The sequence below is a fragment of the Panicum virgatum genome, chromosome 5K, assembly GCF_016808335.1.
Source record: "Panicum virgatum strain AP13 chromosome 5K, P.virgatum_v5, whole genome shotgun sequence".
NCBI lineage: Eukaryota > Viridiplantae > Streptophyta > Magnoliopsida > Poales > Poaceae > Panicum > Panicum virgatum.
In genome coordinates, this window is record NC_053140.1 from 51,598,913 (window position 1) to 51,740,319 (window position 141,407).

General features: G+C 48.4%; 9 protein-coding genes, 2 long non-coding RNA genes and 4 pseudogenes across 13 annotated transcripts; 8 read left to right on the top strand and 7 right to left on the bottom strand.

Moving 5' to 3' along the window:
- Positions 1 to 873: 873 nt before the first annotated feature.
- On the bottom strand, positions 874 to 1,452 carry LOC120710770. Its single transcript, XR_005690007.1, has 2 exons — positions 1,132 to 1,452; positions 874 to 1,045 (listed from the first exon to the last, which is right to left on the bottom strand). It is a non-coding gene; the product is annotated as an uncharacterized LOC120710770 (long non-coding RNA).
- A 5,237-nt stretch (positions 1,453 to 6,689) lies between these two features.
- Positions 6,690 to 8,469, top strand: LOC120708374 (basic leucine zipper 23-like). The gene is made up of 3 exons (XM_039993591.1): positions 6,690 to 7,006; positions 7,098 to 7,194; positions 7,363 to 8,469. The coding sequence occupies exon 3, from the start codon at positions 7,451 to 7,453 to the stop codon at positions 8,030 to 8,032; it is 582 nt and encodes a 193-aa protein (XP_039849525.1). The 5' UTR covers positions 6,690 to 7,006; positions 7,098 to 7,194; positions 7,363 to 7,450; the 3' UTR covers positions 8,033 to 8,469.
- A 2,241-nt stretch (positions 8,470 to 10,710) lies between these two features.
- On the top strand, positions 10,711 to 14,154 carry LOC120708376 (probable E3 ubiquitin-protein ligase RHC1A). The gene is made up of 2 exons (XM_039993594.1): positions 10,711 to 10,899; positions 12,847 to 14,154. Exon 2 carries the CDS (start codon positions 12,854 to 12,856, stop codon positions 13,850 to 13,852), a length of 999 nt encoding a protein of 332 aa, XP_039849528.1. The 5' UTR covers positions 10,711 to 10,899; positions 12,847 to 12,853; the 3' UTR covers positions 13,853 to 14,154.
- A 508-nt stretch (positions 14,155 to 14,662) lies between these two features.
- LOC120708375 (4-diphosphocytidyl-2-C-methyl-D-erythritol kinase, chloroplastic-like) lies at positions 14,663 to 19,901 on the top strand. Its single transcript, XM_039993593.1, has 11 exons — positions 14,663 to 14,953; positions 15,770 to 15,865; positions 15,968 to 16,036; positions 16,548 to 16,652; positions 16,745 to 16,801; positions 16,918 to 17,118; positions 18,579 to 18,671; positions 18,742 to 18,841; positions 18,942 to 19,041; positions 19,386 to 19,471; positions 19,613 to 19,901. Exons 1-11 carry the CDS (start codon positions 14,762 to 14,764, stop codon positions 19,714 to 19,716), a joined length of 1,203 nt encoding a protein of 400 aa, XP_039849527.1. The 5' UTR covers positions 14,663 to 14,761; the 3' UTR covers positions 19,717 to 19,901.
- A 2,608-nt stretch (positions 19,902 to 22,509) lies between these two features.
- Positions 22,510 to 23,828, top strand: LOC120710772 (EID1-like F-box protein 3). The gene has a single exon (XM_039996358.1). It carries the CDS (start codon positions 22,603 to 22,605, stop codon positions 23,482 to 23,484), a length of 882 nt encoding a protein of 293 aa, XP_039852292.1. The 5' UTR covers positions 22,510 to 22,602; the 3' UTR covers positions 23,485 to 23,828.
- Positions 23,829 to 36,194: 12,366 nt separating this feature from the next.
- Positions 36,195 to 39,173, bottom strand: LOC120710773 (annotated as a pseudogene).
- Positions 39,174 to 49,651: 10,478 nt separating this feature from the next.
- On the bottom strand, positions 49,652 to 52,404 carry LOC120708377 (probable auxin efflux carrier component 9). Its single transcript, XM_039993595.1, has 5 exons — positions 51,233 to 52,404; positions 51,021 to 51,106; positions 50,714 to 50,871; positions 50,163 to 50,239; positions 49,652 to 50,034 (listed from the first exon to the last, which is right to left on the bottom strand). Exons 1-5 carry the CDS (start codon positions 52,114 to 52,116, stop codon positions 49,968 to 49,970), a joined length of 1,272 nt encoding a protein of 423 aa, XP_039849529.1. The 5' UTR covers positions 52,117 to 52,404; the 3' UTR covers positions 49,652 to 49,967.
- A 2,397-nt stretch (positions 52,405 to 54,801) lies between these two features.
- LOC120710212 lies at positions 54,802 to 57,780 on the top strand. Its single transcript, XM_039995864.1, has one exon. The coding sequence runs from the start codon at positions 54,802 to 54,804 to the stop codon at positions 57,778 to 57,780; it is 2,979 nt and encodes a 992-aa protein (XP_039851798.1).
- A 7,285-nt stretch (positions 57,781 to 65,065) lies between these two features.
- Positions 65,066 to 65,988, bottom strand: LOC120708379. The gene is made up of 2 exons (XR_005689345.1): positions 65,837 to 65,988; positions 65,066 to 65,473 (listed from the first exon to the last, which is right to left on the bottom strand). It is a non-coding gene; the product is annotated as an uncharacterized LOC120708379 (long non-coding RNA).
- A 647-nt stretch (positions 65,989 to 66,635) lies between these two features.
- Positions 66,636 to 67,922, bottom strand: LOC120708378 (annotated as a pseudogene). The gene has a single exon (XR_005689344.1). The product of XR_005689344.1 is annotated as a probable sugar phosphate/phosphate translocator At2g25520 (transcript).
- Positions 67,923 to 74,688: 6,766 nt separating this feature from the next.
- LOC120708380 (cystatin-1-like) lies at positions 74,689 to 76,575 on the top strand. Its single transcript, XM_039993596.1, has 3 exons — positions 74,689 to 75,002; positions 75,804 to 75,999; positions 76,353 to 76,575. Exons 1-2 carry the CDS (start codon positions 74,790 to 74,792, stop codon positions 75,996 to 75,998), a joined length of 408 nt encoding a protein of 135 aa, XP_039849530.1. The 5' UTR covers positions 74,689 to 74,789; the 3' UTR covers position 75,999; positions 76,353 to 76,575.
- A 2,349-nt stretch (positions 76,576 to 78,924) lies between these two features.
- Positions 78,925 to 103,217, top strand: LOC120710213 (cysteine proteinase inhibitor 1-like). The gene is made up of 2 exons (XM_039995865.1): positions 78,925 to 79,077; positions 103,035 to 103,217. The coding sequence occupies exons 1-2, from the start codon at positions 78,925 to 78,927 to the stop codon at positions 103,215 to 103,217; spliced, it is 336 nt and encodes a 111-aa protein (XP_039851799.1).
- A 10,751-nt stretch (positions 103,218 to 113,968) lies between these two features.
- LOC120708381 lies at positions 113,969 to 116,861 on the bottom strand (annotated as a pseudogene). The gene is made up of 2 exons (XR_005689346.1): positions 116,201 to 116,861; positions 113,969 to 115,282 (listed from the first exon to the last, which is right to left on the bottom strand). The product of XR_005689346.1 is annotated as a cytochrome P450 98A1-like (transcript).
- Positions 116,862 to 126,470: 9,609 nt separating this feature from the next.
- LOC120708382 (WAT1-related protein At5g07050-like) lies at positions 126,471 to 128,696 on the bottom strand. The gene is made up of 5 exons (XM_039993597.1): positions 128,398 to 128,696; positions 128,225 to 128,287; positions 127,857 to 127,973; positions 127,327 to 127,747; positions 126,471 to 127,216 (listed from the first exon to the last, which is right to left on the bottom strand). Exons 1-5 carry the CDS (start codon positions 128,589 to 128,591, stop codon positions 126,818 to 126,820), a joined length of 1,194 nt encoding a protein of 397 aa, XP_039849531.1. The 5' UTR covers positions 128,592 to 128,696; the 3' UTR covers positions 126,471 to 126,817.
- A 6,456-nt stretch (positions 128,697 to 135,152) lies between these two features.
- LOC120708384 lies at positions 135,153 to 138,783 on the top strand (annotated as a pseudogene).
- The last annotated feature ends 2,624 nt before the right edge of the window (positions 138,784 to 141,407 follow it).

A 141,407-nucleotide genomic window follows, 5' to 3' on the forward strand; every position in this document is an offset into this window, starting at 1 on the left:
TAGTACCTAAGACTGGGGGCCCGGAGGTCCGGACAGCTCCAGCCTCATAAACCCGTGTTCTGGTTTACATCGCACATCTCATGTACATCTAGTTATAAAGGAAAAGTTTATTCTCAGTTCGCCTCTAAGGATGTTATATTCCAATTTCAATCTATGCATTCTGTTTGCGCTAACCCCCGCGTGGCTTCTTACTCTTGTGCGGTGATTGTAGTCCGAATTGAGTTGGCTAGTTAGTGACTTAGCTCGGGACCCCTCATGGAAGAGAGGGGTTCGGACCCCTGGGAACCTGCAGGTTCAGGGGAGCGCACTCATTCTCCGGGGAGGTCCGGAGCCGTGTAGCCGCTTAGCCTGGTTCCGTACCCTAAGCCTGCACGCACCACCTCCTGTGAATGAGTGCCGTAGTATCTAGGACCAGGAACCTGGAGGTCCGGACGTCCTCTTAACCTAAAGGCCGGCCCCTTGAGCTCCGTTCACTGAACCTAGCTGTCTATCTCAAAGGATTACAGCCAACAGGATTTGGGACCCGTGGGCACACTACTAAGCAGGGTTTGCGTTTTTGTTTTTGAAAAAAAATTCGGTGGCCACCAGAAACAGTATACCGGCCGAAATTTCGCGGTTTTCCGGTGATTTCCACCGGAAAGAGTTTTCAAATTCAAAATTCCGAAATTTCGGTTTTCCGGTCGGAATTTCGTTGCATTTTGCCGAAATTCCGTTGCTTTTCACCGAAAAATGATGGTAATGGTTGGAAAATGATGGAAAATTATGTATTTATGAAAAAAAAAATGAAAATTTTGGCGGAGTTTGCCCTAATTATGTCTATATTGATAGATTATAATACACAACATATAATAAACTTCATCACACAATGAGAAATACAAACACGAAACACATAATTCATGTCTAAAGTTCACCCGTACTTAGTCACAAGTGCAAAGTCTACTAAAATTATTACAATTAAGTCTGTAGTCCGTTTAATACAACATATTGCATCCATTGTAATCGAAAGTATTGTCCATCCATAATCCATGTAGCAAATGCATAGTCTCTGCATACGAAGATTTTGTATGAAATGAATGAAATAACTAGAAAAAGTGAAATATAGATATAAAACATTTTCGGTTCCTTGAGTACCTGCGTTCTTCAGTCCTTAAATCTCTCTCCCGGTGGTCCCTCATACGGCTCACTTGTTTCTGGCAAATATGGGTACGTAGGCTGTCCGTACCCCTGACCATAAGGAACTCCATATGGTGTGTAGCCGTGAAGTTGCAAGTAAGGCAGCGCTGCAACTGACCGCGGAACAGATGGGTTCATGGTCCCTGGAGGTGGCCACAGAAAGCCTCCTGTAGGTGGAGAAGTGCTATATGGGTTGTAGTACTGACCAGGACCCTGATACTGACCAGTGGAGGAGGAGCTAGAGCTATCTTGATCATATGTAAGGAGGGCCTGTCGACCACGTGTATGTGCAGATCTTGTCTGTCGTTGTGATACGGGTGCTCCATGATGTGTATCTTGTGTGGCATGGGTGTAGTCCTCGTCACCAGTAAACACAATAGCACATTCGTGCTGCAAACCCGAAGCAGCACCATCGTTGCCATCACTGTCACCACCGTCATTGCCATCACTGCCACCATTGTCATTGTCATCACCACTAGGGTCAGGTGTGCTGTCATCACTACCAATGACCTCCTCATCGTCAGTTCTGGTTCTCTTCCCTTGTCTCTGTAGAGGACTAATCTTAGTCTTCCTTTTTCCTAGATGTGTGCCCCCTACCGTTGTTTCGGCCCAAACTTCCACATCTTCATAGTCACCATGCTCACGTCCTATATCGGTGAACTGCTGGCTCGGCACTGGCGTGTCACTGAACTCTGAGTCTTCATCAAAAGCTGGGTCTTCATAAAAAATGGGTGTGTAACGGGTTTGAACCCAAATCATCAATTTGACCGGCCAAATCAACTTAGATTCAAATGATTTTAAGTGCTAAGCATCAACCTTGAGTCATGTGCAGGTCCAAACGTGATGATGCAGCAGGTGACCCAAAGGACGACGCAGGACAAGACCCTTGCGCCGCGCACCGCTGGGCGCCAGAAGCAGCCTAGTTGCTCACAGTAGTGGCCCCACCTGCGGGTTAATTGCCTCTCCCGAGGCGGGCCCGGGGGCCTCTGTCGGTACCCTGCAGCTAGGGTACCCACTCCTACTGTGCCAAGACTCACGTAATTATCCGTAACTACGCCATAAGGAGCTGAGCAGCCGGACCCCTGGGGTCCGACTCCATCTCACCGAACCAACGGTCCCGGATCCGCTTCCCACTCGGGGACGGGTCCGGTGTCACCACATGTCCCAGAGGTGGAAATGCTCAGCACCTGTGACCGCGGACCCGGACCCCCGCAGGTGGGTCCGGGACCTCCACGTGCCATCCGGACTCCCGCAGATGGGTCCGGGACCTCCACGTGCCTATCCGGACCCCCGTGAGCTCTCGGCTCAGCTAGCTGCTCGGGAGGGGTCCGGAGCCGCCACGTGTCACGCAGACGCGGGCGCGAGCGCAAGCCTTCCGCTCGAAGCTCCCTCACCCACCCGCATTAAGTGCGAGTGGTTGAGGCGGGCTCTGCTGCCTCTGGGCACGGAGCAGCTTATGTCAGTCCACACTGTGGATTGCCAGTTACCGAGGCGGCTCGTCAGTTACCAAGACAAGCATTTAAGACTCAGCGCCGTGCGCATGGGCGACGCGTCATGATGACCAGCTACTGACTGGAGCAACAGTGCACACTGCTACAGTGGACTGAGTCAGTAGTTCGGCGCTTCATCATGATCTCGATGCGCAGCTGCAGAGGCTAGACTCTACTATGACATGACAGCTCAAGACCATCCCTGGTCAGAAGTTACGCACAGAAGTCGACGACAAGATCTCCGGATTTGAGGCATTGAAGGGCAAAGTGTAGTTTAGAATACATCACCGGGTCCACATGTCGGGGCCCCGCTCAGTGTACGTGCTCCTCTTGGACATATAAAAGGGAGAGCACGGTCGCTAGAACACGGATCCTGAGACTCTCTCGAGACTCAGCTGGAGAGCGCAAGCAACACAACACACAGTGGACGTAGGGTATTACGCTCCGGCGGCCCGAACCACTCTAAACCAGCTGTGTTCATCGTGTTCTTCCTCTGAGATTGGGCTAATCCTAGCTAACCCCCGAGTACTCACCCTCTGGGTTTAGGCGGGTGCACTACGCCACCCGGCTGTGGGTTTGCACACCACGACATTTGCCGCGCCAGGTAGGGGCCGGCTTTAGCTAGTTTTAGCTCATCTCTTGCCCGTCTCCATGGTTCGGGTGGTTGAGCACTCCCACCACGACGACGATGTGGATATGACGGAGGGTGTGGCGTCATCCGCCTCTCGCCTTCCTGCGCCAGGGGCAACCGTGCCCGTGGAGCAGCCACCATTGGCAGCGGCGCGCGTTGCACGTCGGCAAGATTCAGGGCGCCCGTCAAGGGCCCTCTCACAAGCTGCGAGCGGCAGAGCGACAAATCCCAACTCGCAGCATACCTCACTCATGTGAGGAAGCCAGCTCTGGCAGAAAGCCGACTCCGGTCGCACCGAGCCCGCTCCGGCGGAAAGCCGACTCCGGTCGCACCGAGCCCGCTCCGGCGGAAAGCCGACTCCGGTCGCACCGAGCCCGCTCCGGCGGAAAGCCGACTCCGGTCGCACCGAGCCCCCTCCGGCGGAAAGCCGACTCCGGTCGCACCGAGCCCGCTCCGGCGGAAAGCTGACTCCGGTCGCACCGAGCCCGCTTCGGCGGAAAGCCCACTCCGGTCGCACTAAGCCGACTCTGGTGGCTCTCTCCGGCGGAAAGCCGACTCCGGTCGCATCCCCGACTCTACATCTCTATAAGTCCTACCCTTAGAGGCCAAGCAGGGAATAAAACATTTTCCTTTGTAACTTGGTAGTACTTCCGTGTGGTCCAGTCCGGTGAGCCTCCCCCGTGGATGGGTCCGGACCTCTGCGAACCAGGTTCAGGGAAGCGTACTCACCCTCTCGGGAGGTTCGGAGTCGTGTAGCCGCTTAGCCTGGTTCCGTACCCTAAGCCTGCATGCTCTACCTCCCTAGGGCGAGTACCGTAGTACCTAAGACTGGGGGCCCGGAGGTCCGGACAGCTCCGGCCTTATAAACCCGTGTTCTGGTTTACATCGCACATCTCATGTACATCTAGTTATAAAGGAAAAGTTTATTCTTAGTTCGCCTCTAAGGATGTTATATTCTAATTTCAATCTACGCATTCTGTTTGCGCTAACCCCCGCGTGGCTTCTTACTCTTGTGCGGTGATTGTAGTCCGAATTGAGTTGGCTAGTTAGTGACTTAGCTCGGGACCCCTCATGGAAGAGAGGGGTTCGGACCCCTGGGAACCTGCAGGTTCAGGGGAGCGCACTCATTCTCCGGGGAGGTCCGGAGCCGTGTAGCCGCTTAGCCTGGTTCCGTACCCTAAGCCTGCACGCACCACCTCCTGTGAATGAGTGACATAGTATCTAGGACCGGGAACCTGGAGGTCCGGACGTCCTCTTAACCTAAAGGCCGGCCCCTTGAGCTCCGTTCACTGAACCTAGCTGTCTATCTCAAAGGATTACAGCCAACAGGATTTGGGACCCGTGGGCACACTACGAAGCAGGGTTTGTGTTTTTGTTTTTGAAAAAAAATTCAGTGGCCACCGAAAAAAGTATACCGGCCGAAATTTCGCGGTTTTCCGGTGATTTCCACCGGAAAGAGTTTTCAAATTCAAAATTCCAAAATTTCGGTTTTCTGGTCGGAATTTCGTTGCATTTTGCCGGAATTCCGTTGCTTTTCACCGAAAAATGATGGTAATGGTTGGAAAATGATGGAAAATTATGTATTTATGAAAAAAATGAAAATTTTGGCAGAGTTTGCCCTAATTATGTCTATATTGATAGATTATAATACACAACATATAATAAACTTCAGCACACAATGAGAAATACAAACACGAAACACATAATTCATGTCTAAAGTTCACCCGTACTTAGTCACAAGTGCAAAGTCTACTAAAATTATTACAATTAAGTCTGTAGTCCGTTTAATACAACATATTGCATCCATTGTAATCGAAAGTATTGTTCATCCATAATCCATGTAGCAAATGCATAGTCTCTGCATACGAAGATTTTGTATGAAATGAATGAAATAACTAGAAAAAGTGAAATATAGATATAAAACATTTTCGGTTCCTTGAGTACCTGCGTTCTTCAGTCCTTAAATCTCTCTCCCGGTGGTCCCTCATATGGCTCACTTGTTTCTGGCAAATATGGGTACGTAGGCTGTCCGTACCCCTGACCATAAGGAACTCCATATGGTGTGTAGCCGTGAAGCATTAAAGACTCAGCGCCGTGCGCATGGGCGACGAGTTATGATGACCAGTTACTGACTGGAGCAACAGTGCACGCTGCCACAGTGGACTGAGTCAGTAGTTCGGCGTTTCATCATGACCTCGACGCGCGGCTGCATAGGCTAGACTCTACTCTGACAGGACAGCTCAAGACCATCTCTGGTCAGAAGCTACGCACGGAAGCCGACAACAAGATCTCCGGATCTGAGGCATTGAATTCCAAAGTGTAGTTTAGAATACATCGCCGGGTCCACATGTCGGGGCCCCGCTCAGTGTACGTGCTCCCCTTGGACATATAAAAGGGAGAACACGCCCGCTAGAACACGGATCCTGAGACTCTTTCGAGACTCAGCTGGAGAGCGCAAGCAACACAACACACAATGAACGTAGGGTATTACGCTCCGGCGGCCCGAACCACTCTAAACCAGCTGTGTTCATCGTGTTCTTCCTCTGAGATTGGGCTAATCCTCGCTAACCCCCGAGTACTTACCCTCTGGGTTTAGGCGGGTGCACTACGCCACCCGGCTGTGGGTTTGCACACCACGACATAAATTTTACCTAGATATATATGTCTGTGCTCTTTCACTCAGTGTGCAAACCGTACAGCAACCCCGCGGAGACATTGATTGTCCAGGTTTCGATTGGGATAGATTGATTTGCTCGGATTTTGATTGACGATTAGTGGAATCGTTGCTTGCTTATTAGAAATAGTATATATAGACATAGATATAGATATATTGTAAAAAAATACTAGTCTAGGTCCCACCTCAAAGACAGCAGAAAAGATAATAACAATAATAAACAAAGTTAAAAGGAAATATCTATGCAGAAAAACTCTGTTCTATTCAATGGATTGGACGAGGGGGATGAGAAGTTAAAATTTGTAAGCATAGTTCACTCACACTCGCATTGATTCCCGTCCAGTCCCCCACCCTTACAATAAAATGCTCGCTCTTGTTTAAGATGTAAACAATATAAATGGACATTATATGTGTATACGTGGATTGTGGTCCTGTGGATGCATGCATCCAGCTGGTAGTTCGCAGTTAGACCCTAAATCTTGTTAGCATGTCTTATTCATCCTCGAAAAATAAATCTCAAGATTAAATTAAGGAATAAACTTATATGGATACTACAAAATATTCCTGTCACATAGTGGTTAAGATTTATCGAAGATATTTAGTCAACTTGTTCGAGTTCTGCCTGAATCCCACCGGGCCAAATGTTGCAGATCGAAGTGAACAGGAAGAGAATATTGTAGGAGGGGAATCGTGGCGATTGACAAAGAGAGAATAGTGTCAAGAAGCCGAAAACTAGGATTCGCTCCCTTTCTATCCTATCCGCCGCCTCCGATCCGATAACGTCACTCTCCTAGTCTCCACCCCTCCCTCCCTCTCTATTTCCTGAGGTTCTCCTCCCACCGTGATTCCGGAAAGGAAAGGAGAAAGGCGAGCTAACACCAACATAAAAGATTGGTCGAGAGGAGACGGACCCAAAAGTGAAAAGGGCTAGAGGAAGCCGCCTTCTTGCAAGAAGCAACCCTGTATTGGGAGGCCTTCCCTCAGTTCCAGACTCCTTCCACCATCAGGATAAGAATTTGATGCACTTCGTCCGTCTGGGTATTTTTTTTTGGCTCTCTCCACTGGTTTAATCCGTTATCAGATATCGATGTTGTGTTATCTGATTTGGATGCTGATCACCTATATGCAGGGGGTTGTTCTTGCCTTGGTTGTGATATTGTGAGGTCGTGCTATTTAGCGGTGAGAGTTTTCCGTATGTTCATGCTCCTGGCCACCATGGAAATTTGGTACTTACATGATCTCCTGACTATTCAATCACAAACCAGTAATCTAGGGGTAACTTAAATATCATCTGCTTTAGAAAAAGCACAAATTCAGATTTCTTTCGATTTTTTTTTTCAACTTAAATGGGACCTGGCTAAATCAGTGAGCTTTTCTGGAACATGTTTACCCAGTTCTTGAGTTATTGAAGTGCTTTGGCATTTCTGTTCAACTTGGGCCACTTAACCGTAGAGGGAGATTTTTTCTGGCACTTTTGTCACAATGGACGATGAAGTAGACCTTCCAAGCCATCTTCTGTTCTTACACCATGAGATCTCTTGTGGATTTGACGATTTCCTGAAGAGTACAACTGCATGTACTCATACACATACTTGTAATCCACCGGGTCCATCGGCAGCTGTGCATACCCACACATGCCTCCACACGCACACGCAAGTCGTAGCCTCTGACGACGAGCTGAGGAAGCCTCGGAAACCTTTGGGAAATAGAGAGGCTGTGCGCAAGTACCGGGAGAAGAAGAAAGCACATGCAGCCTTCTTAGAGGAGGAGGTCAAGAAGCTCCGTGCCACTAACCAGCAGCTGCTGAGGAGATTGCAGGGACATGCAGCACTGGAGGCTGAGGTGGTGAGGTTAAGGGGCCTCTTGTTTGATGTCCGAGGCAAGATCGATGCAGAGATCGATTCATTCCCGTTCCAAAAGCATAGCAGTGTTGATTCTGTTATTTGTACAGAGCCTCCTCTTTCCATTAACACTGATGCCGAGGTAGCAGCCCGGGTGGCCAGCTCTGGTGGACCAACAATTTTGGATTTTGAGATTGATGAAAGTGGCAGTATTTCACGATAACTCGATATTCCTGAAGTGGTTAATTCGATGGATGCTGCTGGAAGCTTGCTGAAATCAGACTCATTAGTTGAATGACTTTGGCCAAGCTACTTTTGAGCATTTTCAGAACCACCCCAGTTTGGTTTGCTTGCTGCTGTTGGTATTAGTTTTGTTACTTGTACCCTGTTTGAATAATTGGTGGCTGTGGGTTGTATGAAGATGATATACCCTGTCAAAATGCTGCTGGTTATAGGTTCTAATTCTACTTGTAACTGCTCAGTGATCACTATACTTGTACCATATTAGTAGTGGAAGAAGTGCTATTCTGTGTTCCGAAGACTTGCACTGCTAATGCAGTATATGCCTTTTCCTGGTGTCAGCGTTTAGTATGTCTATGCAGCTATTGTCTTACTGACAGCAGCAGTTCACTGTTTAAATGGTATCCGACTTGTTGCATATCCTTTGTCTCCATTCTTTTGTTGATTGTAAGTAGATGGTCCTCGCAAGTCAAATGCCGTGGCGCATCAAGTGTTTGCATCTGTCGTCGCCTAATCATGTAATGTTCAGCTTCAACAATACTTTGTGCTGTGTCACTTACACATGTCAAGCTGTGTGTTCTGTCTTGATATTCTTTCATGAGCTACCTTTATCAGTTAGTTATTCGATTATTGAAGTGTAAAGGCTGTAGAGGCAACGAATTACTTTCAGTCTTGGCTGGAGCAGGCTGGCAAGGCAAGTATTTGATTTTGGGAAAAAAAAACTCTCCAGTCTCCTCCACTGAAAGCCTGAAGTTGCTGTAATTAGGCGTGCTATTCTCACCAATCAGTAACTGGATAGCTTTCTGGGAGCATCCTTCTGCATGCTTGGATTCATGGAACCTTGCTTGTTGCCGCCAATCTTCAACCCCGGGAGAGCGTACCAGTTTGTCTAGTCTACTATCGTCTATCCTAAGGGGCCGACCAAGCAGCTGGGCAGTGGGCATATCTGAACGGATCATAAAACTTGCCGGTTTGAGCCTGTACGCGTCAGGGAGCAGATACTCTGAATCTCCGCCGCCGTGGTACCATGATTGGGCCTAACTTTAGACAGCTTCCCTTTCTTTCTCTGAAAGAAACGACAACGCCTGTGGCATCGTCAGCAGCGATCGACAATGACCAGAAACAGAAAGAAAGTAATGACAATAGAAGCAACTGTGCTAGGTTTGATCTCGCTAACGAAGTTGCGAGGTCGATTTTGTCGACCAAAACCAAGTTTTTTATTTTTTATTTTGAGGAAGGACCAAAACCAAGTTTTTTTTTTGAGAACTAGGACCATTGGACCAAAACCAAGTTGTAGCAACAAGGAGGCCCTGTATCTCTATGCTAGGTGCTTTCGTGCCACGGAGGCCCGGTCCACCCAAAACCCGGCCCCAGCCGCCACTTCTGGCCCAGAAAACATGCCGACGGGCGGGGCGGTTTTTTTATTTTTTATTTTCTTTTTTTACAAAAATATATTTTCGTTTTCGAAATTAACAGAAATATTACCCGGCCGCCCCTGTATCACGAAAAATTTGTGCTAAGACCCCTGGAGGACCGGTCGCCAGGCAGCGGGGCGGCCGGCCCAGGCCGTCCAGGTCCGGTCACGCTGTACGTGCGCGCCTGGATATAATTGCAGCCCTTCTCCTTGTGCGTAAGGACGGACGTCCTCAGCACGGGCGAACGTGCAGATAAGCTGGGCGTGCACTGGTGTGCTGACACGTCCGAGGAGTGTAAGCACACGCACTAAATGCCTAGTACTCATTTATGTAGTACGTGCAGACAGAGTGGACCAGTTACTACTATTTGACATTTTAATTGGCCGCTCCACTGCCTTGCGTTGCACAATAATTAGTGCGTACTTCTACTACTGCCAGTACATTTCTTTTCTCCTTGTGGCCTAGACGCAGCTCCTAGAGTCCTACTAGACTAGTAGTCCTAGCTACTACTCTGAAGTCTGAACAATGGCGCGATTGCTCCTGTACATTGCAGGAGGATTGGGTGCTGTGCAGGGTGTTCGAGAAGACAAAAGGCGACGGCGGCGATGGCTAGGACGGTGACTCCGCCTCCTCGCCCCCCGTCTTCGCCGGATCGTCACGCGTCGAGCCGTCGCCGGATCGTCACGCGTCGAGCCGTCGCCGGATCGTCACGCGTCGAGCCGTCGCCGGAGCCAGACCACTCCGCATCGTCAGGCGGCGGCCGCTACGGCTACCTCCCGTCGCAGCAGCAGGAGGTGGCCGTGCTGCCGCAATATTATTACTACGGCAGCGGCGCGAACCTGGGCGGCCTGGGCCGGACGCCCCGCTGCCGGGCGACCGGTCCTCCAGGGGTCTCAGCGCAAATTCTCCGCGACAATTTTTGCAAAAAAGTCCCTGCCGCCCCGCAGCGGGGCGACCAGGTCCCGGCCGCCCGGCAGCTGGGCGGCCGGAGTATATTTCTGTAAATTTCGAAAACAAAAATATATTTTTGTAAAAAACGAAAACGAAAAATAAAAAAATAAAAAAATCGCGACGGGCGGGATCTGCCTCCACCCGAGCCCACAACGGCGCGCCTGTGTGTGTGGTACGGGAGGGCGCCACGCCGCCTCCCGGGTTCGCGCACGCCATCCACCACCCAAACCGGGCGCGGGCCCGGCGCACGCACACACGCCGTCGCCGAGCCGCGCGCTGCCCACTCCGTTTTTTTTTTCCTTTTCCGTTGGCAACTGCTCACTCCACTCGAGATTACGGGATTAGTATATGAGGGTGAGTAGGAGGCAATAGGGATCAGCGGCCGCTCTCGCTGCCCGCGCGCCCCCGATCAGGCGCCTCGTCACTTTCCCATCTCTCCGCGACGCCGCCCCCCACATCGCCTCGCTCTCCCGGCAGCAGCAAGGTACTCTACTCTCGCAGTCTCGCCCCCCGCTCCCCCGCTATTCCCCGGTGGATTGCTGTGCGCGCCGGACCGATCGATCGCCCCCTCCCGTGTCCGATTACGCGGGATTAAGTGGGATTGGTGCGGAATCGGGTTGAGGGCGGGTGGTTGCTTGCTTCGGTAGATCCATGCATGTCAGTTACAGTCTTCTGTTAGTGGCAATCTTTTCCTCCACTTGTATGAAGGGAAATTGAGCGAACGCCTTCAAGGCCCGCGCCTGCCACTCGTGATTTCCGACTGAGTTCTGGCGATGTTAGGTTCGCTTGCGCCCCTTTCTTTTGCGCCAGGAGACTGCGTGTTTCTGGAATTGGGCACGCAGCGAGGATGTGTTGCCCGGCCCCGGCTCCATTCGACCTTTCCCGCTGTTTTACTTTATGCGATTATTAGAGGAACACTGAATACTGGTATGACCTGCTGCAACTTTCTGCTGCAACAAAAACCCCTCTCCACTTACCCTGTTTAGTTCCTAAAAAAATTTCTACAGTATCTGTCACGTCGAATATTCGGACATATGCATGGAGCATTAAATACAGTTAAAAAATATAACTAAGTACACAGTCTGACTGATTAGCACGAGATGAATCTTTTAAGCCTAATTAGTTCATGATTAAACATTATTTGTCAATAACAACGAAATGTGCTACAGTACTAAAATCAACAACTTTTCACCAACTAAACGGGTAGCAGCAAATGAAATTCAGCCGCTTCGCATTGGATCAGCAATCGATTAACTGGTACATGCAACTCCTGATTTGTACCTCCATAGGAGCCTCGTGATGGGCACGCACTAGAATTTTCTCAATCACGAGTCAGCTGGTCCCTGAGTCAAATTTCAAGCAATCAAATCTGGATCCCTTCAGAAAACAGTATCAGTCCGAAACTCGGAACATCATTCATTGGTGGTTCTGTTCTTAACTGGTTACTCAAGGTAACTGCGGTTTATGACTGAAAAATTTTCATGAGGAATTTCAAGTAGCCAATATTTTGAAAATAAGATTCGGCATGTGATTGAAATTTGGCCACAAACTGAAACCATTTTCGTTTGGTTGTTTACAAATGCACTATTTAGGCCGCCCCTGAGTTTTTCAATCTACTCCTATTTATTCAGATAACGCAATGCACTAATCTGTTAAGTGGCAACGATGGAAAATTCGGATCCACTGTGCATAGATGAACCATGACAAATCATAGATCCTAAAAGCAAGTTATTTGTTACCAAATCCTGGGGCCAGTTCCAGCTCCTAGTGCTCACTAAATAGTAACAAGCAGTATATGTTGGCTCAGAAATATGAAGTATTCTTCTCTGCTGCATCCTTTCTTATCTCTGAGAAAATGGACCTGTATAATACCCTTGAAATGTTAACCTGCCCTATTAAAGGTATACAATCAAAGAGTTTAGGCTTAGGCTTTTGAGTTTTGAGAAGTGTACACGAAATGTAGTAGAAATTACAATTCCATTCTAATTGGACAGCTCCACTTGTTCGTAATATACTATCTTGACCAAAGAATCTCATTTCTATCTGTGACAAGTTAAAAAATATGAGATGGCTGTTTTAGTCACAGTTAAAAATTCAGACAAAATTCTGATGGTTCCTTTCTGACATGTACTTGTACCAAGACTATTGTACAGTATGTATGCACGCTTCTCTAGAAAATCTAATTGATTAGAAGTTGGTATGGCATCTTTAGCAAATACACACTGTTTTCACCACATGAGATGCATAATATGTTTGAGTGTGCTTACCATTCGATTGGTCATGTGTGTCTGTGTGGAGTAGTAGATTAACTGCCATGTATAGTTTGGTTATTTCTAGTCACCTCTTCTGTAGTGCTTTGTTTTATAATCGTTGTCCTTAGTGCTTTCTTTATGTAAACTTTGTACCATGCTGAGTGCTTAATTTGTCACAGGAACAAGATGTCAAATAGAGCCACACATTGGTGTTATGCCTGTCGGCGGCCAATTCGCCTCCGCGGACAGGATATCATATGCCCCAACTGCAACGATGGTTTTATCCAGGAAATCAGTGAGATGGGTGGCATGTTGAACACTTATGGACTAATTGAACCAGACTTTGAAGAGCATCGAGCTAGAAGATTTGGGATGATGGAGGCCATGTCTTCCCTTATGCGGCAACGTATGGCAGCAATGGACAGGATGGCAGAAATGGACAGAAACAGTGTGTTTGATATCCATGGTAGACAAGGGACCAGTACTGAACATGGAAGGCGGCCAACTTCTGTTCCTACACTGATATTTGGCAGCAACCCTGCTCCAGGTCCTGGAAGTGATAGTGGTAATGTTAATGTTGTCTTCTCTGGAGGCCGCAGAGTTGGCATTGACCGTCCAAATTTCAGTCGTTTCCTTGTTGGTCCCAGCCTTGAAGCTCTATTTGAGCAGCTACTCCTCCAGAATAACCGTCAAGGCCCAGCTCCTGCTCCACGGTCGGCTATTGACTCCATGCCTGTGGTGAAGATAAGCCGCAGGCATCTCAATGATGATCCACAGTGCCCGGTTTGCACAGACAAGTTCGAGCTTGGAGCAGAGGCACGGGAGATGCCATGCAAGCACTTGTACCATACCGACTGCATCATCCCCTGGCTTGTCCAGCACAATTCTTGCCCGGTTTGCCGCCATCCGCTGCCATCGCAACGATCAGGCATTACGAATAGCGCCCGCGCACCTTCAGCCTATCGCAACGAAGCTGCTGGTCCTGTTGTCACCGAAGCAGATCCTGAGCCTGTGCCAGTAAACAATGATGGTGCAAGTCAGGAAACACACAGCTCCTTCTCGTCTCTCTGGCCATTTGGCCCGTCGAGTTTCCATCCCACTTACCAGTATCAAGAAACTGTTGATGAGTCTGCAGCATACGATCCAAACCAGATAGGATATTCCGAGTGGTACTATGACCACTGACTGAACCCCTGGAACCTTCAGATTTACGTGGATGTGGTGCCTGCGATGGTTGCTCTTGGGGTAAAAAGGGATGGCCCTTGCCTATAGTCCCGTGTTCAGTGTATACCCTGTTTTTCATGTGCAATGTGGACCTGTGTAAGTCTGTATAGAGACACTAGAGACTACCGAGCGCAATGAACGCTCCTGTAATGCACGTATATCCCTGTTTGTATAAGGGTGCTTTCTTTCTTGTACTGGGCACAACGAATTCTGCATATCCAGTCTTATGCTACACGTAAGATAATATTCCTTACTAGCAGTAACCGATGAACTGATTGCATCCAGAATACTTGTTGACCTTATTCCATGTCTGTCTTTCTAGGCGATATAGCATCATGAAATAATCTTCAGTTTCCAACTCTCCTGAAAACAGTAGTCTTCAGTTTCCAACTCTCCTGAAAACAGTAGTAATTCAATACATTTAGTGTATACTTTTGTAAGTTTTTGGCCTGCAGTTGATCTCAGAGCTTTCTGCCCACAACTAGCTGGTTGCAATTTGCTGCTTTATAATACTCTGATACCTCAGCTGATACCTTGCCGTGAGAGTCTGTTACATGCCGATCTCCCAGATTAAAAAAAAAGAGAAGCATACCTGACACCTATACTACTGATTGCTGAACCAGATTGGAGAAGGGATGGTGTGCTTTCCACGCCTTGCACCAGTCCTAACACGAGGGAGAGAAGTCGCAGCATCCCGGCGTCCATTTCGTCATCGGCGTCCAAACCCGCGGCAATTTCCAAACACATGGCGACGACCTCTTGACCGGGCCAGACGCTCGGACCCGTCATCATATCAACTCCCAAAACTTGCTCCGGAATATCCATCTCCAAACCAGGCGCGCTACTCTACTCCGGGCCGCGGCAGCGGCCATGGCTTGCTCCGCGCACCTACTGTCCCAGAGCCTCTACTCGTCCCACCGCGCCAGCCCGGCCGCGCGCGGGAACCTCCGCTCCGGGGAGCGGGCGTCCCCCGCGGCGAGGCCCGGCTCGAGCGTAAGAGGCTGCCGAGGTGTCAGCCTGAGGGTCGCCGCGTCGTTCGAGCAAGGGAGGCGGCAAGTCGAGGTACACGCCTTGCTAAACTCTCAATTGTGCGCCGGGACTGCGAGATTTGGTAAGGGTTGTTCGGATTGCGGGAGAAAATTGGGGAGAACCGTAGGATTCGCGGCGCTGTTCGTCCGTTTCGGTTCGCCGGCGTGCGCGGAACGGGGAACCGGGGGGGGGGGGGGGGGGAGGGTTTTCGTTTCTCCGCTGATTCTATCCATTCCCCCCCGCTTGTTTATCCCACCGTTAACGACGCAGCTCTCGCCGCGGCGATTCCAGTATGCCAACGCCCACCGTTGGCTGTTGGCTGTAGCGGAGGCGAGCGTTTCCTCTCTTCCGTGTAGCGTCGTCCCTCACAGTGGTCTGTGGAGTGGATGGCAACCAGAACACATGGACGTCTTCTGTAATCATTTCTCTGCGGCTACGAAACCTGTTTATGCAATAAGCTGTCCCGCAGTGTGCTTTTTTACCTTGCAGTTCCTTTTTTCTAGGCTACTGTATTCCTGTCTGGCATCCAACTTTTTCCTATTTTTAGGCCCCACATTTTTTCAACTAACCTGAGATTATATTTATATGAAGATACATTCATGAAAATTCCATGATAGTGTGTAATGCAAACTTTAAGGAAATAAGCTCTGCATTCATATTTACTCTGCCACTGATTTCTAAAAGGGCTTGATTCTTTATTTAATTATTTCCTCGCTTTTGTTTTTCCCTAGTTTTTACCAGCTTGATTCCTAAATTCTTGCATGATTTTTCCCCATAGAATTATGATAATTCTTCTGTTGTACGTTGCAATTTTCTTACTACCCTGAGTTATGATGGTGTATGTTTTAGGTCTCTTATGACCCACAAGCAAAGTTTAACCAGCTAGCGGACCAAATTGACAAGGATGCAGGGATGACACGGCTCAACCTATTCTCACCTTGCAAAGTATGTTGCTATCTTGTTCCTGATAACTGATAAGTATTGGCAACTTTTTGGTTTCTTCTTTTGTGCTTCAGATTAAGGCTCATGCATGTCTTTGCAATGCAGATTAATTTGTTCTTGAGGATAACGGGGAAGAGACCAGATGGGTTCCATGACCTGGCTTCTCTGTTTCATGTGAGCTTTTTGTGCCTCTTTTGCTTTTCCTGCATGAGTTGTTATACAAATGAAGCTTTTGTACACTTGTGCGCTGTCCAGCCTTATTCATGACATCCTACCAGTTTAAGAAAAAAAAACATTCTAGGGCTTTGAGAAGAAAGAGTGTGTTTATTATGTTAAAAGGCATAGAATAGATTTGTTGTGTGGGAATTTTGTATCTGCATGTGACTTAAACATCTAAAGGACAAAGGATAAAATACACATAATACTAGTCAACAGCAAAGTGAATACCATTGAAATGTACATGAATTTTTGTTCAGAGGGTGTTGTTATGTTTGTGCATGTTGCGATTGTAAGCCACTCAACCTCCATGAAGCTCTGATTCTTCTCCTTGCAAGACTGTTGCTCATGAAAATATGTTTTGATTTTGTGGATTAGCGTTAACTTGTAATATTTAGACATTCTGGTCTGAATGGCAATTGCAGCAAAATATCATCTGTATGCACTAGTTCTAATAATGAACTCCCAGGTCATAAGTTTGGGTGATACAATCAAATTCTCGTTGTCACCAAGTAAGAGCAGAGATCGCCTGTCAACCAATGTTCCAGGTGTCCCCGTCGATGAAAGCAATTTGGTATGATGACCCTATTTATTTTGACATATTAGTAGTACTAACATATGCACACTTGATATTTTCAGCTTATTAAACTTTCTTTAAACTTGCAGATCATCAAGGCACTCAACCTTTACCGACAGAAAACTGGGACTGATAACTATTTTTGGGTACTGTTATTTGTGCAAACCCTTTTGTCTTGAGAAATTGCTCATTCTTTTGGCATTAAAACAATTAAACTTTTAAGTTGGATATAACGTTTAATGTCATTTACATCTGAATGTAGATACATCTTGATAAGAAGGTCCCAACTGGTGCTGGTCTCGGTGGTGGAAGCAGTAATGCTGCAACTGCACTATGGGCTGCTAACCAGTTTGCTGGCTGCATAGCTTCAGAAAAGGATCTTCAAGAGTGGTCTGGTGAGATTGGATCAGATATCCCCTTCTTCTTTTCACAAGGCGCAGCATATTGTACCGGTAGAGGAGAGGTATGTTTCACGTGGCATCTAGTAAATTCCTAAATGTTTTCATTCTTGGACCCTAAAAAAAGTTTTTCATTCTTGGTAATAAATGTAAGCTCTTCCCAGTTTGGTTCTTATGACACTGCAGCAGAACCAGGATTAGAATATGAGTGGGGGGGGGGGGGCGCAAATAAGCTACAAACATCTAATTTCATTATGGCAAGGGCCTAGCTCTAACAAAATTCTCCACATCTTGAAAGTAGTGCAATAAAAAAAACATGGTGCACCAACTTCTCCTGAGTTATACTGGTTAGACCGCTGAAGTCCAGGTGTCAATGGAAACCCCGTCACCAGTCCGGGTTCGAAGGCTGGTACAACCTTCTTAAGGGAAAAATCAAGGGATGTCTCTCCCTTGGTCGAGTCTTTTTTTTTAAAAAAAAAACATGGTGCGCATACATAGTACTGTCGATGAATGTTCTGGTGCAGTCCAGGCCATAGTCACAAAGTTACTGGGTCGACCGGGTCGAGGAACGGGGTCGAGGGTCGTCACTTTATAAAATTGTGGTACGAAGGGGGTATACCTCTATGGAACGATAAATTATTATGTGGAACGCGACTCTGATTCATCCGGGTCGATGCGTCTTTAAAAAGACAAAAACTATATATATATGCGCTACTAATGAAGAAACTAATCTGCACAAACATATAAGAAACATACAAAATAGTACATCTAGATCATACTACACGTACTCAGCTTATTATCTAACAAAAACCACATCAATCCGCTATCAATAACATTCTTATCCCAATTAAATCTGCTAGCAATGGGGTTACGACCCCTCTCAAACCGGGACGCGATCCAACCTTGAATGGGACACTGACCCTCTTTGACCCCGACCCTCGAATCGGAACGGCGTTCCCGGGTCGTGGGACGAGGCATCGACCCCGAATTCTGTGACTATGGTCCAGGCATGAATGACCTTCCTCTGGTTCTACTGATTGAATGAGGCTCCCTGTGAAATTGACCTGCCCGCTCTATATCATAACTTAGCAATACAGTATGGGCCTTCCCAAACTACTGTAGTTCTAGTGAATGTTAAATTGTTAATAGTTCCAGTAGTTTCTTCGTTTTCCTATCTGTAAAATTTTGCGTTAAATTGATAGGTGATCAGATTACGCACAAGAAATGGTTGCCCACAAAAATACTGATCTAGCAGGGATATTCTTTGAAGTTGGATACAAGTGTGTCTGTGTATCATACTTTAGCAGAGTGAAGTTGATTTAGCTGATCATGTTATTGCAGTTTAGGTTATCCTGTGTTACTTGTTTCTTTTTTTTTACACAAGTTTCCTTATTTAAACTTTGACCGAGTACTCTTCTAGAAAAAATCAGTAATAACTACACGCTAGACAGTGACATCTACATCCATGCTATGTTTAGCTCCGTGCAGTTTTTGTCTTAATCTGTAGATTTCAACTTAAATGTAGATTGTCGAAGATATCCCAAATCCCTTGCCGGAAAATTTACCAATGGCTCTTATAAAGCCGCCTGAAGCATGCCCAACCGCTGAAGTTTACAAGGTAATTAGTGAACACTTACTTTCTTTATTTGAAATGCATGGGTTTTGCTCCTAAGCTTCTTGTGCTGCAGAGATTCAGGTTGGAACAAGCTAGCAAAGATGATCCTTTGACCTTGCTCAAAGAAATAACTCAAAATGGGATATCACAAGATCTCTGTGTTAATGACTTAGGTATGAATATCCCTTAATAATATATTTAGTTAGAGCATCATCAATATCTTAAATGACTTAATTTTCATCAATATCTGTGCTTTTGTTCCTTCTTTTCCAGAGCCTCCAGCTTTTGAGGTGCTACCATCACTTAAGAGGTTGAAGAAAAGAATTATTGCAGCTAGCAGGGATGATTACAATGCTGTTTTTATGTCAGGAAGGTAAGGACGGCTATTTTGGTCAAGCTCTTTGAAGAATCTGTTTGTTCACATGTTTTCAAAGATGCATTGGTGCCGTTTGCCATCATTGCATCACTTTACATGGGATGTAGTTAGCGCAAAGGGCATGTCTGTATGGCACCAGCTATGAATTTAACTGTAGGATTGTCGGTGTAGGAACCGCCAGCCATTGTCTGTCAGTTAGTGTATGCCCTATATGTTTTGTGATAATGTGATGTGTATCTACCATAGCTTACCAGGCAGAACAGATCCCTTGTGTTTCTTTCTGATTGCACATCATTGCCATTTTCTAAGTTGTGACACCACACCTTTGATGTCCCTTGCAGTGGAAGCACACTTGTTGGAATTGGTTCTCCAGATCCACCTGCATTCGTATATGATGAGGAGGACTACAAGAATGTTTTTGTGTCAGGTATGCTGATCGTTCTACTCCACATTGTTTTCAATAAGGTGCAACCAAGAAGGATTCTGACACTTTTGTGGCATTTCCATAAGTTAACACACTGGAAGTCTGGAACCATCATTTTGAAAGGGTTGGTGTGTTTTTGTGCAGAGGCTTGCTTCCTCACTCGCGATGAGAATGAATGGTACAGGGAGCCAATCTCGTCCAAAGCTGCGTTCAGCAAAGACGACTTAGCAGCCTCAGTTACTGACTGAATTCTGATTGACTCCGGTTCTGCATTTAATCTCAATTTGTGGGTTATACAGGTGAGGGTTTATTGTGTGTTGGGAAAAAGAATTGACAAGGTCAGTTTGTTCATAAGACAAATCTGATCCCACGAAATGGATATCATTTTTTTGAGCATAGCAATCATGATTTCTGTCAAGAGACAGTTCGTGGATGGCCTCTTGTGAAGTTTCTCGATTACAATCAGTAGCACTAGTATCAAACTGACATAATGGATTGCATTTCTCAACTTACAATGTAAATACACGTGATGAAATCTTAAATCGACGAGTGGATTTGCCGGCCTCCCTTGCTGACTGAATGACTACTCCATTGATTGAATTTCGAAACAACGGAGCTGACTAAATCGAAGTAACCATTGATTTGATTTAATTTCGAAACAACGGTGCGAATACTACTTCGTCATGGCATCAATCGATCGACGCCAAAGTAACCGAGTCTTGGTGGGTGAGTATCGTGATTCAAAATATAAGCCTGGTGTTGTCAATCTAAGTGTTTCCCAGAGCAAAAAAAAAAAACATCATAAGCGCGTGATGGTGTTCGCTCGTGGGTGTGCGATTATCGATTTCGGACAGAATGAATTCTATTCCTCCTGCTCGATGGACAATGTAAATGCACTTAAGTCGTAGGAACTAGGAACACACTGGCAAGTGGCAAACAAAACATTGTCATCTTGCTCTCGCGGGTCATGCTCAGGGGGCTTACACCTGAACCGCTGCTCTGCAAGCATGCGCTCCAAACAAACCCAGCACACCGATCTTTGCCTGTCAGATATAAAGTGATTCCTTCGCTATTAAAGCCCCGCAAAAGCTACTACTAGGCCTCATCAAGACGTTCTAGAAAAGAAAAGAAAAGTGAAAACTTTTCTCCTACTCGGGTAGTCGGCTGTAGTACTATCACTCACATTTCCAGTTTGCGTGACCGTCGCCTAACGTGTCCGTTTACAAGTGTGAGCTAGACACGCCATATATCTCCCACGTCACCCTCCTTGCCATTTCAGTCGGGGGTATCTAGAACCCATTCTCACGCACTCCGGCGGGGCATCAACTCGAGCAAAGAGGAGGAAAGAACGAAAGCGCAACACGATGGCGAAGTTCTTCCTGTTTAGTTCCTAAATTTTTTTTCTAAAGTACTCATCACATCAAATTTTTTGACACATGCATGAAGTATTAAATGTAGTTGAAAAAAATAATTAATTATACAGTCTAACTGATTAGCACTAGATGAATCTTTTAAGTCTAATTAGTCTATGACTGGATATTATTTATCAAGTAACAACGAAAAGTGCTACAGTGCCAAAATCCAAACTTTTTCACAAACTAAACACAGCCAACTGAACCAATCACGCTGCCGCCGAGCGCCGGCCAAGCGTCCCCCAGCCGGGGAGGCCACGTACGTGTACGGCCGGGATGCCCGCTCTGCGCCCACCAAACTCGCCGCACGGGCTCCCCCGGCGCCGACACGTCCCCCAGTCCTGAGGGCAGTCCCAACCCAGACTCTACTATGAAGTCTAAACCTCTTATTTATTGTGTTTTACTGATGTGGTAATATATTTTGGAAGAGAGAGGGAGAGAAATCAAGACTCCAAGTCTTATTTAGATTCTAAGTCTTCACGCAAATCTAAGTGAGAGAGACAAGTGAGTCATATAAATCAAAGTAACACACTTTGTATTGAGAAATATAATTTCTTGTGATGGAGTCTTTGATGCTTAAATTTTATGAGTAGGGTCTGCATTGGGACTGCTCTCACACGCAAAGCGAGATATTTTGGCGCCACGGCAGCAGGGCTTCACGTGTCGCCGCCCTCGCGCCGCACCTGACGACGCAGAAAACAGCCCGGAATCCTGCAGCCGGCACGGCCACACGGAAAAAGATTTGGATATTTGGATGATGGAGTGGCGATAAAAACCCGGCGCGGCGGCGGCGGCGGCGGCAGCTGCCCGGACCGGACGAGACGTTTGGGGGAGGGAGGAGGGAGATAAAAGGCAGCCGGGGCCTGGAGGCCCGCCACGCGTCCCGCGCGCGGGGCACGCGTCGGGCGGAGGCGCGGCCCGAGGTGGTGGCGCGGGGCCGCTCCCCGGGATTCGGCCGGACACGTGTGCGCCCCCGAGCGGCCTGGTCTCCCGGCACGTGTCCCGCGGCGCGCCCTCATCGCGTTCCCCTCTTCCCCCTTGGAGCCCCTCGAGGGACGGACGGGCACGGGCATGGCTCGATTCGGAAAGGTGGCTGGATAGGGACCCCGTTTTGCTATAAACAAATGCCCCTGATTGATCGCGGAGAGGCGTCGGCCGACATGGACGTCCTAAAAATTAAGCCGGGACGCGTATAGAAATGGCAATGGCGCGCCAGATCTTGTGTCAGGTAGCTCTCGACAGTACTCGACTTTGGGGGGAGTCAGAGTAGGTGATGACCGCGATTGAGATAATCAGCACCGTACCAGATCAGCTGAGATCCATCCTAACGTTAATCAGCTCCGAGCAGATATTTGGGAGGGAGACCCTTGACGGGATGGTTCTCGCGCTGCTCGCACCTGCACTCCAGCTAAGCCCCCGTAACTAATTATTGGCGCTCGACGCCGGAGTGGTCCACTTGTCAAGCGGCCGCCGGCGCCACGCAGCCCCCCGCCGGGCGGTCGTGCCCTGCCCCGACACCCGCGCCTTTCGGGGAGCACGAGAAGGGGGCGCCGCCTCGCGTCTATCTCTCTCCTCCGCCCGTCCCCCTGGCGCTGCCCCCCCCCCCCCCCCCCCCCCCCCCCCGCACGCCCGGCGCCTCCGATCCCCGAGTTCGAGCTGCCAGTTTACTACCAGTCATCGCCTCGTCCTGCAGCCGTGCCACCAGCCCGTAGCCGAGGGGCGATGAGCGACGGCGCGCGGAACACGCGCAGGTTCTTGGGAGCGTCCAGCAACGGCGCCGGCAGCGCGGGCTACCGAGACGGCGGCGCCGGCGGCATTGGGGCGGCGCGGAGCAGCGACGTGAACACGGGGATCCTGGACGAGAATGTCCTGGCGCTGGTGTTCCGGTCCATCAACTTCGACCCCAAGGCGCTCTGCACCGTGGCCCGCATCAGCCGCCGCCTGCGCGCCGTCGCGGAGCGCGTGCTGTGGCGGGAGCTCTGCATCTCGCGGGCGCCGCGGATGGTGGCCTCGCTGACGGGGGCTCCGGCGGCAGGCGGGGCGGCGGCGCCCGGGCGCATTGTGGGCGGGTGGCCGGCGCTGGCGAAGCTGCTCCTCTTCTGCTGCGGCGCGGCGTCGGCGGCCGTGCCGGGCCACTTCACGGGCGTGTCCCGGTTCTCCAAGACCTCCGGGCGGAGCTTCCTGTCGCGGCGGTGCCGGGGCGACCTGCTGTACGTGTCGGACCCCTGCGAGCACGCGGTGCCGGGCACCGCCGACGACGTGGGCGCCTACCGCGGCGTGTTCCGCGGGTTCATGCGGTCGCGGACGCGGGCGTGCCTGGTGGGGCGGCGGGCCGCGCTGGAGACGCGCGTGCGCTGCCCCTACTGCGGCGCGCGCGTCTGGAGCATGGTGGCCGCCGGGCTGGTGCCCCGCAGCGCGTGGCGCCGCCTGGGCGCCTACGAGGGCCGCCTCGAGTACTACGTCTGTGTCAGCGGCCACCTCCACGGCAACTGCTGGCTCGCGCGCCTCAGCTCCAGCGACGGCGACCACGACGGGGACTCGGACGACGACGACGACGACGCGTCCACGGAAGGCCACAGCGACGACGGCCATGCCGCGTCCTAGCTGCCGGGCTTTCCAGGTCCAGGTCCACCACCATGTGCTACTCCACAGATCGGTTGCAGAGAGGCCATTCGGTAGCAGTGTGTGTGTAGCGCCGACCGCCGATGCTGTAGGAGAGGGAGGTCGGTGTCGATCCCGATCCCTGGACAGCGTGGCGTGCGTCTTTGCGTTGGGGTTGCCAGCAACAGCCGGATGCGTGCTCTGCTTTGGCTGGCGGCGGCTGGATGGAGATATGGCACGATGTCTACTGTTCCGGCGAGCAATGCGCGCGGCTGGATGGAGCCTTTTTTCCGATGTGATGTGTTCACCTCGTTTTTCCTTGGTTAATGTTTTGTCGGTTGCTGGTCCATGTGCTGTTCCCGTGTTTGGTTAGGGGGTGAAAAAGTTTTAGTAAAAACTTTTCGCTTTTTTGACCACTAATTAGAGGTATTAAATGAAGTCTAATTACGAAACAACTTTCACAATTATGATACCGTAGTATGTGTTGTAGCTAATAAGGTCTTTGACCGCATGATTATAGTATGATTAGGTGTGGATACTGTAGCATCACTGTAGCTAATCATGGTGTAACTTGACTCATTAGATTCGTTTCGAAAAGTTACACTTATTCGTGAAAAGATTTTACAAATAAACTTCGTTTAGTACTCTATTTATGCATTTTTTTTTAAAAAAATTCATGTTATGAACCAAACATGGCGCTAGCCTGCTCTGTTTTTCGCTTTCAATTGGTCGTCGCCTCGTCCTGAACTTTGATCTGGATGGCAAGGTCAAGGTGGCTGCCTGGGCCCTGGACCCTGGTGGAACTTCAGTGTACACATTCGATCTTGCCGCTGTATGCTCGGCTACATGGAAATGCAGAAATAAGATTTTTTTTAGAAGAGAAAAAACTGAAAAATCCTGCTGAAATTAGAATGCATTCAGGTGCTTTCATGTCTTATCGGACATGCCTCTAGGGATCCGAAATGCGGGCCAAGATTTCGAACGGCTCAAGATTCTTCTTTCATGCGCGCACAAGGTGCTGGCCCAACAGGCTCGCCCCCTCTTCTTCTGACAGCACCCCAAGATGATCAAGAGGAGGGAGAAGAATCAAGAAAGCCTTCGGGTCGCTACAATTGCTCCTTTTGTGTTGGACCGTAGTCGTGAATCGTCCTCAAACAGTTTGTTCCTAGTATCTCTAACTCCAGCTGCCTGTTCCTTAATGGGTTTGTAAGGTATCTCTAACTCCAGCTGCCTGTTCCTTAATGGGTTTGTAATAAGGTAGTTTTTTTTGGAAAGATCTAAAACCTCGTGGTTCGGCGTATATTAATAATAAGAAGAAGAGAGTTGTTGGGGGTTGAACATTCGGAAGGACTCCCGGAGGTCGATCCCGGCCTCGAAAAACATCTCCTAACCTGTCTGCAGAGCTCCCATGGATGGGTGATAAGTACGCCCGAAGGATAATTGGCGCCTTCCGGGACCTGCGAAGAATCAAGAAGCTCACCTTCGGGAGGCCGAAGGTGACGATAGATCACCTGGAAGAACAAGCCCTGGAATCAAGACCTGCGAAGAATCAAGGAGCTCACCTTCGGGAGGCCGAAGGTGACGAATGTTCACTCAGAAGCGCAAGCTTGAAGACCAGAACCTGCGAAGGTTCCCAGTACCCGAAGGATATTGGGGACATAGAGCGACCCAGACGAAGGACATCAGAACCTTCGTCGGTAGTGGGCATGCGTGTAAAACGTGAGTACGTGAGAAGGTCGGATTTGTGCACCTCCCACCTTGTAATTTTATCCTGAAACCGTTTGTAAGTGAGCTGTAAATGGGTTGGAAGGCGGCAATTTAGGAAAATCTGGCTGAGGGCTAGGGGTATAAATAGCCCCCTCTCTCCACAGTGTAAAGGGTTGAATTTTTTGGTTATTACTGAAGAATTAAGTGCTTACTTTCATTGCCATGTTCATATTGTTCATGCTGTCTGTTTGGGCATCTAAGAAGCAAAGATCCCAACAAGAGTTGACCCTGTTTATAGATAAATCAAGTTCAAAAACCGTACAAATAACAATTACTACAACCTACAACTAGCAACACCACCCGGTTGGATCGGGACATCAACGGGACTCACTCGACTTTGACTGGTCGTATTGAGACATCGACACGAGCCACAACTCTTCGCTCAATCCGATTGGGACATCCATCCTAGTCGCCAAAACTTACACTCTGTCCGGTCGGATTGGGACATCGACCCGAGCCACCACAAATTTTACCCCACCCGGTCGGATTGGGACATCGACCTGAGCCGTGGCGAACTCTACCCGATCGGATTGGGACGTCGACGCGAGCCACCCACACCACAACACTAAACAAGAGAGAAAGGAAGAAAAAAAAGCTCTTTCGGAGCCGCAAAGCCATCCAAGCCGGCCCAAGACATTGGCCACACAGACGAGCTAGGACGGAGCCACAGATGCTCAACATCACTTTCAGGAAGGAAATGACGCCATCGATGTCATCCCAAGAGGGAAAGTTTTTCACCCGCATCATCATGACAGTGAATAAATGGCCGACGTCACCAATCCACCACCATGGTGTTGCTGGAGAGCCTACACACGGCCACAGCCAATGACACCACCATGGCGACGCTAGCGAACGAACGAGCAAAACCGATGTCGACACACACCACCATGGTGCTGCCGACACACCGCAGCGCAGGTTGACCAAACGCAACCGAGAGTGTGGCACAGAGCATCGCGGCCACGCATCAGGCACCAAGCCGCGCGCCGCCGCTACTCCCCACTGCGCGCCAGCTGCGGATGGCGCCTCCATCGCCGCGGCCAGCACCGTCGCGCCACACTAAGCCGCGAGCGCCGCCGCATCCCGAGCCAAGTCATGAGCGCCGGCCCCGCCGTGTCGAGCCCCAGGGAGGGCAGATCCGGCGACCCGGGGCGTGGATCTGGACCCACCGAGGTAGAATCGGCCGCCGGGAAGATGCCGCCGCCGCCATGGACAGGTTGCCACCGAAGGAGGGCGAGGGGGAGTAAAGGAGAGAAAAAGGGGGGAGGGTGTTGGAGCCCCGGCCTCCACCTTCCTCACGGCCGACCGGGCTTCCGGTGGCGCTCGGGCAGCGGCGAGACAGGGAGCCGGGCTTGGGGGTGGCAGCGCTGGGGGTGGGGTTCCGCCCGAGCCACCCCTGGAAGGAGCAACACTGGGGGCCGAGTCTCAGTGAGTCGTGTTACGGTGTAATAAGGTAGTTCATGCTGTGGGTGATGCGGTTTTGGGGCTCCTGGGATTGAAGTCCAATCCTCTGGTGGGTACTGTTGACGGTGTTTAAGTGCCAAATCCGACCATCAACTAGACTCAATAATAAAGGAAAACTATACGCCTTACTCACATATTTGTATCACTAATCTTGCTCCATAGTTGTTTTCGAGTTTGTATGATTTCAGATGAGTAAGAGCGGAATAAGACGAAAACACGCAGCAGACGCCACACAACTACGCAGAAGATCGCATCCAGCGTCACACCCTTACAAAGAGGGCCCACCTGTCAGAGGAAATGGGAGCTCCACGCAAGATGCACTAGAGGATAAGGATAAGATCCCACGTATCAACCATCCAGCAAAGGATCAGCACAACCGGCTGACAGGTGGGGTCGGCCGACCCAGGGGGTCGGCCGAACCTGGCCTGCAATACGTCCAGGTGCATCTCAGGGAGGAGTCACGGCCAAGGCACCTGATCACCTTCCATATGTGCATTTGGCGGGAACTGACCTCTAGAGCTATAAATAGGGCCTCTCACCCCCCCTCTCAACACACACACACACTTCATTCCACCATTCCAAGAATGCTCTCCTCTCTCTTGCTCTCTTAGCTAGGTAGTGGAGCTAGGCTAGTTCTTCCTTAGCGAGCAAGTCGTCCTCGGGGTCGTTGAGCAATCCTCGGCTCCCGGTATGACTTTGTATCCGATTTGTCAGACTTATATTCATAATATAGAGATATTCCATGGTTGCTTTACTATCTTGATAGTTTATTAATCCATGCTTAGTTCGTTCATGAGTTATGCTAAGGTCTTGGTTAGGTTAGATGATCCGGGTACGGATAGAGGTTCGTTGTGCTTTCGAGCTTGCTCTAGTGTTTTACTTGTCCATCCGAAGGGTGGGAGACTCGGGGACGCTAGAGTAGTGACTTCATGCACCAGCGTGGTACTCGGGTATGCGGGATCCTTCGGATATGACCGTGCTCCACGGTGTGACTGATGTAGATGGCAGGTGTTGACAGCCCTATCCGTCCGACGTAATAGCTGTGTTGCGTTTAGCGTACTCCCCGACATTTGGGTTCGGTGTAGGATTTCATGTAAAGAGGTAACAGGACTGGATGTACTCCGGTGCGTGACCTTCTCCCCGCTATCCCATTTTCCTGGCACCTATAGTTCTAACCATGTCCTAACATAACCCCAGCTTTGGATAGAAGCACTAAGACACCTAACCTAGCCTAAGCTCCAGCTGACTTAATATAGGATAGATTAGTCCTTTGTTTTGTCATTTCTCTCTTTTATTCCTTCCTCTTGGAGTGTGGTTGTGTGCTGTGTCGCATTACCCTTGCTTATTCTTTACCTGGACTTATCCCTGTTAGAGTTTTGCCTATTGCTTGAGGCAAAATGTCATGGTTAATGTTAAGTACAGTACCTTTGCCACTGCCATCCTTTGGGAAACAAATAAATAACGATACCCTTACTCTCTGGGTGAAATGCTACAACGGAATATCCGTGCGCTTGCGGACCCATATGTAATCGTATTAATTATACCACGAGAGTGGCACCCCTTGGGTGCAGTTGCTAGGATGGGTTGGTGCCCTCATTTCTAGTGACTGCACTAAGGACCGCCAACAGGCAATTCTGAGGTTGTTGCCGAGGTCTTCGCAAACCCGGTATCGACTTAAGAAATGCCAACAGGTACCCTCTCACTTGCCGAACTAGTCCTACAAACTCCCCCTTACCACTTTCCTTCCTTTTCCGTTCACTTCTTTCTACGTAAAAGCATCTCCAAAAGCTCTTGTATACTTGATGAGTTAGCTAAAAAAAATCTTTCAGCAAAACTCAGATCCAACAGACTTCGTATTTTGCTTGGCTAGCTATCCTGTTTTCTATTCACCCCCCCTCGCTAGGCAAAAAAAAAAAGAAGACATGTACCCCTAACCATCTTCCACGGGCCGCTCCCCCGCGCACCTCCCGCGGCCTGCTCCCCCGTGCATGTCCCGCGCCGCCCTCATCGTCGATGCCCCCACTATTGAGCGCCTCCTCCACCCCCACCTTCCAGGGCCGCCAGTGAGCGCCGCCCCCGCCATCCCGGGCCGCTGCTCTCCCCTCCGTTACGGCCTCCCCATCCCGCGGCTCCCCTACGGGTGCGGCCCGCCGCCGTGGCTCCTTCCCTCCGGTGCGGCCTTCCCTCCGGCGCAGCCCGCCGCCGCCGCCCCTCGCCTCCGGCACGGCAGCGCGCCTCCTTCCTTGCAAGCACGGCCGGCAGCCATTGCTTCTCCCTGCTGGCACGGAATGGATTCCCCTCATGCTGAGGATGCTGGCCGGCCTCTTCTCTCTCGCCGGAACCTCGTCGCCGGCAAGGAATCAACCGGTCAAATTAGCGTCTGGCCAATTTTGGCCCTGGCGTTGGGAGGAAAAAGAGGAAGAGAACTATCCTCGTGGTTGGGTTTAGAGAAACTATTGTATTTCATCATTTTTTTCTAGCTATTTCGTTTGATATAATAGCTAAATTAGGATTTTAGCTACTCATAGTTACAAGAGCCCTTGGGGATGCTCTAAGAACCTTGGGTATTTTCATTCTTTGTAATGGAAATGGAGTTCGCCTCAATTTGGAAAAAAAGGGGGGTGGACATGCAATACTCTGTCCAGGATCGACTTGGACGTTTACTATGAAGAAAATAGCATTCCAAACACCATGTTTAGGTGTGTTCGAAATAACATGTTTAGTTGTTAATCGAAATGGAACACTCCTGCTAGCCATGTTTAATTGTTTATTTTAATTCATTTTCCAAGTTCCTAGATTCGAAACACCTCTTAAAACTCCCTATGTTTTTTTTTCCCAAATCCTCTTATCTTATTAGTTTCTTCGCATTCAAGAGAATTCCTTTGTTTCTTACCATCCCTCTATGTTCGGATCCTTAGCATGCCTAATTTTTACCACAGTTATAAAACGTACCAGCAGAAATTGGTACTCTGATGCTAAATTTTGGTACCTCCAAGTTATAATAAGGTCTGTCATCTGGGACATGAAGTGGCAGGTGACGTGTTTTAGATAATTATATTTTTTAAGAAAATAGGGCGTCATCAGATTGGCCGGATCAATCAACATGCGTGGGCCATAAATTCCGCCCACGTGTACGACTGAGATTCATTTTAGCCCATTCAAATATGGTCATGAAAATTTTCATGCCCAGTATTTTCGATTTTTAGATATCATAGAGGATTTTCGAGATGCTAGATAAATTCATTTCAATTTGTAAAAAATAAAAACTATGGGGAAAAACTGATCCAACAGTATCTCCATCCTCCTCTCTTCTCTATCCGGCTCTGTCTTCCCTTCCCTTCCCTCCGCCGGGCAATTTTTCAGTGCGGCTCCGCTGACTATCTCCCTTGTCGTGCGCGCTCCTCTTTTCCCATAGCCCTTCCTCCTCCCGTGCTCCATCCCAATAATGTTGTCATCAGCGTAGCGGGTGTACACAATGTTACGGACGAGAGGGTGCATTAAGACGAGCTCGTCTGGCACTCGAACGGGGTAGCCTGATCCTCTTATAACCTCGCTTGGTAAAGATCTGCGCCGCATTGGCACTCACCTTTAGGTTCCACTGACCCACGCATCTTCACATCAACTACTCCTGATCCAAACAAGGATTGATGTTGGTACCTGGCACCATTGCCGCCTCGAACCTCCACATACGCGATGCGGCCACATCGGTGGCATTGATGCACCGAGTGGCGCGAATGACATCCTCCCAGACACTGCCACGCAGAAGCTCCTTGAATACTAGCCTACGACCGTCCTCAGAGGGATCGCACCAAATGATTATGTGGGACAAGTCCGTCCAGCATACTTTGCCCTCATGTGAGGGCCCACCGTTGCCGCCCCACGGCCGACCGGTGAGCTCCGCTAGGAAGTCAACCTCCTTCTGGACCCAACCGCCATTGTCGGACCAGAAGCTGATCACCTGCGTTCGGTCGGTGTCGGCAATGCATCCGAGGTTGACGACCATTATATCCTGCTATATAGCCTCAAAATTAAGGGTTTTTAGGTAGCTAAATCATATAATTTGTCTTTATTTATTGTTAATTTAGCATTTGTTGAGAAATTGGTGCCTCTAACTTGACACCGACTTTCGAAAAGTGGTAAGTAGTATGATATCACTTTTTATACGAATCCTATACCCACACTATACTAATAAGACCTTCATCTATACACCAGTATGAGAAACTAACTCTACTTACGGACTCAAATTTTAATTCACCGTAACTTAGTACAACACAAGACTCTTATACTTTTTATATGGCTACCCTAACATAACACTACCACTCTACATGACAACCTTACCAACTTCTACTACTTGAGAACTCTTATGCCATTGTATGGCAAGAGGGGAGGGGAGCACTCCTATTTATAGGACACCATGGCTCATATAGTTTTACTCTGTGTCAATCTTCTACACACTTCCTACAAAATATCTAACTCTAGAATTTTTTATGCTTATCTAACCATACGAATATCTAGTTTCTAGAGAATGCCACATTTTACCATGAAGCATGTCGACCATGGTCCAAGCATATACTCTTTAATCTTCTAGAAGCTTTTAACAAGTATGCATTGTTATTTTCAACAGTATTACACTGCATCATTTACAAAATATAGTATTTCATCATCGATGCAATGAGGGAATGAAGCTCTAGATGTACTTCAGTACATGATTATAGATGGCAACATGTAAAATCCGCGCGGATATCTACTTCATAAACATGTACCAGCATGCCCAAATCCGCGCCCGTGCCTGCGCCCACGCCTGCGCCCGCAACCCGCAACGGGTAGGAAATGGTGCCGGTACCCGCTATCCGCAGATACCCGCATACCCACGGGCACGCCCATATACCCGCAAGTTTTAAAAAATCAAGCACACAAAGCATATTTTAATAGCATGTAAATATTAATATACAATAAATGCACATCTATATCTCAAAACTAATAAATTATAATCCAACAAGCAACATATCAACACTATTTATTTAAGGAAACAAATAAATCTTAGCAAACAAATAAACTTGTCTCATACATAATACATCACAAGAGTCATTATTTGCGGATTTGTGGGTTTGTGGATTCGAGTATCAATTTTTCAAACCCGTTAGAAGATATCCATTGGGTTTAGAGATGTACCCACGCCCGTGCCCACGGGCATAAGGATGGCAACGGGTCGGGTTTGGTTCGGGTGAAGTGTCTGGCCACCCAAAACCGAAACCCAAATTTAAAACCCGAATCCGCCCCGAACTTCAATTCGAGTGAGAATCTATACCCAAAACCGAAATCCGCGGATATCCGAAACAAAACGGATAATCCAAAACCCGAATCTTATTACAAACAAGCAAGGGCGTGCGGCCAGCGAGGCCAGCGAGGCCTTGCGGCCGGCCGGCCGCCGTGAGGGGCGCTGGTGCCGGGCGGGCCTGCGGGGCGCGAGCTGCCGCCACCGTGCGGGACGATGGTGCGGGGCGCCGCCGGACGGGCGCCAGCGGCCGCCGCCCTATTGATTGGAAACTTGGAATGCCTTAGGAAACAACATCAGCGCACCCATATTTTTTCCAAAAAAAAAAACAACCGCCCGTGATCAAACGCTGCGGGTATAAAAGGAAAGTATTAGGTGGGTACAAAGGGTGAGTATGTAGAAGGTTTTAGTGAAAAAAGTTTTAGCTTTTGAGTGGAAACATTTTTCTTCTATCAATTTCGTGGGTCTACATCCTCTTTCGTTAAACTTTTGGCCTGATAAGTAGGGCCTCCGAGAGAGGTACGGTGGACCTAATCTTGGTGAAAAAAGTGTTTCAACTTTTATAGTATAGAGTTCCTTGAGTGGAGTTCGTATTTGAAATTTGAATCCATGATGGTAGCAACCACCCCGCCGCGCCACCGCTCAGCCTTACAATTATAGAGAGCTTGCTAACTATCCTGACCCAACACCCGTCCAGTCCCAGCGTCGAGCGGCCCTTTATGCCTCTCGCTGACCAGTGGGGACAGCAACAGCTGTGTGGTTCCCACGCCGCGACCGCGACGCCATCCCTCTCTTCACCTCTTCTACGCCCGCCAAATGTTCAGATATGCACAGCGGTAGTTACCCTCCCTCACCAAATCCGCGCCTGCCGCTGCCCGCCGCCGTCCAGGGGTGTGGTTGGTGGGGGGGGGGCGGTTGCCGGCGAGGTTGCCGGCGGTCGGGGTGGGGGAGGGAGGCGGCGGAGCTTAGGGATTCTTATTTCGAGGGAAGCCATGGCCCGACGAGCTTAGAGGACAAGGGTGCGGCGGTGGCAGCTCGTCCGGCGGTGTGGGCGAGAGGGCGCGAAAGCGCCCTCGGCCGGGCAGGACGGGACAGGCGGTGGGCGGCAGCGGCAGGTGCGGGGGGTAGCTACCGCTGCGCGTATCAAATCCGGACTCTTCTACGCCCTATGCTCACAACAGAACAGCGGCGACGAGGCGACGACGCACTCGCTCGCCCGCGCGCCCGCCTCTGCTTGCGGGCGGGCCCCCGGCAGGTGAAAAGGACCTCGCAGAGTCGCAGAGGCCTGGCGAGTGGTGAGAGCCTGCTCACGCACCCGACGCCGCGCCGGCGCTCCTTCTCGCCCGCATCCGCACCACCGCAGTCCCATCGCCTTCGCCGGTGCACGCCGTGTGCTTCATGCGAACCAAAAATCGCCGCCGCTCATCATGGACGCAGCCTCCCTCGCGGAACTCGCGCGGCCACGGGAAGGACCCCGCCACGGCCGCGAAACGCGCGCGCCTCGCTGGACCCCCGCGCCGCGGGCTCGGCAAGACGGACGCCCCGCGCTCTCGCCGCCGTTCACCCGACGTTCTGATACGCCTGAAACCTGTTCGTGATGGTGAGTCGAGAGCGCAGCTGCTCGGGGACGATCCGTTGGTTTTACAGATGTCGGTGTACCCAGACCGGGGTACCACTCCTAATTGTCCATTCAGACAGAGCGAGCTACCGTTTCTTCGTGTTCCCATTCCGGTACGAAGCGCAGCAGTTGGACTGCCGCCTGCCGGTGAGCGGCCCTGATTCAGACAGCTGATGCGGCTGAATCGTGGCCCGTTTGCATGTCCGGCTCAGCCGCATACTCAGGTTCGCTGGCTCATTTCTCGAAAGATGAAAAATCTTCGCTGGCTCGCTGCTAATCAATAAGTTCATGGGCTGGAGGATGGGGTTTTGTCGTCAGGGATTGTTGTAAGGAACATGGTCCTATCTAGGCTATTGTTTGTGATTTTGGTGATTGAGTGACAACATAATCAATGGGACTAATGAATTTGTGAGATCACACTTGTAGAAGTTATTAGGTCCCATGGATACAATTCAATACGTCTAATTCATCGTCAAGACGCAATGTCCACTCTATCGTCGAGACGCCATGTCCAATCCACCATCAAGATGTCAAGTCCAATCCGTCGCAGAGATGTCAAAGCATAGTTGCACCAGTTTAACCGACACCGTACCATCGGTGCATCCGATGGTTGCCGGATACACCGACGCCCCATGCATCGGTGCAATTGGATGTGCTTACTGAGCCAAGTGAGGAACACTCAGTAGCACCGGTTTAACCGACGGTCCACTCAGAGGAATCGGTGCAAATCGATGTACTATTGTCCAGAGATGATGTCAAGCGTGCAATAGCCAAGCCTTCAGCACCGCAAGAACCGATGCCCATCGGAGCAATGCATCGGTGCAATGACGTCAGCAAGGTGCAACGACTGCAAGAAGATCCTGTATCACCGGAAGAACCGATGCCCTAGGATCGGTTTAACCGATGGTCCGAGAAAATTACTACAGCCGTGTCAGAGAAGCCAACGGCTACTTCAGAGCGCAATGTGACCGGAAGAACCGATGCCCCTGCACCGGAAGTTCCGATGCCTATGCAGAAAAGTGCCCAACGGCTCGTAACGGCTAGTTCAAGTGTGTGGCCTATATATATGAGTTCCCCCGGCCATTTGAAGCTTGATGGAGTCCCAAGACATCACACACATATCCAAGAACATCTCCAAGCCATACAAGAGCATAGAGATCAAATCTTTAGTCCTTAGCACAAACTTTATAAGTGTTAGTGCTAGGTTAGCTCCTAAGTGAGTGAGCAAGCAAGGTTGAGATCTTTGTGGCTGGTTCTAGAGTGAACCAAATTTGTATTTCGGTGCGACGGTCTTCTTGGAGCGTTGGTGGCTCGCCGGCACGTCAACAACCCTCCGCCTTGGTTTGGAGCGGCGTCGACAATATTGTGCGGGGGACGGAGACCCCTCCTTGGGGGGCAATCTCTCTTAGTGGAAATCGTGATCAAGGTGACCGTGATTGTATTCACGGAAGAGACTTGATTGCCGGGAAACAATACTCTTCGTGAGTGCTTCAACAACGTGGATGTAGGATCGTCTTCGTGGCAATCCGAACCACGAGATAAATCCTCGTGTCGAGAGTTTGCTTCCTCTCATCCCTCCTCTTTAACCTTCCGCATTTCATATTGCAACTTGTGTGCCTTTACTTTTTTTAGTGTAGTATTTTGCTAGGATTGGCTATAGGTTGCAAAACTCTTTTTGGGATGAGGGTTTTACACTAAGGTGAACCGTAGTTGCACATCTAGATAGCTTGATCTAGTTTAAGTTTTGTGCAAACTAGTTGGAGCCATAGGTTAAGATTTTAATAGTGCCTAATTCACCCCCTCCCCCTCTTAGGTTAGAGCACCCGATCGCTTTCAATTGTGAAGGTAATTTTCTGGAAGGGGGAGCTGAAACTTTCCTCGAGTTGCAAATGCTTTGCAAGCTGAAACTCTAGCAGTTAAGTATAGTCTTCAACGAGTTGCTGATTTGGGAATGACAAAAATAGTACTCGAAACCGATGCATCAATTGTGGGAAGAGCACTTATATCAACAGACTTTGATTGAAGTCCAAATAGATGTTTGTTTAGGCAGATACATGAGCTTATGATGTCTCAATTTGCTTTTATTCTGTCTCTATATGTGCTAGATCATGTAATAAGGTTGCTGATAGTCTAGCTAGCTATGGGTGTACTTTAGAGAAGGAATCATGTATGTATATGAATTATGCTCCAGACTTTGTACTTGCTCTGGTATCTGGCTTATTTGCCTAGAGCCGGTGAGTAAGGGAATATTTCCTATAAAAAAAAGTTCATGGGCATTGGCACCCAGCTGCAGCTAAGCGGCCAATCTACAGATAATTGGGCCGGAACATTAACAAATGATCATGGATGAATGCCATGGTTCATGCAAGGGAAAGTAGGAAACCCATCCGCGGATCTGTAGCTAGCCTTGCAAGGTCTAAAGAAAGAAACAGCGGTACAGTGTGCCGTAGTTCATTTCTCTCGTGCAACGACATGGCTGTAGCTGCGGTTGCTCGCGGTGCATTTGAAATGCTATGGCGGTGCTCCTCTGCCTTCTTCTTTTTTTAAAAAAAATGACAAAAACTAGTTTTCCGTTTCCCACTGTACATTGAAATGTTTCAACACATAAGCTACCATCTACTGCTACTCGTCATGTTTGTTCACCGCCCTTATTTTTTGACAGCATCCGTAATTGTAATTTCCCTGGCGTCGTCGCGCCTAAATCTTCTCAGCTGTCTGTCCAGCCAGTAATCGCCGGTTGACCTATTCAATCCCCGGCCGGGTGCGTGCTGCGCCTGCGCGCGGCCTCAATCTGTACCTAGCTGGAGTATTTTGCTACACGCAATTCAACCATTCTCCTTGCTCACAGCCCCAACAGTATGTAGTACACAATCGTGACAGGCAGCGAGATGAATATCCCCCAAATGACCCTGAAAAAGACAGAAACGACCACATCCTCTTTCAGTCAGAGTTGGAATTCAGGAAACCAAGTGAAATTATAAGCTTTATAATGTTAAATTAGTCTACAAATTAGTTGACAGCAGTAAGTGGTAATAAGAGGCACGAACCCAGTGCTCATGATGTCGGCGTGGACCTTGTACTCCTCCGCGTACACGAACGAGGTCGGGTACCCAACGAGGTCACGGCCAGGGGGAGCGCCGCCTGCAGTAGCACAAAATTGTGAGCTCAGGTAATTAAACCACTCGTGTTTTCTTTTCCACATACAGTTGCTGAAAATGGGGCTGATCTTGTTTTGCTCTCCGTTTTAATTTCTCGTTTTATTTATTATCTTACTATATCTTACTAGTACTAATAATTAGTGCTGATTTGATGGCAACCAGCTCTAGCTATCTTCTTCCGTGCCAAAATAGAATAATACACGTCAAATGGTTCCGAAAATGGGGGTCAGGTCAACTGTGCATGCACGCCCCTGTCTTATTGTGAGGATGCACGTTTTTGTTTCAAAGATTTGTCCAGTCCGGAGATGGCGTCGAATCTGTTTTTGTCCTTGTTTTTAGAGGCTCCTTGCTTTAGTTTAAGTTTGTGTGTTTAAAAAAAAGAGAACGTATCTAGTGCAAACCACAACTTTGTAAAAACTCGTGTAAACCATGACAAAAAAATTGTCTAAATTTACCAAAAAAATCACACATCTAGATGATATGATGATACACAGTCTTGTAAAATATCTTGTCTAAGCTCAACTTGGTCTGTGAGATATAAAAAAACAGATTTCAGGCCAGGAAGTTGTCCAGATAATTTGTTAGGAATTTGTTATTTTTATATCTCACAAACGAAGTCGAGTTTGGACAAGATATTTTACAAGGTTGTGTATCATCATATCATCTAGATGTGTGATTTTTTTGGTAAATTTAGACGACTTTTTTTGCTGTGGTTTGTATGAGTTTTCACGAAGCTGTGGTTTGCACTAGATATGTTTCCTTAAAAAAATACTCTCATCAGGAAAGAAATTAATAAAGGGAGGGCGTGTCAGGCGTGCCGGCCTTACCTGTACAACAGCAATGTGCAGAAGCGTTCCGTGCATTCCGACGGCGAGCGAGACGAGCAGCATGATCACCGGTCCGATCAGGAACCTGAGTGCCATGGACAGCGACGCGATGGTGTACCCGCACGGCACGAACCGTGACTGCCGCGCTATGAACGTCCCTGGAAATGATTCGTACGTATGTGTTTACATCATTATTAACAGAAGAAATCAGCAACATTCAAGTGTAATTTCTCTTCAAAATAAAAGCTTTCTAAAAACATGGTCAGACTAAGACCTAAAGCGAACATGCTCAACCCAATGGCGGTTGTGTAGATGATGAACAGAGAGTCGTCAACAATTTTCGGCATCGAGAATCCAATCCTGCAGAGGAAACGAATTATTAGGGCAATCATTTTAGAAAGCAAAATTAACAAGAGCCAACAAGTTAAGTTACTACTTATACTAGTAATAATTGAGAAAAAAAAGGAAGAAACGAAAGGGACGCACTTGAATGCCATGAGAGACCAGATGAGGCCAAGGAAGCTCGCGTAGGTGTTGGGAATCTGGAGAAGCTTCTTCATCGCCATCCATACGAAGTGCATAACCGGCGGCGACACCTGCTGGGCTGGCGCTGGCGGCGGGACAGCCGGCACCTCCTCGGCGGCCAGCTCCTTCGCGACCGCCGCCGCAGCCGCCACTTCAGCCGCGCTGTTTGGTGCCGCGGGCGACGCAGCCACGGCCGCCGCCGCCTCGGTGATCTCAATGTTGACGACCACCTGGTGCCGACCACCCTCGGCACGAATGCTTCCGCCGTTCTCGCCGATGCGGTCGCGGTTCCCGGCCGCCGCCGCCACCGCCGACATGGGTCTGAGGACCTTGGCGCTGCTGTCCCGCGCCGCCATGAACTCGTATAGGAAGATGACGACGTTGTACCAGAAGCAGAACTGCATGACGATGATCTGCCTCATGAGCCCCCCGGACACGGGCCCGTACATGCCGTCGAGGAGCGGCAAGCCAATGATGACGGTGTTGGGCAGTGTCGCGACGGAGAAGTTGGTGACCACCCACTTGACCGGCGACGGCGCCGCCGCCCCGTCCTTGCCGCGGCGGAAGAAGTGGGAGCAGAAGGCCCAGGCCGTGAGGGCGAGCAGCACGACGACCTTCTGCAGCGTGTCGGCGGCGACGAGGCGCTCGTTCATGTGGTAGGGGTCGTTGGTGGAGACCACGTGGAAGATGAGGACCGGCGCGGCGTAGAGCGCGACGAAGTGGTTGATCCCCGCGCACTGCTCGTCGGAGAAGGCCTTGAGCCACCGCACGGACGCGTAGCCCAGCGCCGCCGCCGTGTACAGCGGCACCATCGCCTCCACGACGTGGTGCACGGCCGACCCCGGGATCATGGCGCCGGCGGGCCTTATTAATTAGACCACCACTTGTAAGTAATTCTGTAAACGATCGTCTGACGACAGGCTGTGTAGCTAGACGACAATCGAGAACCTCGCTAAACCCTCGCTCGCTCGTCGATCTAGAATCTAGATCTCGATCGACAATCTGGTGCCTAGCTAAAAATAAAGACCGAGGCAGTTGGTGCGCGTGTGCTTGCAAGCTGCGAAGTGTTGAATAGTGTGGGAGCTTATTTGGTCTTTGGGTTGGACGTGTATATATATAGTGTCGCGGGTTGACGCGGAATTTGATCGGTGGTGTGTGCCGCGTGCGTGACTGAGGTGAGCATCTCTAAGAGTTTGACATCAAACTTGGCATACTTCTTTTTTTGGCAAATAAAGAAAAAACAGTCTCCAACAGTTTGGCAACCAGCTTGACATTTTTGGGAACTTGGCAAATTCTACCCCTTCTACGCGCATATATGCGCACGCGGAAAAGCTTCGGAGTCACGGTCTCCGTCGTCTCCGCGACTCTCGGCGCGCGCGAGCCGTCAGGCTCCTTCTCCTGCGCCCGCGAAGAAACTTCATCTGGACGCCGCGAGGAATCATCCTGCGCGCCGTGGAGGCCTTCAACGCGGAGCGCAAGATCACGGCGCTGTTCGCGGCCAACCTGCCGATGCATGCTTACATGTTGCGAACCACGGGTAATAAGATGAGCGTCACTTCTCCTCGGCCCCCGCGCCATCCCCGCCGTGGTCCTCGAAGTAGTCCGTCCTGACGTTGCCGAGGAGCATGAGGCAGACGGTCCAGAAGAGCATGGCGTCCAGGTTGAGGAACGCCGCGCCGCCGAGCACCCCGGTCTCGGCCGTCGGGCAGGCGTACGCTGGGTCCCGGTGCACGTTCCGGACGTGGAGCAGGGATCAGGCCGGCTGGATCACGCCGGCAGCAGGGAGATCACTCCAACAACGAAGACGAAGCGACGGCGGAGAGCAGGACACGACTTCACGCGTGAAACCGGAAAAAGGCCGGTAAAAAATTCTTGTGGGTCTTTTTTTTCTCATTTTTGCTAAATCTAAAATAGCAAATTATTGAAGATGAGCTTTTTTTTTATTTGGCATATAGTTTTGAGAGTTGGCAAATTACAAGATTTACCAAGCTGAATTTGCCAAATTCTTGGAGATGCTGAATTTGCTAAACTCTTGAAGATTCTCCCTGTGAGGTGTCAGGTTTTGGATCGCGGAAAAGGACGACAGAAAACCGGGAACGGCTAGCTCGACGCATGCAGGCACTGCAGGCGCATTTTGGACTAGTTAATGTAAATTACCAGCTGGGTGCTGACACCACTAACACCTCAACAAAAGTGAGATAACCGGGAAATAAAGACATGCTAGTACCGGGAAATAAAGACATGCTAGTATGCATGTGCTGTTAGCATGCTGAGCTCCTCCTACAGTTAGGGTCTGATTGGTTGGCTGGTTTTCCGCGAGCCAGGCTTCCCGCATGCGAGTGTCGCTTGATTGGTTAGCTGCAGTGATGACCGAGCCTGTCCAGCGGCATGCAAGATTCCCTCTTCAACCTGGCTCCGCGGATACGCAAACTTTGCTCGTTTCTACCGGGCGTGGCTGGGGCCTGGGGATGAGCCGCATGAGTTAGAGAGGGATGGTGCGGGACAAACATGTTAAACAGGCAACCAATCACTTTCTCTCTATATTCTGGCTACGAGCAAGCAGCAAACCAATCAACATATCGCTGCATCTCACGAGCCTAGACGAGGAGGGCCTGGTTGAGAGGTACGAGCCAGGATGTGCTCGGCCAAGAAACCAATCAGACCCTTGACCTTTCACCACCGAACTTTCACCGCTGCCGCCTAAACAAAGTGATGAGGGGTTTATGACTAGCCGTGAAAATGAATATGCAGTAGTGTCACATAGATCATACGCAACAAGTACCTGAAAATTGTCACCATTCCAGCATCGTACGCATGATCTTAGATTCTCATCCAACGGTCCACAACAAATTTGTTTCTGTTTTTTCCCCTGCACCCTGGCTGCTCCATTCGCGCACAAGCTAGGCAACCTTCGCCGCCACACCGAGGACACTCCCACCACACTCCCTGCCTGTTAACATTTAGGTTTGCAACTTCTCCATCCTTCAACACTAGATCACCCTCCGCCGCCGCAGATCAGTTCGACGCCCCATCTGGCGGTGATTCAAAATAAAAATATCAAACCCTAACCGGTCCTCTAACTTGTCCATCACCGTGCCATCAATAATGTTCAAATTCATGTCGCCTAAGGACCTGCCAAATTCCAAGTTCAGGAAGAGCACGTGGTACAATTAACCAGGTGATTGCAGAATGATCTAGCCTAGTGCTTGAGTGCCTAAATAGTTGGAAGTGAATTAAAAACGGGATTGAATTGAATAAAAACTTATATAAATAATAGGTAGGAACCTCCCCAGCTGACTCAGATAAAAGAATTAACCAGATGATTTAAAATCTGTTTAAAAAATTACTGAGACTTATTTACCTCGTTCTTACGCTACGCCAAGTCCAAATACATCTACTGTACTTTAGATGGCAATAATAAGTGTATTCTTTTTCAAACACTTATCAGTGCATTTTATTTTTATTTGGCGCGATCACGTGCACCTCAAAAGTCATAGAGCAATACAATTATCAGTGCATTTTATTTTTATTTGGCGCAATCACGACCTCAAAAAGTCATAAAGCAATGAGAAGTCATAGAGTATGTGCTTGGATCTCGATCTAGATCGATTTGATTCTCGGTTAGTTCTGACCTCACATGCCAATTAATGCTGTGTATGGAACCACATGGCACATGCATGAGAACGGGAATCGAAAACAGGCGAAGCCCATTAACGGTTTCCTAGTTTCCAACCCTCTGTAGCCGGCAGGTGCTCGAATATTTGCTGCCTCCCAGGACAATCGGAAATGGAGTAAGTCAACAGCTGCTGCCGGCCGGTCAAGTTTGCATCACAGCATGAGTGCGTGTGGTTGCACTGCATGTACATTGGTCGATATCGGTATACCGTAACCGTGGAGTCTCCGAGTCTAGTTTGTATCACGGCACCAAGCGCTCGGGAATTGACCCGGGCCCAAACGTTGCCGCGAAACTTGCCGTGGAAATAGGAGTGCTGCCGTTGCTAGGCCGCAATTATTGCATTTTTTCTTTTTGGATACGGTGCACTTAAGAAAGATTCTCTTAAGGTGCTGTCTCACAATGGCTGTGGCGAATCTGTGTACATGCATTTATTGTTTAATGTCATATTTTACATGTATTGTGGCTGCCTAGAGCATCTCCAGCAATGGTCCTCAAATCATATCTCTGGGCTCCCTCTGTTTTCTAAGGGTTAGTTTTTAACCTCCAGCAGTAGCATCTAAATCTCACATTTTTCTTTTAATCTAAAGGGTAGGACCCATTTATCAGTGGATATAAGCTCCCTAGAAACCCTCCAGAAATAGATAGTTGAGGAAGATATTTGGAGCCATTTTCAAAATTGGGGTTTTAGTATATGGTCTGTTGGAGCATATTTTTCATTCTTTTTTTTTTGCATTGGTTGCTCGATGCTAGTTCTTCATAAGAAGCATGCAAAATTGCAGACTAAGGGGGTGTTTGGTTCCAGGGACTTTTTTTAAGTCCCTGGAACTTTTTAGTATTTAGAAGTATTAAATAAAAGTTAATTATGAATTAATTAGGCTCATTAGATTCGTCTCGCGAAAAAGCACTCAGCTGTCAAAAACATTTATAAACAGATTTTATTTAATATTATAAAATAGTAAGATTACTTTTGATGTGATAGGGACTTCTGAAAAAGTTTGGTTCCAAACAAGGCCTAAATATTGAAACGTATGCGCATGCATACTAATAGAACCCATTTGTTAGTGGATAGGGGTTTCCTAGAAACCCTCCAAGAATAGAGTGGAGAAAAATATTTGGAGCTATTTTCAAAATGTTTTTTTAGATCACACAGTACAAACTCCGACACTCACAACGCACGCACACTCACACCCCTATAAACACACGTACTCCCTCCAGGTTGGTAAAAGAAGTCGTTTAGGACATCAACACGGTCTCCAAAAACAACTTTGACCACTATATTTTTGCTATAAAAAATTTATAAAATACAGTCAATATATACTTTTACGAAACTACATTTCAAGATGAATCTATTTACTTCGCTTTCATATTTTCAAACTCAACCCAAAAAAATTTATTTATAGTCAAAGTTTGAAATGTTTGACTTCAGACAAACTCAAAACGACTTCCTTTACCAACACGGAGGGAGTACGCAAACCCTACTCCTATTACCATCTTCGAAGACTGAGCCGGTAAATCCTCGAGGTTGACAAAGTCACCACATGCGCCTCGCTATCGACGGGAACGTCGCCTACCACTGAATGCACAACGCTGTTAAATCACAGAATATTCACTTTTATGGGGAGTCGAAACCAGGACCTCATGTGCTACCGAATCTCTTGTAACCACTAGGCTACAGGTCCTTTCGCTTCAAAGTGGGGGTTTCAACAGAAGATCTGCTGGAGCGTGCTTTTTTATTCTTTTTTTTTTCTTTTTTGCATTGGTTGCTTCGATGCTAGTTCTTCATAAGAAGCGTGCATAATTGCAGGCTAAATATCGAAACGTATGAGCATGCGTATTGTGGCGGTAGCACTGCACTGGCACGGGCAGCGTGCAGTCTGTACTACTTAGCGCAGCCGGGATACTCACGTGATGCCTCGCCCGCGCTCCTTCTCGCCCGCCTCCGCACCACCGCAGCCCCCTCGCCTTCGCCACGATGCACGCCGCCGCTCATCATGGACGCAGCTTTGCTCGCGGAACGCGCGACCACGGGGAGGACCCGCCACGGCCGCGAGAACGCGCGCCTCGCTGGACCCCCGCGCGCCGCGGGCTCGGCAACACGGACGCCCCGCTCGTCGCCGTTCACCCGACGTCCTGATGCACCTGAAATTAACCTGATGTTGAATCGAGAGCGCGGCTGCTCAGGGACGATGCGTTGGTTTTGCCGACACCGGTTAACCAACTCATTACTTGTCCATTCAGACAGAGCGAGCTGGACTGGATTCGCTCTTCCTGTTCCCGTTCCGTTAGGAAGCGCAGCCGTTGGCCTGCCGGTGCGCGGCCCTGATGTAGGCAACTGATGCAACAGAATAGTGGCGGCATTCTCCACCACATATTTACGCCAGATTTACGGTTTGTCCGTTTACGTGTCCGGCTGAGCCGCATTCTCAAAAGAAAAAAAAAAAATCTTTGCTCGCTCGCTGCCAGTCAGGTTCCTGGGCTATGGCGTTGGCACCCAGCTCCCGCGGTTTTTTTATTTTTTTATTCTTTATTTTCGTTTTTTACAAAAATATATTTTCGATTTGAAAATTTACAGAAATATACCCGGCCGCCCCGCTGCGGGGCGGCCATGGGCATTTCTGAAAAAAAATTTGCGGAGAAAATTGCGCGCAGGTCTCTTGGGGCCGGTCGCTCGGCAGCGGGGCGGCCGGCCCCCAGGCCGCCCGGCAGCAGGGCGGCCGGCTCTGGCCGCCCGGCTGCAGGGCGACCGGCTCTCCCACCCTTATATAAGGGTTGGCTGGTCCCTCCACCCTCATTTGCATCACTAAAATTCCACAAACAAAAAAAAAGAGGGGGGGAGGGAGAGAGGCGAAGCCCTGCCAGATTTTCGAGCCGGCGACTGCAAGTAACCAAAATTCTTCTACGCTTTACAAATAAATTATGTTGTAATTATTTTTGTTCAAACAGTAGATTATCAATCAATTTAATTATTGTTAGGAGTGATTAGTGGTACATTTAGGTGCAGTTACTTGTAATGATTAGCGTTGATACAGTACATTTAGTGTTAGATTAAGTATTAGAAAGTACTAGAAAATTGTTAGAGAAGTATTAAAAAGTCTTAAAAATTGGAATATAATATTAAAAAAATTTAGAAAATGTTAGAAAATTGTAGAAAGTATTTTGTTGAAACAGTGGTTTAACAATCAGTTTAATTATTATTAGGAGTGATTAGTGGTACATTTAGGCGTAGTTACTGATAATGATTAGTGTTGATATAGTATATTAGCAATCTGATTGTTCACTTATGATTGCCATGGCTCAACACCATGGCATCCTCAGGATCCACCTACATTCCATGGAGTAAGGTGACGGAAACAGTCCCCTAAGGAGTCCAGATGCCTATGTGTTTTTGCGGATCCTTGTGCAAATTAATGAAATCAAGGGTTTTGGGGGACGACTTTGGCAAGAGGTTCTTCAAGTGCGAGAATTACGAGTACGACCCGCCCAAGCATTACGGCAAGGACCGAGCAAAGATACTACAAAACACTATCAGAGTTTGTCACTTTCAGATCTAGTAATGACTTCTAACATGATTTGGGGAAAGACTCCACCGCCTCTATGTGATTTCGTGCAGTGGTCAGACACCGAGCAATCTCAGCAGGATAAGAACCACGTGGAGCGTCAAGCAAGGTGGGCTGCACAAAGGTGGCAACGAATGCTGCATGAAGAACAGATGGAGGAGAAGCGCAAGAAAAACCAAGAAGAGATTCAGAAGAGGATTGCAGAAGTGGAACGTCAGAAGGCAGAGGAACGTGAAGCTGATAGGGAGAGGAAGCGAGAGAGGGCCCACCGTGCTAAGGAAGCAGGGTCTGAAGCTATTAGGAAGGGAAAATATCCCCGGTGCACTCAGTAAAGCACCACCATGTAATCCCGGCATTTTACATTTCCTAAGGCATGTTAGGTTTACTCACAATACGATGTTATCGTGTTGCACATGTCATGCTTTTCATTGTTTAAGTACCTAGTAGTACGAACGCATTGTTTACAAAACTGTATTGCAAACCGAAAATTTATGATTCGTAACTACCCTTCTATTTTCAGTACACTACATTCAGTGAGCAATCTAATTGAACCAACCTACACATTTAGAACTGCAATTAAGAAATCTTACTACACAAATACCTTCGTAATATTACATGCTACAATCTGGTGCAAATACATATCCATACATAACGAAATGTAATTATCGCATACAGGTCGGAATACATATCCACACATCTGGTTCAAATACATATGCACACATATCGAAATCTAGACGCGACGGGCTCCAAAATCCGGAGGCAATCCATCGGTGGGATTTCCAGAAGGTCCAACCTCAGCACCAGCATTATCTTCTTGCATTTTAGGGCACTTTTTGTAAGTGTGACCATCTGCTCCACACAGGTTGCATGGTTTTTTCTTCTTTCCTGTCTCAGACTCATCCATTCCGTTACGGATACGAAGTGTCTGTCGTCGACCTACCCCTCTCCTAGCATCTGGATTGGGAATGTACATTGGAGAGATATTTGGTGTAGTGAATGATCCCAGACTACCTATACCAAATATCTCATGGCCCTAAGTGTGCACATCGGTTTTTTTTTCTGTAATATTCTGAAACAAAAACCCTAGGATCCAACCCAGATTTTGAACATGCCGCAATGACATGGGAGCATGGTAAGTGAAGAAGCTGTGGCTTCTTGCATCTGCAAAAAATCTTGCCTTCCGGCGTTATCAAGCAATCTTGAACGACCATTTGTCTGCGGACACTCTGCCCTGTCATGTCCTTGCATGAAACCTCAAACCTTTGATCCTTTGTACCCATGGAGACCACTCTGTGATACTGAGCCTTTTCAATTTTTTCTTTTATGTAGTTAGTGATCCTATTACAAAAAATCACTCCTGGATCATTAAATAAGACAGCAGCTGCCTGGTACCGCTCTCTGAAGTACCTTATGCATCCGTACATGATGAACTCAACTATGCCAACAAGAGGAAATCCACGAACATGACGCATTACCATATTGTAACACTCTGCGTGGTTGGTTGTCTCGATCCCATATCGACAACCACCAGTGTCGTATAGAATGGACCACTTCTCCTTAGGTGTATCCTTAATCTACTGTGTGAAAGGTCCGCCGCCGGAACGTCTCCGGCTAGAGGTTGAGTCCTGTTCCTTTAGCAGCTCGGCGCACATGTTATCTAGCACCTGCCACAATGTATCAAACTTCCGCTGCTGATTCTGAGTGCACAACCTCTTGAACAAATTCATAAGTTCCTTATTCTTGAAGCGCTTATAAAAGTTTGCACCCATATGCCATATGCACCACATACTCACAACATCTGGCTATAGAGGAGGTTGTCCTCGACTTCCTTTATGTAGTTGTCTTATTGCTGCTAGAAGACCTGCATGTCTGTCACTGATGAGGCAAACATCAGAACTTCCAGCAACAACGTGAATCTTCACACGGTCAAGGAACCAGTACCAGCTCTCTGTGTTCTCATTCTCAACAAAAGCAAAGGCGATGAGAATCACCTGCTTATTGCAATCAACTCCAATCGCTGTCAGTATTGTCCCCTTATATCTTCCTATCAAGAATGTGCCGTCAATATATAGAACAGGAAGACAATACATAAATGCCCTCACACATGCACCAGGCAGAAGAAAGCACGAAGCAGAAACCCAGATCCCCCATCTAAACTCGATACAATGTAGGTATCAACCGCGCTTCCAGGATTTCTTTGCACAATTGCTGACAGCATGTGAGGCAGGTTATCATATGATGTGTTATATGTGCCGAATCTCATATCAAACACCTTTTGTTTTGCCCGCCAAGCCTTTGCATACCTGATTTTGTATTGAAAATGGTCGTCGATGTCCCTAATTATCAATTTTGGCTCATAATCAATTTTGTCCAGAATCACCTCATACATCTTCTTGGCCACGAAAGTGGCTGCGATGTTACGGTGAGTTTACGCAACAGCAGTTAATCTACATGTACGTGGTGTAACAATTGAACACTCCCAGTGTGTCTTGTACTTGCCCTTGTAGGCATGTACTCGTCATGTACAATCGCCATTGACACACTTCACCTCATATTCTTTGCTGCTAGACTTCACAACTCTGAATTCCTTCCTCAACGATATAGCCCAAAGCTTCACAGCATCTTTCACAGCTTCAATGCTAGGATGCTTTGCCCCATGCACAACCTCATTCTCTCTGTATTCGTACTCATTACTCCTAATATTCTGTATCACTGGATTTCCAAAACCCTTGTCTCGCCATTCACCTAGCAACGGATAGTCCTCATCGTCTGATGAGTTCCCACATTCTTCCATCATTCGAGCCTCTTGGTCTTCATTTTGTATAGTTTCCACTATTCCAGGTATCCGCTCCCCCTCATCAGCTAAACCTTGCGGCTCAGGTTGAATGACATGCACGTTCTGATCTTCTTTTTCTCCTACCTGATCAGCTATACCTTGCGGCTCAGGTTCTGTGATATGCATGTTCTGATCTTCATTTTCTTGTTCCACTGCTTGGTTCATATGAGATGATGTACTTGTTGACCCTTCACCGAAATGGACTGCCTTCTGGTGAATCTGAATTAGTATTGCAAGAGGCTACCCGCGGTTAAGAGCTGCTTGCATGTAAGTCCGCCATTCTTCGGTGTTTGCTATAAGCATCAACTCCTAGAAATCTCCTTCAGTTCCACAATTCATCACAGTCTGAACGGTTAGGAAATGAGTCTTTGGATTCACATTAAATATCTCGTGAAACCATTTGCGTATGGAACCAAAACTCCTCTCTAAGGGTTTGGATTCACATTAAATTTTTTTTAGAAATGCCCCTGCCGCCCCGCTGCCGGCCGGCCAGGTCCCGGCCGCCCGGCAGCGGGGCGGGCGTGGTATATTCCTGTAAATTTCCAAATCGAAAATATATTTTTGTAAAGAACGAAAATAAAAAATAAAAAAATAAAAAAACCGCGGCACCCAGCTGCAGCTGGGCGGCCCATGTACTGATAACTGGGCCGTAACATTAACATCTGATTATGGATAATTCATGCAAAGGACTAGGAAACCCAATCCACGGATCTGTAGCCTTGCGAGGTCTAAAGAAAAGAGCCAAAAACAGAAAGAAACTGCGGTGCAGGTGCGCCGTGGCTCATTTCTCTTGTGTGCAACGACATGACTGTAGTTGATGACCGTATGGTACTCAAACTCAAATCACAATTCACAAACCATGCCCCTCGAAAGAAAAACTATACTCGCATGCATGCATGGGCATGGTCCTTGGCAAGGGCTCACCCACCAAACCCAAGTCAAGCCGCGGAAACGTGCGAGCGGGGTAGACACACGCGCACGCCGTCACGCGCAGGGTCTTCTGACCAAAAGAAGCAGGGGCCAAGGACCAGGCGACTCCGCGGGTCTCCGTCCTAACGAACCGTTCGCTTTCGGGGCCCGTGAGCTTGGGCAGTGCGGCATCTGGTCCGCGTTCCGTGATTCCGTTACTTTGGGTACGTTCGCCCACCACCACTGGATCATTATACCCATATATATTCCTTTTATTTTTAAGGATTTTAGTGTACTATTTCCTCCGTTCCAAACTATAATTCGTTTGAATTTTTTAATTCCAAATTTGACTACTTATCTTATTTAAAAATTTACGCAAAATATCACTTCTTTTCTTGCTGGCTTGCTCTATCAATATAGGTTCTTCAAAAATAATTTAAATTTGACTATATTTGCACAATTTTTTTGAATAAAATGAGTGATTAAACTTGAGGTTAAAAAATCAGATGACCTATAATTTAAAATCAGATGACCTATAATTTAAAACTCGCGGTACATTCGAAATGCAATGGCAGTGCTCCTGCCAGCTTCTTTCATAAAAGAAAAAAATTGACATATAAGCTAGTTTTTCGTTTCTAGCTGTACATCGAAATGTTTCAGCACATAATAAGCTACCATCTACTGCTACTCATCATGTTTGTTCAGCGCTATTATTTTTTGACAACATCAGTAATTGCAATTTCCCTCGCGCCTAAATCTTCGCAGCTAGCTGTCCTGCCAGTAATCGCCCCGATTGACCTATTCAATCCCCGGGTGCGCGCTGCCAGCCTTGATCTATACCTATTTTCCCACATGCAAACTGAACCTTTCTCCTTGATCACAGCCCCAACAGTATGTAGTACACAATCGTGACAGGCAGCGAGATGAATATCCCCAGAATGACCCTGAAAAAGACAGAAACGACCAGATCCTCTTTCAGTCAGAGTTGGAATTCAGGAAACCAAGTGAAATTAAAAGCTTTATTATGTTAAATTAGTCTACAAATTAGTTGACAGCAGTAAGAGGCACGAACCCAGTGCTCATGATGTCGGCGTGGACCTTGTACTCCTCCGCGTACACGAACGAGGTCACGGCCAGGGGGAGCGCCGCCTGCAGTAGCGAGGTAGGTCAACTGTGAATCCACGTAATCGACAGAGGACACGACGCTGCACGAGCAAAGTTCTCGCAGACCTACACGGACCTATCTTTGCCTGCTCTGTTGGCTCTGTGTCACATCTAAGCCATACTACTTTTAATTTGCAACCACCGTACCACTGCCCTACTTTACACCTGACTTTAGAAGCGTGTGCCGCTCAGCGCCCTGTTCATTATGAACGAATGCCCTTTCTGTTATGCCACAACGGAAAGCTGCGGCCGGATAGGCAAACGCCACCGTCTTACTGTGAGGATACACGTTTTTTTTTGTTTCAAATATTCGTGTAGTCCAAGAGATGGCGGCTTCGAATTTGTTTTTGTACTTGTTTTAAAAGGCTTTAAGTTCGTGTGTTTAAAACAAATACTATCACCAGGAAAGAAATTAATTAATAAGGGGAGGGCGTTCATGTATGTGTGTGCTGGCCTCACCTGTACAACAGCAATGTGCAGAAGGGTGCCGTGCATCCCGATGGCGAGCGAGACGAGCAGCATGATCACCGGGCCGATAAGGAACTTGAGGACCATGGACAGCGACGCGATGGTGTACCCGCACGGCACGAACCGCGACTGCCGCGCAATGAACGTCCCTGAAAATGATTCGTACGTACATGTTCCCATCATTATCAGAAGAAATCAACAACGTTCAATCTTCAAAATAAAAACTGTGTCAAAAATGGTTTGATTAGCAAGGCCAAAATAAAAGCATTCCCAAATTCAGTCAGGGTCAGACTAAGACCTGAAGCGAACATGCTCAGCCCAACGGCGGTTGTGTAGATGATGAACAGAGAGTCGTCAACAATTTTCGGCATCGAGAATCCAATCCTGCAGAGGAAACGAATTATTAGGGCAATCATTTTAGAAAACAAAATTAACAAGAGCCAACAAGTTAAGTTACTACTTATACTAGTAATAATTGAGAAAAAAAAGGAAGAAACGAAAGGGACGCACTTGAATGCCATGAGAGACCAGATGAGGCCAAGGAAGCTCGCGTAGGTGTTGGGAATCTGGAGAAGCTTCTTCACCGCCATCCATACGACGTGCATAACCGGCGGCACCTGCTGTTCTGGCGCTGGCGGCGGGACAGCCGGCACCTCCTCGGCGGCCAGCTCCTTCGCCGCCGCCGCCGCCTCTTCGGCCGCGCTGTCTGGTGCCGCGGGCGATGCAGCCGCCGCCGCCGTCACCTCGGTGATCTCAATGTTGACGACCACCTGGTGCCGACTACCCTGGGCATGAATGCTTCCGCCGTTCTCGCCGATACGGTCGCGGCTCCCGGCCGCCGCCGCCGCCACCGACACGGGGCTGATCTTGGCGCTTCTGTCCCGCGCCGCCATGAACTCGTAGAGGAAGATGACGACGTTGTACCAGATGCAGAACTGCATGACGACGATCTGCTTCATGAGGCCGCCGGAGACGGAGCCGTACATGCCGTCGAGGAGCGGCACGCCCATGATGATGGTGTTGGGCAGCGACGCGACGGAGAAGTTGGTGACCACCCACTTGATCGGCGCCGCCGCCGCGTCCTGCTTGGCGCCGCGGCGGCGGGCGCGGAGGTGGGACCAGAAGGCCCAGGCCGTGAGGGCGAGCAGCATGATGGCCTTCTGCAGCGTGTCGGCGGCGATGAGGCGCTCGTTCATGTGGTAGGGGTCGTTGGTGGAGACCATGTGGAAGATGAGGACCGGCACGGCGTAGAGCGCGACGAAGTGGTTGATCCCCGCGCACTGCTCGTCGGAGAAGGCCTTGAGCCACCGCACGGACGCGTAGCCCAGCACCGCCGCCGTGTACAGCGGCGCCATCGCCTCCACGACGTGGTACACGGCCGACCCCGGTATCATGATGGCGGCGGCGGAGGATCTTAGACCACCTGCAAACGATCTGACGAAGACAGGCTGTAGCTAGTCGACAATCAGGAACCTCTCTCGCTAAACCCTCGCTCGTCGATCTAGAATTAATCTAAATCTCGATCATCAATAATCTGGTGCCTAGCTAAAATAAAGATCGAGGCAGTTCGTGGCTTCGTGTGTGTGTACTTGCTCTCTCTCGATCGTCGATCCTGTGAGCGATCGAGGGAATGCAAGCTGCAAAGTGTTGTAGTGTGTGGGAGCTTATTAGGTCTTTGGCTTGGACGTGTATATATAGTGTCGGATTGATGGGGAGGTGGTGTGGCTCGTCGCGGGTTGACACGGAATTTGATCGATGGTGACTGCATTGCTGGTGTCAGGTTCCGTGCGCTGATGGTTTTGGATTCGCGGAAAAGGACGGCAGGAAACCGGGAACTGCTTGCTCGACGCATGCCCGCACTGCAGGCGCATTTGGACTAGTTAATGGAAATTACCAGCTGGGTGCTGGCGCCACTAACACCTCAACAAAAGTGAGATTTATACCGGGAAATAAATACTACTAGTTGAATACCCCGTGCGTTGCTGCGGGATTTGTGGATAAAAATGTTGAAGTTGAGTGTATTGAAAAGATGGAGATATGAAGTTGTAGTCAATTTTAGCATTAGAGATATATGACATGGTTGTATATAAGATATGCTTAAATACTAAAATTGAAGTACATATAAAAAATTCAAGTTGATGAAACTGATAAAAAGAGGAATCGTAATTGGTATGGTAAGATCGCTTTAATTTTATTCTTGGAGAAAATGGAAAAAGTCTGCATCATTTTGTGAAGTGATTCGACTTTGTATCGACTCTTTGGCTAAGCGAAATTTATGCAAATATTTTTTTAAATGAAATGTGAGGAATACAGTTGTGTGTGAAATGTTGATAATTAGAAATATAGTTGTACAAATATAGTTGTATCAAACAGTAAAATATTAAGGAGGAACCAAACATAATATCAATATCAGAACATAATGAATGAATGTGTAACATTGAAGAGAAGAGACCTGGAACAATCATTCACGGTGCTCTTCTTGCATGCCACAGTGATGCAAGACAAAATTTAAGAGTAGCAAAACAGCTGGGGAATGCAAGGAGCTACCAGAACCGAATGGAATAATGGAGTCGAGAGTGTGTGTAACGCTACGATGGCTTCAACTAAGCAAAATATATAGAGCGTTGGGTTCTACAGATCATGAGAAGTGGAAGGGGTGGTGGTGGTAGTGTATTGTTAGATAGAGAGACTTAAGGAAATAACAGCTTGGATGATCAAGTTACAAACATGAGAGAAATGAAGAGACATAGTAAGGTGGATGAAGGAGTGCTTCTTCCATTGTTGGTGGCTCGCTGGGGATTGAGAGAAATATAAATTAACATTTTCTAGTGGGATGCATCAATCTTAGAAGACAGAAATACAATAGGATACTAATTGTTTTTCTTTTTGTTAACATTTCCTAGTGGGATGCATCAATTTTAGAAGACAGAAATATCATAGGAGACTAATTGTTTTTCTTTTTGAAACAAATGTGGATTTATTTATTAATATTAGATAGACTGATATTTAATTGATAAATGAAAATAATGTTCATGAGACAATAATAAAAGAAAATAAAGGGAGGGGATTTAACATATGTATGTTGCATAGAGTAATATTTAATTGATAAATAAAAAATTTGGTTGTTGGGCTTCTTCTTTATTTATATTTTTGATAACCGCAACATATTGAAAAACATGACCGAGAGAAATAGAAATTATGACACTTAGTGGGTTGATGACATAGCAACATGGCACTTAGTGGATTGATGACGTGGAGGATTGAGAGAAATACAATTATGACATTTAGTGGGTTGCATCTATATAGAATATATAGATACTTTGTATGCATGTGCTGTCTGCAAGTTGAGCTTCTGGTACGATTAAGGATCTCACATATCATATCCAACAGGTACCTAAAACTTGGCAACATTTCAGCATCGATCGGACGCATGATCTTAGATTCTCCTCCAGCAGTCCAAAACAAACCTCTTCCTGTTTTTTTTTTCAATTCCCTACACGGCTACACACACCCTCGCTGCTCCATTCGCGCACAAGCCATGCAACCTTCGCCGGTGCCGAGGACACTCCCACAGCCACTCCCCTGTAAACATCAACAATTGCAGGACAGCTCGTCGCCCCGTCAGACGTCCATCCGACAGGCTGTACCTCCTAATTCCAAACTGTACTTTCCAAATCTGAAATCCGGCCGGAGGTTCGTTGAAAATCTCTAAGCCTAACCCCGTCCTCTGACATGTCCATCATCGACGTGTTCAAATTGACGTCTCCTCCTGTGAGCTTAACAGTTTGAAGCTCATGTAATGAGGGGCAGCACATGGTACAATTAACCAGGTGATTGCAAAAGGTCTCTCTATAGCTTAATGCTTAGAGCATCTGAGTAATATATACTCCCTCCATTCTCTTTTGATAGCTATATTTCAAAAACTTAAATATTCAAAAATAATAACATCTGAGTACAATTAATCACGATTCCTTGAACAAACTCCCCGAATCCGAGCCCCTGGTGAACCGAAGGGGCGGCTTGGATTTCGACGGGTGGGGCTGTCTGCGCTTGATCTGATCGCGCCGAGGAAGGAGGCGATGGGCGGCGGCGGAGGCGCGCACGGCGGCACCACCTACAAGGGCTACACCGAGCCGAGCCGGAATCCACCTCGTCGCGCGAGTCCTCCCCGTTCGCCGCTCGTTCCTGTGGAGGTCGGTGGCGCCGGGAGGGGCCCAGATGCGCCGCCCCCCTGCAGCGAGCCGCAGGTGAGGGGTCTCCCCCGTCGTGCGAGTTTCCGTCCCACCCCGGTTGCTCCTGCGGTGGTCGGCGGCGCTGGGAGGGACCCAGTTGCGCCGCCTCCCTGCTACGAGCCGCAGGCGAGGGGATTTCATTTTCCTCTACGGGGGAACTCGATTTCGCAGCTGATTCAGAGCAATCCGTTCGTCTCTGAGGATTTCCCTCCGCTGCGTCGGGAGGCTGTCCGGTCTGTTCCACCTCTCGGGCGTTCTAAAGCTGGGGAGCATGAATCAGGGCGGATCTCTGCTCCTTCACAATCGGCCTGGGATCGTCGCTTGGAGAGTGATAGGTTAGCACTGGATATCAAGCAATCTCTGTTTGGGGATGGTTTGCGTGAGCTTGATTGCGCGGCAACTCGCCTAGAAGAGGCGCTGGCGAAAATCCCGATCCAAACCCCACCCACCTCAACTGTTTCTGTTGGGACTGAACAGGTTCTGGAGGTAGACGACAGCCCATCTGGCTACGGAGTTGGGCTCACACACGAAGCCATCCACTCTCACTCGTGGAGGCCCAGTGGCCCAAGTTGGTTGTGGATTTCCAAAGGGAGTGCTGCGGAAGGCGTTGGCTTCCCAGCCCGCAAAGAGGAGGTTCGTCGCTTTGGTCACCTCGCGAGACGCGTTCGTCGAGTTGGTCCTCCGCCGCCCCTGTCGAAAACCTTTGCGGCGGCGCTCAAGGAAGGGGCGATGGCTTGGCGCGCCCCTCCCCAGCAGCGGGTAGGCAAGCGGAGATCGGGTTTCGAAGAGTGGATGGAGGAGGACGATCTGTTGGAGCCGGAACACCCGCGCAACCTGGATCTACGCCACAAGCTTCAGCGCGGAGGAAGCCATGAGGGCGCATCCAGGGAGGCTGTGCGACGGGAGTGGCGCGCGAGAGACCTACCTCCGCCCAATCCACCCTCTCCGTCGCGCGGTAATTCGAGGGCTCCTATCCCTTCGCGGCCACGTGCTGATCCCATGGGCGGGACCTCGCGTGGGGCACGGTCACAGGGTGAGGATCACCCTCCCTCGACTGAATCTACCAAAGCTACTCAGAATCCCAAAGAGGACAAGTCAAAGCGCTCTGAAGGTAACAAGTCGTCAGATATCTGTTTTCGCTGCAATGAAGCTGGACATCATCAATTAAACTGCACCAATGAGCCTATCTGTTACAAGTGCAAGCTACCTGGTCACATGGCTGCTGAATGCGCTGATTTGCATTGCAAAAAGCTTAAGATGTTCGGTTTTGGAATCCCTGGTCAAGGCTTTTACTCCTTAGAAATTCCTGATGCTGAGCAGGTGGAGAAATTTGGAGGGTTAATTTCTGTTACTGAGGGCAATGCCACTGCGGAGAAGTTGGAGAGAGAGCTTAAAAATCTGATCAAGCCTGACTGGGATTTCCGTGTGAAGGAACTAGATAGAAATGAATTTAGTGCTTCCTTTCCGGATCAGATACCTCTTAATACTTTCTCTAAACTGACCACAGTTGGTCTTGCGCTGTATGGCTACAAGGTTCAGATTTCCAAGACCAATATTGACCCAGCTGCTTCCTCAGTTTTGCACTCTACTTGGATCAGAATTGGGGGTGTTCCCAACTTTGCTAGAAAGGTGGAGGTGATTAAGGAGATTGCTTCTTTGGTGGCTGAGCCAATTAAGGTGGATGAATTTAGCCTTTGGAGAGATGAGCCGGTGCGAGTTAGAGTGAATTGCAGGAACCCAGCAAATCTAAAAGGCTTTGTGGAGATTTTCTTCAATAGAGTGGGCTATGAAATCAAGTTTTGGGTGGAAGGAGCCCCAAATTCTGCAAGAAACAGAGATGCTTCCTCGGGATCTGGAAATCAAAAGGATAGAAAGGATGGATCTGACAAGAGGAATGAGGACAATCAAGATACCAGGAAAATGGACAAAATGGAGGAGCCTAACAGTAATCTGGATAAGGATCTAGATGCCAGTCAAGGGGAGTCTCAGGACGATAGCATGGAGGATCTGATAAAGGATGGGTCACCTATGGAGGCTGAATTCCCTGACCCTATTGCAGTTTTTCACCCTGAACTTGGTCTGCTCCAGCTTGATTCTGTTGAGAGTCCCATGATCCCAAGTTTGGAAGGTTTGAGTGATAAGGAGCCTTGCTTGGTCCAGCAGTCCCAGGTGTTGTCCCAAGAAGAAGAAATAGGGCGGGCTCAAGACCAAGATCTTTCGCAGCAGAAGCTTATGGTTCATAATGCAGAAGGGGTATACTTCATGGATAAGGATAAATGGCCAAAGCTAGTGATTGCTGATGAAGATATCAATTGTACTCAAGATAGCTCTTTGGAAGGTCAACTGACAGATGAAGGAGGTGACCAGGGGTGGGAGAAACCTCCTTCCAGAAAGAAAAAACTCAAGCCGACCAAGCCAAAGGTGACTATTGCTACCAGGGCTAGTTCCAGGATCCCAAGAGATGGCATACCCGTTGTTGAGAAGGCCATGAAGAGGGCACAGGAGAGGGATGAGCTGACAGGTAATCCTTTCACCATTCTGAATAATGCTTCTAATGATGACCTTAGAAAAATTGCTTTGGATTTAGACATTAATTCTGATTTCCTAGATGAAAACCTTAATGCTATGAAAGCAGAAGAATTAGTTAGGGCTGATCTGGCCCAAGCAAACTATAAAACTTACTTATCCAAACTTAAACATAAAGAGATCTCTCCAGGGGAGGAGGATCTGCAATATTTAGGTTTGGATATTATAGATAATGGTACTCGTGATATGGGAGGACCTAATGCCTCTGCCTCTTATGAGGCCCCCTCTAATTTCTCATAATGAGAGTCCTTTCTTGGAATGTGAGGGGTCTGGGGAATGCCACTAGAAAGGGACAGGTCAGGAACTACATTCTGAAAGAACGCATTGATATTGTTGGGTTGCAAGAAACTGTAAAGCAAGATTTCTCTGACCATGAACTGAATGAGCTAGCAGGGGGGCTTAACTTCATTTGGCTCTGGCTGGCAGCAAGAGGAAGGTCTGGAGGTATTTTACTGGGTGTTAAGTCGGATGTCCTGGAAGTGGAGAATCATGAGATCAAAGAGTTTTGTATTTGTGCTACTATCAGAGGCAGGGTGTCTAACTTTAGATGGAACTTGATCTTTGTCTATGGCCCTGCACATCATGATCTTTCTCATAGTTTTTTGGAAGAATTAGATGTCTATTGTTCTGCTGCTACTTTGCCTTTGCTCTTAGGAGGAGACTTTAACTTAATCAGGGCCTGTGAGGAGAAAAGCTCTGACAATTACAACCTCTCCTTGATGAGGGAGTTCTCTCACTTCATTGGTAAGCACCAGCTTAGGGAAGTGACCAGAAGTGGGAGCAAATTCACTTGGACTAATAAACAGCTTTCCCCAATCATGGTCAATCTGGATAGATTTCTTATGTCTGATGGTTGGGAAAATAAGTTTCCTCTTGTTCATGCTTGGAGTCTTACTAGAGTTGGCTCTGACCACTCTCCCATTGTTTTGGACTCCGGGGAGCAGGGAGCTCCTAGGCCAAAATATTTCTTCTTTGACAGCAAATGGCTTCTTACCCCTGATTTTGAACCCATGGTGAGAGACAACTGGATTCAGGCTTCCTCTAGGCGTCCTCCGAGGGTGGAGGCTATCAACGCCTGGCATGGAAGCCTCTGTTTTCTTAGAAAGCGTTTGAAAGGGTGGCATATCAAACATTCGGGATAGCAGGCTAAAGAGAAAGAAACTCTATATGACAAATTGAGGGAGCTTGACAATTTAGCTAATTCTAACCCTTTGAGCCCAAGTGAGTGGGCTTTGAGATATGAATTAGAAGACAAATTAGAACTGATTCTACAAATGGAGGAGCTCCACTGGCAACATCGAAGTTCTGAAAATTGGGTCCTTAGGGGTGATTCTAATACTGATTTTTTTCATAAATTTGCTAATGGGAGAAGGAGAAAAAACCTCATCAGCTATTTGGAAGGGGATCAGGGGGTGCTAACTGATCAGGCTGAAATTGAGCAGCACATCACTACTTTCTATAAAAGCCTTTTTGGAGCTGGCCCACCTAGAAATTTGAGGCTTTTCTCATCCTTTTGGTCTGACCGTCATATCCTATCTAGGGAAGAAGGGGCTTCCCTGATTAGAGATTTTCAAGAAGAAGAGGTGAAGTCAGCCATGTGCAGCATGAAGAGTAATTCAGCTCCTGGCCCTAATGGTTTTGGGGTGCAATTTTTCAAGAGCTTCTGGCAACTCATTGGTAACGATTATCTGGCTCTTTTTCAAGATTTACACAAGGGTTTGTTGGACATAAGAAGGTTAAATTACGGAGTTATCACCTTGGTTCCTAAGTCCCAGGATGCTAACAACATTAAACAATATAGACCAATTTGTCTTCTGAATGTGGATCATAAAGGGATTACCAAGGTGCTGACCAACAGGTTCTCTGTCCTGGCCCAAACAGTAATTGGTAGTAATCAGACTGGGTTTGTGAAGGGGAGAAATATCCTGGAAGGGGTGGTAGTTTTGCACGAAGTGATTCATGAGCTAAAACGAACAAAGAGAAAAGGCATTATTCTAAAAATTGACTTTGAGAAAGCCTATGACAAGGTGAGATGAGACTTCCTCGAAGAGGTTTTGGTAGGAAAAGGGTTCCCTGCCAAGTGGATCAATTGGGTCATGCAGTCTGTCCAAGGAGGGCGTGTCTGTGTGAATGTTAATGGACAGAGGGGACCATACTTCAGAACTTTTGGGGGACTAAGACAGGGGGATCCTTTATCTCCCCTTCTTTTCAACTTGGTGGCTGATGCCCTAAGCAATATGCTAGATAAAGCAGTGGCAAAGGGTCATTTGGTTGGCACTTTAGATTGGCTGATTCCAGGGGGTTTCTCATATTCAATATGCGGATGACACAGTAATTATGATTGATGGGTCAGAAAAATCAATACTGAGTCTTAAATTGATCTTGTACTACTTTGAGTGGCTCTCTGGACTGAAGATTAATTTCCATAAAAGTGATGTTTATGTGTTTGGGGAAGATCAAGAACGTAAAGAGGTTTTAGCCAACATGCTGAATTGTCGACTTGGGGAGTGGCCGATGAAATATCTGGGCCTTCCAATCGCTGAACATCGGGTTGGGAGTCGTGCTTTTACGGGCTTGGTGGATAAAATGAGAAAAAGGCTTGATCCTTGGAAGGGTAGAAACCTGTCGTTGGGAGGTAGATTAGTTCTCACAAACTCTTGTCTTTCTAGCTTACCTATGTATACCATGGGATTTTACTTACTCCCAAAATCTGTTCATTTGGAGATGGATCAGATTAGGAGCAACTTCTTCTGGCAGGGAGCTAAGGAGGAATTCAGGTATCACATGGCCAAAATGGACACGATCTGTAGACCCAAAAACCAGGGAGGTTTGGGGATGATCAACACTAGCACGATGAATGAATGTCTTTTGGTCAAGTGGATTTGGAGAATTGCCAAAGGTTCGAATGAAACCTGGTTTAAGATCCTTCAGGCTAAATATATGCAAAATGGGTCATTTTTCTCATCTTCCCCCAGGGGTGCCTCCCAGTTTTGGCAAAGCCTTCATAAGGTGAAACATCTATTTAAATGGGGGCCATTTTTCAAGTTAAAGACGGAGCCAATACTATGTTCTGGGAGGATACTTGGAAAGGAGATACACCAATTAAAATTCAATTCCCGGATCTGTATAAAATGTGTGCCAACCCTCGGGCAAGGGTGGTAGACTGTTGGGATGGCGAAAATTGGATTATCCCCTTTCAGAGAAGTCTGACAACGACTGAAAAGGATGACTTGGACAAACTCCTCTTGTGGTTACAGCCTTCCTCCCTAAGTGTTGGACTGGATAATATCACTTGGGCTTTGGAGAATTCTAAGGTCTTCTCCACCAAGTCACTCTACTCCTTCATGACCAATAGGGGTGTGATGCTGAAAGATTCGAATAGTTGCTGGAAGGTCCGCACCCCCCTGAAGATTAAGGTCTTCTTGTGGCAGCTGAGTAATGACAGACTGCAAACGGCTACAGCCTTGAAACGCAGGGGCTGGAAAGGGAGCCACCTCTGTTGCCTTTGTGGAAAACCAGAGAATGTCGATCACATCTTCTTCAGATGTTCTTTGGCTCGCTTCTTGTGGGCTGGGGTAGGAGAGGCGTTAGGTTTGGCGCATCAACCAGGGTCCTGGGAGGACCTCGTGGCAATTTGGAGTAAGAATTGTAATTTCCCAAAGCGTTTGGGCATGCTTTTGTTTGCCAGTCTAGCATGGGCGCTATGGACTACCCGAAACAAAATGGCTATTGAGCATATTTTTCCTAATAATGCCATTCAAACCTTTCATGTTTTTGTTGGCTTTATGCAGCGATGGAGCCCACTATCGAAAGCTTCTGATAGAGAAAAAGTAAGAGAGCTGGTGGAGCTTCTAAAAGCCTGGGCGATGGGTTTCCGACCTTCGATGACATCTGTTTCGGACATTGAGTTTCTTTAGTGTTGCTTGTCTGTTTCCCTTTAAGCCTAGACTGTAAAACTGGTAACCCCAGTTTGTGACTTGGTTAAACGCTTTGCGTTGTATCCCTAATTGCTTTCAATATAAAGCAGAGTTATCTCCTTAAAAAAAATAGCTATATTTATTTTCTGCAAAAAATAGCTATATTATTATTGGCATAGGTTGTGGCAATAAATAACACTAGTTACAAGGAGTTTCCAATTAAAACATTGGAGGACCAATAAAAAAGTTTGTTGCATTTATTAGATTAATAAGCACACTTGTGGTGCTCTTGGTCAATGTGCCATATGAAAATATATCAATCAAACTGAATGGAGTGAGTATACACTATACAACGGGCCCAAGTTCAACTATTCGTGGGGGTAAATTAAAAACGGGACTGAATTAAATAAAAAAAAACAGGTAGTAACAACCTCCTTGCTGACTTAGGGTAAAAAGATTTAACTAGGTGATTAGAAATTTACCAAGACTCACTTACCTCACTCCAAGTCCAATATATACTACTTGAGACGACAATAATCAACGCATTCTTTTCCAAACAATTATCAGTGCATTTTATTTTATATTTCGCGCGTTTATGTGTACCTCAAAAGTCATAGAGCAATGAGGAGTAGTCATGTAGGTTCCTTTCGAAAAAGAATGAGAAGTCGTAGGGTATGTACTTGGATCTCTAGATCGATTTGATTCTCGGGTCTGACCAACAATCCGGCCATGCACATGCGCATGCCAATGCTGGGTGTTGAACCACATGCATGAGAACGGGAACCGCGAAAACAGGCGAAGCCCATTAACGGTTTTGCTAGTATAATTCCTCTGTATATAGCCGGCAGGTGCGTGCGCGATTATTTGCTGCCTCCCCGGACAATCAGAAATTAGTAGGTGTCAACAGCTGCTGCCCGGCCGGTCAAGTTTGCATCACGGCACGCGTGCGTGTGGTTGCACTGCATCTACATTGTTGGTCGGTATACCATGCCCCGTGGAGTCTCCGAGTCAAGTTTGCATCACGGCACTGCTGCCCGGCCTGCAGCTGGTTCGTTTGCATCACGGCACCAAGCGCTGGGGAATTGACCCGGCCGGCCCAAACGTTGCCGTGGAAATTGGAATGCTACCATTATCGCTAGGCCACACGATTATTGCGGGTTTTTTTTTTGGACACTTAATTTCGCAGCTGCTGGCCTGTAGTACGTACGTGCTGCCAAATTTGTGCTCCCCAACCTATTTTTTTTATGAATATATGCATTTGCTGGCTTGCTGCGTTCTACTCGTGTCCCGGCGGCCACTGCACCACCCAAGCTGACCCACGACTCACGGGGGGCATGCATGCATGATGCGTCGCCGTTTCCAAAAGCAAAAGGCGACCACTAGAACGAACTTTGCTTTTTTCTTTTCGTTTTTTCCTGCTCCAGTTTGTAAATTCTTGACCGGACATGGGTCACTGAGGATTCTCCGCTGCTGCCTAGTAATGCTCCAGCCTGCTTGTCTCTTTTAAATTTGTAACCACGAATTGAAGCTTCTCATCATCAGCACCGTACGGAATCGACCACTACTGTCCCATGTACCTCATCGATCGACCAACCGTTGCTGCTGATAGTGGACAACATCCTCCATTCCTCCTCAAGAGAATCGCATCGTGCAGGTATGCAGGTGCTAGCTGACGTGTTCTCAACCCCAGAGTGGCTGGCCAGGCCTGGGCTTTTTTTCGGCTTGGCGAGAGCTGTTTCGCGGGCCGCGCCGCCGTTTCGCCCCCGCGGTGGCGGCCGGAAAGGAGGAAGAAGAAGGTCAGCCGGCGGCCACTTGGGCACTACGGCCGGCTGGGACGACGCGCTGGGTGCGGACGGACGGGTCCAGTCTGCCGTCGCGAACCAGCCGGCTGGCAGATGCCGAGAAGTGACCTAAAACGTGCCGCACCGTACCTTTTACGCTCTGCCAGTGCCAAGACCACTGCTTCCAGTTCAACAATCGGGAGGACCCAAGAAAGAATGTCCGGTTCACACCATGTGCCTTTTTCCCCCTTGCAATGGAGCACGTAATTCTGGTCCCAAACGGCGAACTATAGCAACGTTTTTTTCTGTCCCTTTTCTGCATCTGGTTGCTGGTTGCTATAGTTCTTCATGCGAAGGATGCAAAATTGAGACTAAATATTGAAGCGTTCGCGCATGCATACTGTGGTGGTAGCACTGCACTAGCACCAGCCACCAGGGCAGTGTGCAGTCTATGCTTAGCGCAGCCAGCAGTGAATTCAGATGTATTTCCTCGAGTGTATGGGAGACCAGGGTTTACGTTTCCGTCGGGAAGCGTTTTCCCGCCTGAGTCCGGGAACGGGAAACCGGCCGGTTCCCGGTGAAAACCGCCAGAAACCGGATGAAATGGCACTTCAAATTCAAAAATCGGGAAACCGGTTTTTCCGACCGGGAACCGGTGTTTTCTGACCGGGAAACCGGTCACAGCGACCGGGAATTAAAAAAACAGGTGCAGTGAAGCCAAATTTTACAAAGAAATGACTCCATTTGAACAATTGACATGTCGTAAGAAATGACTCCATATATAATGTTTTAATGTATATAATGGACATAGCATTGCATAGTTAGTACGAACAATGAAAATTTTGGCAGCATTTCAGTGCAAATTGAATACATGACATGGCACAAACATATATAAGATACATATATACATGTCACACACATATATAGACATGTCACATACATGTAACCATCATTATGCACCTAACATTTTGATAAGTACTACCACATATATGATAAATCCTACCACTAATATCATCTCCTACAATATCAACAACTAACTTACTAACACATACATGTACCCATCATTATGCACCTAACATTTTGCAAGATAATGTATAGTCCTCTAGCACTGTGTCATACACACATGAATTTATATGTGTATGCTAGCTATTTGTACGAGGGTATATGGTTCTTATGCAATACAATGATTATTTCAAATAATTATTGTGTTGCATAAAAACCATATACCCTCATACAAATAACATGATGTGTATTTGATGATTTGTATGGACTATGGATATGAAGTTTTGATGGACTATTGTTGTGATTTATGGACTACTCCGTTCGCAACACCAACAGGCAAAGGCGAATTAGCAATCCGAGGCGCTACGCGTCAGGTAGAAATCTTGCTGATCTGATCGAAAGGCCAAGCCTTCAATTGAAAGGCACGTGCTAAGCTTTAGGCCTTGTTCGATTGCAGGGGCGTTGAAAGGGATTCGAGGGGTTGGGAGGGAATAAATTCCAACAAGTAAAAATCCCCTCGATCCTTTCCGATCACCCTTGTCTCGCTGCTTAGTGCGGACAGAAGGCATGCTGGACCAGTCTTTGTTAAACTTTATTCTTCTGTTGGGGCCTTGGAGGGCGCATCTTGTGCGTTTAAAGGTTGCTACTCACCAGCAAGTGGTGATGTCTGCAGGAAGAAGGCAAAGCAACCGAAACTTTGCAGCCGGACAATGTACATGTACCGGAGGTGAGCTACTGTCTGCTGGTAATGGTAATGTACTGGTAATGTGAGCTCTGTGCCGTAGTGGCAACACAACTCACATCCAGTCCTGGGACAAACCACAGTTATGGTGGTTCAGGAATCATCACACCACATGACCGAGATTGAGTTGCAATTCTCAGTGAGATCCGATACATATATAGAAGTTACTATTAGGCATTTGCACTATTGTAGAGGTTGACTTTCACTACACTATCTGGGGCATCAAGGGATGGAATGGAAAAACAATAGCAAAACAATAGTATCGGCGTAGGATAAAAAGTTTCTCCTAGTCCTGCTCCTGCAGGTAGATTTAAGGTGCTGATGCTCCCCAGCAACCAATTCTTCAGACTCCTGAACCCGGATATTTGGATTCAACCAATTGGACAAAGCGTGAAAATGAACCAAAAGCGGGTCCAGCTTCACTGAGAGCAACCATACACCAACTTAACAATTCACTGGTGGATTCAGTGTTTGCAATGGCACCAGGTCTCCTGTCCAATATCCCAACATGGCAGCATATATAGTTAGAACCAGTTCAATATTAAATTAACAGCTCTAGAAACTGATGTAGATTTGCATTCAGTTTGCGAGACAAAACCGATCATCCATGTAGCTACATAGACAATGCAAACAATTTGGCGTCCTGTCCAAGTACGTAGTACTAAGAACTACAGCCGGTCAAAAAGACAAGAATTGCTCATATATTTTCACATGTTCGACACAAAGCTTGCATCTTTCCCGTGCTTATTTGCCTTGCCACCACCAGACCAAGACAAGAAATGAACAAAATTTGCATCAAACTTGTAAGGGTCGGATCATACAGTACACTAGGGGGGACTGGATTCAGAACCGACCGAATCGAGCGAGCGCGGTTGGATAATGGGATCCGTCACACTCGCTACGCCTGGTTGTCCGTCTTGCGGTCGGCGTGCGAGTCGCGCTCCTGCAGCAGCGACCCGGCCTCCTCGTCGGCCTGCGCCGCCTTCTTCTGCGCCTTCCTTGGCCTTTGAGCCCGCCGTAATAGTATCGGCGTAGGATAAAAGTTTCTCCTAGTCCTGCTCCTGCAGGTAGATTTAAGGTGCTGATGCTCCCCAGCAACCATTCTTCAGACTCCTGAAACCCGGATATTTGGATTCAACCAATTGGACAAAGCGTGAAAATGAACCAAAAGCGGGTCCAGCTTCAATGAGAGCAACCATACACCAACTTAACAATTCCAATGGTGGATTCAGTGTTTGCAATGGCACCAGGTCTCCTGTCCAATATCCCAACATGGCAGCATATATAGTTAGAACCAGTTCAATATTAAATTAACAGCTCTAGAAACTGATGTAGATTTGCATTCAGTTTGCGAGACAAAACCGATCATCCATGTAGCTACATAGACAATGCAAACAATTTGGCGTCCTGTCCAAGTAGTAGTACTAAGAACTACAGCCGGTCAAAAAGACAAGAATTGCTCATATATTTTCACATGTTCGACACAAAGCTTGCATCTTTCCCGTGCTTATTTGCCTTGCCACCACCAGACCAAGACAAGAAATGAACAAAATTTGCATCAAACTTGTAAGGGTCGGATCATACAGTACACTAGGGGGGAATGGATTCAGAACCGACCGAATCGAGCGAGCGCGGTTGGATAATGGGATCCGTCACATCGCTACGCCTGGTTGTCCGTCTTGCGGTCGGCGTGCGAGTCGCGCTCCTGCAGCAGCGACCCGGCCTCCTCGTCGGCCTGCGCCGCCTTCTTCTGCGCTCCTTGGCCTTGAGCGCCTGCAGCTTGACGTGGTTGTAGTAGCCCACGCCGAGGAAGGCGATCCCGTAGCCGAAGAGGTTGATGGGGGTGACAGTGTCGCGGATGACGGACCAGGAGAATGCGATGAGCAGCCAGTCCTTGACGACGCCGGCGACGTTCATGGTGAGCGCGGACGTCTTGCCGACGAGCAGGAAGACGGCGAGGTTGAGCGCGAAGGCGCAGAGCGAGTTGGTGCCGAAGACGAAGAGGTCCGGCTGGAAAGTGCCGACGGCGCGCAGCCTGGGCAGCTCGACGAAGACCCAGGGCACGACGAGGAAGGCGAGGCAGCAGGGGGCGACGTAGTAGAGCGAGGTGATGGGGTTGAGCGAGATGCCCTTGGAGGTGAGGAGGATCTGGATGAGGACGAGGCGCGTGGCCTCGAAGGCGACAGCGGCGAGCTGCAGCGCGACGCCGCGGACATCGAAGCGCGCCTCGCCGTAGGCGGCGATGGCGACGCCGAAGGAGATGGAGAGCATGTTGAGCATGGAGGAGGACTTGAAGGTCTCCTTCTTGAAGAGCACCCCGATGGAGTAGACGGCGACCGGCATGAGCGCCTTGAGCATCTGGATGAAGGAGACGGACAGGTAGATGTAGGCCGAGTTGGAGAACCAGAGCGAGAGCGAGTAGAGCGCGCCGATGGGGAGCACGGAGGCGACGTAGAGCTGCGGCGTCATGGCGGGCGAGGAGGGCAGGTCGACGACGCGGAGGACGCGGACGAGCGCGACGGCGAGGGAGGAGCAGAAGGCCATGTGCACCATGGTGAGCGAGATGGGGAAGGGCCAGTTGTACATCTTGGGGTCGAGGATGTACTTGTTGTAGACGATGACAGAGAAGGAGAGGAAGATCCAAACCGCCACGTACATGTACGAGACGAGCACCTTGCGGATCACCGACTCCGACATGCCGCCGTCGCCGCCGCTGCCGGCGCCCTCCTTCCCCATGGCTGGCTTCTGCCCGGCCGCCGCTGCCCCCGGCTCGCCCCTGCTCCTCCGGCGAGGTGGCGCGGGCGGAGGCGGTGGATCTCGCGCGAGAGCGGGAGCGGGAGCGAGATCTGAGGAGGGAGGAGGAGTCGGATCTGGAAGGCGGGGACGGAGGTAGGTGGTGGGGGGATTTGGAGCGGGTGGGCAGGGGGTTCTTGCCGGCTTGGGAGGAGGGGGCTGATGGCCACGTGGACAATTGGGTTGTTGCTTTGGGGGAGGTGCTTTGACTTGTTTTATTGTGGGCCCCCGGGGGGTCGCGGCTCGGAGCTTCCATTCCGTCCCGTGTCGACCCGGCCCCGTCACAACGCCAAGTGCCGTGGAAACGGAACGGGGGAGTTCTTGTGTACCGTGCCGTGCTTCGGTCGGTGCACTGTGGGTGCTTTGATAGTACGAAGCTCATGATATCAGTCAGATATTTCGTCCCCTTTCAAAAGCTTCTGTTAGGTTCGGAAGTCACTGTATTACACTATTACCATCTATCCCAAAAATGAAATATGCAGCCTTGACCCTTGATAGATCATTTGCTGATCCGGCATTTTTTTTAAGGTTTGATCCGGCATATTAGCCCACCGTGCAGTCCACTGAAAAGAAAGTCCAACCGGCACACTCCAATGGCGCCACTACAGTCTAAACAAACGACAGGATGTCGGTAGATTTTCTTCTATTTTGTTTTTCCTCGTATTAGTCAAAGCAGTGCAGAGCAGTGAGCTGATCATCAGTACTGCTACTATGCTGAGATAGCAGCTGCTGAGGAGTGAGGAGAGGATGATGCTTTATTTTGTAAAGTAAGCAAATCACATGGCCAAATCCAATCATGGCCGCGTACAGCTAGCAGCTGAGCGTTAGATCCCACTCTGGACTTTACCGTGTGACCTGATCGTGGCACCGACGGCATGCACGGTTAGCTCATCCCTGTCTGACAAGGGGAAGGGAAAGTTAATCCCTAAAGAAAGCTCTCAAAGGATTCGGTCGTCGGTGGCACGAGCATGCTATGAGAGAGACCCTCGCGGTCCGCCTGTTTACAGTTGCAGTGTTCATCGATCGACAGCGCTCGTCGTTGCCACTTCCCCCTGGCACTGCCACCGGGCCGGACTCGGCTCAAGATGCCCGCCATCGAAACCGGACTGCATCACGCGTGTCTCCCCTGCCTCGCCCCCCTCTTGTGTTCTCTTGGCCCCAAATTCATGACCCGTCAGACTTTCTGACGCCATGAACGTAATCTCATGTGATCGGAACCAGCATCCAGACATATTTGGTTGGCAAGGTCTGACTCTCGAGTCTTGACGTCGAGATGGGATCCATCATCGACGAGGCCGCAACTGCAGGCCGTGCCGGGCGCCGGGCGCGCCCCTGCAGGCTGCAGCCACTCTCAGATCGTGTGGTGTGACTGACAGCCTTCCGGCCTTCGAGGACCTAAAGAATGGGCCGCTCACCAAACTGTCCGGTGCCCGGGCCACAGGCCACAGCCCTCGCCAGATCGAACCGAACCGAACGCCCTCCGTGTTCCTGATCCCACCGTGTGCCGAACCCACGGGAAAGTGAGTCGACCATCCAGCGGTGGAGGAGCAAAGACTCCGAGGGCCAGGAGCGACGCTGACGCGCGGTGGTGGCGAGGCGCCGGAGCCCGCGTGGACAAAAATAGCGACCAGTTTGGCCTTTGGCGCGGTTCGGCGAGGTGGGCTGGCGAGGCCGCGGCGACGAGAGGTGACGCCGACGGCGGCGGAGCGTTCTGGCCGAGGTCCGAAGCTGCAGCGCAGCTCGGCGCAGGAGAGCGATGGGATCGACTGGGGCGCGAGCGGGAGGTTGGTCACCGCCGGCGAGACGGGTTGGTGAGCTCGTTCGGCGAGCGTGGCGTACATGTGGCGGACCGGGCCGGACGGGACCCCTCCCGGCGAGATGAATGACATCTGGTTCGGGGAATTTCTCCTCTCTCTTTCCAGCTTTGTGCTTGTGCCCCCGGCATATTCCCACGTGAACACCGCGCGCCCCAGCCTCGCAGGCAGGCCGCGAGTGCCTGCGCATTGGGTCACAATTGGTTAAGGCTTCTGCGGCTCGGCCTCTTTTGGATGCAGGGATGCGCTCGATCTGGGCTGGCCTTGCGACCCGTCACTTGAGATTGGGAATTGAGAAGAACCCCTGGAAAGACGGCAGCCCGCACGTCCCGTTCGTCAGAACAAGCTTCAGATATGCAGCGAGCAGAGAGTTGCTCATTGCTTCATCTTCATGGACAGATTGACAGGCGATCCGAGGTGATGTGCGCGATCGAGCACCGGCAAGGATAACACTTCAACAGCATGGCAGATAGGGTGCGTGCGGTTAAGCAAGCCTTGTCTTTGGAGAGAGAGAGAGAGAGAGAGAGAGAGAGAGAGAGAGAGAGAGAGAGAGAGAGAGAGAGAGAGAGAGAGAGAGAGAGAGAGAGAGAGAGAGAGAGAGAGAGAGAGATGTAACGTGCGCGGGAGGCAAAAACCGACGGAAGCAGATTGCCAAGATGGTGCTCTTTCTTATGGACGGTGAGCCCACCTGCTTATTAGTACTATTACGGATCTAAAGCTTCCTGGAGACGTGGGCAGCTGAGCTGAGCTGAGCCACTTTCCTCCGCATAAGCACAGTGTACCAGAAACTCTGCTGCTGCTGAGGGCTGAGGCGCTGCAACTGCAGCCGTGCAGCGGTCACGCTCGCCTCATTTCTGTTGGCTGGTACACATAGCATCTGTCGCATGGCAAAAAGATAGCACTGCTCGCTGCCTATTGGCTTGGCTCACCTGAGCATACCCTGCGTTCTTTTCTCTCTTTTTTCTGTGAAGTCGTCACGTCAGGACTCAGGGACAGCCAACATGCCCGGTGCCTCCATGGGTTTCCCTTCACCGATGACACTCGGATTTGTCAGATGCTCGACTTGAGTCCACGGAGCCGATAGGGACGCCGGAGCGATAGCGAAAAAGGTCGAATCCACTGCCTCTCCGAGCTTGTCTAGAATTGTTGGCAAAAGATAGCGCTCAGGGCAAAGACGGTGTCAATTTGGTTCTGGCGTGGGCCTTTTGCACGCTAGTATGCTACAGGGAGGCCTTTCCCAGTGGTGTGCACTGAGAGAAATGCCGCGACCCAGCTAGCGCGGCAGTGTCAGGCCCATCACGACTTCGACGAATGCCGAAAAACACGTCGGTTGCTTTTGGGCCGGAGGGGATGGGGACGCGGGCCTGTGCTGTTGGGCCTCCTCCTCATCGTCGTCAACTCGTCATCATCATGATTCATGCATGAGCCTGATCGTTAGAGATTAGCACTGTGAATCATGATTAGCCTGATCGTTAGAGATTAGCCTAGGGAGCTCGCCGTCACCGGCCGCCATCGGCCTGCCACCGCGGCTCCCCGCTGCTTCCCTGCCGCCGGCCCGCCATCACGCTTCCCCGCCGCCGGCCCGCAGCCGCGCTCCGCCCAGCCATCTCCTCTGCTCCCAGGTCCCAGCGGCGCGAACGAGAAAGGGGGTGAAATGGTAGGGGAAGCGGAAGGGGAAAAGCAAGGGAAGGGGAACGAGAAGAGAGAGGGGAGGCCGTGGAGTGTGGAGTAGGAGTCGAAGAGGACAGTAAATTTCGAAACTTGCGGTCAACTGTAGATTCAACATCGGGTGACTCAACTTCGGGGAGAAGGAAACAACATGATGATTGTATATGAATACGGTGATGGCCCTGGGAGTAGAGATGCAAATTATATATATTTTAGGTTATTATAGGCGGATCTAAAAATTGATAAAATAAATTAGAATGAAACTTTGTGTAAATAATTTGGAAGAAAAAAAGTGATATGTCATCATGATAAAAATATATTATTAGATGGTATCATATTCTATGGAAACTAGCTATTCTATGCAAATTTTGTAAACTCTAATCAAGACCACTAGATGCTCATCCGATGGTTAGAGGTAGAGGTGGGTTATTTTAGCACTTAACCCCCACTCATCTCATCCTAATCTCAAATTTTAAAAATCACCCCCCAAATCACATGTTGCGCCTCTTCCTTCGCCCCCTCGTCGTCGTCGATTCACGTCGTTTCGTCTAGCGTCGGTCTGTCTGGCCGTTGGAGAGTACGAGCGGAGGGAGCCGCCGTAGCGCTCAACCGCCAAGGGACGCCGGTGTCGATTCGTCCGGTAGGTGGCTCGACGGATCACGTTCGTGTGCCCTCCGCGATGGAGTTAAGCGCTACGTGTGAGACCGCCGCGCCTTCGCCGCGCCGCCCGATCGTTGTGCTACCGATTCCCACCGAGGCCGCTCGCCGCCGTGGAGTCCGGTCATGCTGGAATCCTGGAAGAGATGGGGCTCCGATGGCTAGGAGCTCCCACAAGCTGGTCCGCCAGGGCGAGTGGGCGACGACGCCTTCGTCGCTGACACCTCTGTGGAGGGGCTAGCCACGGCGCAGCACATGGAACGGCCAACCGAACAGATCAGATAGACCACCAGGAGCAACCTCGTTCAATCAGTGGCTGGCCGGCTGGAACTGTCACACGATTGACCAGCTGTTTGTATTCAGTCCATTTGACCAACTGAATCGACGAATCCACGCCGGCGTCGCTTGGCGGTCGAGCGCTACGGCGGCTCCCTCCGCCCGCACTCTCCGGCGGCAGACAGACCGACGCCACGCCAGACGAAACGACTGAATCGACGAGAGGGTGAAGGAAGCGGCGCAGCCTGTGATTTGGAGGTGATTTGCATTAGGATGGGATGAGTGGGGATTTAAGTGCTAAAATAATCCACCTCCGCCTTTAGCCATCGAATGAGCATTTAATGGTCTTAATTAGAGTTTACAAAATTTGCAAAGGATGGCTGGTTTGCATAGAATACGCTGCCCCACTTGCATCCTTGCGCTGGTTGCGTTACGAGATCGAAGACCGCGCAAACACGGGGCGAGTCGTGAACCTCGTGGCAAGCGATGCACGTCTCATCACATGATGATCCCGCCAGCTTCGCCGCGATCTACTCTGAGGACTTTTCATCGCTTTACGCAAGGACGAAACTGCGACCGCGCGCTTCTAGATCTCGATGCCATCAGGCCGCCGTCGAGAATCGAGATATCATTTGTCTTTCGCTTCATCCTTCCGGCGCTTCCAGTACGCCTCAGGATGTAGATTGTAGTGGGTCGACCCATTGACCCAGTACCCAAAATATTCAGCCTGATGTAAATACCCATCGGGTTGACCCACTCAATTTTGATGCAAATTAGTGTCTAACGTTGTGGGTTATTGGGTAACCCAATCTCCACCTGTCCATTAGCCTGTCCCGCGGCTCGCGAGTTCCCAACTTCACAGCGGGGCAGCGACGGTGCCTCTACCTTCGCCGATCTTGTGCTGCCTGTCTGCAGCAGCGCAGCCCAACGCTGGCAATAGGTATGCTCCGTGCGCTCGTAGTCGTCTTCCTGCAGATTTGAATTCCAAGCTCCGAACCCCATCTATCAGCGGACTCATAGGGAGGCAGGTGCAGAGGCATGAGGGTGCGCTGCTGGGTGATAGGGACGGGCAAGTGGCCGGCGGCGGCAAGAAATTCGGGCAGAGCGGAAGGCAGGATGAAAGAGGAAGCCTACCTCGATTTGATTCCAGTTGATTGCAACCCAACTGATAGGCAACCGGAGCCATCCATCTCCGGTGAGCTGTTGGCGGATGCGGCCGTGCGGGTTCCGTCACGAGCGGCGGCGGCGGGCGTGTGGGTATAGGCTCCTGGATAGAGAGAAGAGAGAAACTATTGGTTGATTCTCCTCATCGCCTTGCTTGCTTGAAGAAACGTCATTTCTGGCAGCCGCAGAGCGTGATAATCTATCCAGTTATGATGTTTTGGTTGACCCATTGGATTGTTTGGGTAAACATTAAAATTCAGTGGTGTAACCCAAAATCTAGAAATAATATTAATGGGTTGCTTGGATTAATCACTGGTTATCCCATTCCAACCCATTTGCATCCTGAAGTACGCCGCAAGATCTTTTCTTGTTCCTACGAGCCTTCACCACGAGAGTTCGCGGTGAATCCACGAGTACCCTGTCCCTATAACCGGAGGCGTCACTAGTGGAAAAACGTGTTGCAGGCGGCGTACTACTGCTGCTAGAGAAGGCAGAAGGGTAAAGCGTGACACTTCCGCCCAGGATTTAATAGGATTAATAAAATATTTATACCAACAAGTTGTAATTTTTTTCGGAGGTTAAACATATTTGGCCCGGAGAAATTTAGGGATGGGTGACCGACCGGGAAATTCTTTCCGGGTGCGCACGAGTGAGGACAAAATATGCAGAAAAGACTATGTAAGCAGGTCCGACCTCGGGAAGGCAGGACATTACATAAAGGCGTTAGGATCAAACCGCCCGCTTAGGCTCTGTTTAGTTTCCAATTTTTTTTAAGTACTCGTCACATCGAATCTTCGGATACATGTATGGAACATTAAATATAGTTGAAAAAAATAATCAATTACACAGTCTAACTAGCACGAGATGAATCTTTTAATCATAATTAATCATTGATTAGACATTATTTGTCAAATAATAACGAAATGTGCTACAGTACCAAAAATGAAAACTTTCATCAACTAAATACACCCTCACTGGCCTTGTTTGGATCATGCTAGGAACTGGAATGCACGTTCTTCAAAAAAAAATCTTGCATACATGAAAAACTAAACGAAGTCTATTTGCAAATTTTTTTTTCAAAAATGGGTGTAGCTTTTCGTAATGAATCTAATGACGATAATTAATCGATAATTCGCTACGGTGATACGACAGTAATCGTCCTCTAATCATGCGATCAAAGACGTTATTAGATTATTTAGACTTTCTAACGCAGAGTTTTGAAATTAGTTTTATAAACTGATTTTGTTGGACACCCATAATCACAATCAAAATTTGTTCTAGAATTTCTAGCACACTGACCAAAAGGGCCACTTTCCATCCCCCACCCCCACGATCACAGCAACATCGTGTTGACGGATCGCATCCTCCTCCGCTAGCATCATCTCCCCGTGAGCTCGCGCTATAAATCCCGACGGCCCCAGGCCGCCCGATCCAGATGCGCAAACACCGAATCGCCGGACCGGTCGCTGCCCTGCTCGCCCTCACCCTCACCCTCACCCTCTCGCTCACCCGCAGCGCGCAAGAGGAGCCGCCCATGGCCGACCGCGGGCCGCTGGCTGGCGGCGTCACGGACGCGCCGCAGAACGACAACGACATCCACCTCCAGGAGCTCGCCCGCTTCGCCGTCGACGAGCACAACAAGAAGACCGTAAGCGCCCCCTCCACTGGCGCCCCCCCCCCCCCCCCCCCGCCTTCTCGCGCTGTATCCGGTGCCCCTTCTTCTCCGCGACGCCTAAAAGGTCCGTCCAACTTAATCCGTGTTGTTCCGCTGCTAATTGCGCGGGCGCTCGCGGCTTCGATCGCGAATTCGTTGGGTAGCAGCTGGCTCGTTTCGGTCTAATTTAACTATCTGCTGGTGCCCCGAATCGTGTAAATCCGAACAACTTTGCGGAGGCGTCAGGAGGTTGAGCAGTTGCCAGCCATACAGATCTAAACAGAGCTCCCTACCTGGACGTCACGGATTAGTTTTTTTCTTTTTTTTTCCCAGAGGTTCAGTAGCTAAATTTGACTATGGGAAGAATTGTGCGGCCCATTAAACTTGATTTGGATGCTTGGATTTATGAGTGATTACCTACCACCACCCAAGAGGTCACATGTACAATTGAACCGCATTCATGCCATTCAGCTGTGTAGATTAACCCTGTTTAAATCAAATACTGAATCTGTGAGGTTTCAATGTTTTACGTTATGGTAAGAAGATGAAGAATATTCAGAAGTTACCATTATCAGTGTGCAATCTCAAAACAAACGGTACTAGTAATTCAGTGTTGGTATGTAGTGACCTCTAACAGGATAGTCTGATAGGTGTGTTACTCAGTATTCAGTAATTGCTTTTCTTCATTCAGTACTAGAGTAGCAGTCATGTTAACCCTTACAAGGATATGCTAAGTTTCGGTCCGCGACAAATGAAATCTCAGGTTGCAACTAACCTCTGCGTTGCCCTGCGCAGAATGCTCTCCTGGAGTTCGAGAAGCTTGTGAAGGCGAAGACGCAAGTGGTTGCTGGAACCATGTACTATCTCACTGTTGAGGTGAAGGATGGGGAAGCCAAGAAGCTCTATGAAGCTAAGGTCTGGGAGAAGCCATGGGAGAACTTCAAGGAGCTGCAGGAATTCAAGCCTGTGGAAGAGAGTGCTAGCGCTTAAGGTAGAGTTTTGCATGCTTTTACATTACGTGGGTTTCAACCAAAGATACTTAATGCAGCAAAGTATTTTCTTGCTCCTTGGTCAAGTAGAACATGCTGTAGATAACCATGCCTATTTTTCATCCTGAACATCCTGAGTTATATAACGTGATGAATGGTTCTTGCCGTACTGGTCAATTTTGCTGTGTGCATATGGAATCTGCAAATAGTTGCCATAGAACGTGTTTGTTGCTTATCGTTATACTTCTCTGCTGGCCGTCGGTTCTGTTCATTGCTGAATAATGTCTGTTACATTTATTCCCAGAGTTTAGCATTTCTGACAGAATTCTTTGATCAAAATACCTACCAATTGCAGGATCCCTCGTCTTCCACATGCAATTGCTGCCTGAAGCGCTAAACAGACTTGCAGAATAAGGAGCTGGATTGGATGTAATAGCTGTGTCGTTGTGAGCTCCGTTGTGTAATATCGTATGAACACCTTGCCCTTTGTGTAATATCATGAATGACAGTGCCCTTTGTGTATAACTAAATAACTGCGCTGAGTTTTCATCAGTACGAGTCGTGACGGAATTCTCATATCGCAGTCTTCAACTAGGAGCACGTTGATTGTTCAAGTCTTCTGTTAGCTTGTTGGGATTTTGCATGCAGAATTTTCTACTGGCATGACAATCCCATCCCATGTCGTCTTAGACCATCCAGATTTATATCTTGAAAACGAAGCAAGCGCCTAGAATGCAATTGCCAGGTTGACCTGTGAGAACCTGAGAGAATATGCTTGTGATCACTTGGGACTTGGCAGCTGACGACTTGTGATGTGCCGCAGACATCAAGATAGTCAAAAGTTTTGCCATCCGAATCCATCCTCCTTCGTTTGGTCCCTGGCCGGTGTTCTGATTTTTTTTATTTCTATTGTTTGACCTATGTTTATTTATGTTATCCTGTATGGATTGTTGGTGAAAAATAAATGGGGACGGGCACGCAAATTTGCCACAACACCAGGCCCTTCAAATCTTAGGCGGCAACAGCCTTTGTATCACCACAGTCGAGAGGTCCCAAAATGCTGCTGCATCTGCAACAAGCACCCCGGGGCAGAAAAAGAATAAAAGATCATCAGCGATCCAACGAAGCTGGGCTCTCGCTAGGGGTGGGCAAATTTAACCGAAGAACCGAACCGAAAGAACCGGAACCGAAATAACCGGAACCGAAAAATTCGGTTCCTTGTTCGGTTCCAAATATTGAAGAACCGAAATAACCGAAAAAAATTCGGTTCCTACCCTCGGGTAACCGAATTAACCGAAAGAACCGAATTACATAAACTTTGCATTTTGTAAGAATATATTTAGTTTACATGTGATGTATCATACTTCAATTGCCATGTATTTCTCTTACTATATTGTTATTGTTCTCTTCTCAATTATTATTCTCTAAAGTAGAGGAAGTATTGTCTAAATTTGCTATAAAACATGTATATTTTTCTTGTTATCTTAGCTTTCGGTAAAAAAATTCGGTTAGTTCGGTTAGAACCGAAACCGAACCGAAATAACCGAGAACCGAAATACTCGGTTCCTGAAATTTCTTGGAACCTATCGGTTACTATTTTCTAGGAACCGAATTTCTTCGAAAACCGAGGAACCAAATCGAACCGAACCGAAGAACCGAATGCCCACCCCTAGCTCTCGCCTCAGTGCCGAACCATGCAGGCCGGGCCGCGGCTGAAGCTGGGCTGCTGCCAATGCGGCTGCTCGGCCCCCGGTGGGCTGTGGCAGGCCTTGCGGCCGTCTCGTTTGGCAGTTGAGTTAATTCCCTGAATGCCATCGAAATTTAAGACAATTCCTTGAATGCCATCAAAATTTAGACCATCCCTTCATTGCTACTAAAATTTTACTTCAATCCCCTCAATGCCATTCCGTGAGTCTGCTGTTAGAGTGACCGTTAAATGAGGACAAAAAGACGTTATTGCCCTTGTAATACATGGATGGCGGCGCCCCTCCCATGGTGCTGCGCACGGTCATGGGCGGAGCTTCTCCGAGGCCAGGTCGCCACAGATCGGGCTGCCACGACGCCCCTCCCGCGGTTCTTGGGCGCGTGCGCGGATGAAGGGGGCGGTGCTGCAGGTTGAGTACACGACACGCCGCCGCGTGGGCGTAGGCCCCCTCCCCCAACCCCTCCCTCACTACAAGGGCGCCTCCATGTGGGTGCCGAGCAGGGGTGTCGCAAGCCAGGGCGCCGAGCAGGGGCGCCGCCGCGTGGGCCTCCTGGTGGCGGGGACGCCGCCCGCCGAGCAGGGGCGCCGAGCAAGGGCGCCGCCAAGGCCCCCACACGCCAAGCAGGGGAGCCGCTACGTGGGCCTCCTGGTGGCGGGGGCGCTGCCCAGCCATGGGGCCGCCGCTAGCCAGGGCGCCGACGGCCTCCTCTCCCTCACCCCACCCTAGGGCCCAGGGCGCCTCGTGTGAGCGCCGAGCAGGGGCACCGCCTAGCTAGGGCGCCGCCGCGTTGGCGCCGAGCAAGGCCGCCTCCAGGGCCCCCACGTGCCGAGCAGGGGCGCCGCTATGTGGGCCTCCTGGTAGCGGGGGCGCTGGTCTGGCTTCGCGCGCCCTCCTAGCGGCGTGTCGCCGACGCGCATGGGCGGAGCCGAGGAGGCGTGTGCGGCGCGTGCGCCACGGTGGGGAGGGAGCCATTTGCTATAGTGTTTTCACGGTTTCCGCTTGGAATCTAACGGAAATGGCACCGAGGCAATGAAGGGATGAGCTAAATTTTGATGACATTTAAGAGATTTGCTTAAATTTTGATGGCATTCAGTGAATTAACTCTTGGCAGTTGGGCTGCTGAGTCCTGGGCCGGGCGGCGGTGCACTATAATATAATGCCTTCGTTGCTACTTGCCCTCGCCTATCGCCGCAGCACATCGTGCACCTGCACACCGCAACCATGAGCGCGGAAGAGACGGAGGCGGCGGCCTTGGCGCTGGCGGAGGAGAGCGACATGCGGTGTGGACGCGTCTGCGATGCGCCCGGGCGCGAGAACGACCAAGACGCCATCGACCTCGCCCGCTTCGCCGTCGATGCGCACAACAAGAACGCCGTAACCACCCTTTGCCCCTGTCCTCCTCTCTGTAACTTGCAACGTCTCTATTCCTGCAGCACAAAAAATTCGTAATAGATTAGCACGCCCTTCAGTCAAATTTCACTGACATGGCAAAATGTAGACTTAGGGAAGATATCTATCTTGATATGTGTATTTAGGATCAATACTTGGGCTTAGAATTTTAATTATTCACAAGGACTTAGACCTCGCCCATCTTTTGCGAACTGAAATTAGATAAATATCCACTTCTGTCGTGTGGGTTTTGGTTTTCTGTTTTTGTATCATTTGATGATACTTGACAGGTAAAACTCTTAGGGCCTGCTTTAAAAAAAAGAACTTAGAGAAATATTTGTTAAGATTATAAAGTTGGCAATTGGAGTAGGATGAACTGCATTTGTAAGGAGGAGTTTCTACTAATTTGGTTCTGGAGAAACAATGGAAAATTCTTTTAGCAATATCTGTACTCTCTAGGTCTTAGCGTGAGATATGCTAAGTTAAAAGCTGCATTCTTTCGGACACAGATGATCTATGGATGTGTGTATGGAAAATTATAACGCTGCAGACTACGATCAGTTTGGATGCTGAGTACTATATATAGTATGTGTTGTAGCAGCACCGTCCTAATTAAACCGGCTTAAATGCACTAACCATCATCTTAATACTTAATCAAGTTACTGTGCACTTAAAACGGTGTAACCTGACAGGCTGTCGGGTAAAATCCCGATTAAACTACTGTACTCCAGGATCACAATGGCACTTAGACCCGTACGAAGACGAGCACAGGTGTTACCAGCATACAGAAATCTTCAAATTAATTTACAACACAGGTTTTACATAAAAGCCTTAAAACAAGCGACAGAGTTTAAAACACAGCGGAAGTTTAAAACTGAGTTCCAAATACAATACGATAGCTACGACGACGATAAAAGGTGAGCTCCACATCCTGCCCACCGATGTGACGCTAACCTGCCCAATCTTCACGGGGAAGACGGGGCCCACTCGACGGTCCAACCTGGAGGAAGCGGCTGTCCAATCCAGGACGCACAGATCTCCTCGAAGTCCGCAGGGACACAACCTGCTCAGAAGGGTTACAACAACAACCCTGAGTATACTAATACTCAGCAAGGCTTACCCGACTTTGGGTATACTTAGCCCATTACCTAGACATGCAAAGCTTTTTGGCTCTGAAGTTCTTTTGCTGAAAAGCTGCTAGAAGTGAATCCTTACTTTCAATATTTTAGCTCCGTTTAGTATCTCAAGTATTAACTAAGTTTGCCTAATCATCTAGAGCACACATGGTAGATTAGATTAATTCTTCAGAACAACAGGTAAAGCATTCCATCGCTACCTTCCAATACTTATTCCACTTCTTACTACGATGTGACGCAGTGACCAAGGTTCTCTTAACCGAGAGAGACGGCGAATCGATCCGATTTAACCTTGCAAGGTGGACCTAACTCACACGACACATGTAAGCCCCGCCGGGCCATGCGCGTCAACTGTTCCCACATTACCACGGCATCTGAACTACGCCTGCTAAAACCCAGGTGATGGGCCCCTCGCGGTGAACTCCCGGAGAACCCGGAGGCGGCATCCTATCCAACACCCGCCAACTCCCACGCCCAGCATAGCATGGCGGAATTCAAATCACCGCTGTAATGTGGTACACAGCTTACCGGTTTCGACTACCTCCTACTTCCGGTATGTGGTTAGTACTGTTCAAACTCGGTCATCAGGGCCAACAACGGTACGGTCCTCAATTGACACAGGCGGGAGTTCATTTTCTCACCTAATCCAACTCATTCCCGCCCGGTCTCTAATTCTTTTTACTCATCAACATATTCCCAAGCCAAAGCTAAGGGATCAAGATCCTAAACTCGCGAGTGACAGCAATCACTCGACTTCTACCGAAATCCTATTTAGCAAAGCATTTCTATCGACACCTGCATACTAGTATAGGCCCACGGTACCTAGGGAAAACATGCATACTATGGTTCCATTCAACTCCTAGACATAAATGCACAATACTTAAATAGACATTGAATAATTTTAAATTATGGTTATGCTCCGGGGCTTGCCTTGCAGGTCAGCGGGGTTAACTAGGTCTCCGGGGGCGTGCTCAACGGCGTCCTCCTGCTGCGCTCCTGCTCGTGGCTCCTGGACCGGCTCAGCAACTAGCTCGTGGACAGCGTCGTTCGTGGCGTCTACACGAATAAAATATGTCATGCAACAGTTAGGATACAGAGTAATGCATAAGAGCTTATGATGCGAAAACAAAGTTTAAACATTTAGCCTGAAGTGTTTCCTTCGAAAACAACTACTAAAACGACTTAGGTTAGCATGGATTAACAGGAATTTGCTTTGCATGCATGAAACAATTAACTAACCCTAGTAAGCAAACGAAGTACAAATAGATCTACCCAAAAGCGCATAGCAACAAGCCATGAAACTTTTACAGTGGACTAAACATGAAATGAGTAATCCACTGCGAATTTCCCATAATTTTTAGAGCAACAGAAAAAGGGGTACAAAATAAACTACCTTAAACGCAAACTGAATTTTTCAGCAGAGCAAAAGTGGTAATTCACATGCACAAGTATTTTTCCTCAGAAGCTTGTGATTTTAGAAACCTAACAAAATTTATTTTGCATTTTTACCACTTTTCTACGAATTTATATGCATTTAGGAACTTTCAGCCAAAAATAAGAAATAAACACAAAAGATAAAACATAAAAGGGAGGGGGGGCTGACCGCCGGGGCCCACCCGACAGGGAGCCCGGCCCAGCTCCCGTCCCCCCCAATCCTCTGTTCTGCCCGCACGGGCGGCCGGCGCTGGCTGGGCAGCCCGCGGCGGCGCTCCCCGCCGGCGAGGCTGACCGGCGGCGCAGCGGCGGCCGGGCCGAGGCCCCAGGCGGCCGGGGCAGGGCGGCGAGGCAGGCGCAGGCACGCGCGTAGGGCGGCGCAGGGCAGGGCGCGGCGGCCCGCGGCGGCGCCGGGCAGGACGCGCGGCGGCGGCCGCGTTCCGGCCTGGCCCGGGCCGGCCGGTGGTGGGGGCGGGCGGCTTGAGCTCCGGGAAGGCACGGCGGCCCTAGGGCGCGCGTCAATGGCGAGGGGCGGCGCCCAGGGAGAGCCGGCGGCGTGCGCGCAGAGGCGGCGGCGCGTTCCGCGGCGGCGCGGCGGCCAAACGGCGGCGGCGCAGCGTGGATTCGGTTGGGGAAAAAGTCGAGAAGCTCGAGCAGGCCGCGGGGAAGCTTACCGGGGATCGATTTTGGGCGGAGGATGGCCGGAAAGTGGTCGTCGACGAGAGGGGTGAAGCTCGGGGCGGAGCTTGACGAAGACAGCAATGGCGGACGGCGTCTGGGGCTTGACTTCGGCCGGGGTAGGGCACGGCCGCGCTCGTGGATGGATGGAGGAGCTTCGGGGCGAGGTCGCGCAGCTCGGAGTGCGACGGATTGAGGCGGGGCGGCGAGGGTTGGCCGGAGCGACGAGCGACGACGATTTCGCTCGGTTCTGCTCGCTCGAGCTCGACCTAGCTCAGAGGAAGGAGGAAGGAGGATTAGGACGGCCCGGGAAGCTTCGAGGCGTCCGTGAGAGAAAAGCGGCGCCGGGCGCGATTGCCGACGCGTGGACGTGCTCGCCGGCGACCACAGCGGCGGTATGGGCATCGGGTTCACAGTGACGAGCAGGAGAAGCACTGTTTACTCGTTTGAATGATTTTGGCTCGAATTTGAACAGTTGAAACTCCAAATTTCATATGGGAACATGAAATTTGGCCAAAACAAAAGTTGTAGAGAAAAAGAAGATCTACAACTTTCGTTTTGGGCGAAAGTTGATTCGAAGCTCCGATCAAGGACAAAAACGAGATCGAACATAGCTAAGTAGATGTTTACTATGCAAACACGATTAGCGTTAATGACGAATTTGAGTCCACACTTAGCGAGTTAACTCATGATTAGCGAGACGATTAACACAGGGGTGTTACAGCCTTCCCCCCTTAAAAGAATCTCGTCCCGAGATTCAAGCATGAGAGAATTCAAACAGGCGGAAAGGGTTCGAAGATGTAGTACCTGGATGAGCGTTTAAAAACTCCGGATACTTGGATTTCAGAAATTCCTCCTTCTCCCAAGTAGCTTCATCTTCGGAGTGATTACTCCATTGAACTTTGTAGAATCGGTTGGTTGTGCGACGTGTAACTCGATCCTTGCGATCAATAATCTTGATAGGATGTTCAGAATAAGTGAGATCAGACTCTATTTGAATCGAGTCGCTTTCAACCGCTTCCGTCGGAACTCTAAGGCACAGTCTGAGTTGCGACACATGGAAGATGTTATGAACTGCAGAAAGATTTGCTGGAAGATCCAACCGATAAGCCACAGGACCGCATCGTTCCACAATTGGATATGGACCGATGTATCGGGGAGCTAACTTCCCTTTAATTCCAAATCTTTGCACGCCTTTCCATGGTGATACTTTTAGATAGACGTGATCACCGACCTTAAAGACGAGTGGATCTCTTCTTTTATCTGCGTAGCTCTTCTGTCGAGATTGTGCAATCTTTAAGTTGGCTTGGATAAGACGAACTTGTTCTTCGGCCTCTTGTACCATGTCGGGCCCAAAGATAGTTCTTTCTCCGGTTTCCGACCAATTGAGAGGTGTACGGCATCGACGACCATACAGTGCTTCGAATGGCGCCATTTTGATGCTTTCTTGATAACTATTGTTATAAGAAAATTCAGCTAATGGCAAACATTGATCCCATTTCTGTGGGTAGGTCAAGACGCAAGCACGAAGCATATCCTCCAATATTTGATTTATTCTCTCAGTTTGGCCATCTGTTTGAGGGTGGTAAGCAGAGCTGCAAATCACCCGAGTTCCTAAGCAAGTATGCAATTGTTCCCAAAAGCGAGCAGTGAATTGGCTACCACGATCAGAGATGATAGTCTTGGGTATACCATGCAGGCATAAGATACGCTCAACATATAACTCAGCATATCTTTTTGTGGAATAACGAGTACTGACTGGAAGAAAATGTGCTGACTTGGTTAGCCTGTCGACCACAACCCAAATAGAATCGTAACCCTTTTGAGTTCGAGGCAGGCCAACTATAAAGTCCATACTAATGTCTTCCCATTTCCATTCAGGAATACTCAAGGGTTGAAGAGTCCCAGCGGGTCTGAGATGACTGGCTTTAACCCTCCGACAGATATCACACTCTGACACATACTTGGCTATTTCCCTTTTCATCCGAGTCCACCAAAATCGTTGCTTCAGGTCTTGGTACATCTTGTTGCTACCCGGATGAATTGATAGTCGTGAAGTATGGGCTTCATCAAGGATCTATTTTCTAAGCTCAAAATTCTTAGGCACCACTAGTCGGTGCTTGAACCATAACACATTCTCAGCATCCTGGTGGAAGCAATTCACTTTAGGGTCTCCTTCTGATAGTCTTCTCTGAATTTCCTTCACCCCTTTATCTTGCTTTTGTGCCGCTATGATGAGATCGCGAAGAGTAGGAGTAAGCTCTAGATGAGTCAATGTGCCATGTGGTACAATACTTAAATTCAGCTTTTCCATTTCATAGCAAAGAGATTCGCTTAATGGTATAGCTGAGATGCAATGACAGTGAGCTTTGCGGCTTAATGCATCGGCAACTACATTTGCCTTTCCCGGATGATAATGCACTTCGAGCTCATAATCTTTAATCAACTCAAGCCTTCTCCTTTGACGCATGTTCAAATCAGCTTGAGTGAAAAGATATTTGAGGCTCTTGTGATCGGTATAGATATTGCACAATGAACCTAAAAGATAGTGTCGCCAGATCTTCAGAGCATGGACGACAGCTGCTAATTCAAGATCATGAGTGGGATAGTTTTCTTCGTGACGCTTAAGCGATCGAGATGCATAAGCAATCACCCGGTTCTCCTGCATCAGAACACAGCCAAGTCCTGTGCCTGAGGCATCACAGTAGACATCAAAAGGTTTTGTAGTGTCCGGCTGGGCCAAAATTGGAGCAGAAGTGAGAAGTGTCTTCAATTTCTGGAAAGCTTCCTCACATTGAATACTCCAATAGAATTTAACACCCTTTTTCAGAAGTTCAGTCATTGGCTTCGCAATTCTGGAGAATTCTGGAATGAATCGGCGATAATAACCAGCTAAACCCAAGAAACTGCGGATTTCAGGAACTGAAGTTGGGGCTTCCCAATCGAGTACATCCTGCACTTTACTGGGATCCACAGAGATGCCCTCAGCAGATATGACATGACCGAGGAATGGCACTTCTTTCAGCCAGAAGTCACACTTGCTGAATTTGGCATAAAGCTGGTGCTCTCTCAGACGCTGAAGTACTATGCGAAGATGATGAGCATGTTCTTCCTCATTCTTGGAGTAGATCAAGATATCATCGATGAAGACCACGACGAACTTGTCTAACTCCGGCATGAATACCGAATTCATGAGGTACATGAAATAGGCTGGAGCATTGGTTAATCCAAAGGACATCACCAAATACTCGTATAACCCATAACGAGTAGAGAAGGCTGTTTTTGGTATATCCACCGGTCTGATTTTTATCTGGTGATAGCCAGATCGAAGATCTATTTTTGAGAATACCTTAGCTCCGGCTAGTTGATCAAAAAGAATATCAATACGAGGAAGTGGATATTTGTTTTTGATGGTCACTGCATTCAGAGGTCGATAATCCACACATAGTCTCAGTCCGTGATCTTTCTTCTTCACGAACAGAGCCGGGCAACCCCAAGGTGAGGTGCTCGGTCGGATATAGCCTTTATCCAGCAACTCTTGTAACTGGATTTTTAATTCAGCTAACTCATTCGGAGTCATTCGATATGGCCTTCGAGATATAGGCGCTGTGCCAGGTTGTAACTCAATGACAAACTCAATATCTCGATCGGGAGGCATGCCAGGCAAGTCTTCCGGAAACACATCGGGGTATTCACAAACCACCAGAATTATTTCTAGAACTTTCCCCTCCAGATGGTATATGACAGTGGCTAGAATTGCATGCTGGGAAAGATGAATGTCCATAGAACCATACATGGAAGAGTTGAACTGAAGGATACGAGAAGAGGTATTGATGATAACGCCATGCTTCTTCATCCAATTCATTCCAAGTATGATATCTATCCCTTGACTTGGAAGGACAATGGGAGTGAGTGGAAAATTTTTCCCACCCAACGTAAGGGGAATATTTCGAACTACTTGGCCAGCATTTAACCGGGTGCCAGGTGTCTGAATAATGTATGGTCTCTCTAAGCATGTTACTTGTAAGTGAAGTCGTGCCACACATGCTTCACTGATAAAATTATGAGATGCTCCAGAATCAAATAGCACAGTAACAGGGCAGTGATTAACGGAGAACGTACCCGCCATCACTTGGGTGCCCTCCGGAACTTCCTCCAGAGTGGTGTAGTTCACACGACCAGTCTTGGCAGGTACAACCTTCTTTTTCTGATCTTTCTGACTGGAACCTTGACTCAGTGCTGGAGTCTTGTAGATGTTCTGCCGAGGTGGCAGACGGCAGTCTCATGCAAAGTGCCCCAGGTTACCATAATTGTAACAGGGGTAGTTGTTGGGGCGTGGAGCTTGTAGCATTAGGGGCCTCTGCTGCTGTATCGGAAAACGAGGTACCCACGGCTGCTGTTGCTGGGGTGGCCTAGCGACCCAACGGCCCTGCTGTGGAGGACGGTTTGAAGCCTGCTGATTCCCTGTTTGAACCAGCTTGTATCTCTGGGGTGCATTGCTGGAGGATCCAGCAGGTGCCTTTCTCTTCTTGTCAGCTTTGTGTGCCAGCGTGGCATCTTCGTGCATGATGGCCTTATTAACCAGATCAGTAAAGTTGTTGCAAGTAGTGAGAGCCAGTTTGTCCTGGAGCTTTGTACTAAGTCCCCTTCTGAAGCAATCCTGTTTCTTCTCATCAGTATCCACATGAAAACCGCCGTACTGGGATAACTGATTGAAGGTTTGAGCATATTGCAGCACGGTGTTGGTCCCTTGTTTCAGGGCTAGGAACTCTGCCATCTTTCGCCTCATTAAGCTCGTAGGGATGTGGTGAGCTTTAAACGCTGCCACAAACTCATCCCAAGTGAGACGTGTACCAGCGGGAAGTAGAGCCTTGTGATTGACCCACCATATTTTTGCAGGTCCTCGCAGCTGTTGCGCTGCAAAGGCGGCTTTGTCCATCTCTGTGCAGTTGAGGATGCTGAACTTATCCTCAATGGTGCGAATCCAGGCATCAGCCTCAAGGGGATCATCGGCCTTATGGAACAGAGGTGGCTGGGTGGCCAGAAAACTGACATAGTCAGTTTCTGCTAGTGCTAGCGGGGGAGCATGTCAACCTCTGCCGGCATTGACCTGGGATTGCACCAGTTGCCTTATTAGCTCAGTCTGCTCGTTGCGGTCCGCGATAAGAGCCGCAACAGCTTGAGCCAAAGAGGGAGGTTGTTGGGGCAGTGCCTCGTGATTCTCATTGTCATGATTATCACCCATCTGCAAAAAGAATCATTCCCCTGGTTAGCCATTTCGCTAGCAAGACTAATCCATGCAAGTAAAGAATGTGCATATATAATATGAACACACGGCATGAATCATTTCTCTCGCGAGATGGTTCACCAAGGGAATTAAAATTTACTTGCTTCGGTTGAAACCGTCTCACTCAACAATTTCCTTCCAGAGTAGTTCTAACGTATGCAAAACTAAACCTCGCTCAACAATGTTTCAGATTCGAAGACGATCAAAACACAACTCAAATCTGAAATTCACACACTGACAGAAAAGATCATTACGGGAGTAAAAATTTACATTAAGCAGCCACGCTGCTTCAGCTGGAACAAGGTTCAGTACAAACCAAGCCGTGCTACGGCATCAAACTAGCATGGGAGAAGGGCTCACAAACGACCCTACAACACACCACTACTAAAAGAAAGGTCTTGCCCGACCCGGCTACACACCATACTAGCGAGGAGTTATCCTACATGACTCGAACTACTGAGCCACAAAAGAATTCTCAACCCAAGGTTAGCCTAGAGCATTATGTTGGTCATTCTACCCAACTATCCTACAGTTAGGCTACACTGCAAGGGGAGAATCAACACTATCCCGCTGCGTCCTCACGGAGTCCCAGGTCCCGACTCGACTCCAGACACTCCCTCGATCTCCTCAGGGTCCTCTTCCTCTTCTTCTTCTTCTGGCTCCTCCTCTGCTGCCTCGGCCTCCATCTCTGCTGCTGCCTGCACCTGAGCCTGAGCGTCCTCAATCCACTCCTGGGCCTGCTGAAGCTGCCCCTCAAGGTGCTGCACCATCTGAGTCCTGTTCTCTAACTCCTCCTGCAACTCCTGAATCCTGATCTTCCTCGCTCTGGACTTGGCCTTCAGGGCCTTGATCTTGTCCTGGGTACCAATCATGTGCTGCTCATGGAGGTGAGCCTCTCGAGCCTTGCTCCTGCATATCGCATTTTCCTCGCGCAGCTGCTCATACATGTTGCTCAAAGCTGAGGAGTAGCTGAACGAGAGTGCTGTCCTGACATTGTAGTCGGGCATCATGTAGTTCAGGTTGCGGTTCACCCGATCTGTATAGGCCTGAGTAGTCTCATCCCTCAGAGGAAACACACTGTAAGGAGTATCTATCACCTCTGCATTATGCTTCTCTGAGAACTCCTCAATGGCCTTCCTAGCTGCAATCTCCCAGGAGTCTGCTAGCTTCCTACCATAGACAGTGAGCTGCCACGAGTCCCAGTCCAAGCGAGCGGGGCAAGCAGGAATCTTCACAACCATCTGACAGCGCTCGGTGCCCAGCAAGCTAGACTCGTGTCCGGAGTACTGTGGGGGCTCAGTGTAGTCAAACGCCCTGAGCATCTGCCACAGCAGACGAGGAAAGTGGCCGGTGTGGAGGGCATTGGAGTGCGCCCAACCCTCAGCGTCCACGATCACGTGCGTGAAGCTAGCCATCTGTAAGAACACATAGCGCTAACGTAAGTCACAGATTTTTAAAAGAATAGATTTAAACTTGGTAACGCAACACAAATAAATTTTTAAGAACACATAGTAAAAACATGGTGAGTACTATATATAGTATGTGTTGTAGCAGCACCGTCCTAATTAAACCGGCTTAAATGCACTAACCATCATCTTAATACTTAATCAAGTTACTGTGCACTTAAAACGGTGTAACCTGACAGGCTGTCGGGTAAAATCCCGATTAAACTACTGTACTCCAGGATCACAATGGCACTTAGACCCGTACGAAGACGAGCACAGGTGTTACCAGCATACAGAAATCTTCAAATTAATTTACAACACAGGTTTTACATAAAAGCCTTAAAACAAGCGACAGAGTTTAAAACACAGCGGAAGTTTAAAACTGAGTTCGAAATACAATACGATAGCTACGACGACGATAAAAGGTGAGCTCCACATCCTGCCCACCGATGTGACGCTAACCTGCCCAATCTTCACGGGGAAGACGGGGCCCACTCGACGGTCCAACCTGGAGGAAGCGGCTGTCCAATCCAGGACGCACAGATCTCCTCGAAGTCCGCAGGGACACAACCTGCTCAGAAGGGTTACAACAACAACCCTGAGTATACTAATACTCAGCAAGGCTTACCCGACTTTGGGTATACTTAGCCCATTACCTAGACATGCAAAGCTTTTTGGCTCTGAAGTTCTTTTGCTGAAAAGCTGCTAGAAGTGAATCCTTACTTTCAATATTTTAGCTCCGTTTAGTATCTCAAGTATTAACTAAGTTTGCCTAATCATCTAGAGCACACATGGTAGATTAGATTAATTCTTCAGAACAACAGGTAAAGCATTCCATCGCTACCTTCCAATACTTATTCCACTTCTTACTACGATGTGACGCAGTGACCAAGGTTCTCTTAACCGAGAGAGACGGCGAATCGATCCGATTTAACCTTGCAAGGTGGACCTAACTCACACGACACATGTAAGCCCCGCCGGGCCATGCGCGTCAACTGTTCCCACATTACCACGGCATCTGAACTACGCCTGCTAAAACCCAGGTGATGGGCCCCTCGCGGTGAACTCCCGGAGAACCCGGAGGCGGCATCCTATCCAACACCCGCCAACTCCCACGCCCAGCATAGCATGGCGGAATTCAAATCACCGCTGTAATGTGGTACACAGCTTACCGGTTTCGACTACCTCCTACTTCCGGTATGTGGTTAGTACTGTTCAAACTCGGTCATCAGGGCCAACAACGGTACGGTCCTCAATTGACACAGGCGGGAGTTCATTTTCTCACCTAATCCAACTCATTCCCGCCCGGTCTCTAATTCTTTTTACTCATCAACATATTCCCAAGCCAAAGCTAAGGGATCAAGATCCTAAACTCGCGAGTGACAGCAATCACTCGACTTCTACCGAAATCCTATTTAGCAAAGCATTTCTATCGACACCTGCATACTAGTATAGGCCCACGGTACCTAGGGAAAACATGCATACTATGGTTCCATTCAACTCCTAGACATAAATGCACAATACTTAAATAGACATTGAATAATTTTAAATTATGGTTATGCTCCGGGGCTTGCCTTGCAGGTCAGCGGGGTTAACTAGGTCTCCGGGGGCGTGCTCAACGGCGTCCTCCTGCTGCGCTCCTGCTCGTGGCTCCTGGACCGGCTCAGCAACTAGCTCGTGGACAGCGTCGTTCGTGGCGTCTACACGAATAAAATATGTCATGCAACAGTTAGGATACAGAGTAATGCATAAGAGCTTATGATGCGAAAACAAAGTTTAAACATTTAGCCTGAAGTGTTTCCTTCGAAAACAACTACTAAAACGACTTAGGTTAGCATGGATTAACAGGAATTTGCTTTGCATGCATGAAACAATTAACTAACCCTAGTAAGCAAACGAAGTACAAATAGATCTACCCAAAAGCGCATAGCAACAAGCCATGAAACTTTTACAGTGGACTAAACATGAAATGAGTAATCCACTGCGAATTTCCCATAATTTTTAGAGCAACAGAAAAAGGGGTACAAAATAAACTACCTTAAACGCAAACTGAATTTTTCAGCAGAGCAAAAGTGGTAATTCACATGCACAAGTATTTTTCCTCAGAAGCTTGTGATTTTAGAAACCTAACAAAATTTATTTTGCATTTTTACCACTTTTCTACGAATTTATATGCATTTAGGAACTTTCAGCCAAAAATAAGAAATAAACACAAAAGATAAAACATAAAAGGGAGGGGGGGCTGACCGCCGGGGCCCACCCGACAGGGAGCCCGGCCCAGCTCCCGTCCCCCCCAATCCTCTGTTCTGCCCGCACGGGCGGCCGGCGCTGGCTGGGCAGCCCGCGGCGGCGCTCCCCGCCGGCGAGGCTGACCGGCGGCGCAGCGGCGGCCGGGCCGAGGCCCCAGGCGGCCGGGGCAGGGCGGCGAGGCAGGCGCAGGCACGCGCGTAGGGCGGCGCAGGGCAGGGCGCGGCGGCCCGCGGCGGCGCCGGGCAGGACGCGCGGCGGCGGCCGCGTTCCGGCCTGGCCCGGGCCGGCCGGTGGTGGGGGCGGGCGGCTTGAGCTCCGGGAAGGCACGGCGGCCCTAGGGCGCGCGTCAATGGCGAGGGGCGGCGCCCAGGGAGAGCCGGCGGCGTGCGCGCAGAGGCGGCGGCGCGTTCCGCGGCGGCGCGGCGGCCAAACGGCGGCGGCGCAGCGTGGATTCGGTTGGGGAAAAAGTCGAGAAGCTCGAGCAGGCCGCGGGGAAGCTTACCGGGGATCGATTTTGGGCGGAGGATGGCCGGAAAGTGGTCGTCGACGAGAGGGGTGAAGCTCGGGGCGGAGCTTGACGAAGACAGCAATGGCGGACGGCGTCTGGGGCTTGACTTCGGCCGGGGTAGGGCACGGCCGCGCTCGTGGATGGATGGAGGAGCTTCGGGGCGAGGTCGCGCAGCTCGGAGTGCGACGGATTGAGGCGGGGCGGCGAGGGTTGGCCGGAGCGACGAGCGACGACGATTTCGCTCGGTTCTGCTCGCTCGAGCTCGACCTAGCTCAGAGGAAGGAGGAAGGAGGATTAGGACGGCCCGGGAAGCTTCGAGGCGTCCGTGAGAGAAAAGCGGCGCCGGGCGCGATTGCCGACGCGTGGACGTGCTCGCCGGCGACCACAGCGGCGGTATGGGCATCGGGTTCACAGTGACGAGCAGGAGAAGCACTGTTTACTCGTTTGAATGATTTTGGCTCGAATTTGAACAGTTGAAACTCCAAATTTCATATGGGAACATGAAATTTGGCCAAAACAAAAGTTGTAGAGAAAAAGAAGATCTACAACTTTCGTTTTGGGCGAAAGTTGATTCGAAGCTCCGATCAAGGACAAAAACGAGATCGAACATAGCTAAGTAGATGTTTACTATGCAAACACGATTAGCGTTAATGACGAATTTGAGTCCACACTTAGCGAGTTAACTCATGATTAGCGAGACGATTAACACAGGGGTGTTACAGCCTTCCCCCCTTAAAAGAATCTCGTCCCGAGATTCAAGCATGAGAGAATTCAAACAGGCGGAAAGGGTTCGAAGATGTAGTACCTGGATGAGCGTTTAAAAACTCCGGATACTTGGATTTCAGAAATTCCTCCTTCTCCCAAGTAGCTTCATCTTCGGAGTGATTACTCCATTGAACTTTGTAGAATCGGTTGGTTGTGCGACGTGTAACTCGATCCTTGCGATCAATAATCTTGATAGGATGTTCAGAATAAGTGAGATCAGACTCTATTTGAATCGAGTCGCTTTCAACCGCTTCCGTCGGAACTCTAAGGCACAGTCTGAGTTGCGACACATGGAAGATGTTATGAACTGCAGAAAGATTTGCTGGAAGATCCAACCGATAAGCCACAGGACCGCATCGTTCCACAATTGGATATGGACCGATGTATCGGGGAGCTAACTTCCCTTTAATTCCAAATCTTTGCACGCCTTTCCATGGTGATACTTTTAGATAGACGTGATCACCGACCTTAAAGACGAGTGGATCTCTTCTTTTATCTGCGTAGCTCTTCTGTCGAGATTGTGCAATCTTTAAGTTGGCTTGGATAAGACGAACTTGTTCTTCGGCCTCTTGTACCATGTCGGGCCCAAAGATAGTTCTTTCTCCGGTTTCCGACCAATTGAGAGGTGTACGGCATCGACGACCATACAGTGCTTCGAATGGCGCCATTTTGATGCTTTCTTGATAACTATTGTTATAAGAAAATTCAGCTAATGGCAAACATTGATCCCATTTCTGTGGGTAGGTCAAGACGCAAGCACGAAGCATATCCTCCAATATTTGATTTATTCTCTCAGTTTGGCCATCTGTTTGAGGGTGGTAAGCAGAGCTGCAAATCACCCGAGTTCCTAAGCAAGTATGCAATTGTTCCCAAAAGCGAGCAGTGAATTGGCTACCACGATCAGAGATGATAGTCTTGGGTATACCATGCAGGCATAAGATACGCTCAACATATAACTCAGCATATCTTTTTGTGGAATAACGAGTACTGACTGGAAGAAAATGTGCTGACTTGGTTAGCCTGTCGACCACAACCCAAATAGAATCGTAACCCTTTTGAGTTCGAGGCAGGCCAACTATAAAGTCCATACTAATGTCTTCCCATTTCCATTCAGGAATACTCAAGGGTTGAAGAGTCCCAGCGGGTCTGAGATGACTGGCTTTAACCCTCCGACAGATATCACACTCTGACACATACTTGGCTATTTCCCTTTTCATCCGAGTCCACCAAAATCGTTGCTTCAGGTCTTGGTACATCTTGTTGCTACCCGGATGAATTGATAGTCGTGAAGTATGGGCTTCATCAAGGATCTATTTTCTAAGCTCAAAATTCTTAGGCACCACTAGTCGGTGCTTGAACCATAACACATTCTCAGCATCCTGGTGGAAGCAATTCACTTTAGGGTCTCCTTCTGATAGTCTTCTCTGAATTTCCTTCACCCCTTTATCTTGCTTTTGTGCCGCTATGATGAGATCGCGAAGAGTAGGAGTAAGCTCTAGATGAGTCAATGTGCCATGTGGTACAATACTTAAATTCAGCTTTTCCATTTCATAGCAAAGAGATTCGCTTAATGGTATAGCTGAGATGCAATGACAGTGAGCTTTGCGGCTTAATGCATCGGCAACTACATTTGCCTTTCCCGGATGATAATGCACTTCGAGCTCATAATCTTTAATCAACTCAAGCCTTCTCCTTTGACGCATGTTCAAATCAGCTTGAGTGAAAAGATATTTGAGGCTCTTGTGATCGGTATAGATATTGCACAATGAACCTAAAAGATAGTGTCGCCAGATCTTCAGAGCATGGACGACAGCTGCTAATTCAAGATCATGAGTGGGATAGTTTTCTTCGTGACGCTTAAGCGATCGAGATGCATAAGCAATCACCCGGTTCTCCTGCATCAGAACACAGCCAAGTCCTGTGCCTGAGGCATCACAGTAGACATCAAAAGGTTTTGTAGTGTCCGGCTGGGCCAAAATTGGAGCAGAAGTGAGAAGTGTCTTCAATTTCTGGAAAGCTTCCTCACATTGAATACTCCAATAGAATTTAACACCCTTTTTCAGAAGTTCAGTCATTGGCTTCGCAATTCTGGAGAATTCTGGAATGAATCGGCGATAATAACCAGCTAAACCCAAGAAACTGCGGATTTCAGGAACTGAAGTTGGGGCTTCCCAATCGAGTACATCCTGCACTTTACTGGGATCCACAGAGATGCCCTCAGCAGATATGACATGACCGAGGAATGGCACTTCTTTCAGCCAGAAGTCACACTTGCTGAATTTGGCATAAAGCTGGTGCTCTCTCAGACGCTGAAGTACTATGCGAAGATGATGAGCATGTTCTTCCTCATTCTTGGAGTAGATCAAGATATCATCGATGAAGACCACGACGAACTTGTCTAACTCCGGCATGAATACCGAATTCATGAGGTACATGAAATAGGCTGGAGCATTGGTTAATCCAAAGGACATCACCAAATACTCGTATAACCCATAACGAGTAGAGAAGGCTGTTTTTGGTATATCCACCGGTCTGATTTTTATCTGGTGATAGCCAGATCGAAGATCTATTTTTGAGAATACCTTAGCTCCGGCTAGTTGATCAAAAAGAATATCAATACGAGGAAGTGGATATTTGTTTTTGATGGTCACTGCATTCAGAGGTCGATAATCCACACATAGTCTCAGTCCGTGATCTTTCTTCTTCACGAACAGAGCCGGGCAACCCCAAGGTGAGGTGCTCGGTCGGATATAGCCTTTATCCAGCAACTCTTGTAACTGGATTTTTAATTCAGCTAACTCATTCGGAGTCATTCGATATGGCCTTCGAGATATAGGCGCTGTGCCAGGTTGTAACTCAATGACAAACTCAATATCTCGATCGGGAGGCATGCCAGGCAAGTCTTCCGGAAACACATCGGGGTATTCACAAACCACCAGAATTATTTCTAGAACTTTCCCCTCCAGATGGTATATGACAGTGGCTAGAATTGCATGCTGGGAAAGATGAATGTCCATAGAACCATACATGGAAGAGTTGAACTGAAGGATACGAGAAGAGGTATTGATGATAACGCCATGCTTCTTCATCCAATTCATTCCAAGTATGATATCTATCCCTTGACTTGGAAGGACAATGGGAGTGAGTGGAAAATTTTTCCCACCCAACGTAAGGGGAATATTTCGAACTACTTGGCCAGCATTTAACCGGGTGCCAGGTGTCTGAATAATGTATGGTCTCTCTAAGCATGTTACTTGTAAGTGAAGTCGTGCCACACATGCTTCACTGATAAAATTATGAGATGCTTCAGAATCAAATAGCACAGTAACAGGGCAGTGATTAACGGAGAACGTACCCGCCATCACTTGGGTGCCCTCCGGAACTTCCTCCAGAGTGGTGTAGTTCACACGACCAGTCTTGGCAGGTACAACCTTCTTTTTCTGATCTTTCTGACTGGAACCTTGACTCAGTGCTGGAGTCTTGTAGATGTTCTGCCGAGGTGGCAGACGGCAGTCTCATGCAAAGTGCCCCAGGTTACCATAATTGTAACAGGGGTAGTTGTTGGGGCGTGGAGCTTGTAGCATTAGGGGCCTCTGCTGCTGTATCGGAAAACGAGGTACCCACGGCTGCTGTTGCTGGGGTGGCCTAGCGACCCAACGGCCCTGCTGTGGAGGACGGTTTGAAGCCTGCTGATTCCCTGTTTGAACCAGCTTGTATCTCTGGGGTGCATTGCTGGAGGATCCAGCAGGTGCCTTTCTCTTCTTGTCAGCTTTGTGTGCCAGCGTGGCATCTTCGTGCATGATGGCCTTATTAACCAGATCAGTAAAGTTGTTGCAAGTAGTGAGAGCCAGTTTGTCCTGGAGCTTTGTACTAAGTCCCCTTCTGAAGCAATCCTGTTTCTTCTCATCAGTATCCACATGAAAACCGCCGTACTGGGATAACTGATTGAAGGTTTGAGCATATTGCAGCACGGTGTTGGTCCCTTGTTTCAGGGCTAGGAACTCTGCCATCTTTCGCCTCATTAAGCTCGTAGGGATGTGGTGAGCTTTAAACGCTGCCACAAACTCATCCCAAGTGAGACGTGTACCAGCGGGAAGTAGAGCCTTGTGATTGACCCACCATATTTTTGCAGGTCCTCGCAGCTGTTGTGCTGCAAAGGCGGCTTTGTCCATCTCTGTGCAGTTGAGGATGCTGAACTTATCCTCAATGGTGCGAATCCAGGCATCAGCCTCAAGGGGATCATCGGCCTTATGGAACAGAGGTGGCTGGGTGGCCAGAAAACCGACATAGTCAGTTTCTGCTAGTGCTAGCGGGGGAGCATGTCGACCTCTGCCGGCATTGACCTGGGATTGCACCAGTTGCCTTATTAGCTCAGTCTGCTCGTTGCGGTCCGCGATAAGAGCCGCAACAGCTTGAGCCAAAGAGGGAGGTTGTTGGGGCAGTGCCTCGTGATTCTCATTGTCATGATTATCACCCATCTGCAAAAAGAATCATTCCCCTGGTTAGCCATTTCGCTAGCAAGACTAATCCATGCAAGTAAAGAATGTGCATATATAATATGAACACACGGCATGAATCATTTCTCTCGCGAGATGGTTCACCAAGGGAATTAAAATTTACTTGCTTCGGTTGAAACCGTCTCACTCAACAATTTCCTTCCAGAGTAGTTCTAACGTATGCAAAACTAAACCTCGCTCAACAATGTTTCAGATTCGAAGACGATCAAAACACAACTCAAATCTGAAATTCACACACTGACAGAAAAGATCATTACGGGAGTAAAAATTTACATTAAGCAGCCACGCTGCTTCAGCTGGAACAAGGTTCAGTACAAACCAAGCCGTGCTACGGCATCAAACTAGCATGGGAGAAGGGCTCACAAACGACCCTACAACACACCACTACTAAAAGAAAGGTCTTGCCCGACCCGGCTACACACCATACTAGCGAGGAGTTATCCTACATGACTCGAACTACTGAGCCACAAAAGAATTCTCAACCCAAGGTTAGCCTAGAGCATTATGTTGGTCATTCTACCCAACTATCCTACAGTTAGGCTACACTGCAAGGGGAGAATCAACACTATCCCGCTGCGTCCTCACGGAGTCCCAGGTCCCGACTCGACTCCAGACACTCCCTCGATCTCCTCAGGGTCCTCTTCCTCTTCTTCTTCTTCTGGCTCCTCCTCTGCTGCCTCGGCCTCCATCTCTGCTGCTGCCTGCACCTGAGCCTGAGCGTCCTCAATCCACTCCTGGGCCTGCTGAAGCTGCCCCTCAAGGTGCTGCACCATCTGAGTCCTGTTCTCTAACTCCTCCTGCAACTCCTGAATCCTGATCTTCCTCGCTCTGGACTTGGCCTTCAGGGCCTTGATCTTGTCCTGGGTACCAATCATGTGCTGCTCATGGAGGTGAGCCTCTCGAGCCTTGCTCCTGCATATCGCATTTTCCTCGCGCAGCTGCTCATACATGTTGCTCAAAGCTGAGGAGTAGCTGAACGAGAGTGCTGTCCTGACATTGTAGTCGGGCATCATGTAGTTCAGGTTGCGGTTCACCCGATCTGTATAGGCCTGAGTAGTCTCATCCCTCAGAGGAAACACACTGTAAGGAGTATCTATCACCTCTGCATTATGCTTCTCTGAGAACTCCTCAATGGCCTTCCTAGCTGCAATCTCCCAGGAGTCTGCTAGCTTCCTACCATAGACAGTGAGCTGCCACGAGTCCCAGTCCAAGCGAGCGGGGCAAGCAGGAATCTTCACAACCATCTGACAGCGCTCGGTGCCCAGCAAGCTAGACTCGTGTCCGGAGTACTGTGGGGGCTCAGTGTAGTCAAACGCCCTGAGCATCTGCCACAGCAGACGAGGAAAGTGGCCGGTGTGGAGGGCATTGGAGTGCGCCCAACCCTCAGCGTCCACGATCACGTGCGTGAAGCTAGCCATCTGTAAGAACACATAGCGCTAACGTAAGTCACAGATTTTTAAAAGAACAGATTTAAACTTGGTAACGCAACACAAATAAATTTTTAAGAACACATAGTAAAAACATGGTGAGTACTATATATAGTATGTGTTGTAGCAGCACCGTCCTAATTAAACCGGCTTAAATGCACTAACCATCATCTTAATACTTAATCAAGTTACTGTGCACTTAAAACGGTGTAACCTGACAGGCTGTCGGGTAAAATCCCGATTAAACTACTGTACTCCAGGATCACAATGGCACTTAGACCCGTACGAAGACGAGCACAGGTGTTACCAGCATACAGAAATCTTCAAATTAATTTACAACACAGGTTTTACATAAAAGCCTTAAAACAAGCGACAGAGTTTAAAACACAGCGGAAGTTTAAAACTGAGTTCGAAATACAATACGATAGCTACGACGACGATAAAAGGTGAGCTCCACATCCTGCCCACCGATGTGACGCTAACCTGCCCAATCTTCACGGGGAAGACGGGGCCCACTCGACGGTCCAACCTGGAGGAAGCGGCTGTCCAATCCAGGACGCACATATCTCCTCGAAGTCCGCAGGGACACAACCTGCTCAGAAGGGTTACAACAACAACCCTGAGTATACTAATACTCAGCAAGGCTTACCCGACTTTGGGTATACTTAGCCCATTACCTAGACATGCAAAGCTTTTTGGCTCTGAAGTTCTTTTGCTGAAAAGCTGCTAGAAGTGAATCCTTACTTTCAATATTTTAGCTCCGTTTAGTATCTCAAGTATTAACTAAGTTTGCCTAATCATCTAGAGCACACATGGTAGATTAGATTAATTCTTCAGAACAACAGGTAAAGCATTCCATCGCTACCTTCCAATACTTATTCCACTTCTTACTACGATGTGACGCAGTGACCAAGGTTCTCTTAACCGAGAGAGACGGCGAATCGATCCGATTTAACCTTGCAAGGTGGACCTAACTCACACGACACATGTAAGCCCCGCCGGGCCATGCGCGTCAACTGTTCCCACATTACCACGGCATCTGAACTACGCCTGCTAAAACCCAGGTGATGGGCCCCTCGCGGTGAACTCCCGGAGAACCCGGAGGCGGCATCCTATCCAACACCCGCCAACTCCCACGCCCAGCATAGCATGGCGGAATTCAAATCACCGCTGTAATGTGGTACACAGCTTACCGGTTTCGACTACCTCCTACTTCCGGTATGTGGTTAGTACTGTTCAAACTCGGTCATCAGGGCCAACAACGGTACGGTCCTCAATTGACACAGGCGGGAGTTCATTTTCTCACCTAATCCAACTCATTCCCGCCCGGTCTCTAATTCTTTTTACTCATCAACATATTCCCAAGCCAAAGCTAAGGGATCAAGATCCTAAACTCGCGAGTGACAGCAATCACTCGACTTCTACCGAAATCCTATTTAGCAAAGCATTTCTATCGACACCTGCATACTAGTATAGGCCCACGGTACCTAGGGAAAACATGCATACTATGGTTCCATTCAACTCCTAGACATAAATGCACAATACTTAAATAGACATTGAATAATTTTAAATTATGGTTATGCTCCGGGGCTTGCCTTGCAGGTCAGCGGGGTTAACTAGGTCTCCGGGGGCGTGCTCAACGGCGTCCTCCTGCTGCGCTCCTGCTCGTGGCTCCTGGACCGGCTCAGCAACTAGCTCGTGGACAGCGTCGTTCGTGGCGTCTACACGAATAAAATATGTCATGCAACAGTTAGGATACAGAGTAATGCATAAGAGCTTATGATGCGAAAACAAAGTTTAAACATTTAGCCTGAAGTGTTTCCTTCGAAAACAACTACTAAAACGACTTAGGTTAGCATGGATTAACAGGAATTTGCTTTGCATGCATGAAACAATTAACTAACCCTAGTAAGCAAACGAAGTACAAATAGATCTACCCAAAAGCGCATAGCAACAAGCCATGAAACTTTTACAGTGGACTAAACATGAAATGAGTAATCCACTGCGAATTTCCCATAATTTTTAGAGCAACAGAAAAAGGGGTACAAAATAAACTACCTTAAACGCAAACTGAATTTTTCAGCAGAGCAAAAGTGGTAATTCACATGCACAAGTATTTTTCCTCAGAAGCTTGTGATTTTAGAAACCTAACAAAATTTATTTTGCATTTTTACCACTTTTCTACGAATTTATATGCATTTAGGAACTTTCAGCCAAAAATAAGAAATAAACACAAAAGATAAAACATAAAAGGGAGGGGGGGCTGACCGCCGGGGCCCACCCGACAGGGAGCCCGGCCCAGCTCCCGTCCCCCCCAATCCTCTGTTCTGCCCGCACGGGCGGCCGGCGCTGGTTGGGCAGCCCGCGGCGGCGCTCCCCGCCGGCGAGGCTGACCGGCGGCGCAGCGGCGGCCGGGCCGAGGCCCCAGGCGGCCGGGGCAGGGCGGCGAGGCAGGCGCAGGCGCGCGCGTAGGGCGGCGCAGGGCAGGGCGCGGCAGCCCGCGGCGGCGCCGGGCAGGACGCGCGGCGGCGGCCGCGTTCCGGCCTGGCCCGGGCCGGCCGGTGGCGGGGGCGGGCGGCTTGAGCTCCGGGAAGGCACGGCGGCCCTAGGGCGCGCGTCAATGGCGAGGGGCGGCGCCCAGGGAGAGCCGGTGGCGTGCGCGCAGAGGCGGCGGCGCGTTCCGCGGCGGCGCGGCGGCCAAACGGCGGCGGCGCAGCGTGGATTCGGTTGGGGAAAAAGTCGAGAAGCTCGAGCAGGCCGCGGGGAAGCTTACCGGGGATCGATTTTGGGCGGAGGATGGCCGGAAAGTGGTCGTCGACGAGAGGGGCGAAGCTCGGGGCGGAGCTTGACGAAGATAGCAATGGCGGACGGCGTCTGGGGCTTGACTTCGGCCGGGGTAGGGCACGGCCGCGCTCGTGGATGGATGGAGGAGCTTCGGGGCGAGGTCGCGCAGCTCGGAGTGCGACGAATTGAGGCGGGGCGGCGAGGGTTGGCCGGAGCGACGAGCGACGACGATTTCGCTCGGTTCTGCTCGCTCGAGCTCGACCTAGCTCAGAGGAAGGAGGAAGGAGGATTAGGACGGCCCGGGAAGCTTCGAGGCGTCCGTGAGAGGAGAAGAGCGGCGCCGGGCGCGATTGCCGACGCGTGGACGCGCTCGCCGGCGACCACAGCGGCGGTATGGGCATCGGGTTCACAGTGACGAGCAGGAGAAGCACTGTTTACTCGTTTGAATGATTTTGGCTCGAATTTGAACAGTTGAAACTCCAAATTTCATATGGGAACATGAAATTTGGCCAAAACAAAAGTTGTAGAGAAAAAGAAGATCTACAACTTTCGTTTTGGGCGAAAGTTGATTCGAAGCTCTGATCAAGGACAAAAACGAGATCGAACATAGCTAAGTAGATGTTTACTATGCAAACACGATTAGCGTTAACGACGAATTTGAGTCCACACTTAGCGAGTTAACTCATGATTAGCGAGACGATTAACACAGGGGTGTTACATGTGTTTTGACTTTTATCACTCTGCCGTGTCGATCCTGTCAGCAAAGTCTTACAACCTTTATGTTGCTCTTTTTCCCCCCACAACGATGAAGAGATTAGCTGATGCATATATGAGCTGTACAGGATCGAAGTTGCGTTTGCCGATGGCCGCATGCATGGTAAGCTAGCCAATGTTCCTTCCCGAGATACCTGCATTAGCTTCGAACATTAAGGGCTCCTTTGGAACGCGGGTGAAACACAGGAATGCATTCTCTAGGAATGGCTGACGTCATCAGCCCTTTGGTTCATGGGAAAATTTCCAGAGGAACAACGGAGGAATCGATGGAGGAAAGGATTTGCTCTCACTGTGACCGTAGAAAACGAAAAATCTGGTTCGAGCTCGTGGAAACCAAAGGAACCAGCCGCTTTCCTATCCTACGGTTTCCTCCATCCTGCGTTTTTCCTGCGCCAATCTTGTGTGCCAAAGAGGCCCTAAGTGTTTCTTGCCATATGAAGCATATAGTATTCATAGAAGGTGTTCTACAGTAGAAGTATAGTTTAGAGTTTAGAATTTAGGGTTTAGTTGAGGGACAAGTCAGGCTTTACATCCTTAAACTCTGGGTTGAATCTGGCTTTCAATCTTGAATTATGAAATCATTCACTTTTTAGCTCTCAACTATCAAAACTATCCAATTTTCGATCATGGCTTAATTTTGGGGTGGTAGTGGTTTCGTGTGACATGGTGTTGACGTGGCAACATGGCCAAGGCTAAAATAACCATCGTGTTTTAAAATTGGTAGCACATCATCTCTGACAAGAATTTATTGTATGGCATGTCAATAAAGTCGCCATCATTGTTCATTCACTAATCGCTAGTAGTCAGATTAATATGCACTTACCCAGAACCAATCATGTCTTCTTCCATCGCAAAAGAGGTTTTCTATTGGATTATTAACCTTTTTCTTTTCGCAAAAAAAAATGTTTAAGCACCTTGGTGTTCCCTTGTTGATCAGGACAATCAGCTGGAGTTTGAGAAGCTTGTAAAAGTGAAGGAGCAACCGGTGGCTGGCACGCTGTACTATTTCACAATCGAGGCAAAGGATGGGGAGGCCAAGAAGCTCTACGAAGCACGGGTCTATGAGTGTCCATGGATGAACCTCACGGAGTTGGCGGACTTCAAGCCCGCTGATTGCTGAAGATTTTGTGCATGTCTTGCATGGACTCTATCATGCTACCAATCAAATAGATGAATTTTCTCTATTTCGGATCTATTTGGTAGAGCTTTATCTGACTCTGATTCTCTATAGGAGTTGATTATGTGAGAGCAGTGATTCTATAGCTGAAAATGATTCTCTTTAATTTTGTAGCATAAATTTTTAAAATCAGGATGGAGAATTACTCCATAAAATTAGGAGAAGCTACTTTTTTCGGATCCCAGCGTTCTAGTTCATTTCGAATCAGCAGAGAGTCACTTGTCAATGTAAAACTGTTTGGGAGAGCTCCTTGAGAATCAGCTCTCATCTGAGAAACTCTGTCAAACTCAACCTTTATACAACATAGCAGTATCTGTTTTCCCAGGTCAAATCCACTGCATGTGCAGACGTTTTTATCTCTCGTTCGTAGTGATAGTGACAATTTGATGGGCGTTTACTTTCTGAGTACAAGGTTTTACAACCTTATGGACGGAGACGGCCAATGCAGTGTAGCTGCAATATGAAATCTGCAAACATGTACATGAGGTTCATCTGTGGTTTGGCTAGGAAAATTCTCCGAAGAGCAAGCTTGCTGCATCAGAAATGTTTCGCTCTGTTCAGGCTTGAATAATGGTCGCAGAAAATATTAATTGTGGTTCAATCGCTCTTCATGTCAGATGTCCAATTGCCCAAAAGAAGAATGTGCTGATTGTTAGGTTGATCTCCACCAGACTTGGCCCAACGGTCATGTTTGGGCCCTTGACTCGCGCCCTGATCAGGGGCGCCCAGCCCAAGAAGAGACTGGTGGGCCCCCGTTGCGCAGCCCTATAAAGAGGAGGTGGGGACTGGCAGCTAAGGGTATGAGGTTCGTCGCTGCCGCCACCGGTTCCCCACTTCAAACCCTAGACTGATCGAGAGGGAGGGCTGACAGCGTCGGGAAGCTCCACCGGCGCCGGCCTCCTCACCACGCCGCCATCGACCATCTCGCTGCCGCTCCTGTTCTGCGTCGTCTTCGTCTGTGCATCACGGCGGCCTCAACCACTACGCCTCCGGCAAACTGCGACAGCTGCTGCACGGTGCCAAGGTGGCGGTACGGGCTACAACCGATGTTTTTCCCCAACAGAAAGTGAGTTATCCCGATCGATCTACTACTAGAAGTTACATCTGATTTACAATGGTACCAGAGCCGATCTAGTGTTGTAGTTCGAGATGGGAAAAGAAGATTCAGTCACGAATCAAAGAAAAGAAAGAAGAAATTCGATGAAAATCAAAGAACAGTAAACAAACCCTAACCCTAGGTACAGAAAAGAGGCGGCCGGGCTTACCCGGGCCTTGCCGCTGGCACCAATGCCGGTGACGGCCGCGCGGCTCGAACACCAGAGCGCCGGATTGCCGACGTGCCATCGCCTCCGCGCAAGGGATCAGAAGATTCCAGCCGCTGCTCGACGCGAGGGCTCGAGCACCATCGCGCGGCCGCTCGACGGCTGCACGCTCACTCTCTGGTGGGCGCGCACGCCGGCGAGGGGGCCCGTGGTGGCGCCGCCACCTCCAGCGAGCTGTGCGTGGCAGCCACCGCTCCATGCCAAGAAAAGAATAGAAAGAAAGGGAGCTCGAGGGTCACTGGCCATGGGGCCGGCGGCCGGAGCTCGCAGCACGCCGGCGAGGGGGCAAAGCGGCGGCGCTGACCACCCCCTCCGGCCGCGCAGGAGCTGCCGCTAATCGAGAGCTGGGAGAAGGAGGAAAGGTAAAGAAGAGAAACTAGGAGCTCGAGGGTCGTTGGCCGTCGTCCGACGGCCGGAGCTCGCGACTGCGCCGGCGAGGGTCTCCGGCGGCGGCGCCACCGGCTCGGACCGGGAAAGGAAGGGCGAAATGCCCTAGGGTTTGGGGAGAAACTGCTCGGCCGGCGGTTTTGATTGGACGAGAACTGCGGACGGCCGTCGGATTCGATCCGACGGCCAGCGACGACCGAGCGCCTCACGGGCTGCTTTCGGCCCAAGAGGGGATCGCGCGGAGGCCGAATGCCCGGCCCAGGCCCAGGTTGTGGCCTGGGACGCGGGTGCGCCGCGCGCCTGAGCAGGCCTCGGGCCGATTTTGGCTACTGGGCCACATGCGAAGGGGCGGGCAGCTGGGCTGCGTGCACAGAAACGGCCACATGCATAGTAACATCTGAAAATTGTTTCATTCAATTTCAGAACCTTTTAATTGATGAATTTTGTACTGTTTTGACTCTCTAATCATTTTGCACCACAGTGAAAATTGTTTAGAGAGTGAATGAATACAAAGATGCTTGTGAATGAGTGTTTTATTCAGTTCCAGTTGCAAAGTAAAAGTATGTTCTCTATTCAATTTTGAACCAACGAGATAAATTGTTTAGAGAGAAAATGAGTACAAAGTATTCTTTCTGAAAAGAAAGAAAAGTTTTCTGCTGCTATAAAATAAATATTGTTGCTATCTTTCAATTAAGTCGGAACCAACGAGAAGAATTAATTGAAAGAATAGTCTGAAAAGTCCTAAATGAGTTTTTTTTCCTGTGGGTAAAAGATAGAAAAGCTTCCGCTGTTTAAAGTAAAAGTTGAGTTTTGGCATTGTTCTGCCATTTGAAGTCTCAAAGTTGAGCATTATTGGAATCACAAAGATATTTCTCATGGAAGAGAAATTTAAAGTTAATTATGGTATTGTTATTTTCTGACCAACGTTGATGATAACATTATTATAATTTTTTCATGAATCATACCTTGAAGTTTAAGGTCTCTGGTAAATGTTGCCTCAAAGTGACCATTTCAGAGAATAGCTAAAGAACTGCTCTCAAACTAGAGAAATGTATTTTCTAGTTTGCGCTGCAATAAAGTTAATTATCCTCTAATTAAATTCGAACCAACAGGAGAATTTAATTTTGAGGAGCAGATATATCCATACATTAATTTTATTTCTGCCCAACGGTGATACAGAATTAATGTAAAAGATTATTCTATTTTTGCCCAAGGTTGATATAGAATAGAACTTAAAGTATTGATTATTGACTTTTTAGACAAAGAGTTCTATGTTGTCCTTGAAGGACGAAAGATAATGAACTGTGTAATTGTGACTCAGAAAGAAAGAAGGTCATTACATAAGAGAATATATTCTCTGTAAAGAACGGCGTGACAGGGAAAGTACTCAGGATATTTATCCAAGAAGAGTAGATAAAGCAATAAGAGTTTATTTTGAGAAATGTCTCTTATGTACTCTCTATCAAAAAGAATTCATTTTGAATTCATTCAAAGTTGTGATAAGTCAATACATGTTTTAATTTGACCAACGTCGGATTAAGCATGCGTGTCATGGAATATTCAGATTTATTTCTGAATTTGATATGAACCGATCCTGACATTTTTGTTTGGAAAATTATGAAATAACCCGCATGACGGGATAAAGTTGGCATAGTGCTAATCCTGCATGGCGGGAGAAAGTTGTGATGACTCATGTACTGGTTCATCCCACACTGGAAGAAAAGTTTGGAGTAGCTTTGCTATTCTACAATTGATCGGGCACTTCTATTGTCACAGAGATTAAGCACTCATTGAGTTTAATGAAGGATGGAAAGTTACATATGAACCTCAAGATAAGAAAGTTTTTGCGAGCGTGACTTGCTAAAGTACTGGTAATAGACTCTGTTGAGTTCGTGAAGTGAAATGAGGAAAAAGTATTGTCATATCGAATAAAGGACTCTATTGAGTTATCAAAATAAAGTGAATAAAAGGTACTCCCATACGAATTAATAAATTACTTGATTCTGCATGTTGTGATCATGTGGATGAATTAAGTAATAAAAGTTTCCTCATTCACGAAAGTAGTGAATAGTTTTCGAAATTGTGGCAGAAAAGTTCAAGCCACATTTCGAGGGGGAGAAATATGAGATAGTTTAGAAAGATACTCCCCTATAATATGCATTGAAAGCAAGAGATGATCTATTAAAGAATGAATGTGACCGTCAAGGGGGTACAACGGTCACTATGCTGATACCCCTATGTAAAGAAATAGCTAAATTTCAGCATTCTTGCTGGACTACCCTCAAAGATAGTAAGATGGTGCTTACGAGCACATATAAAGTTTACGGAGCATAGATAGAACCCAAACCAAAAGATTTATTGATATGCCATCTTTACAAAAGATGGCAAAATCTGGGGGAGCATGGTATGTAGATACCTTAGACTTGATGAGAAGTGGGAATACGTGTCCACTTCAATGATTCAAGAACAACAAGTTTCTCATACGTGCTGATGTTGTATACAACACATGTTGTTAGCTCTCAAAGAAAATGAATAAAGTAAAGAAGAATCTTGTTATGCAGGATCTCATTAGTCCATAGCCATTTGGCAAAAGGAGCAACAACATTCCTATTCAAAGTAAAGAAAATCAAATGGAGGTCGATTCCACCTCATTTGAAGAAGTCATAAGAATTCTGTGGGTTAAGTCCATGAAAAAAGATGTGATTCCTGAAAGAATCATCACAGTAGGTTATAATGGACCTACAAAAAGTCAATGTGACTCCAGAGGGAATGTTGAAAGATATAAAGTAAAATTTGTGACAGAAGTTTTAGTCAAAGAGAAGAAAGAACATATGGGATACCACAATAGTAAATTCATTTATGGATTGAAGAAAGCCACGAGACGGTGGTATCTAAAGTTTAAATAAAACAATATGAAATTTTGGGTTTAAAGAGATTGAGGAGGACAATAGTTTTAAGCAAAGTAAAAGAATGGGAAATCTGATTTCCTCATCTTAAATGAAGATAACATCCTACTTTCTAGTGGTGGTGTTAAAATATTATTATGGATAAAGAATTTTTGTCCTCAAATTTTGATCTCGGTGATGGGTTTTCATTCTACGAATTGAAACTCATCGAGATAAAAGGAAGGGGTATTATGGTTTCAATAAAGGCATATGTCGTGGGATTTCTAGGGTACCCACAGCCGGGTGGCGGAGCGCACCCGCCTATTCCCAGAGAGGGAGTACTCGGGGAGGTACTAGGCGATTGGGCTGATCTAGCTTTTGGAGGAAGCTCACAAGAACACACGATTTAGAGTGGTTCGGGCCGCTGGAGCGTAATACCCTACGTCCACTGGGAGAAGTTTTGTTCTTGGTTGTGTACGAACCTATCCTCTGCCGGGCCTTGGCTCTCACCCAGCCTGAGTCTTCCTTCTAGCGGGCGCCCCCTTTTATAGACCAAGGGGGCGGATACATAGGACTTTGGGGCCCCGACAGGTGGGCCCAACGCGACTGCGCAGCATACTACGCAGAGTATTCAGATGGGTACAGTGGTTACGGATCTTTCCTCCGATACGCTCTGCTAGCGCTACAGTGGTCTTCTCTTGTCCCATCACCAAGGTGTACGTTGGGGGAGTGTAGCTTGCGGCGTAGCCTGTGGAGGCTATTATGTAGGCGTCATAATGGGTGAAGCCGAGCCGTCGTATCCATCTGTTATGGCAGACTTGGCAGGCGCGGCGTGGGCGGCGCCTGCGGCTCCACTATCTTGGTAACACGCGATCAATAGTGCCTCCTGGTCAAAGAATCGCCTTGGCTTCCACCGCATCAATGCGGGTGTCCACCTACCACAATAAATGCAGTGGTGGGTGAGGCTTAGTATGGAGACCAAGCGGCCTTGAAAAGTCGTGCTTGTAGACACGTGTCGCTCCGGACCACCCCGAGGCAGGCCGTCGACTTCTTCCCTTAGCGAGTGGTCCGGTTATCATACAAGGGGTCCGGGACCCTATGAGGGGTCCGAACCCCTCGGGAGGTCCGGAGCCCCGGCTGTTTGGGCTGCCCGCCACTTCCGGGACATGCGTCGTTCCCGGACCTTTCCCAGCCGTGAGGCAGGTCCGGAACCGTCGCCGAGAGATCAGGACTCCGGACCACAGGGGTCCGGCTGTTTGGACTTAGTCAAGGATAACTACAAGGCTCTTGCCTAGATACAGCAAGAAGGGGTACCCCAGTCCTGGGGTACCGACAGTGGCCCCCGGGCCCACCTCGGGAGAGGTACGAACCCGCGGGTGGGGCCACTATCGTGATGTGTTTCTACGTAACCTGATTACGCTGGTGTGCTCATACAAAGAGCGGGTGCTCCGGACCCCTGAGGCCGGTACACCGGTTGCCAGGTTCAGGCTCTAGAGTGCTCTCCGCAGGGCGATGAAGGTGTAGGCTTAGGGTACGGAACCAAGCTAAGCGGCTACACAGACCTCGGACCGCTCAGGGAGCAACACCACCTCCTGGACCTGGCTCTTGGCGACCGTGGCGAGCGGTCTCCGCCGGAGCGGGCCACCGGAGTGGACTTGAGTCGACCGTGGCGAGCGGTCTCCGCCGGAGCGGGCCACCGGAGTGGACTTGAGGCGACCGTGGCGAGCGGTCTCCGCCGGAGCGGGCCACCGGAGTGGACTTGAGGCGACCGTGGCGAGCGGTCTCCGCCGGAGCGGGCCACCGGAGTGGACTTGAGGCGACCGTGGCGAGCGGTCTCCGCCGGAGCGGGCCACCGGAGTGGACTTGAGGCGACTGTGGCGAGCGGTCTCCGCCGGAGCGGGCCACCGGAGTGGACTTGAGGCGACCGTGGCGAGCGGTCTCCGCCGGAGCGGGCCACCGGAGTGGACTTGAGGCGACCGTGGCGAGCGGTCTCCGCCGGAGCGGGCCACCGGAGTGGACTTGAGGCGACCGTGGCGAGCGGTCTCCGCCGGAGCGGGCCACCGGAGTGGACTTGGATCATTGCTGACGAACCAAAGGAAAATGTCACCGGACCTCACAGTAAGGTGCAAGAAACCAAGCCTTATACTAGAAGGGAGCCCGGGACCTCTAAAGACAGCAGTCTCGGATACTAGAGTACTTGTAACAAGGTAGTGAAGTACGTAAGCTTAGGGTACATTACCAGGCTAAGCTACGCAGAGCTTCTCTACCCCAGGATACGAGTACCACTTCTCCAGAGCAGGTCCTTAGGGGTCCGGACTGCCTTCCAGCTAGAAGGGGCGTCCTCACCTGACTTCAAGCCGGCAACTTAACTTGGATCGCCAACAAAAGAAAAGACTTTGTTTGGGGGGAAGAGACGGTTAACCAAGAAATAGCCAATCAGAACGAATGAATGTAATTAGAGTGGTGGCGAGACAAGACTAAGAAAATAACTCTCCTTTATTAGTGTGGTTATCACGGTATACATCAGAGGTCGGGATTACGAGGTCGGACCTCCACCGCTCCGGACCGCTTTTTGCCTGTTTGTGTGATAGGGCCAGAGGACGGGTTTACAAGGTCAGACCTTGACCGCTCTGGACACACACATAGGTGCCACGTTATTACAAAGGAGGACTCTCTTAATCTTTTCTTAGGAGTAACCTACGGCTGCATGCTATACAGCGTGTTGGAAGTGGCATGGCCACTTCTGAATTTTTCATCGTCGTCGGAGGCGAAGGCGCCCCGGGTGTGCCTGAACTGCATCATCCAGCATCACCTCGGGAGCTCGGGGGACCCCTCCTTGCCTAAGAGCTGTCACATGCTTAGGTAGCATGAGACAAATTCTTTGGCCTTGAATGGAAGAGGCCCCCTGCCGCCGCCGTCCGCCACCGAGCGCCGACCGCCCGCCCCTGCTGCAGCTGGAGCTGGCTTTCCGCCCCTGCGCAGCGGGGGAAAGTGTGCTCGTATGGACGAGCACGGAGCGTGGAGAAGGGCGGTCGTTCGCCGGCTTGTCCTTGGTGCTCGCGCCTAGGCCCCCGCGCCTGGTGGCGGGGTCCTGTCTGCAGCAGCACCAAGAGCCTGGGGCGGTGCCGGAGACGACACGACGACACGGTCAACCTCCTCCGGGATGGCCATCGGCTCCAGGCTTCATGTTGCGAGAAAGCCTTGAGCCGACGCCATGCCACCGCAGAGCAAGCGTGGCCGTTGCTTGAGAGAAAACCTTGAGTCGACGTAGGGGTAGCAGCGCCCAGCGGCGCCTCCGCTGTGCGCTGCCGCGCCGGCTCTAAGGTGTTGCCGTGGTGACGCACAACAGACGCCGCTGCCGTGCGCCGCCGCACCATGGGCGTTGGTGCCCCAGTGCCACGGCACGTGGCGTGGGTGACGCCCTGCCTTCCCTCATCTTCTTGTTCGTCGTTGCAGAGGACGAACACGGCCCCAGAAGCCCGAAGATCCAGCCAGCGCCTGTTCCTCCCCACGGACGGCGCCAAATGTCGTGGGATTTCTAGGGTACCCACAGCCGGGTGGCGGAGCGCACCCGCCTATTCCCAGAGAGGGAGTGCTCGGGGAGGTACTAGGCGATTGGGCTGATCTAGCTTTTGGAGGAAGCTCACAAGAACACACGATTTAGAGTGGTTCGGGCCGCCGGAGCGTAATACCCTACGTCCACTGGGAGAAGTTTTGTTCTTGGTTGTGTACGAAACTATCCTCTGCCGGGCCTTGGCTCTCACCCAGCCTGAGTCTTCCTTCTAGCGGGCGCCCCCTTTTATAGACCAAGGGGGCGGATACATAGGACGTTGGGGCCCCGACAGGTGGGCCCAACGCGACTGCGCAGCATACTACGCAGAGTATTCAGATGGGTACAGTGGTTACGGATCTTTCCTCCGATACGCTCTGCTAGCGCTACAGTGGTCTTCTCTTGTCCCGTCACCAAGGTGTCCGTTGGGGGAGCGTAGCTTGCGGCGTAGCCTGTGGAGGCTATTATGTAGGCGTCATAATGGGTGAAGCCGAGCCGTCGTATCCATCTGTTATAGCAGACTTGGCAGGCGCGGCGTGGGCGGCGCCTGCGGCTCCACTATCTTGGTAACACGCGATCAATAGTGCCTCCTGGTCAAAGAATCGTCTTGGCTTCCACCGCATCAATGCGGGTGTCCACCTACCACAATAAATGCAGTGGTGGGTGAGGCTTAGTATGGAGACCAAGCGGCCTTGAAAAGTCGTGCTTGTAGACACGTGTCGCTCCGGACCACCCCGAGGCAGGGCGTCGACTTCTTCCCTTAGCGAGTGGTCCGGTTACCATACAAGGGGTCCGGGACCCTATGAGGGATCCGGGACTTCCGCGGGGGTCCGAACCCCTCGGGAGGTCCGGAGCCCCGGCTGTTTGGGCTGCCCGCCTCTTCCGGGACACGCGTTGTTCCCGGACCTTTCCCAGCCGTGAGGCAGGTCCGGAACCGTCGCCGAGAGATCAGGACTCCGGACCACAGGGGTCCGGCTGCTTGGACGTAGTCAAGAATAACTACAAGGCTCTTTCCTAGATACAGCAAGAAGGGGTACCCCAGTCCTGGGGTACCGACAGCATACTTGGAAAAGATTCTAAAGAAATGAAGTATGCATATGAATAAACTCATGACTGTTCCTATCGTCAAGGGTAATAGTTTTGGGAACCTTAGTGTTCCAGAAACCAATGTGAAATGGAAATAGTTCCAAATGCTTCAGCTGCTGAAAGCTTTATAGGCGCACAAGTAAAGAACTTACCCTGACATACTTTGTTTATCCGGGTTATTTTGGCAAAAGTTCAATCCAGATATAGATTACTGGAATAAAATTAAGAATGTCGGCCTCATGCTAAGTTGGAAAGATCAAGTACTCTCAAAGGGTTGTGAGTACAAAAGTAGAGCTTGTGAAATATATAGCGAAATCCACAATTGTCGCTAACTTTCACACTTGGAGTTTTTGTGTGGAAAATCTCCAAAATCAAACAATTAACATCAATGTGATGCAAAGACATGGTATAGCATGATACGAGGCCGAGGGACAGGCAAAATGGTTAAGGGAACCTGAACCCGGAGTTTGATAATGGTTGACAACAGCGATAACCATTTAAGTAGTTTGCTCCTATCACAACGAGTCAAGTGTGGTGCCAAACACATTGACACAAAGTTATACGTTGTGAAGGAGAAAGTCCGGAATAATGTTGAAATGCATTGAGTAAAAGAATGACAGATATGTGTTTGTGGATCCACTTATTAAAGGCTTGCCGCCCAGTGTGTACAGAGAACACACAGTCGACATGGGTTTATGGTATAGCTTTTCCGGACTATAAAGAGCCCCAAAGTTAAAGTATCTATTTCAGAACAGAGACATGTATTGTAGCTGTTGAATCTATCGGCAACCGACCGTGACGATGAAACTGCTCTATGCATTAATCTGTGATGAAATATGAAAAGAAGTAAAAGATATAAAGTTGAAAGTATAAGAGGAGATCAAGGGGGAGAATGTTAGGTTGATCTCCACCAGACTTGGCCCAACGGTCATGTTTGGGCCCTTGACTCGCGCCCTGATCAGGGGCGCCCAGCCCAAGAAGAGGCTGGTGGGCCCCCATCGCGCAGCCCTATAAAGAGGAGGTGGGGACTGGCAGCTAAGGGTATGAGGTTCGTCGCTGCCGCCACCGGTTCCCCACTTCAAACCCTAGACTGATCGAGAGGGAGGGCTGACAGCGTCGGGAAGCTCCACCGGCGCCGGCCTCCTCACCACGCCGCCATTGACCATCTCGCTGCCGCTCCTGTTCTGCGTCGTCTTCGTCTGTGCATCACGGCGGCCTCAACCACTACGCCTCCGGCAAACTGCGACAGCTGCTGCACGGTGCCAAGGTGGCGGTACGGGCTACAACCGATGTTTTTCCCCAACAGAAAGTGAGTTATCCCGATCGATCTACTACTAGAAGTTACATCTGATTTAACACTGATGTTTTGTTCCATTACAGACGAGGTTTTGGAACTGGTTGGTGGTTGTAGTGCTGCCTTTTGAAGAAAGATCAGCTGAAGTTTGAGATTCTTGTACACAAATGTAAGCGGATTTCTTGGTGCCCAAATTAATTATGAATTCCTGCCTGCCTGACAAACAGATAATAATATCGGCGAGGCGTGCAAGGTCTGAAGAAGTACACACAAATGCTCGTTCATGCATATAACTAGAAGAACGCCAGAAAAGAGATAATAATAACGAACGGGTCGCACAAATTTGCAACGACGGCATCATCACCTTCCGATCGATCCCGTCCACAAGAGCAGTACACACCGGGAAAATGCAGACGGCGCGCCAGCATATGCAGGCGCTCACATCTCGGACGGCACACGCCTGTAGAGCTCCTCCTTGTCGAGGCGCGGCGTGGCGACGGCCTTGAGCGGCGTGGCCATGAAGGTGACGAGGCCGGGCGTCTCCATCATCTCCACGTCCTCGGGCCGGGTCCCCTCCGGCAGCGACCAGCTGAAGTGGTGCAGCATGTGCCCGAGCATGGACGCCACCAGGTTGATCCCGAGCTGCGCGCCGGGGCACACCCGCCGGCCGGCGCCGAACGGGAGCACGCGGAAGTCGGCGCCCTTGATGTCGATGTTCTCCCGGAGGAAGCGCTCCGGCCGGAACGCGAGCGGGTCCTCCCAGACCTCGGGGTCGCGCGCCAGCGCCCACACGTTGACGATGATGTTGGCGCCCTTGGGCACATCGTAGCCGGCGATCTTGACGCCGGCGCTGGCCTTGTGCGGGAGCATGAGCGGCGTCGGCGGGTGCAGCCGGAGCGACTCCTTGACGAGCGCCTACAGGTAGGGCAGGTTGGGGAAGTCCGTCTCCAGCAGGACCCGGTCGCGGCCGACGACGCGGTCCAGCTCCTCCTGCACCTTCTCCTGCACCCGGGGGTTCCGCACCAGCTCCGCCATCGCCCACTCCACCGAGATCACCGTCGTGTCCGTGCCGGCGGCGATCATGTCCCAGAGGAGGCCGATGACGGTGTCGTCGCTGAGGTCGTACTGCTCCCTGAGGGTGAAGAGCGCGTCGATGAAGTGCTGCTGGGCGCCGCCGCGCTGCTTGAGGGCCCTGGCCTGCTCGTCCATGATCCTCACGGTGAGGCGGTCGCGCCGGTCGCCGTGGGCTTTGAAGACCTGGTCGTCGGCCGGGGCCAGCCAACTCAGCCACGGGATGTACTTGGCGATGGAGAGGGACCCTCCGATCTTGATCCCGTCGTTGATGATGCCCTTGAACTCGTGCCCTTGCTCGTCCAGCTCGCCGGCCGCGTTCCCGAACCGCTTCCCGAAGGCCAGCCGCGTGATGTTGTTGAAGGCCACCATCGAGAGGTGGTTCTTCACCACCAACGGCTTCCCTTCATTGCCTGCGTGCGTAGTAGGTGGAAAAAATAGTTATTACAGTTTACACCTTGGAGGGCAGTAATTTCTCAGTTTGTACATACTTTGATTAGTCACTACTCTCACTACTAGTAAGCCAAAAACCTATATTTATATTTTTTTCTGGAAAATGAGCTAAGATTTTAAAAATCAGTTTCGGCAAATCGGGTAATCACACCCCATGACAAAAGCCAAGTATTCATCAGTCATTAATTAAGCAGCTTGTTGCCTTCGATTCTGCTAAAATTCACTCACACCTGGGCCTTGTTTAGTTGCGCTGTGTAAATTTTTTGAAAGAACATCTTCCTACATTTGAAATACTAAACATAGACTAATCACAAAATAAATTACAGAACTCGTCTGTAAATCGCGAGACGAATCTAATGAGTCTAATTAATCCATCATTAGAGGTTGTTTATTGTAGCATTAATGTAGTAATTTAGCGTCTAATTACGGCATAATTAGGTTCATTAGATTCGTCTCGCGATTTACAGGCAAACTGTGTAATGTGTTTTTATTTCATCTAGATTTAATTCTCCGTGCAGATGTCGGAAAAAAAAATTGGAATTTTAAACTTTGCAACTAAACAAGAGGCTGGTCCACACAATACAGTGTCGACTCGATCAGTGACTGGCCACCAACCAGCAGCCATGGACCACAGTCCAGAAATCCATCATGTCGTTGTGGATCTATTTTTTGTTGCCCATCAGCAGCAAGAATCGGTTGTCCAATCAATGGGTAGCGCTACTTTCAGTTCTAGACTCCTAGCTAGCAATCTCATACTAAGCAATAGCGAGGCGAGGCCAAGTGATGTTTTCAAGAGCAATCAGAAACTAAAGCAAGCAGCTATCTTAATTAACAAGTCAAAGAGCGAGCAAGCAGTGGAAGATAGTGTGTGTGCGTACCCGGCGCGGTGACGGCCCTGTGCACGGACTCGACCATGGCGGTGACCTCGTCCTCGCGGATGGGCCTGAGCGCCTCGAGGCGGCGCGGCGTGAAGAGCTCGAGGTTGCAGAGCTTGCGCACCTTGATGTAGTGCGGGCCGTAGTCGGCCCAGATCAGGTCCTTGCCGCCGCGGCTGAAGCGCTCCGAGGAGCGGTCGCGCTTGCGGTCGGCGAGGCTCTGGTCGTAGGTCTTGAGCACCTCCCTGGCGAGCTCCGCCGTCGACACCACCACCGTCGGCTCCGGCCCCAGCCACACCGTCATGATGGGCCCGTACCGCCGCGCCCACTCCTGGTAGCAGCGGCAGCGCACCGGCTGCACGTCGAAGAGGTTGCCCACCACGGGGCGGGGGCGGGGGCCCGGCGGCAGCTTGCCGTAGAGGAGCCGGTTCAGGAGCAGCAGCGAGACGGGGACGAGGGCCGCCAGGGCCAGCGCCACGGCGACGAAGGAGGCCGCCGCGTTCATGGCTGGCTGCCCTTGGCTGACGCTGCCGATGCCGGCCGCCCGCACGCGCGCTTTATGGAGCGAGCTGGCCGTGGCCCGCCCGCGGTGGTGGTAGTTGGCTTGTGGCTGCGCCTGCGCCGTGCCCCGTGGTGGTAGTTGGCTTGCGGCAGCGCCGCGCGGCAGATGGGCCGGGTTCGTCAAGGCTGCCCTGCCCTGCTTGGGGACCGGGACACGGCACGTTCCAGTGGACAGTGATGCTTTGCACTTGCACGACGCCGCAGCAGGATGTACTGGAAGTCTGGACTCTGGAACGCTGGCCGCCGCCAGGCATTGGGCAAGCTATGGGCAGAGGCCAGAGGGGAGCGGCTCGACCACCGGGCAGCCGTGACGACGAGTACGCTCGTTTTTTCTCTCCTTTTTCTTCGTTATCGAAAAAGAAAGGAGGCTCCCATCAAAGAAAGAAACAAAGGGGGCGTCTAATTGTTCTTAGAGAAACACTACTGTTACCCACAATTCCTAGCCTGTGAATAATGCTGCTCCACATACCGTATCAGCGAGGCAGGTGCTTTAATTCATCCTACTCGACACATTTTCAGTTTGATTGTAATCCTAATGTTTTTTTTCTAAACAAGGTAAAGGAGAGGAGATACCTCGGCTCGGAATACCATTATCCGAGATCATGTTATCCTAGTACATGACACACACACAAAAAAAGTCAAAGCCAGAAAAGTAAGCGTATACTGCGACACGACCTAGCTTACTTGTCGCTGCATAAGTCTGTCCCGTTTGCATTCAAGTGTTAATGAATGAAAGTGCTAAACTTTACACCAACTTATCCAAATGAAAATGCAAACAAGATGGACTAAATTTTAACCAAAATTTAAAACTTTGGCATGTAGCATATGTATAAGTACTAGTACATGTGCTAAAATTTAGCATACAACAAGATTATTCTCCTGCCGAACGCCCGAACCCACCACAACAGCATCTCCAGTTCAGCACTGTAATTCTTGAAAAGATACGATCAGACACGGCATTCCCCCGCAACTACAGCGACGTGCACGGCTCGTGCTGCGAGCAGCAGGAACGTAACCTGCCAGGCTGGTTAGCGCTACTGGTGCTACGCCTAGTACAGTGACGCCTACAACGCTACACGAAACGAGACTTTTTTTTTTAGCGACGCGTGCTTCACTACTTGTCTTGGGATTTCTTGCCCGCCATCGTCGTCGAGGTCTCTCTCTCTGGATGCACGAGATCTTTCGAAAACAAAGCATGCCACGAGAGCAGGTTAGGCAACTGGCAGGGGTTCCATGTGGACAAGTCTACGAATGAGCAATCATGCAAGGTGTTCTTCATCAGCATGTCTTTACACAGGCTTTTATTTCCATGTAGCGCTCCCTCCTTTCCTATAAAAAGTGTAATAATCCTGTGTTTGAAAAAAATCTTACAACGAGTGCAATTTTAAAGATCGAATCGCAACTACCTACCTAATTAAATGGTTAGATTTGATATGCCTGCCAAGATCGAATCGCAACTACCTACCTAATTAAATGGTTAGATTTGATATGCCTGCCAAAAACAGGATATGGCAAACAAATGAGGGCATACAAATTTTATTCACGTCACCACTGATCTATTTGGGAAAAAATAAAATAAAATTGCACCTTCAAGGGACGGACCCAAAATTTCGTACGTTGCTCATATGGCCACGACTTCAAATCTAGGTCATCGTCTTTTTTTTAGAAAAGAAAAATAAAAGAACCTAGGCCATCATCTAATTATTCCGGCTCTCGACTATAACCGCTCGCTGTCGTTGGTACAGCATCTGATGCCCATTTCTCGTCTGCGTCTAACACCAATCGAGCGTCATTTTTCTCTCTCCCCGAGTCAAGGCATTTTCTAATGAACGCCATCTTCTTTGCTTACATTTTTTGCTGATGTCAGGTCAGGATCATTGTGGTTCTTCTAACGCCACTTGTTGATCGTTGTCTTTATAGGATATAAGACATGTTAGTTTCTTAAATAAATTTTTTCTTCATTTCAAATTATAAGTCATTTAATTTTTTGACATCAAGCTTGATCACTCGTCTTATTCAAAAATTTATATAAATATAGTTAAATTTAAGTCATCATTGAAAAACTTGTATTGATAACACAAGCCACAATAAAAAAAAGTAATATTTCGTATAAATTTTTAAATAACACAAGTGATAGTCAAAAAGGCAAACGACACTAAGGGAGTACATGACCAGCAAAAACGAAAAACCTCAGCGATCAGAAAAAAGGACCCAAAAAAAATTGTTCTGCAAACCGTGTGGCGCTGGCGCCCTATGAATAGGCCTGTCGTACTCATGTGCGCACGCACACCCACCCCCTGCGCACACCCACCCACCCAGAGGATAATGGATCATGACTCTAATGGTCACTTCACAATCTAATTTGTCTCTTAAATATTTTAGATTAAAATTATATAAGATTAGAGCCTGATTCTTTTAAAGTCTGGTTCTTATATGTTCGGCTTGGCTATAAGCCAACCGCTGATGCCAGCTGGTGCTGATTTTCTCCCTCTCACAAATACTATTATACACTGTAGAAACAGCCAGCCCAGCCGACTTTTATTCCAACCGAACAGGTTGATTATTTAGTTCAAATTTGACGCCTCTTTGCCACCCCACCCCGCCGTCATGATAGAATTGAATTTACGACGACAGGCCCAACCGAACCTGCCCAACGGGAACTTGTCCCTTCCCTCCAGGGTTCACCTTTTCGTTTTTTTACCGAATCCCGCCAACTGCCGGAAACGAAATTTCGGCCGAAATTTCACCAAATTTCGCTAATTCCGAACGGAAAGAGAATTCAAATTCAAAAAACGAAATTTCGGTGAATTCCGACTGAAATTTCGGTGATTTCGACCGAAATTCGGTGATTTTCCACGGAAAATGATGTCAGTTGTGATTTTTCTACTGTTTCGGAGGTCAAATGAAAAAACTTTTGAATACCAACTTTGTTCAGTTTTTCGAGATCTACAACTTTTGTTTCAGGAACTTTTTCATTTGAGCAATGGTTTGAAAGTTATTTAATTATTTCAAAAACTACCAATTAAAAGTCTTGTCATTTCATATGACAACTTCCATTTTTTTCTCTTAGGCCTCAACTAGACTTTTATTATTCTTGTTATTGCGGCCTATAAAATTTCAGGGACATTGGTTGATCCAATTGAAAGTTGTTTTAAATCCAGGACAAACATGATTTGAATTGGTTATCAATTCATGTGACAGTGTTTGAAATTTTTTTGGATTTAATTTGTATAGAGAATTGTTAAAGCATTCTGAAATGTGTGCTTTCCTACTTCGTTAACTCTCATGCCAACTCAAATTCTACCTCATTAGACTACAAATAACCTTGTTTTTCAACTAAAATGCAATTTTAGCCTAGCAAATGATCTTAGATTTGAGTGTGTTCTAGTCCTATTTGCTTAGAAGAACACCTAATTTTTTATCATATTTTTTCCGAATTTTTTATAAATATTTTTGAATTTTTAAATTTCAAAACAGAAAATTTCACTTCCCGGGTACTAGCGGAAACGAAATTTTCACCGAAATTTCGGCAAAATTTCGCCGAAAAAGTAAACCCTGCTTCCCTCTTGCAAGTTGCAACATGGGCCCCCAGCTCCAATCCTCCCCGTCGTCAGCCCGCGGTCCCTCGCTGCCCACCAAAATTCGTGTACGGCGGCCGCACCGTCCACGTACGCGTCGTTCGATCGGGTCCGCGTCGGGCGGGCAGTGTAGTTGATTTGTACTATTTTCTTAAAATAAAATCTTATTTTTATAAATTTAGTATAAATAGAATTGAAATGCATTTAAAGATCACCCGTTCACAACTCATACTGTACGCCGACGTGACTGGCCGGGAGCCCGTGTCGCGTCTTCACGTGAATCACGTCTCCGGTATGCTAGTGATGACCAGGGTTAACAATTTCGGCGAAATTTCGCCGAAATTTCGGAAAATTTTTCGTTTCCGCTAGTTACCGGGATCCGAAATTTCGGTATTTTTCGGTATATTTCGTTTTCAAATTCAAAATTCAACAAATTTCGACCGAAATTCAACGAAATTCGCCGAAATTTACCGAAATTTCGGAACGGAATTCCGTTTCCGCTAAACACCGGGATTTGACCGGAAAACGAAATGGTTAACCCTGGTGATGACTGATCTGAGGTGGTAGGTGCAGCCTGCTGTACGTGGTTGTGGGCCTGTTGGGCTCAGCCGCTCAGCTGGGAGCCTGGGAGGGAGATGCTACCGGACGGGAAGGCCTTCGTTTTGCGTCCACATGAGAGCACCGGCAGTGTGGTGAAAAAACGAGGCTTTATTTTTCTTTCTTCTGATGAAGTATCGTTTCCAACACTATGCTCATCGATGCTCAGTTGAAAAATGCCAGCATCGCAGCTAGTAAATGCATCGATGCCCATACAAGAAACTGAATAGAATATAATTACTTTGCCAGAAGGTTGTTGGTTGAAGTATGAATGAAAGCGATGGTTGAAACTAAACCGTACTAGTATTTTATTCACAAAATAGGACGCATCGTCTGGACGTGGCAATGAAAATATGAGATGATGTTTGAAACCCCGCCCACGCTGCGGCCTGCGGGTGCCCTGAGAAGCCCACTATCGTAGTAGTATCTAGGAAAAAGTCCATTTTACAACATTTAACTATTGTCGATTTTCAACCTCAATGTACAAAATCACAAATCTTTCAACCTCCAACTACCAAAATCGTTTGTTTTTCACCCTTTTTTCTGTTTCCAAGGTGATTTTTCTTTTTTTTCTCTATCTCTCTAACTTTAATAGCAAGGGGAAAATAGTTAAATGGGTCTAATAATTATGAATTTTTTTAGAGAGGTTGATTAGGTGATAGGGAATATATTTTAACTATTATTTTTAGTTGAAACTCAAAAAATTTTGAAATATAAATATTTGAATATGAGTAAAATTTAAATTTTATCGAATTTTTAGGGTGTCAAAAAGTGCTCCAAAATTTATCAAATTTTAAACCTAAGTTTCATTTTAAATTTAGTTTACCATGTTAATTTTATTTGACCGATGTTCCATAGCAATATTCTAAGTTTATTCATAAAGGCCAATTTTGCGCCAAATTTGATTATTTTAATAGATTTTCAAAAAAAATCATGTAACATGGGTGAAATGAAATTAAATGATAAACTACATTCAAAATGAACCTTAGGTTTCAAATTTGGTAAATTTTGTAGTATATTTTGATGCCCTAAAAATTCAATAAAATTTAAATTTACTCAAATTCAAATATTTATATTTTAAAAAAATTTGAGTTCAAACTAAAAATAATAGTTAAAATAGGTTCCTATCACCTACTCAACCTCTCTAAAAAATTTCATAATTTTTAGACCCATTTAACTATTTTTCCCTTGCTATTAACGTTGGAGAGAGAGAGAGAGAGAGAAAAAGAAGAAAAAACCGCTTTGGAAACCGGAGAAGGGTGAAAAACAAATGGTTTTGATAGTTGAAGGTTGAAAGATTTCTGATTTTGTACATTGAAATTGAAAATCAAACGAACACAATAGTTGAAGATTGTAAAATAGACTTTTTCCTTTTTTTGAGGGGGAAAATAGACTTTTTCCTAGTATGTATATGTACACTACCTACTACGTGTATAATGGAGGCCCATCATTGAACAAGAAAACAGCCCGCTTATGCCATGCGGAAAGGCCGCTTACTCTCGTAATAAGCGGGCTAAAACAGTATGCAGTGCTTTCATTCAGTCAGGCAGGTAGAGACTGGGTTGGAGACTGAGTAGTAGTAGGATACGGCCTCACAAGTTTGGCCCAAGTTTCGAACAGTCCCTTACGAATTTAAACTAGAGTGAAGGAACATCCTAGAAACTACAAGTAATAATACCATTCAGATTCGACTAGTTTAATTTGCTAGTACAGTACTAGTTCGGAGCGATTTGAATGCCGCTTCCTATGTTAAAACGACGACTCGCGGCCTTTGACCCTGATTCTCTGACGCAGCCAAGGTTACATGTTAATATGCGTGTACTGTTCCAGCTTTCCAGGGTCGGTTACACGGAGCCAAGCTTAATCACATGTTGGTCGCCACACCTATAGGCGCATGTGGATCGGATCGGAACACGTTGCTGTGTTGCCACCACTGTTAATCAGGGACCGTGCTGCTCCACTGCATACGCGCACCCCATCCCAAGCAGCAAGTCCAACCACCGGCTGCCCCAGCGGGAGCCGGCAGCGCCTCCCAATAATTCCCCGGAGCAGCCATTCAGGGCAAGCTGACGTCGCCGCACTACACGGGCTCGGGCGCCGGCCGTTCCAGGCCAGCAGGCGCCCCCGGTGCGCTCGGCGGAAAGCTCACACGGAGCGTGACCGCGGGGGCAGGGGCGACCCCGCGTCCGCGCACGCCGGGGGTGCGGCGCGCAGTTCCTCGTCCCCCAGCCCGGCCGGCGGGGCGCCGCGCTGTCGCGTCGGGCGCCCCGGCCGGTTCCCCACGCACGCCGCCCCTTGCATGCCCTACGGGTGCGAGGCAAATTTAGACAGGGTTTCGAAAGGGGGTTGAGAAGGACGTGGGGTTCGGGTCTGGTGCCGGCCGCTTTCGCCCCGCGTTCGCCGGCCGGGCTCCCCGCGGCGCACTTGGTGGGTGCACGACGACGACGACGACGTGGTTGGACTGTGCGGCGTCGCGTCGCAGCTCATCGGGGCTAGCTGCAGCGCAACGTATTTTTCCATCTGGTACAGTGGACGCACGATGGCTCTTGGAGCTTCGCTCATCAGTTCACGAGGATTAAGTTGATATCCAGGCTATTATTATAGGCAGCCGTAGTACTAGGTCGTGTCCGATCCAATGATTGGATCGCTGGGGGTAAACGGCCGGCTCAAACCTTCTCCGTGTCATGTGCACAGTTCCACAATCTTCTTGTTCAAAAACAGGAGAAAACTCTGACCTTGCCGACTTAGCCAACCAGAGACAAGTATCTATTACACCAAAAGAAAAAAAAAAAGGCAGGCCCAACAATGCCACACAAAGCAAAACGAATCCGCCATTGCTTAGCCTGATCTCCAGATCTTTCCTTGTTGCATTCGCAACTCCTTCCCTCTGACGTGCGCCAGATTATTCTACGCATCAGAGGGGACTAGACCAAAAAAAGGCGCCCCTTTGATTTGCAGTTGCGGCCTCATTTGATTCAGTGCTATCTGAGTAGGGAAACCTCAAGCAAACCACTAGCTAGCCATCGTGGATCGGATGTGGAGGGGGGCTCCGGCCGCAACAGCAACTGCCGCCCTCCCTCCCCCCAGCGCTTGTGCCGCATGCACAATAAACAGGCGCGAAAGCGCCCCTTGCCCCCCCTGCTTTTCTGACGACTCCCCGGCAAGGAGCAAGCAATGTGGCCTCCATGATTTCCCTCCACCGAGCGACGCTGCTCGGCGATCCTTGTAGGAATCGACTAGCCAGCCGCCTCGGCTAGCCATGGATTGGCCGTCAGGCCAGGCGCAAAGGCGCAGTGCAGAGGAGTTCCGGGTTTGGTGAAAAGAAGGAGCAGCTCCGTTCCTGAAGAAGTGAAGATGGATGATCTGCCTGCCTGCTTTGTCCTCTGCGCAACGGGCAGGGGTTATGTGGAGAAACGTTGGCGCACGACGCCGCCCGGGTGGACGCATGTACCAGGGCTCTGCTGCAAAGTCTGCGAGGTGCCGATCAAGTGGCTGCCGTGCAGGTAATAACTCCGGTAAAGAGACATCCACTCGGGCTCGGGGGTATTAAAGTTGCACTAATCGGGCGGATTAGTGCTCTGCTTATAAAGGTAAAGCTGATATGAGGATTTGGCATTAAGAAATGGGAGCACAGCCAAATCTTTGTTCGATTCAGGTTTCGTTCTGATGCTGGGGCTGAAAATTCAGTCTAGCCTATCGTTTCGGAATGAACCTGATAGCAGCAAAACGACAGGTGAATTGCCACTCTGAGGATTTTCAGACGCACCGTGCGATGCGTATGAAAGCACAAGGAGACAAGTGGCGCGATACTAATAGTGTATGAGCAAGCAGAAGTTATCTACTTCAATTTTCATTGTTACTGTTTCTAGAACTGAGGAGGCCTATGATAAGGAAGCAAACGGTTACTAGCTACGAGTAGGAGACACGGAAAAAAGATCAACTAATTTTTTAAACCTACTTTGTATGATTTTTTTGGGATGAAATTTTGGCTATAGATGACGATAAGGAGAAAAAAAAAAGGATCGATTAACGCAAACATGAAATGAAAAGGAAAAGGAAGAGCTCTGGCCTTAGCGACAAGTATCCAAACAAATGCTCATGGATCCATGCCATCAATCATCAATCAGTCAGTCAGTGATCAGACGACGTTACGCGCAACATGTCGTGTCAGTTCATGCTCCTGCAACGAATCGCAAAGTTATGGTTCAATTTTCACGTGATAAAGTGATTTTTGTTTTTCTGTTGGGACTCGCCACGCACGCACCTATCGAGCAACCTAAGGTGCTCTGTTAGTGGAGTCTGAATGCAAGTCCACAAGCCCCCACTGATTCTGGTGACGAGATACATGCCTTTGCACAATGCATTTCATACGTGCAGGTGCTCGGTGATGCATGCATGCTGAAAGGGACACACTCGTCGGATCAATGGAATACTACTGAGCGCTTATATAAGCACCCTGCTTTGCACAGTGGCAAATAAAGACATATGAGATGTTTGATTTAGCAATAAAATATAGTAATATTATTTGGAAATTACTACTACAGAAGAATCTAACTGTCATTTGAAATATTTAAATTGTAAAGACATATTTGTGTTCAAAACTAATTAAACTGTGCTGCCTTGCCTACCTGCATGCTAAAATGACATTTTTTTTATACTGGTGGAGTATTTGATTGGTCAATAATCTTGGTCTTTCTTGTTCAGTAGATGAGAATCCCATAGCGGATGATCTTCCGAATCGTATGATGAACTTGGTTACCGAAGATATCTCGGTTCGTAGTTAAGGAAATTTTGCTTCTGCTAAAAAAATTATCAGTTAGGAGACAAATAACTGTGCAAATATAAACAACAGTTTGGGATTAATCACAAATGCCTTATTTGGGTAGACACGGATCTCGCTCCACCCAAACTGGCCCACAAAGTGCTAAACTTTGTATGCTTATTACTCCCCGGAGTATTTTTTTGCGAAACACAGTACAGAAGCATGCGCTCACAAACGCACGCACACTCAACCATATGAATACATGCACGCAACCCTACCCATATGAGCACCTCCGAGAGACCGAGCTGGCATATCTTCGAGATTGATAAAGTCATCACTGACGTCTTACTATCGACGAGCACGTTGCCTACTACTGAAAGAATATCGCCAGTTAAATCCTGGAATAAATTCAGAAAAATGTGAGCACTAATGCCAAATTGAGAATTCAAACCCTGATGGGCAGGTTCCACCATAAGAAACCTTAGTAGCTGAGCTAAGCTCGGTTCGCTACTCCCCGGAGTATCTGACAACATCTAGAGGGCGGGAATGAGGTTGTCATGAATTATCACACTTGTCAAGGGAAGAAAGGAAGAAACTACAGCGTTTATTTTTTTCCTCAGCTTGTAGATCCCATTGTGAATGAGAACGGTGCAATTTTACCGTACCTCTGTTTCAGAATTCCTGGATGCAAATCCTTGATATTTTAAAGACAAAGTTCAGGTTGGATCCGACCATATTGAAACAAACACTTGATTTTCTATAATACTCTTTGACATAAGTCTCAGAACATAACACTCTTTTTTCCACAGGAAAGCATAATAAAATACAATTTAAATATACTAGTAGGTCCATCATATTACAAAAAAGGATAGCAAAAAAGAAAAAAAAGGTCACAGAACAAAATTATTCCAGTCCTTCCACTCTGCAGTGCAGGTGCACCCTCGCTCAATCATCCGACCCTAATGCATGCAGCGTCAGTATACACATCATTTCAGGGGCACACGCACAGGCACATGACAAGACAGTTAGCACTTGGGAGTCTTGGACAAGGGCCTCTTCCATATCCAGCTGCTAGCTGCGTGCGCTCAGCTCATCGCTAGTAGCTTGGAATCGCAGGTCGCATCAAACTGCACCAGCTCCGTGTCCGTCGGAGGATGACTTCACCCCATTCGCCTTCTTGCACTCCGAGTCATCCCCAACAGAGGCGGCGATCTCCTTGATGAACGTGGCATCGTCGTAGATTCCGACCGCCTTGGACGACGCCACGGGCAGCTCCATGGCCTCTTGTTCCTCCTTCTCCTGGGTCTCCTTGTGCTTGCCCCAGAGCACCGAGTAGAGCCCCATCACGATCAGGACGGCGCCCAGGACGCCGCCGAGGAATATCTTCTCGGCGAGGATGAAGGAGCCCATGACGGCCACGATGATCATCATCAGGGGGCTGAACGCCGACGCGAACACCGGCCCGGTCTTCTGGATCACCAGGCCTTGCACGTAGTACGCTATGCTCGACGTCACAATGCCCTGAAACATCATCATGCGAATGCGACATTATCAGCACAAATGGCACAGCAATTGTATACTCTACGGCGATGGAATCGATCAAATCAATGGGAGCGAGGGATCAGACTTACTGCGTATGCGGCGGCGAGGAGGTTCATGTCGAAGCCGATGGTCCAGACGGAGGGGCGGTGCTCCATGGCGAAGGTGACGACGATGGCCTGGAGGGTGCCGACGAAGCAGATGAGGGTGGTGAGGGAGAGCGGGGCCGCGTAGTGCTTGAGGGTGTGCGCCTGCAGGATGAAGAGCGAGGCCCAGGCGAGGGTGGCGATGATGACGAAGAGCGAGCCCAGGAACCACTCCCGGCCGCTGGGGTCGATGGCGGCGACGGGGGCCTCCGCGGCGTGCCCGTGCGCCTGCGCGTGGCTGCTGCTCCACGCCATCTTCATCAGGGGGCCCTTGTACAGCGTCATCATCATCGCGCCGGCCACCGTCACCAGCGTCCCGGCCACCTTCGCCTGGCACCTCACCTTCTTCAGGTCCACCTTCTCCATCCTGACCAATGGGGAACAATGTTAGAATTAGATGCGTGCTCTCCGATCCAATTAAGCAGCTATTTTCTCTTGCGTTCGTCGCATTTTTCTCAAGCAGATGAGATGTATACCTGAAGATCACGGCCATCACGAAGGTCATGGCCGGAAGGATGTTGCTCATGGCGCACGCGAAGGTCGGGCCGGTGAACTTCAGGCCGGCGTAGTAGAAGTTCTGGTCGATCACAGGCCTGCATGTAGTTACCAAACACGCACGAGGTTAATGGCATGTTTATTAGATTTCAGATTCAGAAAAGCTGACAAATTATTTCGTGATGCACTACTACTAGACAGTACGGTACTAAACCGCCTTTTATGGGGCAAATTAAAAGAATAGAATCTTCGAATTGGAGTGACCACTTATATGTGTCTTTTCCTTAATGATGTCAAGTGTGGTACACAAAATGACACGAGACACAGAAATTTATTTGTGTGCACTAACCCGAGCAGTGCCAGTACGAAGATCTGGAGGAAGACTGGCCACGTCATCTTGGGCCTCACCTTCCTGCCATTTTCCAATCAGATTTGATACGATCAGTTTCGTTCAGAGGATGAGAACAAGAGAATTCCATTTTGCGTGGTGATTGATCAGAACCAGATAGCTAAGCTAGCTACCTCTCGAGGATGAGAGCAAATGGAGCAATGGAGACGGTGGCGAAGGCGTGGCGGTAGACGACGAGCACGTAGTGGCTCATGCCGTGGTTGAGGGAGACCTTGGTGATGACGTTCATGCCGGCGTAGCCGAACTGCAGGGAGATCATGGCGATGTAAGGCTTGGCCTTCTCGAAGAAGTCACCGCAGCAGCCCATGGCGACGCAGCCTCTAGGGTAACAGAGCAAGTTGCTGCTAGCTTGGAGATCAGCAGGGTGGCTAGGTACTATAGAACTCAAGGAGCAAGAAGACAAGGCCTTGAGCTGAAGGAGATGTGCCGGGTGCGGAGCTCTATTTATATGCTCGCGGCAGGGGCATTTCCGTCAGCTGGAGCTGAATTTCCGAGTTGGTTGTTGCATTGGCGGCCCCTTCCACGCTGGAACCCGTTTGTGCGCAGACGTCGGCTTTTCTCCGCGAGTGGCATCGTGCGTGTCTGGGCCAGGATGGGCCCACACGTCAGTTGCAGAAACTGTTTGAGTTTGGGCAGATCCGGTGGTGGAGGCAAAGTGAAGATCACCTGGAGAAACAAGGAGATCTCCACGGTTCCCTACTGTTTGTGGTTGGGGATAGTGCTGTAGCATCAGTCCCGATTACATTAGCAAGGGAATTAAGTGGCAACCCAACAAGAGCTGGTCATGCACACTTGACATCTTGACATGAACAAGAGGCAGCCAGATGGTTGCCCATATTGGAAGACAGAAGAATCATCAGAGGTCGTCTCGGATGTCACAGATCACAGTACTGAATCCAGCCAGAGGCAGCCAGCATCCATGATCAGGATATGCAGTTGCAGACTTGCAGCCGACGACATGTCACATGCCGACATGCGTCTCTGCCAGGTTGCTGTTTCGGTTGCGGTTGCCAAATTCAACATCACTGGTCGGCGAGAGGAGCTCTAGCTCCATGCCAGGACGAGCCGACACCACCTCATGCTATTTTCAAAGTTCTCGGGGGATCGAGGGCGGCTCAGTGGCGTAAGCTTCAACAATTCAAAATTATTTTGTTCTTTTCTCCCTGAAACTCCAATGGCTGTTGCTTCTCTGATTGCAAATAGTATCGCTTAGCCAGATATAGAAACACTACTGAATAAGTACGTCCCCCCCCCCCCCCCCCCCTGCAAAAATACTCTGAGCAGAGCTGAATGCCGCCGTATTTCCATGGAAATAAATGTCGCCGTCGAGCTTCTAAAAGAGAGGGCATTACAATATTCCAAGGGCTGGCGCTTGTATGCTGAGCATAGACGTGGAGTTCACTGGTGTCGAGCACTACAACACAACGAATAAAAATGTCGAGTACCTTTTGTTTTATGAAGGACGCAACCGTCGGCACAATAAGAAGGAAATGATACAGTGCACGGCAGACGCAATGCGACGCGAGCGGCTGCGGAAAGCTACATCCCCCGGCCATTCTGCGAGCAGGAGAGAAACGACCCAGAAGGTAGACATGGTCTGAGTGCGATCTATGATGGACCATTTTTTAGTACCGGATTTGATGGATGCCTGTGTCCCGGTCACCTAGGGAGTTTTCACTTAATTTTAAGACAATTCAGAAGAGTTATCTTTTTAGTTCATGGGTTTGTTGATGGAAGGAAAAAACACATCTATCACAAATATGTATTCCTTCTGTCCTAAAAAGGATGTCACTATAGTTTTATCCTAAGTCAAACAATTCTAGATTTGACAAAAATTATACAAAAAAGGTATCAATGATCGTAATTTCAAATAAGTATAATTAGATTAACAATGAAATATATTTTCATATTATACCTATTTAGTATTGTAAATGCTCAAACTTTTTCTCTACAGATTTAGTAAAACTTATTAAGATAGTTTGATTTAGAACAAAACTACAATGATATTTTCTTTTGGACGGAGGGGGTATGGCACAGAATGACAGGTGACTTGTCTCCAAATTAAACTCTAAATGTTAGCTTATATGAGTTGATATTTCTATTTTTTTAAAAAAAACTTTGACGCCCTCTTATTGTAATTTGTAGCTGTCATGGGCTGCTGTACCTGACCTTAAATCTATTGAAGAGTCCATGTCTCACCGGTTCGTCCTAAGTCACATACTCACATACATGTCTTAGCTATTGCGGCTTTGTCCTTTTTGGGCTTTTGCTCTCCCAAAAGATGTCAGCACCCCGAGAAAGGAGGAGAGGAGGAGCGTGAGAAATCAAGCATGTATGAAGGCCAAAAAGAGAGGCGCATGCATGCACGGATCAGATTCATTGCACAGTTACGTCAAGCTACACAGCCCGCGCGCTTATCTTTCGCTTTTTTTGGCTGCATGCTCGTGCCCTCTCTTGCAGTTTTGCTTTCTTTGGAGACTTGGGGAGGCACACGATGAGAAGCTGGATTTGACTTGAAAGCTGTGTGTATAGCACTGAATTCACTCCTTTAGTTCTAAATTATAGTTCGTTTGATTTTTTTATCTCAAGTTTGACCACTCGTCTTATTCAAAAATTTATGCAAAATGTCAATTTTTTTTCTATTGTGGCTTGCTTTATTAATAAAAGTTCTCCAAGAATGACTTAAATTTGATGATATTTGTGCAAATTTTTTGAATAAGACGAGTGATCAAAGTTAGAGTTAAAAAGGCAAACAAACTATAATTTGGAATGGAGGTAGTACATCACTAATTTTTTTCCCTTATGAGGGGATCAGATATCATATCGGTACGGAAAAAAAATGGCCCGGAAACTGCCGATAAAAGCGTTTATCAAATTTCTCGGAAATTTTTTAGAAAAAAGATCTCTCAAACTAATATAAAAAAAGACATCACAATGCTTAGAAATGAGAAGACATGTGGTCCAAGAATTTTATCAAACCGGTTACCACCGATAAACACAATTATCAGTTTTCTTGAAACTTTTTTGCCGAGAAATTTCCCCTGGTGACTAGTGTGTGCTACTCTAAGTCTCTAACTTTGGCAAGCGACCGATTTATTTCAGTTTTACATCGTCAAGAGCTAGGTTGGGATGTATATATGCGCTACTCTAAATTAGCTATGTATGTACCCTAATTTAAAAAAAAAAGAATTTGTAATACTCACATGTCTCAAAAAATTCTAGCCCTTGCGAGAGGATGGGTTGATGGACTAGCTAGTGACGTAAACATTTGAGACGGAGGGAGAGAGTATTAGTGAAGAAGCCGCATCTGATGCTTGCGTCACGAATCGAATCGAAACCGATTCCAGCAAATAAACCCCACATGGAGGCCCAGCCCCTTTCTAGCGTAAGCAGCTTATGATCGAGTGTGGATACTGGATAGGAACGCACAAGGCAAAGTGGAGAGTGACGCGGGTTTCGGATTTTAATCGGAGGCGAGGACAAGCAGGGGCGAAGCTGCCTTATGCTGTTGGGGTCGCCGGACCCCGATGGAATTTGTCAAATTCAATGGAAAAATATTGTTTAACACTGTTCATCTATGCATTAGACCTCAGTAATTGATAGAGCTGACCCCGGTGGTTTCATTTTCTGGCTTCGCCCCTGAGGACAAGGATCGGTCGAATGGCAACTCACGAAACCCCTGCTCCACACCTCTGCGTGCAAAATAAAGGTGATGCGCACACAGCTCATAAACTAATGGTACTACTACGTGGTATCGTCACTTCTGCCGCTTGATCCTACCGTGCCTATCCTCTGTCCTGTAATAAACGGCCTTGGCTGCTGCATAACGCGTCACTGGATTTTTACCGGCAGGCATCGAACTGATGCTTCGATGCTTAATTAGTTGATTTTTTTAAAGCAGGTTGTAGGCTTGTAGCTAGAGAGAAGACAAGGAGAATGAAGATGCCGTGATGCATGCATCGCAGCAGGTTCTGTTCGATCGATGCTGAAATCTGCATGCTCGATCACCTCATTTTCCTTTTGCGTGGTGGATGCGACCTGGGATTTGGGCCGGCCTTCTGGATCGAAATCGAACTTTCTGCTGCCCCCATTCTGTTTCTCCCAGAAAACACCGGGCCTCAGCCCATCGGCCCAGCATGATATATGGGCCACAGATTTCAGATGCTTGACAATACTCCGTAGGCTAAATTTGGGCCGATGACAAGATATGAATATGATGCTTGATTTGTACTCCCTCCATTCCTCCTCCCTTGGGTTTTTAAGCCGTATACTCTCATTTCGGTTGTAGGACAAACATCTTTGAACACTTTCTTTCAAAAAAAAAAAAACCTCTTTGAATATGATGCTTGATTTGTACTCCCTCCATTCCTCCTCCTCCCTTGAGCTTTTAAGCTGTATACTCGCATTTCGGTAGGACAAACCTCTTTGAACAACAACATATTCCATTAATACGATACTTATTTAATTTGAGGCGAATGCTACTTATTTAACATAAAATTATATCCACAAAAGTATTTCCGGACATGAATCTAATATAGAATCACTTCACGTATAAAAAATCTATGTATGAATAGAGTTAGTATCGATCCTAGTCCTAGCGAAACAAAGCTTTGTAATTTCAGTAGTATAGGAGTACTTTAATTTATGACACGGACACGCGGTTGACTTGATGTCTTGATCCACAAGCCAATCTTGCAAACAAAACAAAGCATGTAATATATTTGGCATTGCGCCTCTTCTCACCAATCATTCGTGTACTAAATCCCTCCGGACCAGATCGGGCAACAACTTTCACTAAATTAATCGCTAAGGAAACTTTCTAGCAGTTCTGACCAAAGAGGGTGTGTGTGACTTTCTGTTAATAAGTCTCTAGCCTTACATCGTACTTCATCCTTTGTGTGTATTGATTTTGCATCTCGAAAATTACATTATGGTTGAGTTTTTTTTCCTTAGAGTATGCTTCTGGTTTTCCCCGATTTTTAAGCAGAGTCTACCGTGTGATTGAACCAAGGAAGCATTTGCCCTAATATAATGTCGTCTGAAATGACAATTATACCTATTAAATATACAAATGATAACTTTTTCTTTTTCATAAAATTGATTAGAAATAAATAACTACAATCTTGATTTTAATAGTAAAAATTAAAATATATTCTTCTGACAGTATGAAAAGAGAATAATGCTAGTAGCAATAAAATTATGATCACTTTAAGATATTTTTATTACGAGATGAGTGGCTGTCGGCATCAAGGAAACGGGTTCCCAAACGCAAGAGATCAGCGGAGGTACTCATTCGCCATGCTACATGGGGCGGCCACCAAGTAGGGCAGTAGGCCAACTTCAGTCTCAAGCCCCGGGAGCCCGGAGGTCCCTTAGATACTGCTACGAAAGAATCCCGGGGGACGAGAAACTACCTTCATCCCTTAGAAAACGCTCTGACAACTCCCTAAACAGGCATCATTAAATAGCTCCTACAGGGACCTCCGGAGAACAAGCAGGCTGCATTCCCTCCTAAGGAAAGGCTGGCAATTTTCGGAGCTGGCAGCAACAAATGTCCTATTACATGTTTGCAAGTACTATAAGTGGCATGCATACATACATGCACCTAAGGGCAGTCCCAATGGTGTATTAATAATGATTTCTATCCTCATTAAATGACTTGCCACCTAAGCAAAATGTTGACATGACAACATAACTAATGAAGAAAGAGAGGAAAAATTATAGAAACGGTTTTTTCTTAAAGAAGAAGCCAAGTCTTCACTTTATCCAATACACCAAGAAACCATAAAATCACCATTGGGGAGAAACCACTAGTTTTTAGGGGGTTCATGCTAACTTGCTATTGGAGGAAGAATATCGAGTTAGGAAAGAGAAAGAGAAAATATTTATTACTCGACGACACCCTCATTGTGGAAGATAGTTTCTATAGATGATTTCTTGTGCTATGGAAACCGTGCCAGTTTCTTTCATTGGGACTGCCCTAAACAAGACACTAAAGTGCATGCAGACACCTAGACAATACAATAAATGATGGCTATCTTTCGTGTAAGGACCACCGGCCAAAATTGATGAAGCATACACCATGTATCCAGGATGCATGCTACTCGGGATGTACGCCTATTAAAAAAAGGTGCATGCACCTTACACTCCAGGGTGCATGCCTTAAAAAGATGCACACATTAAAGTCTCTCTCTTACTTGCTTGCTGCACGGTCTCCAAAGTGATAAAAAATTCCTACCACACACGAGCACATGTGAAGAGCTGTACATGCTCCTGTAGATATTAAAAGATGTCATGCATGAAGGATATGTAACCTCAAGAAGAACACCTCACATATTTTCTATGTATGGCCCGACGTTGGATCTCTCTTGGACTAAAAGAGGAGATCCGGGCAAGGAAGGGGGCTTCTGCCCTCCTCAGATTCCAGAGCTGGAGGATGAGCTCTCTCTCCATGTATTCTAAGATTGATACACAACTACAAAATATACAGACAAACATGACGTATGGCTATTATTCTCCAGGACCTGAACCTGGTAAAAGTTCTCTGTATGTTCTTTATTTTTCACAAAGCTATCTCAGAGGTTTACAACACTTTTACCCCCTGGCCAGATCTCTAAATGGGGTTCTATAAATTTCTGTTTGTGGTATTCACCCACCGTCAGTGGTATTAATTTATCACGAAATTAACACTATAGAGTACTAGGCCAATCAGTTATTAAATTTTGAATCATGCGTTCGTGCCTTGTTACAAAAGAAACGTAGGGACGGAGTCTACCAAAATATTTGTACAGAGTAGCACACAATGAACATGACGCGATGTGAGCTAACCGAGCTCACGGGCCGGTACATAAAACGAGCGATCCTTGGCCGTGAATCACCGGCACCACTCGCAAGTCGAAGCCAAATCCAAATCGGCATGGAGCTCTCCCTGACCTCACCCCTTGCCCTCCAGCTCCTCCTGCTTCTCCCCCTCCTCCCTCTGATCTGCTCGCTCCTGCGCCGGGACCCCAAGAAGCAGCCCCGCGCTCATGGCCTCAAGGCCTACCCGCTCCTCGGCACGCTCCCGCACTTCGTCAAGAACCAGCACCGCTTCCTCGACTGGTGCACGGACGTCATCAATCGCGAGCCCACGCACACCATCTCCTTCAAGGTGCTCGGCTTCACCGGCGGCGCCATCACCGCCAACCCGGCCAATGTCGAGCACATCCTCGAGACTAGGGATGAAAGTGGTAATCTGAACTGTTAGAATAAATTTAATATTTTAAAATAGATATGTATAAAATTTGATGGTGATCATTTCTTATATTATCAAGCATATTATTACAAATAAGAATAAAATTTTGCATAAATTATTTTATGCATTATTTGCTCCCTACAACAAAAAAAAGTGAAAAAAATACCGAATTTGTTTCCGAATCCATACCGAATTTTATATCTATCATTTGAGAAAATATAGGATGAATTTAAGGTTTATCTTTTATGAATCTTTACAAGCTCAATGCTCAAAACAAGAATACAAATTTGTATACAAGATTGTATATCCTATTTATTCGCAATCAAAGAAAAACGACCAAAAAACTGATTACCGAATAATTACCGTTTCCGACTGTTTTCATCCCTGCTCAAGACCAACTTCGCCAACTACCCCAAGGGCGAGGTCACGGTGTCCATGATCGAGGACTTCCTCGGGCGTGGCATCTTCAACTCCGACGGCGAGCAGTGGCTGTGGCAGCGCAAGGCCGCCAGCTACGAGTTCAGCAAGCGCTCGCTCCGGAGCTTCGTCGTCGACACCGTCCGCTTCGAGGTCGTCGAGCGGCTGCTGCCCCTGCTCGACCGGGCGCGCCGGGACGGGCGCACGCTGGACGTGCAGGACGTGCTGGAGCGCTTCGCGTTCGATAACATCTGCCGCGTGGCGTTCGACGAGGACCCGGTGTGCCTGGCCGAGGAGAGCATGGCGGCGCCCCAGAGCGCCGAGTTCATGCGCGCCTTCAACGACGCGCAGAGCGCCGTCACGGCCCGGTTCATGTCGCCGTTCAAGTCGCTGTGGCGCCTCAAGAGGCTTCTCGGCATGGAGCCCGAGAGGCGGATGTGCGAGGCGCTCCGCACCACAGGGGCGGGCCCAGAATTTTGAGGTTGGGTATTCGAAATTTAAAAGATAATTTTTTTAACAGCCTTAATTAAGGATTATTAACTCATAACTACTCCCTCCTTCCCCGTTTATAAGGCATGGTGGAACATGACACGGTCTTCTAAACAACACTTTGACTATTTATTTATCATATATTATATCACTTTTGATTATAAACTTATAATCATTGTAAACTATGTTTGATTATGAATCCAATCATATGAAATTTGCATTATAAAAATAAAAATTTAATAGTCAAATTATTGGTCAAAGATGAGAAGATTTGAATCTTGATATACGTGTATGCCTTATAAACGGGGAAGGAGGGAGTATGTATTAACATCAATAATTCTCTAAATGGAGGATAAAATAGTAAAATGATAAGAAAATTTACCATTTGTCAGTTAACTTTCCTGTCCTTCAGACTCTATAAATGAGCGATATTGTCCTCATTCTTAACTTGCAAGAAAGAATTGACTCAAGTTTCAAAAATATCGTGACCAGTCCATCACTGCCTCGTCACAATTTCACAAACATTCATACACACACATTGGCACATTGCAATCCATAATTGTTATGTATTGATATGAAGCCAATTTGGCATTAGCGAATTGCTCACCTAAGCATCAGCCCAAGCCCTCGGTGGCTCACTTGCTGGCTTTCTAATCCGCTAATCTGTGCGCCCGGTGCTGGAGCCTGGAGAAGCCGAGAAGGGTGATAGGAACCGACGCACGCGCCCACATTCCATCACCCGCCAGCCGACAGCCGCCATCGCCGATGGAGCAGTGACGCCCTGTGTCCCCGCGCGTGGTGCTGCACCAACCAACGGCTGCGCAGCGCGGCGGTGCCCCTACGGGACGGCCTGCGCTGCTCGGCTACGCACCGCGCGCGGCGCGCAGGCAGCGGGAGCTTGCACGGCTGGCCCTGCGCGGTGCGGGCCTGCCTGCAGTCGCAACCGCTGCGCCGGCCTGCGCGCGCGGGGCTCGGGCCTGGGGGCGATGAACGCGGGTGGCTGGGCGGTGGCGAGGCAGAAGGCGGCGGGCAGCTGCAGGGCAGACCGCGGACGGGCGAGGCACAAGGCAGCAGACGGCGGTGGAGTTTGGGGAATGGGGCAATCGATAGGGAGAGGCGTCGGGAGCAGGATTGGGCTTGGGGGATGTGTGATGAGAAATTTTGGGCCATGTGGGGGTAGTTGGGCCGGTAGTGGGGAAGTGGAGTTGGGTTGATGAGAGTTTTTTGGACTAAAAGAGAGATTGATACTCTTGTAGTCTGGTTTGTTGTGTTATTTTTGTTTTTTCTGAATCATATACATGGATGCACTATACATACAAATTTTTTGTTCAAAAATAATAGGTATTCAGTTGAATACCTTTGAATTCAATGGGGCCCGCCCCTGCCGCACCATCCACGGCTACGCCGGCCGGATCGTCTGGGAGCGCCGGGAGAGGGGTGACGCCACCGGGCTGGCGGGCCGGGACGACTTCCTGTCGCGCTTCGCCGCGAGCGGAGAGCACAGCGACGAGAGCCTCCGGGACGGCGGGACGTGGTCACCAACTTCCTCCTCGCGGGGCGCGACACGACGTCGTCGGCGCTGACCTGGTTCTTCTGGCTGGTGTCCACCCGGCCCGACGTGGAGGACAGGATCATGCGCGAGGTCGTCGTGGCGCGGGCGTCCGGGCAGGGGGACGCCGCCGGCGCGACGGCGACGTTCAGCTTCGACGAGCTGCGCGGCGTGCATTACCTCCACGCCGCCATCACCGAGTCCATGCGGCTGTACGCGCCGGTGGCCATGGACACGCACAGCTGCAAGGAGGACGACCTGCTGCCGGACGGCACGTTCGTCAGGAGAGGGTGGCTGACGACCTACTCCGCGTACGCGATGGCGCGGGTGGAGGACGTGTGGGGCGAGGACTGCGAGGAGTTCAGGCCGGAGCGGTGGCTCGGCGAGGACGGCGCGTTCCGGCCGGAGAGCCCGTTCAGGTACCCGGTCTTCCACGCCGGGCCGCGGATGTGCCTCGGCAAGGAGATGGCCTACATCCAGATGAAATCCATCGTGGCGTGCGTGTTCGAGAGGTTCAGGTTCCAGTTTGTCGGCGGCGAGGAGCGGCCGAGGCCCGTGCTCTCGCTGACGCTGCGGATGGAAGGCGGCCTGCCGATGAAAGTGATCGAGAGGAAGAGCTCGGTAGTCTAGGCTGGGCTTGTCCACTCTGTCGCTAGCCGTCCGTTGGGGAGTTGGAGTTGGCCCGGCAAATAAGTGATGTGCTACCTCGTGGGGTTATAGGTTTCCTGGTGCTTCCTCTTGGGAACCAAGGATCGGACCATATATTCACATTACAGCCAGATCCAATCCTCCAAATGATACCTTGCTTCAGTAGATCTATTTCATCAATTATGCTCCTCCAAGTATATGAAACTAGCAAGGCGGCCCGCGCAAATAGCGAGGGTAGCTAGATCTTTTTATTTTAACATATGAACTCTTTTTAACTTCAAAATACATTTGTCCAAATACTTTTTTTTGTTTCGTTATCATTCATTTGTTTAAATAGAACAAACCGAGGTGCTACATTATCCATTATATTTGTGGCGGATGATGAACTCTTAGTAAAAATAATACATTATAGCCACATTTTTCATCATATTTGTGGTGGATGATGAACTTTTACTAAAAATAATACCTTATATAGAAATATATCTTTGTCTTCATTGAAAGTATTATATGTTTGGTCTTGTAATGTGAATTTGTGTTAGAGAGATTTTGGTACCATGATATACTATTCTTAAGATTAGAAGATATGGGAATGTAGTCCAGACCCACTCAACCAAATTATTATGTCTAGCTAGGCTATTTATATTTGATTTGTCTATTCAATCTTGTTTTGGCGGATGCATTATTCATCAGCCTTGTAGCCATGTCTTGTAAGTCATAGCAGCGTTGCATCTTCATTTTTTTTGCGTTGGCAATGGTACGTTAAAAGATAAATGTTGCTGAGGGATGCGTTTGCCATGGCTAGAGGTGACATCCATGGTGCATCTTCCTTTGATGGCCAACGATGTGGGAGAATACATCATAGAAGTTGAAGCCTTCCTTGATGCAAGCTCCTTCTCATATAACCATGTGATCCTCGATGCATATCATTTTTTTTTCATTTTGTTTTCATACTAATGAAGATTCTCTTCTATCCTATTCATCATGAATTTTAATTTTCATACAGAATTTGAGTCACAGTAATCCATATATGACTGCAACAAACCTGATATATTTCTTGTTTTCTATTTTATATATTCTTCTAATACATCTATTGGTTATAATTTGCATCTATGCTTACAAACAATATAGTTTCCCCCCATTTTCATTGATTAGATCTGAGCATTTTTCAAGTCGAATCGAAAAAATACCCCACTAATTTTTTTATCTAAACTTCGCACCTAGTCATGTCCTATGGGTAAATTCCGGACCGAGCTCGGGCTTTCTACTATTTTCTGTTTAAAATAATTAAATTATAATGTCAGGCCATGCTCTCATGAGGCTGGACTTTTCGGGCCCGGTTTCCTTTGACCAATCCTGAACCTACAAAGGTGTGGGCGGGGCAAGATCCAAGGGGCTCGAGCACAGCCTAAATTGCTTAGGTTTACCACTGATGTGTTAGTTTCTTATCCCTCAACATTAACATGGTGTCTTAATATTTTTTATGTTGAAATTTATGTACTAAGTAGATAGATCTGGGTATTGAGATTTTTTATTTATCTATTGACTAATTACATTGTACATGGGTATTTTTTATCTAAGTAATTTGCTTGGAAATAGTCTTTTTCTTGCCAACATAGTTATTTAATACATGTATTTGATATGAAATTCTTATTTTAACTTTTTATTTCCTAATTTATTTAGAATACTACTATCCTTCCTTTATTGTAATTTTGAGTTTTCTCAAGATGAATTCTTGGGACTAATCTAGATAGTTAGAGCATCCTAAAAAATAATTGTTGTAAGTTATTTCTTTCTCGATTAGCATGGTAGCTTCAAGTCATATTTCAAAATTCAGCTACTGATGAATTTAATTGCATAATCTCTATACTTAAGTAATTTTCTATCCAATATTTTTGACAATCAAATACCAATTTTTAATATTTTAAATAAAAAATAGTTATTTATCAATTGTATTTGTCATAGACTCTATATTCAGCTATGTTTCTTCCCAATTTGTATACAAATAAATTACTAATTTCATTATTTTCTTAATTCTTAATTAGCTATTTATTAACCTCAATCATCATGAGCTCTTAGGACAACTTCCTACGTCCTTATTCTTCTAAAAAAACTTTAAAAACATTTTGTGTGTTAATCTTCTTTGACTTGAGCTCTTTAGTCAACTACTATTTTTATTAATTTAATTTTTAAATTTATCAATGAACTTTTTAAGTTACTCTAGACTATTAGATCATAATAAAATCAAACAATGTGTATTTTTTATTTTCTAGATTAATATTTTAATCTCTAGTCACTTTTGACGAATGTGGTGACTTGTTTTAACACCATGGTATTAAATGCAAAAATTAACCTCATTCATCATGAGCTCTTATTACGACAACTTCATATGTCCTTATTCTTCTAAAAAACTTTTAGTTTTTCTGTGTATTAATCTTCTTTGTCATGAGCTCTTTAGTCAACTACTAATTTTATTAATTTAATTTCTGAATTTATCATTGAACTCTTTATGTTACTATAGACTATTAGATCATAATAAAATCAAACGGTGTGTATTTTTAATTTTCCACATTAATATTTAATCTCTATTTACTTTTGGCGAATGTGGTGACGTTTTAACACTATGGTATTAAATGCAAAAAAAATGACCTCATTCATCATGAGCTCTTAGGCAACTTCCTATGTCCTTATTCTTCAAAAAAACTTTAAATTTGTTTGTGTGTTAATCTTCTTTGACATGAGCTCTTTAGTAAACTACTAATTTTATTAATTTAATTTTTTAATTTATC

Excerpts from the sequence above, each read along its gene's own strand:
- LOC120708380 (XM_039993596.1), top strand. The coding sequence starts at position 74,790 with ATGCGCAAACACCGAATCGCCGGACCGGTCGCTGCCCTGCTCGCCCTC. Across the intron at positions 75,003-75,803 it reads ACGAGCACAACAAGAAGACC|AATGCTCTCCTGGAGTTCGA; the intron begins GTAAGCGCCCCC and ends TGCCCTGCGCAG.
- LOC120708375 (XM_039993593.1), top strand. The coding sequence starts at position 14,762 with ATGGCTTGCTCCGCGCACCTACTGTCCCAGAGCCTCTACTCGTCCCAC. Across the intron at positions 16,653-16,744 it reads CCGTCGATGAAAGCAATTTG|ATCATCAAGGCACTCAACCT; the intron begins GTATGATGACCC and ends TTAAACTTGCAG. Across the intron at positions 19,472-19,612 it reads CAAGAATGTTTTTGTGTCAG|AGGCTTGCTTCCTCACTCGC; the intron begins GTATGCTGATCG and ends GTTTTTGTGCAG.
- LOC120710212 (XM_039995864.1), top strand. The coding sequence starts at position 54,802 with ATGGGCGGCGGCGGAGGCGCGCACGGCGGCACCACCTACAAGGGCTAC.
- LOC120708374 (XM_039993591.1), top strand. The coding sequence starts at position 7,451 with ATGGACGATGAAGTAGACCTTCCAAGCCATCTTCTGTTCTTACACCAT.
- LOC120708382 (XM_039993597.1), bottom strand. The coding sequence starts at position 128,591 with ATGGGCTGCTGCGGTGACTTCTTCGAGAAGGCCAAGCCTTACATCGCC. Across the intron at positions 128,288-128,397 it reads TTTGCTCTCATCCTCGAGAG|GAAGGTGAGGCCCAAGATGA; the intron begins GTAGCTAGCTTA and ends GGAAAATGGCAG. Across the intron at positions 127,217-127,326 it reads TCCTCGCCGCCGCATACGCA|GGCATTGTGACGTCGAGCAT; the intron begins GTAAGTCTGATC and ends ATGATGTTTCAG.
- LOC120710772 (XM_039996358.1), top strand. The coding sequence starts at position 22,603 with ATGAGCGACGGCGCGCGGAACACGCGCAGGTTCTTGGGAGCGTCCAGC.
- LOC120708377 (XM_039993595.1), bottom strand. The coding sequence starts at position 52,116 with ATGATACCGGGGTCGGCCGTGTACCACGTCGTGGAGGCGATGGCGCCG. Across the intron at positions 51,107-51,232 it reads TGGTCTCTCATGGCATTCAA|GATTGGATTCTCGATGCCGA; the intron begins GTGCGTCCCTTT and ends TTTCCTCTGCAG. Across the intron at positions 50,872-51,020 it reads GCTGAGCATGTTCGCTTCAG|GGACGTTCATTGCGCGGCAG; the intron begins GTCTTAGTCTGA and ends AATCATTTTCAG.
- LOC120710213 (XM_039995865.1), top strand. The coding sequence starts at position 78,925 with ATGAGCGCGGAAGAGACGGAGGCGGCGGCCTTGGCGCTGGCGGAGGAG. Across the intron at positions 79,078-103,034 it reads ATGCGCACAACAAGAACGCC|GACAATCAGCTGGAGTTTGA; the intron begins GTAACCACCCTT and ends CTTGTTGATCAG.
- LOC120708376 (XM_039993594.1), top strand. The coding sequence starts at position 12,854 with ATGTCAAATAGAGCCACACATTGGTGTTATGCCTGTCGGCGGCCAATT.